This window comes from Ursus arctos, unplaced genomic scaffold, assembly GCF_023065955.2.
Source record: "Ursus arctos isolate Adak ecotype North America unplaced genomic scaffold, UrsArc2.0 scaffold_6, whole genome shotgun sequence".
Classification (NCBI taxonomy): Eukaryota; Metazoa; Chordata; class Mammalia; order Carnivora; family Ursidae; genus Ursus; species Ursus arctos.
In genome coordinates, this window is record NW_026623078.1 from 60,722,130 (window position 1) to 60,866,308 (window position 144,179).

The following is a 144,179-nucleotide window of genomic DNA, read 5'->3' on the forward strand; positions in this document are numbered from 1 at the left end:
TTTCTTTTGTTTTGTTTTGTTGTGTTTTTCAGTTGTTGTTAGGACAGAGTGGTAACTTCCAAGCTTCTTACATGCCAGATAAGAAACCACAAAATTTTGTTTTGTTAAATGAATAAATATACCCAGTAAGCCCTTACCTTGTTCTAGAAAGGCATATGATAGAAAACTATCAGTATTCCAATTCCTACTCCTCACGTTCAGCCTTCCCAATAGAGTAATTATCTTTTAATTATTTCGTGTTGTGTAAATTGATTTAATTATGATGTTTAAACATTAACTTCCTAACTTACAGATGATAGAAAAAACTCTACTGGCAGGCAATCTGGAAAGTTGAGACTATGGGTCCTTTGCATAACTCCCTAATGTATCCCTCCTTGCATAAAGATATGGCTTATTAAGGCTTATTATAGTAAATGGCCGTTAATCTTCCTGGGATCTATTATATTTTTATTCATTATCACCCTTCATTCTAATAGAAATGTATTTAACATTGTGAATATCAGAAATTTTGAGAGACTGTGTGAAAGTTAGCAAATACAGATTTTAACTCAATATCTGGTACCTAACTAGCAGATGGGTGAATTTCACTGGCAAGCTACAATGGCAGATGATTATTTCACTACATTTTAATATAAAATAGGTAAAACATATGTGAAGTCCATGAAAGAGGAATAAGGAAAGAATATCCCTGGCCTAGGAAATTATTGAGTAGGGAAGAGTGAATTAAGGGGACACTGGATTTGGCAAAAAAACGTATTTGCTTGAGACATCCACCCAGAATTTTCAAAGCATTGCAGAAAATGTGAAAAAGGATCTTTCTTAATATGTAATTGAGTTGAGTTTACTCTAAGTATATTGCTAAACAAACAGCCAACTCTGAGTGAAAAACATTTCCGGGTTCTGACAACTAACTGCCAAGTGAAGCAAAGTAAACAGGTCTCCAAGTGACAAACAGCAGATAACAGATATTTGACAATATATATAGTCAAATTACTCAGCTTAACTGAAGGGGTGGCAGTGCCTACTCTGTTGTTTTTCTGAGACATCTACATTTCAGTCTTTCCTGCATGTATTAGAAGGGAAATGTTTCTGAATAAATACATCTCCACAGAATTCCTTATCTCCATAGATTCAGATGTGAAACCATGGTTGAGAAGTATTATTAGAAAGGGTTGAGGCTTTTATCTCATGATCCAAGACCTTAGGATCATAGTTCTGGTTTGTGGGTTGTTTTTTGTGTTTTTTTTGTCCCATTTGGATTTTTGGATTTTTGGATTTTTGGGAAGATGAAACCTAACATTGCTTCCTGCCTGGGGTACGAACTCCTGGAGAAATATTGTGATGAGTTGGTTAAAAATAGAAATTTTAGAGTTATAAAGTGCTGGATTTAATCCACAGCTTTTTGTTTTGTTTTGTTTTGTTTTCTGGTTTTGTTGTTTTGTAAGCAACCCTCTGAAACAATGGTACATGAGGGAATTAAACAATGCATATGAAGGTGGAAGGTAACAGACTCCTTGAGTTATTTTAGTTACTTACTAAATATGGTAGTTATTAAGATTTAGTTTGTTATGTTGCTAGCAATGGTTGAAGTTCTAGGGATTGTGAGATTGTGGGAAGATAGGACTTTGATGACATTTGTGACAGGTGGTGTTTTGGTAGCTGTAGGCATTAGCAAGTTGAACTTTAAGTGGGGTTCAATAGACAGGACACATAAGTGAAATGTTATTCTAAAAGTTGAATTATTTGGTGCCTGTAGGTCCCTGAGATGTATTCAGGGGTCTGAAAGGCCAAAGCTATTTTATAATAGTTTTTAGATAATAATACTAAGGCATTCTTTTCTTTTCTTTTTAGTGTGTTAATTTTTGCACTCATACGAAAGCAGTGGTAGGAAAAATTGTCAACTACTCAGTGCAAATCAAAACACCTCTGCCACCGTGTAATAGTCATTGTGCTTTAAACTGTCACCTACTCACAAGAAACAAACAAAAAATAAAATAATTAGCTTTCTCATATGTTGAACTTGAGTTAATATTTAAAAAATATTCTCTTGTATTGTAAAGCTCTTCTGTGCACTGAAATAAAATGGTTATCTTGGGGAAAAAACATTTGTGTGATTGATTTGTCAGCTGACCTAGCTGATTTATCTTATGGAATACCACTTTCACTTAAAAGAACAACTGACAGACTAATAATGGTATTCAGATTTGGGCATTTGACAGGGATACTCTCAAAAAAAAAACCTTGAAGTGAGCCTGTCACTACAAGGGGGAAAAAATCTGTACTTTTGGCATCAGTGATAAAATTTGAACTTTCAAGGAAAGTAAGAATTTTGAAAAACATATCCAAGACCAAGAGCTGAATAGATTTTCAATGCTTAAAAATTTTTCTAGGGGAATGGGTGGTGATATTAATAAATGTGATTGTTTTTAACATTGTACCATATGATTTGCCGGTATGTGGAAGAGCTTTCAATATCAGTGATTCAGTATTTTCCAAATGACCAATTTATAATGTTACAAAATGAAGCATGGTATGTATAATATCCACTCAAAGTACAAGATAGAAAAATGGATTTTAAAGTAACCAAATATGAAAAATTTTTTAATATGATTTCAGAATTCAACTTGCAACTATCCTTGAAGAAACTACCTTTTTTTTGTTTTTGAATTTTGTAGTGTAGTATCAAAGTAGGATAATTGCAATCATTTCAAAGGAAGAATAAAATATTCCTTGTTTTTCAAGCTACATTATCTGTGTGAAGTCATATTTTCTTCCCACTCTTCAATCAAAAAAAAAATGAATAAATATGCATGAATGTTCAGAGAATATTACTGAGTTTTTAAAAAATCCAGTAACAAAAAGCTTACACATAGTATGATTTTATTTACATAAAATTCTTAAAATGATAAAATTTTAGAATTGGGCAGCAGATGACTGATTGCCAGTAGCTAAGGAAGTGGTAGGATGGGAGGGAAGAAGGTGTAGTTATTAGAAAGATAATAGGAGAGATCTCTTTGGTGATGAAAATATTGTATTTTGCATTTTGCAAATATAGATTCTGCAGTATTGCAGTTTAGCAATATCCTGGTAGTGATATTTTATTATAGTTTTGCAATATGTTAAATTGGTAGAATTTGAGCAAAGGGTACCCGAAAGCTCTATGTGTTATTTCTTAGAACTGCATGTTAATTTACATTTATCTCAAGCTGAAAACTTAATAGAAATTATGGACAATACTCACTGCTTATATATAAAATATAGGTAGTGTTTACAGCAGAAATTAGATACAAAATCTTCAACACCTAGGAAATGTAATAAATCATACTTATAAATTCTTCTTATTAATAGCATTTTACCTATATTATTTTTGAATTTAATTTTTTACTATTTTTTTAATTTTAATTCCAATATAACTAACATACAGTGTTATATTAGTTTCAGGTGTACACTATATTGATTCAACAATTCTACACATCATTACTCAGTGCTCATCATAAGTGTACTCTTAACTTCCTTACCTATTTCACCTGTCCCCCACCCACCTTCCCTCTGATATGCTTTATTTTAAACAAGTACTCTCAGTAAAGGTTTTGTTGTTGTTTTTCAATGAGAACATTTTTTACTTAAATTATACTTCAGAATACATGGTTCTAAAATATATATATAAAACTTTCTATCCAAGAAAAACAGAAAATACACATTTTCTTCAAGTACACACAGAAGAATCCCCTGGTTAAATCACATAAAAAGAGACAGAACAAATATGATAAATTTAAGAAGACTGAAATCATACCAAGTATTTATTTTTTTTCAACCACAATGATAAAAAACTAAAGATCAACAATAAAAAAGCTGGAAAAATCTACAATGTAAGTGTTAAATATTTAATATGTAAATATTAAACTCTACGTAAGTATAAGCAATAGAGCAAATAAGAAATCAAACGGTAAATCAAAACGTGTCTGAAGGGTTGCCTGGGTGGCTCAGTCACCTAAGCATCTGACTCTTGGTCTGGGCTCAGGTGATGATCTCCTGGTCATAGGATGGAGCCCTCTGTCAGGCTCCCCACACAGTGCAGGGTCTGCTTCAGATTCTCTCTCCCTTTCCCTCCTCCTTTACCACTCCCCCAACTTGTGCACATGTGTATGGTCTCTCTCTAAATAAAATATTACAAAAAATATTTTTCCACTGTTTGCTATGATAATTCAGGAAAGGCCACATAAATCAAGGTAAAATAATCAGAAAATTTCCTGGACTTCATTTACCAGATATTTTGCCCTTTGGAATTCTATTAGTGTAAAAAAATCTAATCCAAAGATATCTTTGGAAGGAAAAAAAAATGAAGAAAGGAAAGAAAGGATGGAATGGATGAGAAGAAAGAGTTCTCAAATATAATTGTCATCATAATAACTAAAAAAAAGTTCAAATAGACAACTCTTTGTTGATAGGATTTACTGTTCTCTCTATAGTGGTGTAGTATTAGACCTAGGATTGCCATATTGCCATGTGACTTCAGTTATACAGATTAATTTCTAGTTGTATCTCTCTGAAGGTAACTTAGCCAAAGACTCTGTTTGAAAGAGGGCTTATTGCCCCATTGTATTTATTAAAATATTAATATCAGACACAATTTATATTTTTCTTTAGTGAATTTAAATTATTTTGGAGAGCTTAAACACGTTTCAATATTTTTGTAAAACATTTTAATGAAGAAATATATTCATTTGGAAAAATATGTGAAAATATTAACTATCAAATATCTTTTATTTAGTCTCCTAGAAATTATTTCTAATATGATAGTTCTTTAATGAAATTATTGAAGAATATAAAAATGTATTTCTAAAATTGAAAATGCAACCTAATATGGAAAAAATGACTTTTAAACCCAAGTCTTCTCTCTATGCCCTTCACGGGGTTGCACTGCATTTTTATTTGGCTTTTATGTCAATCTACTCAACTTAAAGCTGTCACTATCACAGCTGCATATGTATTTTAGTGGATCTAGTAGAAAGCAGCATGCAAAAAGCAGCATAAATTTAAAGCACAGGAATACTACGACTAAATGTTGAATTATGTTTAAGCCATTTCCTATACGACAGTTATGTAGCACTTTTTCCACTGTCAAGGATCTTTATGATTATTGTAAATATTTAGTTCCTTTCCATGAGGCCAAAAAATTGAATGTTCTTCACCTTAAACAGCTCTCGAGGAAACTGAAGTATAGAATAGATAAAAGGATGCCATAAGGTCATCTCACGAGTGTAGGAGTAGAGGAGTGTTTAATAAGATTAAAGGAAAATATATTGACAGAAAAATGAAAAGGCTTTGGTTATGGAATTTTACAAGGAATATACATCCTTTACTATGTAAAATAATTTTAGTTACAGAGATAAATGAATCATTTGTGTGTATATACATATATTTTTTTCCTTGTGGCTAACTATGTATGCAGGTCTAAGCAAAAAGGGTCTTTATTGAAAAATAAATGCCTTTCATTGAGGATGCCTTTGGGAATTTGGAAAAGCATCATTTGAACTGACTGAAGTCCATCTCAGCTGGCAATTTTAAAGCATATCATTTTCTCCTGTTATGGAATAAAACTATTAAATATTTGATGCATACTCCTGTCCACATTCCAGGACATGTGCCTTTTAAATCCAGTTATTTCCCCAAACTGGCCATGTCATATCATCTCTACCACTGAGATTTATGACTAAATGATATGGTATCTCTGAAAAACATCCCCCTTTAATTTTATTAAAGAATGAAACCCCAATCCTTGTTTTATCTACACTGCCAAATGGAGTTTAAAAAACAGAAAATCTTTGGGTACACATTGACCCATTAACGAAAGAGCTAACCCAGACAGAAATAAAGATGCTACCCTGGATTTCCTTCTCTAGGATTCCCGTGTTTTCACAGTCAGCCTTGTAGATTCTCCTTTTCAGATTTGTGGAAGTCTGAAGAGTGTGTCCTGAAGCAGAGCCCTCACAGACAACACATCTTTGACCCCAAATCTCATATGCACATTTGTCATAATCCGCACACCCTCAACCATCACTACTATTAAAAAATCAAAGCATCAAGCTATGCTACTTTTTAAATTATTTCATTCAAGTAAAATTACCATATAATGTATTAGTTTCAGGTGTGCAACATGTTGATTCAACAATGCCATGCATTACTCAGTACTCACCACAATAAGGATAGTCACCATTTGTCACCATTCACATTATTACAATATTACTAACAATTCCTTGTGCAGCAGTTTCATCTCCATGACTTATTTGTTTTATAACCAGGAGTTTGAACTTCATATATTTTTTTTTAATTTTATGTTGTGAAAAGATCACAGATTCACAGAAACCTGCAATGTCATGTATTGTGAATCCCCTTCATCCTTCACCAGCTTCCCCTAATGTTAATACCTTGCATACCTATAGTAGAATATAAAAACTGGCTTGGTACAATCCAAATAGCTTACTAGATTTTAGCAGTTATATGGGCATTATCTGTGGGTGTGTGTATGTGTGTGTGCATGCCTGTGTTTGTGTATCCATGTGTGCATAGCTCTGTGCAATCTTATTACATGCGTAGCTTCATGTAACCACCATCCTAATCACAATACTTAACTGTACCATCACCACAAGATGCTACAGTTTTTAGGTAGCTAATATATCTGAAGTACTCTGTTAAGCCTTTTTGGTGCATTACTTAATCCACAAATCACAACATGAGGTAAATCATATTTTTCTGTTACTGATGGGGAACCAAGTCTCAAGAGGTTTACTTATTCAAAATCATGAAACTAGTAATAAAAAGTTGAAAAAGTCAGGGCTCAACTCAAGCTTTTTATTAACCCTGAAACTTGTACAAAGTATCTCATAGTTCACATCCAAGCAGGAGGAACTTCCATTTTCCAAGAAGCCAATATTTGGTGGAATTGAGGGAGTGGGGAATGAGGACAACTAAATGGAGAATGATTTTGATCCCCTTGTCTCCTAATGTAAAAAAACTGAATTTCTCCATTGCTTTTCAAACTCATCTCCTCATTTGAATCCCCTGCAGAATTAGAGGGTGAAAAAGAGAGAAGAGGGATATATGGTAAGTGTATTATATATGTTACATATTATATAGATTACACATATATATGTATGGTATATGCTTATACAAATATGTGAATGTACACACATACATATTCATATGCATACATATATATATGTTATGGACATTGAATACATTCGTACTATGGTTAAATATTTTCAGAAATGTTTTCTCTTTAAAGTAAGAGCAAGACTTAAAGGTCATCAATCATATTTATATATTTAAGAAAAACAGAACAAACATTGACATATAGTTAGGTAACTGAGTAACTTTTCTTTTTTTTCCAGTTTATTTAAATTTAAAAAAATACCCATTTCTCTGACCCCCAACCCCACCTCTAGAAACCACAAATCTGTTGTCTGCATGTTTGAGCTTTCATATATATATATTTTTTTTTTTTCATGGACTTTCTATTCTGTCCCATTGTTCTGTGTGTCTGCACTGAACATGAGTATTGTGCTGCTTTAATTACTATAGCTTTGCAATATAGTTTGAAATCAGGCAGCATGATGTCTTCAGCTTTGTTCTTTCTCAAGATTGCATTGGTTATTTGAGATCTTTTAAGATTCTATACAAATTTTAGGACTGTTTGTTCTATTTGCCATGAAAAATGCCATTGGAGTTTTAATAAGGATTGAACTTAAATCTTTAGACTGCTTTGCATAGTATGGATATTTCAATAATATTAATTCTTCTGACCCGTGAGCATAGAATACATTTCCATTTATCTGTGCCTTCCTCCATTTTTTTTCATTAATATCATCTAGTTTTCATTATATGCAAGTCTATCACCTCTTTCATTAAATTTATTCGTAAGTATTTTATTCTTTTAGATGCAATTGCAGATGGGATTGCTTTTTTAATTTCTCTTACTGATAGTTATTATTCATATATAGAAATGCAACCGATTTTCATGTATCAATTTTGTGTCCTGGAAATTTACTGAATTTCTCTATTAGTTTTTAATTTTCTGATGGACTAGATAGGGTTTTCTATATATAATTTCATGCCATCTATAAACAGTGACAGTTTTAAATATTCTTTTTCAGTTTGGTGCCTTTTGCTTCTTTTTCTTGCCTAATTACTGACTGACTGAGATGTAAATTCAGTAGCCCAGCCCCCTTCCTTCAAAGTGAGATAATTCTGCAATATAATGTACATTTCTTTGAGTTCTTTCAAATCAGATCAAGGCTCCAAGATACCTAAAAACATACTTGTGCAAAGTTTCCCAGGTTCTCTATTCTGTTTTTCATTGGACAACTCTCTTAATCAATTATATGTGTTTAAACTCCTGTCTCAGGTTTTGTTTCTAGTTAATTAAACTTGTGTCCCAAGGGATAAACTGTGTTCCATTGATCTTATTTATGCTCCTTCTTTTGATTTACTTTGTATTTCTCTCACTTTTTGAATTTAGAATTTCAAAACCACAATGAACTACCACCTTACACCTGTCAGAATGGCTAGAATCAAAAAGATAACAAAAAGTGTTGGTGAGGCTATAGAGAAAACAGAGTCCTCATGTACTGTTGGAGGGAATGTAACTTGGTACAGCCATTGTAAAAAAGAGTATGGAGTTTTCTCAAAAAATTGAAAATTGAAATACCATATGATCCAGTAATTTCGCTACTGAGTATTTACCCAAAGAAAACTAAAACATTAACCTGAAAAGATATATGCACCCATATGTTTATTGCAGCATTGTTTACAATAGCCAAGATATGGAAGCAGCCCCAGTGTCCACTGATGGATTAATGGATAAAGAAGGAATATTACTCAGCTATGAAAAGGATGAGGTCTTGCCATTTCCAACAACATGGGCGTTATGCTAAATTAAATCAGAGAAAGATAAATACCATATGATTTCATTTATATATAGAATCTAAAAAACAAAATGAATAAACAAAAAGCAGAAATAGACATGTAAATACACAGAACAAACTGATTATGACCAGAGAAGAGGATGATAGGAGTATAGGCAGAACGAGTGAAGGGGAGTGGGAGATACAGGCTTCCAGGTATGGAATGAATAAGTCATGAGAATAAAAGGTACAGCATAGGGAATCTAGTCAATTGTATTATAATAGCATTGCATAGTGACACATGCTAGTTACACTTATAATCGTAGCATAACAGGCAGAGTTATGAATCACGATGTTGTATACCTGAAACTAATGTAACATCCTGTGTCAACTATGCTAAAAACAAGTAAACAAACAGGAATTTGTTTTATATTATTTTGTTTCTGTTAAAGGCTGTACATTTTTCTCTAATAGTACCATGACTTTTTTTTCTAAGTTCTGGTTTTGTTTTGCCTTACCCCTTTCATCAAAATGATAAAATATTTTTAAATTTCCCTATAGATGAGTCTTCACTGTTAGTGTTAATATCTAGTTTTACTAATTTGTGGTTATTTGTTCTTCCTATATGAAGCTTATTCATGCTTTGATTCATCACTTTGTGTGAATGTTTAATGTACACTTGAGAAAAGATGTATATGTTAATATGGAAGTGTTAATAAATATTCATAAAACCCACATTACAGATTATGTAATATGCATATTATATACACTTCCTTATTTTATCTATTAGATGTCTCATGAATTTGTGTGGGTATGTTAAATACCATCTATCATTAACATGTTACTGAATTTTTCTCCCTGAATCTACTTCAGTTTCTGCTTTGTAAAAGTTGTTACTATTTTGTCTGGTGAATATTCAAAATTGTGTCATTAACATTGGAAACTGTGACAGTTCTGAATGCTTAATGATTTAAAATGTATCTTTTCTAATAGCACAAAAGCATTTCCTCTTCCTTATTTTTCCCCATTTGACTCACATATCAAATATTCATCTTACAATGGCATATTTAAGCTACTTCATATTTATTGGTCACAACACTACAAGAGTCTCATTGTTTTGTAATATTTACTATATGTGTTATACTGTATTTAATCTATTTTTCTACATAAACTTTTCCTTTTATTTTTTATTGTGGAAATGTTATACTTAGTGAAATTTGTATGTTTGTTCCAGTAATTATCTTTTAACTAATATGATTTGAAATTTTTTTCCTTATGTATATTTTGTTTTGTTTTCTTTTAAATTATATTTTTTGGTCCCACAAAGTATACATACAACAATCATTGATTAAATTTGTCCTACTTTTCCTTTTTCTTGTCTCTAGCAATTACTTGGTTGCATTCTTTATACTTAGTGCAAAATATAGAATTCATACATTATTTTTATACCCTTGTTCCCACCTGAATTTTAGATCTAATTCGAATATATATATATGTTCATTAGTAGTCTTTTTTTTTTCTAATAGAAACCAGTACTTCTAATCCTCTCTTTCTTGGATGAATTTCATCCTCTAGTAGAATCCAGAGGAAAGATTTGTGAGTACAGTAATCTATGAACACTTTATTTCTTACCCTAACATTGACACAAAAAGAGCAGCTTGACTGGATATTAAATCTTGGGCAGATACTTTTTTCTCCTCAAGTTTGTTGAAAATATTCTTTTGTTTTGCTATTTATGTAGTCTCCAGAATTCCAAAGCTGCCTGTTTCTCTTACCATTGCAAGTTACCTGTTATTTCTGTCTAAAAGCCAGGGGCATTATTTATACAGCTTTAAAGTTTAATAATTTTACTAGTATATACTTTGGAGTGACTATTCTGGTCTGGTCATTCTTTGGTCAAAAATATTTGCATTTTAAATTTTTTCTTTAACAGCCTTATTGAGATATTATTAACATATAACATATGTAAGTTGAAAGTGTACACTATGATTGATTTGATGCATGTATATATTGTGGAATGATTACCACAATAAGGTTTGTTAATATCTCCAGTCTCTCACATAATTATCATGTGTGTGTGTGTGTGTGTGTGTGTGTGGTGATAAGATCTATTCTCTCAACAACTTACAATTATATAATACAGTACTATTAATTATCACCATGATGTAGATTAAATCTCCAGAAATTATTCATCTTGTAGCTGGAAGTGTGTACCCTTTGATCAACATCACTCCATTTCTGCCACTCTCTTGCTCCTGGTAACCACCACTCTCCCCTCTATTTTTATGAATTCAGCTTTTTTTAGATTGCATATCGAAGTGAGAACATATAGTATGAGTCTTTCTCTTCCGACATATTTCACTTAGTATAATGCTCTCAAGATCCATAAATGCTGTCACAAATGGAAGGATTCCCCATTTAATGGCTGAGTGATATTCCATTGTATATGTATACCACTGTTTCTTTATCCATTAATTTTTATCCATATCAGTGGGTACTTAGGTTGTTTCCATATCTTGGCTATTGTGAGTAATGCTGCAGTTCAGATATCTCTTTGAGATAGTGGTGTCATTTGGGGGGGGGGGGGGGATATGTACCCAGAAATGGGATTGCTAAGGCTGTGTTGGCAGAAGACAGGAGCAGTGGGAGAAGGAGGGTGCTTAGGCCACAGCCTTTATTTGTGTTTCTGGAAAAAGCACAGTAGAACAGGATGAACACTTTATGATTGGGTAGTTTGAATAATTTAAGCAGGCTTTGGGTGATAGGGGTGGTCTCTAGTTGCCTGGTACCTGGTGCTGGGATTATTAAGGCTGAGAAATATTGCCTCCTGGGGTACATTGGCTAGAATGAGGATGCATGACCTTGAATTGGTTAATTTGCATATCAGAAGTATATTCCATGCAGGGCCCTTTGCTATCTTTAAGAATTGGCTGGCCCAGGAAGAGGCAGTCTCTCCCGAGCTAAGAAGTTTTTTTTTAAGATATCAAAACATCATAAATACAGAAGATTTTATACACACACATACACACAGAGAATACAGACATTACAAGAATTTTGGATGTTATTTTCAGTAAGATGGAAAGCCATTTCAAATTTGTTGACAGAAATTACATGATACTCATGTTTTTTAAAGGATCAGTCTGCTGGCTGAGAATAAGAAGCTAAGTGTGGAAGGAGAGACTTTTGAGAAAATTATTACCATGATCAGTGAAAAGTGATGAAATCTTTGTCAAGGGTGTTGGTAAAGGCAATAATGGTGAGAACTGGCACAATTTTTTCATGCCTTGGATGTGGTATATGAGAGAAAAAGAGACCTAAATGGTGTCTTTAAATTTGGCCTGAAAACTTGGCAGGGTAAATTTGCCTTTTACTTAAATAGGAAGGAAAAAACAAAAAGTGAAAAAAAAAAAAAAAGTTAAGGGAGGTATATCAAGATTTCAGTAATCCGTGAGCAATTAAGGAAGCATTTGTTATATGAGCTCAGCTTTCATCAAGAGATCAAGAGTGAGGATATGTGTTTGGAAATATATGTGATAGGCATTCTAAACCATGAACTTGGGTGAGATCACCAAAAAGCATTGTACTGAGGGGGGACCTGGAGGCGCAGTCGGTGGAGCATTGGACTCTTGATTTTGGCCAGGTCATAATCTCCGGGTCTTGACATCAAGCCCCGCCTTGGGCTCTGCGCTGGGTGTAGAGCCTACTTAAGAATCTCCCTCTCATTTTGCCCTCCCCCATCCCGCTCCTATACATGTTCTCTCTCTATCTTGCTCTCTCTCTCTAGAAAAAGAAAAAAGATATTGTACTGAGAGACACAGATAAAAGTTTCAGGACTGATTCTTGAGGCACTCTAAAATTCCATTTTAATAAGAGGAAAGGCAGAAAAGAAAGCTAAGAAAGAACAGTCAGTAAGAGTTAAGACAAAGAAAGAAAGCATTTCAAATAAAGGAAAAGAAGAAACATGTGTGAGAAACTATGTCAAATACACCAAATAAGTCAAGTGTGATAAGCCCTGGGGATAACCATTGGGTTTCCAAAATAAAGGTCATTGGTATTTTATACAAGAGTAATCTTCATGGACTATTACAAATAAAACCTTCCTGGAATGGAATACTAGCAAACTGGAGGAAAGGAATTAGACTGAACTAAAATACCTAAAATATTTAGGTATTTCTTTTGAGGAAACTTGATTTTTCAAGGAGAATAAATAAATGGAGTGTTAGCTAAAGAGAAATGTGGAATCAAGAGGGGGTTTTTTGTTGTTGTTATTTTAGTTATGTGTTGCTTAAGATGAATTTCATCATGTTTGTTTAATGGTGAAAATAAAGGAGAGGGAAAAGTTATTTGGGAGACAGAGAACAGAAAAATGCTAGACTGCAAATGTGGAAGGATTTGCCTAACATAGGAGAACATAACAGAAGAAAGCAGACTATATGAGCAAATGTCCACACAGCTGCCTAGCTGTTGGATTATGGTTTATGGAAATTATATTCTAATAGTTTCTATTTTCTCCGTATATAGTGAGGATGTTAGAGGCATTATTGTAGCTTTGAGTGGAGAGGCTATAACAATCAATAGCTGTCTAAGACAGTAAGAAGTCTTATGAGATAAAACAAAAAACAAAAAACAAAAACAACCAATAGCCATTTAAGTTTGCTAGTCCTGAATTTAAAATAAGATCAATCAGCAATGACTATTTGTTTTTCATATACAGCCTCTTTGGTATAAGCTCCTTACTAGGAAAAGATGAAATTTAACTGGGGTTGCTGTTCTTTCCAATGAAGAAAAATAAATTGAGAATGGAAAAATGAAGTTAAAATTTTATAGAGAAGGAATCAAATGTATTGGTGGGCTATGGAATCTATACTGGATAAACAGACAAATCAGAACACAGAAAAATGAGGGTCAGAAAATAGTAGTGAGTATTAATAGATTGTAGTATCTACAGAGACTAAAATTTATTTGTGCCAGTATTATTAGAATAAGCAAGAAATTGAGTAGCTGTAACTGATAGTATAAATTATAGGTTTGACATTTTTAAAATCAATGTGTGTGAATAGGAGAGGAATGGAGGATGATAGAATCATAGCAGAGAAGAGGTCATGTCTTGGTGAGGTCAGAACATTTGAAGTATAATCTACATACATTTTGCAATGTCTAGAGATTTGAAAATGAGTTGCATTAGGAAGAGTGATGGCAAGACAGGAACCAAAATCTTTATGGGATGAGGAAGGTGATGGGAGAAAGTTTTATAACTGACTGTAATAAGAAAGGCCAGTGGTTCAAATAGCCTAATTAATTAAGATTTTTTTTTCCAAAATCTATTGTAAGTAGCAAGGGAGAATGGTCTAAAAAGAGGAGAGAAGACTTTACCAACCTGCTATCAATGGCATTAGTGGTAGGATAGAGAATAAGTTTTCAAAGGAAGGTTTTTAAGGAAACATTGTCCTAAGAAGTAATCCACATTTCAGTAACAGTTAGAAAATTATGACTGACTTAAATTCTTAGGGTATATTAAAAAGCTATTATTAGGTGGGGAGTTGGGAAGAGGTAAAAATTGGTATTGGTCTTATATTCACGTTGTCATTGTGACTTCTCAAGTGTGTGTATATATATAGGTCAAGTCAATGTCTGTGTATGTGTGTGTAGTTGTTTAAGTGATTCTGGACAATTAAATATTTATTGACTGAAAATTCTAATGAAAATACTTTTAAACAAAACTTTGGGATACGGGTGAAAACTTTGGGATACATATGAAAAATTAGAAAAGATATCCATTTACTTTATATTTATGGTAGAGTTAAAATTTACACAGTTACAGAAGTGTGAATATAATATAGCTTATTTATATTCCACAAATGACCTCCTCATTCTCTAGAGTCCCCATTAACAATAATGCTGGAAGATACTTAATTTTACCACTTAAAATATGTGTATCAATGTTCCAGTCCTAGGTAGTTTGGAATAGCTGGCTTTAGACCATTGCTCTTCCTAAGGACAACTTAAGAATTAATGTACTTGAATTCACAGAAAGCTTCCAGAGCATGGGAAATGCAGGGCTATATTCCAGAAAGAGAAGTGAGAGAGGTAGGTTTGCAGTCATTTTTTTTCCCAGGAGGTATTTCGTCATCTAGGAGCCAAGCAGACAGCTGAATATGTGGATCTTAACACATGAATTCAGACTCTACATAGATGACTAAACACCAACAGTGAGTGAAGTAACTTGAATAATACTAACCACTCTAAACAAAATTAAAACTTGGAAAAAATGTGAAAACATTTTTCATAGACATGAGAGGTCAATTAAAGAAGAATGACGTGGAGGCTGTGGTTCCTGAGAGAAGGAATATATATTATGGAAAATTCCACATTGAAACCAGATTTTTCTCTAAGCACATTTAACAATTCACAAGAAGTAGACAGTACCTGGGACTAGAGTCCTAGCAGGAGGCAGGTGGAATTTATGCTTTCAATTTCACAGGAACTTCAGGGACAAAGTCTTACAAAGGAGAAACCACAGAAGTCCTGCCCTGCATGAAATGCTTGAAAATATGTGTTGTGGCCCTTGACATATTTAGCAGTTCCTAAGCTGTAAGGGACTCCAAGATAAGAGAAAATAGTATTGGGATATTAAGGAATTTAGCAGGGAATTCAGCAACTGTGGAGTACTAGGACAACAGAGGTTGGAAATCAAAGTCAGCCAAGGTGGTGGGGCCCAGTAAACACCTAGGCTTTCAGTTAGATACAATAAAGCCCTAAAGTAGGCTAAATGGAAATATATTAGCAGAAACAGAATTTAAAATTATTAACAAATTTAGTCTATAATTTCACATGAAAGACCTTTATTATTAAATTATTTTCTGGAGCTTTTAAAAATTATAACTTAAATGTAATATATTTCATCAATCAATCAATAATAAGACCAAGGCAACAAAATGGCAGAGTAGCCAGCTCCTAACTCCTGTCCCTCCACACAAACTGGAAAAACAAGCAAAAATTGTCAGAAACAACCTTGTTAGAACTCTACAAAAAGTCAATGGTTTGTAGCACTAAATAAACACTGAATTAAAAAAAAAAAAAGGCAATTAAAAAAATGTTCCTGCATGGGGCCTCCTGGGTGGCTCAGTCAGTTTAGCCTCTGATTTGATCTCAGCTAAGGGTAGTGGGATTGAGTCCCATCCACCTTGGGCTCTGTGCTCAGAAGGGAGTCTGCTTAAGATTCCCTCCCCCTCCCCCTCTGGTCCTCTCCCCCTGCTCTCTTCCAAATAAATCAATCAATCTAAAACAAGCAAATTCATATGGGGAATATAAGAAACAGGGCAGAAGACCATAGTGGGAGGGAGGTAAAACAGAATGGGAAGTCATTAGAGAGGGAGAAAAACCATGAAAGACTCTTAACTATCGGAAACAAACTGAGGCTTGCTGAAGGGGAAGTGGGTGGGGGGATGGGTAATTGGGTGATGGGCATTAAGGAAGGCACATGATGTGCTGGGTATGATACACAACTAATAATTTATTGAACACTACGTCTGAAACTAATATAAGTTGGCTAATTGAATCTAAATAAAAAACAAACAAATAAAAATGTTCCTGCCATTCAAGAAAATCTGTCAGAATTCTATGTGAATAAACACTAAAGGAGCAGGGACTTCAATGACCAGACACAATGCAGAATACATTTTTGAAACAATAGTTTGGAAAAAGTAACTAAAACAGATGATAGCAGCCTTCAATAACCAAGAACAGCAAACCCTGGGGAAGAAGAAGAAACAGACTTCTGTAGTTACTACATTACAATATTCAAGTATTCAGTTTTCAACAAAATTTCACAAAGAATATAAAGGAAAGTATGGCCGCACTTATAGGAAAAATATAAATGAATAAAAACTATTCTCTAAGAAAAACAGGGATTATATTTACTAGACAAAGACTTTGGTTAATTAGCTTAATTATGCTCAAAAAGCTAAAGGAAACCATGGAAATCAGGGGTATACTGCAAGAAAAAATTAAAATATGAGTAAAGAGAACTAAATTATAAAAAGGAAACAAAATGTCCAGAGTTAAAACAAATGGAAAACAAAATTCTTTAGAAGGTTTCACTGATTTTAAACTTTTCTAAAGAATGGAAGAAGGAACACTTTCTAACACATTCTATGAGGCCAGCATTATCCTGATACCAAAGCCAGATAAAGATATCACACTGGAATAAAATTTTAGACCAATAATTATTTAGATACAAAAATTCTACACAAAATACTAGCAATTGAATCCAACAACACATTAAAAGTATTATATACCATAGTCAAGTGAGATTTATCCTAGGAATGCAAAAGTTGTTTAACATAAAAAATAAGTGTATGTAATATATCACATTAATAGAATGAGTGGAAAAAAAGATATGCTCATCTCAATTGACACATCAAAGGTATTTGACAAAAGGTAATATCCTTCATGATAAAAAAGCTTTCAGAATACTAAGACTAGAAGGAAAGTTTGTCAACACGATGAGGGACATTTATAAAAAACCAACAGCTAGCATCATAATCAATGATGAAAGACTGAAAGCTTTTCTCCAAGAGTAAGAAAAATGTCAGGATGCCTGCTTTCACCACTGCTATTAAAATTGTATGGCAAATTTTACCCAGCGAATTAGATAAGAAAAAAATTAATCCAATTTAGAAAGAAGAGGTACAACTATCTCTATTCATATATAACAAGGTTGTGTGTGTGTGTGTGTGTATATATATATATATATATATATATATATATATATATATGAGACTCCACAAAAAAGCTATTAAAACTAATAAATGAATTCATAAACACACAAAAGTAAGATGTTTCTGTATATCAGTAATTAACTCATAAAACTATAAACCTGAAATCTATGCTTTTATTGTATATAAAGTATACCTCAATAAAATTTATTTTTTAAAAGATTTATTTGAGGGGGAGGGAGAGAGAGAGTGTGTGTGCATGAGTTGGGGGGGGCACAGAAGGAGAGGGAGAGAAGCAGACTCCCCTCTGAGTGCTGAGCTCAAGGACTGGGGGCTGGATCCCACAACCCTGAGATCATGACCTGAGCCCAAATCAAGAGTCAGATGCTCAACCAACTGAGCCACCCAGGCACCCCTCAATAAAATCTATTTTTAAAAATAGATAAAATAGAAAACGTATTTAGTCATTGGCAACAGATCAGGAGAAAATATCCAGAAAGAATTACAAAGAGAAAAAAAGATGAAATACATGAAAAGCAAGTTTATGTGACAAGTTAGATAGTGAAAATATCTTGGTGATATAGTGCTGGGAGATGAAGGAATGGAATGGTAGCAAAACAAAAATTTGAACATTTAGTCAAGGATTTTCCAGAACTTATAGAAGATGTAAAATCACATATTCAAAAAGTTCTAAAAGTGTAAAGGCAGCAACATACTAGCATTGCCCCCAACATTAGAATTTATATATATGCTTGTTCTATTGCATTATACCTCATATTGACATATTTACCTCTTCCTGAACAATTTATACAAATTTATTTAAGCTGTCATGTCTTTTGAAATACTATTGTCACATATTTATAACCACAAAACATTATTATTATACTATTATTGCCATTTAATTATATGGGACATTATCATTATTGCTTTAAAAATTAATATATTCATATGTCTACCTGAAGGTTCATGCTTTCCAGTGATATTCCTTCTTTCTGGCATTTCTGTGATTCCTTCAATGACCATTTTCCCCCCTAAATTAACTATTAATTTCATTATATCTCTTATTGTGGATCTGCTCAAGAAAATTTCTTCTTTGTCTACTAGAACATAAAGGTAATAAGTGAAAAAAATTTATATGGTTTAGCCAGAAGAAGGCAATATCTGAGAGAAAGGAATAAGGGAAAAATTCCATAAATAGAAAAACATAGTTAGAGATTCATATTCCACCTAAATGTATTGATAATTACATTAATATTCATCAGCCAAATACTGTAATTAAAAAAGATTATCAAATTAGGATATATGTGTATGTATATATACATATATAAAATCTTACAAACTCTAACATGATTATACGTTAGGGCATATATTCTGTTCATAAAAAAATAAACTTTAAAATCAGACAAAGTTGATGTTAGAAAAATCATACATTTTAGGAAAATCACTACATCCAGAAACACATCTGATAAAAAAAAAAACGCTGTTCATTTCATGTTATAAACACTCAAAAAATTATGAATAAATGGAAGCATTCTAAATCTATTAAAGTTGTCAAAAAAAAACATATAAAGTAACATAAATTAGGAAAAATTCAAGCCACTGACATGGAGAAAACATTTGCAAAACATTATACTGACAAAGAACTCAAAGGGCTGAAGAATTGATCAGGTATTTTTTAAAGGAAACCACCAAAATGGTCAATAAATATTTTTAAATGCCTCAATTTCATTAATTAGGGAGATGCAAATCAAGAACACAATGAAATACCATTACACTCCCATTGGAATGGCTATAATTAAAAGGATTGACACCACAAAGAAAGAGTGTACATGAACTCAAATACACATTGTTGGTGAGATTTTTAATTAGGGTAACGTCTTCAAAAAATTTTTTCAGTATCTACTAAGGTTTTACTGTATCTACTATATATGTATATATAATCTGTGATTTAGCAATTTCACATCTTAGTACATTTCTAAGAGAAAGGAATTCTAAAAACCAAATACAACATGTTCATAGCAGTTTTATTCATAATATCCAAGACTTGAAACAAAGATTTCTAATAAGAACAGAATGGGTACATAAATTAAGAAATCGTTAATCTACACAACAGAATACTACACGGTGATGAAAACGTATGAAACACAACAAGGGTGATGAATCTCACAGATAAGATATCGAGCAAAGGAAGCCATAAACAATAGAGTTTGTTTATGCTTTATTGTTCTGTTTATATAGAGATCAAAATCAGGAAGAATTATTCTACGGTGATAAGAGGTTAGAATAGCAGTTAATATTTTGGGATTACTGACTGGGAACTGATGCTTCAGGATTGTTGATAATGCTAAATACCATAATCTGAGTAGAGATTTCATGGGAAAATACATACCTAAAAATATATTAATCTGCACACCTTACTATGTGTAACTTTGTTATGTTGCATTTATTTCCAAAATGTTTTCCAGAGCTCATGAATCAATTCTTACATATCCATATTAGAAAGCACATGGGTCTTTGGAAAAGAAAATAAATTTTAAACAAAACAACATAGTAGAAACATTCTATATCTATTATTCATTTGAGATGTAGCAGCTCTATTGCTTTTTCCTAACAATAAAAATCTTTCTTAACAGCTCCATTGTTTATCTGCACATCTGTTTCAAAATAAAAATAAATGTATAAATAATCCACAGATGTATAAGTGCCTCCTGGGATTTAAAACAAACAAAGGTGTTAGGGTAATAGCAGGTGTTATAGCTTCGTACTGAGGCATGGAAGTAAATGAGTATAAACTAGAGGATTATTCTTCCTAGACATTTTTTGTTTGCTTTATGACAAATAAGTCCCATCTGGCCCTTAAATCTAGGACTTCAGATCCTAGAAAGGCAATAACTTTATATCAAGAACCAACATATAATATAGTTTACCCACTAATTGTGGAAGCAATTCTGACAGTATTTTGGCCAAGGATAATGAATGTAACTACTCAGAATCCCAGGGGTGATTTGAATAGGGTCTCTGAGTATTGTTTTGAATATATTGGAAGACAGTAACCAAAACCTGTCACTAGGTTTACATTAAATGTTACAATGCCAAACTTTGTATCCAGTTTCTTGACCCTGATTGTTGAAGTCTTCCTTCTCCACAGATAGCAGATTTTTTTTATTTGATAGTTTTTATTTAAATAACCACACTTTCCTCTGTGTACATCATCACAAGAAATCTGTTCACAAGCCACAAGTTTAAAAACAACACTGTCAAGGACTACTTTTTTTTTTTTTTTTTTTTTATACTTGCCCATCTTTCCTTTCATAGCACAGTTATATTAGCTGGTTAGCTCATTAATTAACTCATCTATTCATGCAGCACATACTTTTGAAAACTCTTCTATGAGCCAGCTATTACATACCCCTTACTACATGTTCATAAATAAGGTTTATTACATGAAATCAATAAAACTGTAAAAGGGAGACAAAGGTTTTATGTTCTAGTGGATGCCTGTACCTTAAAGACAAGCCTCTATCCATGCCCTTATCTCACCTTCAAAGAAGACTTCTCAATTTTTCATGTATCTCCAAAACATCTAAAAGATTTAAGTAGAAATGTAAGTTTGATTGAAGATATTATATCAAGAAAAAGGCACTTTCATTACATACTAAAATTTTAAAATGTATAAATTTCCTATTAGTCCTCTAATTTTTCATCCCTAAATCTCTCTTGCTAGCACTCACATTTCTTTCCATTTCTCATCTTCCATATTTTCATCTGTTAGTTGAAGGCATTTTTATCACCTTGTGAATGACACTTAACAAAAGAAGCCTGTGATAGCAGAACAGAGACCCACCATTCTCCATAAGCATGGCCCTTATGATTTGCACCTTCCGACCCCAAAGATTACCACAGTATTATCCTAGGGAAAATAGTATGTTATTTTGTAAATTCTTTGTAAATAACAGAACGGAGAACTAGGAAGGTTTTCCTTTTCCAAGAAAACAAACCGTCTTTTATATTATTACACTTATGACAACTCAGCAAAACTAATTTCCCTTATCACACGCAAGATCTTCTTGTTATCTCATTCCTAATGCAATTACTCATCTGATTTCCAAGTATATCTATGAATGATAGATAATAGCCTGATATTTTGGTTGCACTCCACGGAAAACTAGGTAAAGTATACATATGTATGGTACTTAATATTAGTGTGTGTGTGTATAGAGAGAGAGAATGTTTGTATATATTAACTCAATTTCTATGGATTATAACCAAACTTCTGGCTAATAATATATTAAACTATCCATCAGTTTGAGTAACTGCACACACACACACATATAGTCACATACACACATGCTTTTAAAAAACAACTTTTTCTGAATGCCGGGGTGGCTCAGTCCATTAAGCATCTGCCTTCAGCTCAGGTCATGATCCCAGGTACCTGGGATTAAGTCCCGCATTGGGCTCCTTGCTCAGCAGGGAGTCTTCTTCTCCCTCTGCTTGCTGCTCCCCCAGCTTGTGTTCTCTCTCCCTCTCTCTCTCTCTCTGACAAATAAATAAGTAAAATCTTTAAAAAATAATATTTTTCATAAGTATGTTGCATATATTGATGTATACATAATTATATATATTGATATGTCATTGTGTAAGTATATTGATAGATCAAAGGAAGGAAAAGAATCAGTTTTCTCCCTCTCACCTTTGTCTCTGATTCACTTCATTTCATGCAGCTCCTGTTAAAGGAATATTGCTAGAATGAACATTTATATTTAGTCTTCATCTGACTGCATCATTTATCCTCTGATAGAAAATCTCAATGTAATAAGTACTTTTTCCCTAGACATGTTGAAAAGGAATGATTCCTATAAAAATACTAGGTAGGCATACTTTTTCAATGTTGATTAGCTAACTGTTCTTAAATTTGATGTGGAAAAGTAAATACGCAACATATAAACAGATTGCATGGTAACTTCTGAAAACAGAAGAATAACATCCAGATATCTTACCCTACCAGATAGTAGAATATATTACAAAATGCTTAAATTATATTAAAATAATTTAAACTAAAGGCTGTTAATTCCAGCTGAGTAGCCATCTGGCAAAAAGAAGAAAGCTACATCTTTATGCAGTGTTTTGCACAGCAATTCTTATTTTCTTGAGTACTCTTAGTGTTTAAATATAAATATATATATGCATATGTATAACTTTATACATTTTATATATTTATATAGTTTTATTTACATATACTATTTATTGCTTAACCATTATTTTGTAGCTCTGAAATCCTAAATTAAAAATTAAACCATAAGTAATAAATTTGACATACACACAAAGAAAAAATATATGTAAATAAAACCAAAAGTACATGCTGTATTGGGAAAAATATGGACAATGCATATAGCAAGCACTTTATCTCTTTAATATAATAAACATTCTTACCACACAGTAAGAATTACAAAAATATATTGGGAAAAATGAAATGGACAAAATACACAAGCTTACAGATCACAGATATTTCTAAAATGCTTTAAGAGTCATGAAAATATCCCCAAATTACTTCTAATAAAGGAAACTTAAATTAGAAGAACAATTCTCTATACAGAAATTATTTACCAGATTGGAAAGGCCCTACAATTTTGACATACAACGTGTGTGATGGTGTACAGAATCTGATATTGGTATATATTGGTGATGGTCAGTCAATAGAGCATGCAACTCCTGATCTTGGGGTCATGAATTCAAGCTCCAATTTGGGTGTACAGCTTACTTAATAATAATAATATAATAATAAATATATCACTAACAATTCAAATACTAAATTTAAAAAATAAAATATGAATATATTTTAAGTTTGATCCAAAGCCCATACACTTTTTATTAAAACCTACTGACTTTTTAGAAAATAGCATGATATTTGAAAGAATAATCTTGCACTTCTCTATAATAAAAGATTATTTAAATAAGAATTATTTCCTGGTAAATTGTACATGTCTTGTAGGAGTTAACTATAATTTATATGGATGAAATAGTGGGAGACCATTCTAACTATACATATCCACTTAAACTTTAAAATTTGGAAATAAAAGACAACATAATTAGTGCATTCTAGCAAGACATTACTATCTAATCTATTAACTTTCATTAACTACTAAATTTTTCAATATAATGTTATAGTCTTACAATTTTTCTGAATCCATAATTTTCTTTAAGAACTTAGGTAATTTAATCGTATCCATGTGTCTACCTAGTTTTTCATATTTTCTATCATTAGGACGACAACAACTTAGTAGATTTATTTATTAGGCATATATTTAGGAGCAGAAAGGAAAGAGTAACAATCTTCACTGCGTTTAGTCGCTCAATACTTTTGAAAAGCTAGAAGGGACTGCTGAAACATTTTTGCTAAAAAAGTACATGTGTAAATCTTCAGTTCTTTGTAACAATCAACAAGATTTAAGAATATGCCTTGAAATTATCTTAAGTACATTGTTTTGTTATGATGTATCCCCAGGCAAATGTGCAAAGATTGATAACTGATTCTAAGACATCTTATTTTAAATCTATAATGGCCTATAAAATATTATTTTAACAAGATGTCTGACTAACCTTTAAACATTTGATCTTAAGAATAATTATATTTTATTGAGTGGTTACATTCAGTTAAAAAAATCAATCATTAGGTATATTTTGAGTCAAATCTGTATCCAGATGTAACCATTATGAGTTCAAACATGTATTCACGAAAAAGTCATAAATGAAAGATTTTTCCTAGTATATCTTTATAAGGTAACATTTAAAATGTCTATGCTAGGTTTGAAGTTTGAATAATACAATACTAGAATAACAAATAAAGAGTGGTAAGAACCTAAATGTCCATAGGCATGAAAATTTTACCTAATTCAATGGACATTATTAAATTGAGACAATTTATATTCAGTTTAATGAATTGCTTGATGAGGGATTAAATGAATTCTGCATATTGTGTAAATTAACATTCATAGAGCCACTCGGTATTTTCTCAGTAGTAATGTTTAATTTCAACTAAAAAGGATATTATGCTTTTTTAATTTTTAGTATACTAAGAAAAAATCCTTAAAGAAAGTTTTAAAATTAAGATATAATACATTGCTAAAATTATCACGTTTGAATATATAGACCCTAATTTAATGATTTTTAATTTTTTAATACAGTAAGAGCAACTTAACATGAGATCTACTCTCAACAAATTTTTAAGTTAAAACAGTATACAAAATGCAATGTCATTAACTATACACACTATGTTGTGCAGCAGATCACTAGAACTACTTATCTTGCATAACTAAAACTGTATCTTTGGAACAGAGGCTTCCTGTTTCACCAACTCCCAAGTCCCTGGAAACCACTACTCTACTCTGTTTCTATGAGTTTGACTATTTTAGATACTTCCTATAAATGATTATGATCAATTAGTCTTCAACAAGGGTACTTAGAATATATAAAAAGAAAAGGATAGGCTCTTCAATGAATATTGTTGGGGAAACAGGATATCCACATGCAAAAGAATGAAAGTGGACCCTTATTTTACACCATAAACAAAAATCAACTCAAAATGGGTTAAAGATTTAAACATAAGACTTGAAACTGTAAAACTCCTAGAAGAAAATGTGGGGAAAAGCTTCATGACACTAGACTCACCATGATTTCTTGGATTGACATCAAAAGCACAAGCAAGAATACCAAATTAGGGGGCGCCTGGGTGGCGCAGTCGTTAAGCGTCTGCCTTCGGCTCAGGGCGTGATCTGGCGTTATGGGATCGAGCCCCACATCAGGCTCCTCCTCTATGAGCCTGCTTCTTCCTCTCCCACTCCCCCTGCTTGTGTTCCCTCTGTCGCTGCTGTCTCTCTCTCTGTCAAATAAATAAATAAAATCTTAAAAAAAAAAAAAAGAATACCAAATTAGGCAAGTATGATTACATCTAACTAAACAACGAAGGAAATAATCAACAGAGTGAAAAGGCAACCTACAAATTGGAAGAAAATATTCCTAAACCATATATCTGATCAGGAATTACTATCTAAAACATATAAGCAACTCATAACTCAGTAGCAAAACCAAACAAAAACACACACAAAAAAACAAATAACCTTATCAAAAATGGACAAAGGTCTTGGATATACATCTCTCCAAGGAAGACATGCAAATGGTCAACATATAAAGATAGTACATGAAAAGATGTTCAACATAACTAATCATCAGGGAAATGCAAATCAAAGTCATAGTGAAATATCACCTCATGTCTGTTAGGATAGCTATTATGAAAAAACTAGTAACAGTGTTGTCAAGGATGCATAAAAATTAGAACTTTTAGTGACACCTGGGTGGCTGAGTTGGTTAAGCTTAATGATTTCAGCTTATGTCTTGATCCTTGGGGTCATGAGTTCAAACCCTGCATTGGGCTCCATGCTAGACATGGAGTCTACTTAAAAAAAAAAGGAAAAAAGATTAGAACCTTTAGACATTGTTAGTGGGAATCTAAAATTATGCAGGTAGTATGGAAAACAGTATGGAGGTTCTTAAAGATTAAAAACAGAATTATCATATGATAAAGCAATCACATTTCTGGATGTATATCCAAAAGAAATGAAGTCAGAGATATCTGTACTCCCATGTACATTGCATCACATGTATAATAGCCAAGATATGGAAATGACATAAATGTCTATCAACAGATGATTGGATAAAGAAAATGTGCCATATGCATTCAGTGGAATATTATTCACTGTTTCAGAAGGAATTCTTCCATACGCAACCATGTGGATAAACCTATAGGATATTAAGCTAAGTGCAGTAAGTCATTCATAGAACCAAAATTATTTTAAATAATTACTCCTGTTGGTAGAGATAAAGATGATATTTGATGCTTAAACATAGAAAATAAAAGCATTCAGTGGTTTATTAACTGTTGGAAAAATATTTTGTCAGAATTATATTCACTTGTATTTATTCCCTCTCTAGAGCCCCTATATCCACAAAGAAAGTATGTATTAGGAACACACGGGGAGAAAATATTTATAGCTAATTTCCACAGGAATATACAGTAAAAAACTGTATTGCAAAGAATGGGAGAGAAAGAAACTAAACTCCATTAAGAACATTTACTATCATAAAATAAACTTCCCTTTGTTTTGTTTTTATTTGTCTTCATGGCAAATCAGTAAGAATATTTTTTAAAAAGCAGGATGATAATATGGTTAAAAAGTTGTTCTGAAATTCTGAGGGTAAGACACTCACAAGAAAATAGTAGGGCAGCTGAACCTGTCAAATCTCTTTGTAGACATGTTTATGACACACTTCCTGATGAATAACCTAAATGTTTTTTGCTAGGAGGATAGTCTCTATGTGTAAAATGTTTTCAACAGAATGGACCTAGTTGTCTGGATTTATTTAATGTAAAAATACATGGAATCTAAGAATTTATGAGGAGAATATCTCTGGAAAATACCGTGGAACTTGTATAAATATCTCAGTTTAAAATGGTGATTCTCCATGATCTAAATGGCTCCTGTGTAAATAAGGTGACTACACATCTCACTTACGGGTCCTGTCTGTTAACCTATATCAGAGTAGCCTGATTGCAGAAGGACAAAACCTGTCGTGATGTGTTGAGTGTCCTGGACTTGCCTGTTTCATTTGTTACACATAATTTTTGGGTCCTTAAAAATTATTAGTAAAGCTTGATACTGGTTAATATCACTGATGTATAGGAGGAGTATGATATGGATATCTCATATATTGTATAATCTCCAAAATGCTACTGTGAGCAAGATTGTCTTTTATGCCCATGAGTCATAATTGCTAACACACTGTTTAGCAAGATAGAGAACGATAAAACCCTTAGAAGGACTTTATGTCAGATGGCTGTTTAGAATGGTTAGTCTTTTACTATGAAGACATAGACGCTTCCAGAAATATCATGAGGGTGGGGCATATGGGGAGGGAGGGGTAAATTTAGCAATGGTATTTGGGGAAAATAGACTTAATTCAGAGAAAGTGGCTAAATGGATAGATAAGAGGTACAAAGCTGAAAGGGATATAAGTGAATATTTGTATTCCTTTACTCTTGCTAACTGGGGTAAAAAAGAAAAATCAGGACCAAAGTCCATATAAAATTCAATTCTGTCAGGCTTCATCAGTGCTTATTGGATCAACTTATAAAATATTGGCTAATTGAGTAATATGCAAGTTTATAAAGATCACATTTCAGACACTAGAACTCAAAATGTACCTGTTCTGCTCCTTTGAGACTTGTAAGCAAGGGTGTGAGGAGTATGTCTATTTCAAGTTGATCTTTAACTCACCTCTGGTAAATTAAAGCTGTCACAGTAATCACCGAGTGTTGCTTTAATCACGTTTAGGTTTGGGAGAGGGACAAGGCCATAGTTTCTGACAGGTTAGGTAGCTGAGACAAGAACCCCTTCCATTGACATAGATGTTGAAAATTAACATTAGTGTTTTTTCTTTGAGGTTTAATATGAAATAGTTTGGTAAAATGTTTCTTGAGGGGTACCTGGGTGACTCAGTTGGTTAAGTGTCTGCCTTTGGCTCATGTCATGAATCTGGGGTCCTGGGGTCGAGCCCCATGTCAGGCTCTCTGCTTCTTTTCCCTCTCCCTCTGCCCTTCCCCCCAGCTTGTGCTCACTTGCTCTCTTTCTCATTCTGTCTTTCTCTCACAAATAAATAAACAAAATCCTAAAAAAAATGTTTCTCGAGGTTATAATGGAAAATTCAAAAAGTTTAGTTGATACACCTCAAATTTTTAATGTTCTATTTTCAGAGCTTGCTTTCTGTATTGGTGTTAATGGAGCAAATCTGACTTCCTGAGATAACCAGAAAGATATTACTACTGAACCGTGCTTAATAAGGCCACAGCTAAAAAACCAGGTATGCTATCTTTATATCATAGTAGAAGAAAGATAAAATTTTAATTTAACATTTTTAAAAATGCCTTTAAAAATTTTTAACAATATGTGACACTAAAAAAATTTAAAAAATAATGTACTGTTTGAAAACAGATTCCAGCTGACAGTTCTTTTTGTTAAAGATATTAAGTGAAATAATGAAAGATAACCATTTGACTTGAATGATTGCAAATAATTACATGATTAAATTAGAAAGGTCTTATTACTTAAATCAAAAGTAGAATCTGGATTTCTTTCTTTCTTTCTTTCTTTCTTTCTTTCTTTCTTTCTTTCTTTTTTCTTTTGAGTTTTATGTTAAGGGAAACTGAAAAAGAATAATGTACAATTTTCATATGATCACAATAACATCAAAGCAATAAAAGCACATGACATTTTAAATAGGATAAACATTTTGTATAATTTTTAAGCAATGTATTCTGAAATGCTGAGGTTATATATATATATATATATATATATATATATATATATATATATATATATATATCTGAGTTTAAAATGATGATGTTCCATGATTTTTTTTAAGATTTTATTTCTGAGTAATCTCTATATGGGGCTCGAATTCACAGCCCTGAGATCAAGAGTCTCATGCCCTTCCATCTAAGCCAGCCAGGGACCCTGATGTTCCATTGATCTAAATGGCTCCTGTGTTAATAAGTTGCCAACACATCTCAGTTAATGCAATTCGAAGTTACCTAATTATTTTACAGTAATATATCTTTCGTGTAAACCAGTTTTGAAAATGGTTTAAAGACCATTTATTAAAGTCCTGCTACTGATTATCTAAACTTGATGACTAACATGAAAATGGTAAAGCAGGTAGGACCCTGGGTTTACTTGCTGAATTTTATTAACAATGAATTATTTACTTGGTGAACATTATTATTGTCTGATTCTGTTATAAGTGAATGCCCTGCCTTAACCACCAACCTTCCAAGATGTCCTTGCCCAAATTGCTGAAACCTGTGAATATGTTACTTTTCTTGCCAAAAAATGTCTTTAAGATGTAATTAGGGTTATAAACCTTAAAATAGGGAGAATATCCTAGATTATCTAGCTAAATCGAATCTGGTGTGGCCTGACCAATTCCAAGATTACTGTCTCTATGCAAGATCATGCACCAATTCTTGTAACCACTATACAAATCCCATAAGACTTGCACAATGTGGTTGCTGGAGTACATATGAAAATCCAGGAAAACACCTTGTTGCATGCTTATTTAAACATACCATATGAAAAACCAATCAAAATTTGATTTATCATAAGCTCTCTGACTTCTCTGTCCAGGAAAGAACATGCTAGTGGAAGAGTTTGAAAGAAGGGAAACCAACGTGATTTACCAAAATTGGTGAGGGTATAGGAATATCTGATGAAGGAAAGGACTAGAATTGGAACAAGCAACAATTATGGCAAACAGTGAGGAGTGGATTTGGGAAACAGTTGAGGGAGCATGAGGGATGAAAGGAAGCAAGATTTGGGAGAGTTCTTTTGTTGAAGCCATTAGATATTTAATGATAGATAATTCAATTGATCTAAGAGGCTTCCTTTAGTTTAGGAATATAATCTTTTTTGACATTTTTAATGAAAACATTTAAGTTAACTTTTAATTTTGCTTGGGTGTATGGATCCACATTCTAAATTTGATCAGTGCTGAGATAAGACATAAAACATCTTAGTTTTGGGGCGCCTGGGTGGCACAGCGGTTAAGCGTCTGCCTTTGGCTCAGGGCGTGATCCCGGCGTTATGGGATCGAGCCCCACATCAGGCTCTTCTGCTATGAGCCTGCTTCTTCTTCTCTCACTCCCCCTGCTTGTGTTCCCTCTCTCGCTGGCTGTCTCTATCTCTGTCAAATAAATAAATAAAATCTTAAAAAAAAAAAAAAAGCTTAGTTTTATCCCAGCTTCATATCAATATGAAATAGACTAAATAGCTTCTGTGTCTCTAGGAATCAGATTCTGAAAGACACAAAAGAAAAGCTTATCCTGTCTGTTTGGGCTGTTTTAATGACCATATGTATCAAATGACTTATTTTTATTTTTCTCCTCCCTAAGAATAACTTATGTAGCAGTGGCAAAAGAAATTAAATTTGAAAAGGATTAGGCAAGAGAAATATCAAAGGAAAAAGGCATTCAAGAAATTCCATCTTTATAATTGAAAATTAATATTAAATTTTTAAACTTCTTCATTTTTCTTAAAAAAGAAACATAATTTGCCTAGAACAGTCTAAGGTTCTGCTAACATGTCTATAATGGACAATTTCTGAAGTAAAATGAATGCAAAGACCATGTTTAATTCCTGTTTCTATGAACACCACCATCCAGCCAGTTATAATCTTTGCTAATGTCTTTCATATAACCAGTGAAAAAATTTTTTTCTATTGAATATAACTGAATTGACTTAAAGACATTCACCTTGATGCAGGAAAATGGAAAGTTGTCTTATCTGAAACACTTGGTTAATTACATACAATGCTCACATGCTTCTCAGCCTTTAACCAAGAATTATGAGCAGGCCGGAGAAAAGATACATTGCTCTATAAATCTGGCTTGCATAGGAAAATGCCGTGATCATACATTTTGGGGAATAAACAGAGAAGGACTTTTGTTAACCTCCTTGCTTGCCACACAATAAGGGAATTAAGCTTGAGGACTGTGAAAAAGATACACGGTGATCCTCCTACTTGCCCTATACCTTGCATAGAGTTAGACCAGTAGTCACTGTCACTGCTGTTGATGCTGTCATTATTATTATGTATAATACTTTTTTTTTTGGCAAAAATACCACATCTAGGATATTCCTATCCCAAAGCAATCATCTCTTTAGATTTGATGATTATGTAAACTAAATATTTGTCCTCACTGTGCAAAAAATGAGGCTTTCTTATTAAATATACTGAATGCCCTTATCTAGACTTAATTAGCTCTGGTGTTTCTCTAAGAGGTATATCAGTTTCAGACAATCACAGAAACATATCTCATGTAAACTAGTCCAGATGTAAGTCATGAAGCTGGGTAGAGAAAAAAAAAAATAGGGGATAAATGATTATGCTGTCCTCAGAAGGCTGTGGTTGTCTAGGACAGCAAATGGTACAATGGAAATTTATGTAAGGACCACCAATATATATGCCAGGTACTTTCACATATGGTATCATTTAATCTTTATAGCAATACTATGTACTTTTTTTTTTCATTTATATGTAAGAGATTACTGAGTTTAAGTACATTAGGGAACATGTCCAAGTATCTTAGTCAGTTCAGGCTGCTATAACAAAGTGTCATAGTTTGAATGGCTTAAACAACAGAAATGTATTTATTTTAATTCTGGAGACGGGGAGTCTGAGATAAAGGTGTCCGCATAGAATTTGGTGAGGGACCTTAGGACTAATATCTTTCACCAGAGTGTAGTCCTCATGACCTAATCACCTACCAAAGCCCAGCCTCCTAATACCATCACATTGGGGGTTAAGATCTCAACAGATGAATTTGAGGGGACATTAACATTCCAGTCTGTAGCACCAAGGTTTTAGCTAGTACATAGTAACATAGTAAGTTTAATTCAGTCTGTATCTGATTTTAAATCTCATGCCTTACTTATTAATACTACAATTTCTTATTTTTGAAAATAAACCCTGGAGAGAATAAGGGCTTACAGATGGTTAGTAATGGGGATATAAAAGAAAGTACAGATTTATAGTTCACATAGCAAAGTAGAGTTACATTAGTGACCAAAGAGAAATAATGGCTAAGAGGCAGGAGGAGATGTCATTCCTAAGATTTTGATTTATTTTTATTTTTTTAAGAGGGGGAGGGTAGGTGGGGACGAACAGAGAGAGAGAGAGGGAGAGGGGGAATCCTAAGCAGGCTCCATGCCCAGCTGGACAATGGGCTCAATCTCACAACCCTGAGGTCATGACCTGAGCTGAAATCTAGAATCCGACGCCCTACTGACTGAGCCATCCAGGTGCCCCATGATTTTGAACCTCAGTGTTTGGGAGGTTGATGATCTAGTTAAGTCACTCTTAGAGGACTTTCTATTTGAGTACATTGAATTGAACGAATTCAAGTTACACTGTTCTACACAGTAGTATGGTTTATTTGTTACAATTAATTAAGCAATATTGATAGATGATATAAGTATTTCGTTTCAGTTTTCCTTAAGTTTTATCTATTTTTATTTTCTGTCCCAGGATCCCACCTAGAAGCCACATTTTTTTTTTTTTTAGTTGTCGTGCTTCCATACAGTCTTTTTGGCAATGACAGTTCCTCAGACTTAGTTTGTTTTTGATGACTTAGGACTTGGTGAAGAGTTCTTAAACATGACAATAAAGACGTGATACATAAAAGAAAATATAATAAATTGGATTTTATCAAAATTGAAGTTTTGAGCTGTGAATTATTTGTTAAGAGGGTGGAAGACGAGCTACGGACTTGGAGAAAATATTACCAAACCACATATCTGATAAAGTACTTATATATAGAATATATTCTCAAAACTCAATAATGAAAAAAAATTAACAAATGAACAAAACTATGGAGATAAAGTGACATTTCACTGAAGAGGATATATGGATTGCAAATAAGCACATGGAAAGATGTTTAACATCACTAGCCATTAGGCGAATTCAAATTAAAACCATAATAAATCAGTGTACACTTATTAGAGCAGTTATTTATTTTTTTAATAGTGATATTGTAAATGCTGGTGAGGTTGAGAAGACACTATTTCTCATATATTTCTGGTCAAAATGTAGAATAGTGCTACCACTATGAAAAATAGCTTGGCAGTTTTGTGAAAAACCAAACATAGAATTGCCAGACAATTCACCAATAGCACTCTTTGATATTTATCCTGGGAAAACAAAAATTTATGTCTGCATACAACCTAACAGGATTGTTTATAGCAGCTTTATTTGTAATAGCCAATATCTGCAAACAACCAAAATGTCCCTAATAGGTGAATAAACTAAATGTGGTATATTCGTGCAATAAGAAAGAACTGACTACTGATACACACAAAATCTCTGATGGGTGTCATTAGGAATGCTGGTGTCGGGCTGGTGGGGAGTATAAATATAAAGGGGTAGTAGACGGTGATATTGGTGGTGATGGTACAGATCTATATCCTGAGTGTAGTATACCTTTCATAAATTTACACATATGATAAAATAATGTAGAATCACATACAAACGTACCCATATCAACTTCCTGGTTTTGATATTATACTACAATTTTGTAAGATTTATCCTTTAGGGAAAACTGCTTGCAGGTGAGATTTATTTATGAACCATGTTACACAAATAATTATTCAAGCCACGATTGGGGTATCACAGCCAAACTGATATTAATTAATTAATTAATTAATTCTGAAAAAAAATTTATGAGAAAGCGCAAACACTCTTTCATTTGCTGCTTAAGTGTTTTTGTTGTTGTTGTTTTCAGAAAGCCTGGTAACTTATGTTTCCCTGTATTTTGAGTTACTTTGGACTCAATTACATATTTTTATTTTTAAAGTTTTTGCTTCATTTCCATTGCCATTAATACGTTAATATATCAGATGAATTTCAAAATCACACAGATATTGTAAATCAAATGAAGAAAATATTAAGCAAGAAATCTGAAGACATAAGGACTTCCACACTGTTTAATACTTGAACATAATGAGGAAGTAGATTTGATTAGAGCAGCTTTGATTCCAGCTCCTTAGAAATCAGGCAGAGATATAAAAAGAACAACCTCATTCCCTGTTGAGATTGAGTCTATATTCAAACATTGTTTTAACATAAAGAGAAAAATAATATCATAAGGTGAATACTTTCTGCTTGATGTCAAAAGATGATCTGCTGAAGTAATCCCCATTAATGTAGATTTTTATAAAAAGAACAATTTACTTTTATTTCTTTGTGCTTTTCTGGACTCTGTTGATCATAAATTCCATCCTGATGGAATGGTGGATGTAATTATTTTATAGCAAGATTTCAATAATGGTAACATGGTCTTATACTCACCAGCATGTCATTTACTATCATGGCTCCTTTTGATAATTATTAGATTAGAATTTATAAATATCCTATTTTGCCATTCTATTTTTACTAATTCCCAAATTTTGCTCCTTTTAAAGTAAGAATATTTCAAATTTTTTAACTTCTGCTGGGTCACTAGATTGTATCTTATATTTCGGAGAAAGTTCTATAGTGCAACTATATTTGTACATTCTTTCAGAACTGAATTAAATGTTATCATGGGGGAAGATACTCATTCCTCACCAATTAAAGGATTTTAATTTTAATTTGATAACCATATTTTTATGGTATAGGCTACCAGACAGTACTCTCTGATAGCCATTTTAGCCTTGCTGTCTAACTACTTGCATCCACTGAAAGGTAAAAGCCAGGTTAGTTGGAATTTTAAAGTGGAAATGTGAACAGAAGCATTGAATAGAGAATATTTCACTCCTTACATATATTTGTTTATTGTTTGTTGTTTATTCTGCTTCCCTCTCTTTGCCCCTCAAATCTTTATAGTGTTCTTATTAAGAGTAATCCTTCATGCTATTACCATGAGTGACTAAATGGAGAAAAAAAAAATTGCTCATTGATATTGGTGTTAAGAGCACAGATATTTGCTTGCTTTTGGCTGTTACTGTTTTCCTGGCAAATAATTCACCTTTGATGTATGACGTAGGTCCACATATTTAAAACCTCATAATTACAATGCTGAGTTGTATTATGGCTCCAGCTATCTACTTTTCCCCAATTGGAATGACAAACTAGTCTCTCAAGGCTCTTTTATTATCTACTATACGTAATATGTATTTTACTTTACTTACTGATGACATAAAGTGCTCCCTAGGGTACTTGTTCTTTTGAAAAAGAGTTCAATATCTACTATGAGACTATACAAAATATTAGCTTATTAAAATATATCAAAGAATGCAGGGCTTCCATTTGAGTCTATAAGGAAAAACAATTTCTATGCTGCAAGCTGACAAGATAACCTAAGTCATACTTATTCAGATAGCATTATAATATATTTTAGCTTCCTTTTTTTAATAATTTTTCTCCTGATCCCCTCTCAATAATAAAGCAAATGCTATATGTATATAACAAATAAGGTATATAATAATATAGAAAATATGAAATTCCATTCATTTTTCAATTTTCTCACAACTATTTCATCTCCTCAAGCAAAAATTGGATTCATTATTATAAAAGCATATCCCGTTTTTACATATTCAGTAGAATCCAGATAATAGCTAAGGCAGTTTCCTAAACATGAATATTTATTATTAGTTCCGCACATAACCTAGTACTGTTGAAAAATGGAAAGGTGGGAAAGTAAAGACATAGACAACTTTAGCCTGCATCTGTGGGGGGGAACTTGAATAGGCAAGAATGTCCTGCTCCTCCCTCACAACAGCAGACCTCCACTTTGCTTCAGTTCAGGATTCTGACAATGAGTAGGTTTCTAGTCCTTGCCACAGGGGCAGAAAGTTTTTGTATCTACCTCTCCCTAAAAGGTGGTTGTTATTAATTGAATTGTGTCCCCCTTAAATTCAAATTCTGAAGCCCTAACCCCCAAAGTGATGGTATTTGGAGATGGGACTTTTGGGGGGTAATTAGTTTTTAATGAAGTTGTGAGGGTGGAGTCTTCATAATGGGATCAATGCCTTTACAGAAAGAGGCACCAGAGAGCACTTCTCCCTTCTTCTGTACCTTCCACTGTCCCCGACCCCATCTCTGTCTCTTTCTCTATGTCTCTCTTTCTCTCTCTCTTTTCTCTCTTCTCTCTCCCTTCTCTCCTCCCTCTTCTCTTTTCTCTTTGTCATTTCCATACTTACATGCCAAGGAAAGGCCATATGAACACACAGTGAAAAGGCAACTATCAGTATGCCAGAAAGAGACGCCTCACCAGAACTCAACCATGTTAGCACCCTGATGTTAGACTTCCAGTCTCCACAACTGTGAAAAATGAAATTTTTTTAAGCCATCCAGTTTTTGGTATGTAGTTATGGCCCAAATAGACATAGACAGTAGGGCATGTTTGTGTAGGACCTAAGTGATTCTGATCAAGACAACCATGAGCACACAATTGGAGAGGGAAAAAAAAGTAGTAGTTTAGGTGCCATGATCACAGTAAGCAGTTATAATAATACATTCTTAATGCAAAATGTGGGGCATAGGACATAGTATAAAGCAAAGAATTTATATGTATAGCAGGACACAGGTATAAAGAATTGCAAATTTCATTTTAGACTACAGGAGAATCTAATATCTGTCAGAGCACTTAATGTTATTAGGGAATGGACAGCATCTCTCTAACAAAGATTACAGCAGGTTCTTAGAGATGGCTGAATGAATAGCCAACCTCATTAGGGACATAAACATGCCTTAAACTAGTTTATGCTCATTCTGTCTTAGCAATGTTGTCATCCTTACTCTAAGTTTCCATGCACATAAATATGAAACATTGCCTTTTGTTTAATTCGAAGTTGTATCTGCGTGAATATACATCCTTTAAAATTTTCCATGACCTGGGGGTGCCTGGGTGGCTTAGTTGGTTAAGCATCTGCCTTTGGCTCAGGTCATGATCTCAGAGTTCTGGGATCAGGTCCTGCATCAGGCTCCCTGCTCAGCAGGAAGTCGGCTTCTCCCTCTGTCTCTCCCTCTGCTTGTGCTCTCTCTCTATCTGTCAGATAAATAAATAAAATATAAATATAAATATAAATATAAATATAAATATATATATATATATATATATATATATATATATATATATAAAATGACCCAATATTGTGCTATCTTATTTGTAATGGGACATGCAATTCCTATTTCCCTTTTATGTGTAGGCTATCGTCACACACAATCTCTCCTAACTCATTTCACAAGGATGTATTTCCCCTCTCAAACTGTGCAGTATTTATCATTATAATTTGTTGTACTTATTTGATATATTTAATTTATAAAAATGCTTCCTTGTTATCTTTTAAAAGATGTTACTGGGGCATCTGGGTGTCTCAGTCAGTTAAACATCTGAGTCTTGGTTCCAGCTCAGGTCATGACCTCAGAGTCCTGAGACTGAGCTCTGCGTTGGGCTCCCTGCTTAGCGGGGAGTCTGTTTGTCTCCCTCTCTCTCTGCCCCTCCCCCCACTTGTACTCTCTTTCTCTCTCTCTCAAATAAATAAATCTTTAAATAAAGTAAAATTTGGGGCGCCTGGGTGGCGCAGTCGTTAAGCGTCTGCCTTCGGCTCAGGGCGTGATCCCAGCGTTCTGGGATCGAGCCCCACATCAGGCTCCTCCGCTAGGAGCCTGCTTCTTTCTCTCCCACTCCCCCTGCTTGTGTTCCCTCTCTCGCTGGCTGTCTCTGTTAAATAAATAAATAAAATCTTTTAAATAAATAAATAAATAAATAAAAATAAATAAATAAAGTAAAATTTTAAAAATGTGTTGCTTATATAAAATATTTTGATGCTACAGTAGATTTTAATATCTTGGAGAACAGAGATTATTTCTCAGGTATCTTTGATTATCACCAAGTTATCTTGCAAAGTTTCCTGAACAGAAATATTCAGTAATTATTTTTCATGAGGTTATTTATTTTTTGTTGTTGCTGAGTTATAGTTCTCTATATATTCTAGCTATTAGGGAACCATAGATTGTTTTAATTCCAGTAAAGTTAACATACAGTCTTACGTTAGTATCAGGTGTATAGTTTAGTGATTCAATAATTCTGTACATTACTCTGTGCTCATCATGATAAGTGTACTCTTAATACCCTTATCTATTTCCCTGATCCCTCCCACCCACCTCCTTCTGGTAACCATCAGTTTGTTCCCTATAGTGAAAAGTCTGATTTTTGGTTTGTCTCTATTTTTTTTGTTAATGTTTCCTAAATTCCACATTGGATCACTGCAGTCACATGCTATTTGTCTTTTTCTGACTGGCTTATTTCATTACACTCTCTAGATACATCCATGTTGCTGCAAATGGCAAGATTTCATTCTTTTTTATGACTAAATAATATTCCATTCTATAAATAGATAAGATAGAGATATCTAGATAGATAGAGATAATATTCTATATGGATTGAGATATAGGGATATAGATAAGGATAGAGAGATATAGACAGATATAATATTCTATATATAGGTATAGATATATATAGATATATAGATATTATATTCTAGATATATAGATACAGGTATAGATATGCGATATATATCTATATATATATATCACATCTTTATCCATTCATCTATCAATGGAAATGTGCCCTGTTTCCATAATTTGGCTATAGTAAATAATGTTGCAAAAACATAGGGGTGCATATATCTTTTCAAATTACTGTTTTCATATTCTTTGCATAAACACCCAGTAGCAGAATTATTGGATCATAGGGTAGTTCTGTTTTGAATATTTTGAGGAACCTCCACAGTGTTTCCAAAGTGAATACCCCAGTTTGCTTTCCCACCAACAGTGCACAAGGCTTCCTTTTTCTAAACATCCTCACCAACATTTGTTTCTTCTGTTTTTTATTTTAGCCCTTCTGACAGGTGTGAGGTAATACCATCTCATTGTGGTTGCAAATTGCTTTCCCTGATGATTAGTGATGTTGAGCATCTTTTCATGTGTCTGTTGACCATGTAACTGTATGTCTCCTTTGAGAAATATCTATTCATGTCTTCTGTCCTCTTTTAATTGGATTATTTGGGGGTTGTTGTGTTGAGTCATATAAGTTCTTTATATATTTTGGATACTAACCCTTTATCAGATATGTTTTTTGTAAATATCTTCTCCCATTCAATAGGTTGTCTTTTAGTTTTGTTGGTTGTTTCCTTTGCTGTGCAGAAGCTTTTCATTTTGATGTAGTCCCAATAGTTTATTTTGCTTGTTTCCCTTGTCTTAGGAGACATATCTAGAAAAATGCCTGTGCTCCCTTCTAGGACTTTCTGTTTTCAGGTCTCATATTTAGGCCTTGAATCCATTTTGAATTTATTTTTGTGTATGGTATAAGAAAATGGTCCAGTTTTATTCTTTTGCATCTATTTTTTGAATACTTTGGGAAAAATATGTATTAACTCTTCTTTAAATGTGTGGGAGAATTCACCTGAAGCTGTCTCATTCTTGATTTCTGTTTCTTGTGAGTTTTTTGATTACTGATTCAATTTCATTGCTGGTAATCTGTTCAAATTTTCTATTTCTTCCTGATATGTTTCTACAGATTTATCCATTTCTTCTAGGTGTCCAAGTTGTTGGCATATAATTTTTCATCGTATTCTCTTATAATCCTTTGTATTTCTGTTGGTCGGCTGTTATTTCTTCTCATTCATTTCCCAATTTGCTTGAGTCCTCTTTTTTTTTTTTTTTTTTTTTTTTTTTTTTTTTTTATGAGTCTGGCTAATGTTTTATCAATTTTGTTGATCTTTTCAAAGAACCAACTCCTGGTTTCATTGATCTGTTCTATTTTTGTTTGTATGTTTGTTTGTTTAGTTTCTATATCATTTATTTCTGCTCTAATCTTTATTATTTCATTCCTCCTACTGGTTTTCTGTTTGCTTTTCTCATTCTGTCCCCTTTAGGTGTAAAGTTAGGTTGTTTGTTTGGGATTTTTTTTTTCTTCTTCTTGAGGTAGACCTGTATTTCTATAAACTTTCCCATTAGAACTGCTTTGGCTACATCTCAAACAATTTGGACTCTTGTATTTTCATTTTCATGTGTTTCCATGTATTTTTTTATTTCCTCTGATTTCTTAGTTGACCCAGTCATCATTTAGTATCATGTTATTTAACTTCCATATATTTGTCTTCTTTCTAGATTTTTTCGGTGGTTGATTTTTAGTTTTATAGCATTGTAGTTAGAAAAGATGCATGGTATGACATCAATCTTTTTGAATTTGTTGAGACTTGTTTTGTGACCTCAGATGTTATTCTGAAGAATGTTCCATGTGCACTTGAAAACAATCTGTGTTCTGCTGTTGGCTCTGTGCTCAGCAGGGAGTCTGCTTGTCTCTTTGCCCTTCTCACCTGTCATGCTCACGCTCTGTCTTTCTCACAAGTAAAATCTTTAAATAAAATAAAATAAAAATAAAATAAAATAAAATCTTGGTTGACAATTCTTTCTTTTATCACATTAGAGATGTTTCTCTACTGTTTTTTTAATTGTACATTTTCTGATGAGAAACCTGAAGTCATTCTTTTTAATTGTTACTTTGTATGCATTGTGACTTTTTTATACTGATCCTTAAAAGATGTTTTTTATTACTATTTTTTCTTCAGTTGTGATGTGACTTAGTGATTTTCCTTGGGTTTATTTTACTTAGAGTTTGTTGAGCTACTTGTTTCTGTACATTTTTTCTTCAAACTTGAAATTGCAACTATTTTTCTTTATATATATATTTTTATGTCCCCCTGTCTTCTGAAACTACAATAGCATTTATGTTGTTTAGCCTGATAATGTCTCTCAGATCAATGAAGGTATATTTAAATTTTTAATTCTTTTTTTTTTTTTTCCTTTCTCTGTGATTTAGTTTATCTGGGTTCTTTTGCTGTCTTCAAGTTTAATGGTTTTTCCTCTTGCAACCTTTAAGATCTTAATCTCATTGAATAAAATTTTCTTTAAGATACTTGATTTTCCATTTCTAGTGGTTCTACCTATTTCTTCTCTCCTTACATTCAGATATTCTTTAAATTATTGAACATATTTCTAATAGCTCCTGCCAGTCTCATCTTCTGTCATTTTTAAATCTGTTTTGATTATCTCTTAAAGTTCTCCTGTTTAGCAATCAAATTTGCTGCTTCTTTATGAATATAGTAACATATGATTAGATGCCAGACATTGTGGCTATTAAATTATTGAGGTTTGGATTTTTTCTACCTTTAAAATAAGTGTCAAGTTACTTGCAAATCAGACCTATCCTTTTGAAGCTTTTTATAAATATTATGGACTTAAGTTGGATTAATTTAGCCTTATTGCTAAAACATAATCTTTCTAGTTCTCCACTGGTCCATCAACTTTTCAGCAGATCTCTTGATTGTGACTGTATGAACTCAAACTTCTCCCATCCTATATGTGCCCTGGGAATCATCTGTTACTGGCAGCTGTTTTGTTTGCCTGCTTTTTTTTTTTTTTTTTTTTTTTCCTGGACTAGTGGCATTTACTTTATGTGTGAGTAGAATGTTATTAAGTCAAAGAATCCAGAAAATATTCTGAAGTTTTATACTTCTTATTCTATATATCTATTGCATGTCAGAGATTATGCCAACAATTTCCAGCAACTTCCAGCTTTTCAAATCCAGTCTCTATCTCTTTAACTATGAGACAAGCATTCTCTATATGGGCTTCTCCTTTCTGAACATTGGACTGGGAAATGTCCCCAAAGAAGAAGCTGCAGTGATACTAATATACACCTCACTTTTTTCATTTGTTTCAGAAATCACAGGCATTTGTTACATATCGTCCAATAGCTAAGAGCAGTTGCTAAATATATTCTGTTCAGTTTTCTAGTTTTTTATGGTACACAATAAATATGGTCTCAGTTATTTCATCATGACCTCATAAGTTTAAACATCCTCATAAGTTTTTGATTTAATAACTATCTAAAGTTTTTAAAGCATGAATATTTTTAATTGAAGACTTTTCTTTATTGAATTTGGCTGTCACATTGGTCCATTGTAAACTGCTTTATCATTTCTGAAGTGAAGTCACAAAACCTTTTCTTAGTAAAGTTCTCCAAATTTTGGTTTCCTTTTCAACATTCAACTTATATATAGGGCTATGATGTTTAGACAGAAATAACATCAAGAATCTTGTGGGGGAAATTTCGGGAATCTTAGATTACATGAATGTGTTAGATAAAATTAATACTGTAAAAAAAACAATGAATTGTTAATAATACTCTAATAGTGTAGTGGATTGAATAGACAAACTTCATGTTTACGCACAACCTCAGATGTGATCTTACTTGGAAATAAGATCTTTGCAGATGTGGTTTAATTAAGATGAGTTTATACTAAAGTGGGCTCTTAATCCAGTGACTGGTGCCCTTAAAAAAAGAGGAGACACAGAAAAGAAAGCCATGTGAAGATAAAGACAGAGATTGGATTTATGGTGCTACAAACCAAGGTACTCTAAAGATTGCTGGGAGACACCATGAGCTAGAAAGAAGCATGAAAAGATTCTTCCCTGAATGCTTCAGAGAAAGCATAACCCTGCCAAAACCTTGATTTTCAGACTTACAAATAAATAGAAAATACACATTTAGAATTTAGGAATTATTATTATACTAACTTTATAGTTAAGGAAACTGAGGAAAAGAAAGTTAAAGTAATTTTTCCAAGAGCAATTGGTCAGAAGATTTTAAAAGATAGAGGAGAATGCCATCTTTTTAAAAATTATCTTGTTGCACAATGTGCAAAAATTAAAACTACCATTATCATCTATTATCAGAGTGAATAATTTATACATTAAATTATAAAATTATTTCTAATGTAATCTGTCACTGCTGAAATGGCCTCTTTTTCCATTATCATGGCCAAATTTTACTTAATCTTTATTTGAAAGTCAGAGGTAGAATTATAAGTGCACATTAATAGTCATAAATAGGAAAGGGGAAAGAGAGAGAGGGAGAAGGATTGATTTTGATTTTGATTAGTAATAACTACTCAGTAAGCTTTTGAAAATTATATGGTTTGCTTTGCTCTTTACTCTTTCTTCTTCCTTGAATATTTGTCTTGAAAAATGTATTCATTTTTGGTACTGCTTTTGTTATTTAGTCAAACAAGTAGAATTGCTATTCTAGATAATGATAATAGTTAACTCACCTTGAATTTGATGAAATCGTAAGGTTTCAAATCGTAAGGTTTCAAATTTATTATGATGGTGTTTTTTATAGTATCTGTTCCAATGATTGCTCATATTTGAAATTTCAGAGCATTATGTCTACTGAATTGAGTATAGGGATATTATATAATTAGTTTTGTTGGCATAACCCATTCTTCAGTTTCTCCTCTAAAATTATAAATAATAACCTCCCATTTATTTCTCATAGTCTGATTTAGACAAGTTTCCACATCAATTTTTTTTTCAATTTTACACATACTAGTTTGATATTGAACATTTAAACTTACCATTTATTATTCTTCAGTGAAGACAAAAGTGATTGAACCTTAGCAGGAGGCCAGTATTGAAATAAAATATGAAATGTGTCTTTTATCTGAATTTTATACATGTTATAGCTATTTTTTTGTGTAGCTGGTATTTTGTCTATTTTTAAAATGAGCCCATGTAAAAATTTGTTGATTAATTTGGATGCTCAAGTTAGAATCTTATTTATATTCCAGTAGAGTCAGAAGATTTTGGAGATGTACTAGCTGACTGCCTATTAAAGTGAGCTTTGCATAATTCCCACTGACTTTTCCAAAGAACAACTTTCTTTTGTCATCTTCTGCTGTCCGTAAAAACCCTAACTGGAGTGTCAGCTTGAAGAATATGCTCTACTGAAGGTACATGATGGGTTCATGGAGCAAAAAGTTAGAGAATTGCTAAAACCAACATTCTTTCCTAATAAAATGATTTTTTATTATTCTGTTATAACTGGCAGTTTTATGGCACTAATGATTTATTTTAGGATATGTTACATGTCACCATGATCCCAAAACCAGAAAAAGACACAACTAAAAATGAGAACCAGAGGCCAATATCCCTAATGAACATAGATGCAAAATTCCTCAGCAAAATACAAGCAAGTCCAATCCACAATTCATTAAAAAAATCATTCACCACAATCAAGTGAATTTTATTCCTGGGTTGCAAGGGTGGTTTCAATATTTGCAAATCAATCAACATGGAACATAAAATCTATAAGAGAAAGGTTAAGAACCAAATGATCATTTTAATAGATGTAGAAAAACATTTGACAAAGTACAACATCCATTCATGATAAAAACCCTCAACAAAGTGAAGTTACAGTGGGATTACATAATAAAGGCCATCTATGAAAGTCCCACAGCTAACATCATCCTTAATGGTGAAAACTGAGAGCTTTTCCCCCAAGGTCAGGAACAAAACAAGGATGTCCACTCTCACCACTTTTATTCAATGTAGTACTGAAAGTCTTAGCCACAGCAGTCAGACAAAAAAACGTAATAAAAGGCATTGAAACCAGTAAAGAAGTAAAACTTTCCACTATATGTAGAACCTGAAAAACTCCACCAAAAAACAACTAGAACTGTTGAACAAATTCAGTAAAGTCACAGGATACAAAATAATGTACAGAAACATGTTACATTTCTATACAGTAATACTGAAATAATTTAAAGAGAAATTAAGAAAATAATCCCATTTAAAATTATACAAAATATAATAAGATACTAGGGATAAACCCACCCAAAGAGGTGAAAGACCTGCACTCTGAAAACTATAAATGCTGATGAAAGAAATTGAAGATGACACAAAGAAATGGGAAGATATTCCATGCTCATGGATTGGAAGAACAAATATTGTTAAAATGTCTATATTACCCAAAGCAATCTACACATTTAATGCAATCCCTATCAAAATACCATGAGCATTTTCACAGAACTAAAACAAACAAATCTAAGATTTGTATGGAACCACAAAGATCCTGAATAGCCAAAGCAATCTTGAAAAAGAAAAGTAAAGCTGGAAGCATTGCAATTCTAGACTTCACATTATATTACAAAGCTGTAGTAATCAAAACAATATTGGACTGGTAGAAAAATAGGTATATAGATCAGTGGAACACACTAGAAAACCCAAAAATAAACCCACAACCACATGGTCAAGTACTCTTCAATAAAGCAGGAAAGAATATCCAATGGAAAAAAGACAGTCGCTTCAACAAATGGTATTGAGAAAACTGACAGCAACATGAAGAAGAATGAAACTGGACCACTTTCTTCCACCATACACAAAAATACATTCAAAATGGATGAAAGATCTAAATATGAGACTTGCAACCATCAAAATCCTAGAAGGGAGCATAGGCAGTAACTTCTTTGACATTGGCCATAACAACATTTTTCTAGATGTTTCCTGAGGCAAGGGAAACAAAAGTAAAAATGAACTATTGGAGCTACATCAAAATAAAAAGCTTCTGCACAGCAAAGGAAACAATCAACTAAGCTAAAAGACAACCTATGGAATGGGAGAAGATATTTGCAAATGATGTGTCCAATAAAGGGTTAGTATCCAAAACATATAAAGAAGTTATAAAACTCAATATCCAATAAACAAATAATCCAATTAAAAATGGTCAGAGGATATGAACATTTTCCCAAGGAAACGTACAAATGGCAATAGATGCATGCTAAGATGTTCGTCATCACTTACCATCAGATAAATGCAAATCAAATTTACAATGAGATATCACCTCACAACAATGGCTAAAATCAACAACACAAGAAACAACAGGTGTTGACAAGGATGTAGAGGAAAAGGAACCCTTATGATCTGTTGTTGGGAATGCAAACTGGTTCAGCCACTCAGGAAAACAGTAGGGAGGCTCCTAAAAAATTTAAAAATAGAACTACCCTCTGATCCAGCAATTACACTGCTGGTTATTTACCCAAAGAACACATAAACACTACTTCAGAGTGATACGTGCACCCCTATGTTTATAGCTGCATTATTTACAATAGCCATATTATGGCAGCAGCCCAAGTGTCCATCAGTTGATGAATGAATAATAAGATGTGAGATGATAGATAGATGATAGATAGATAGATAGATAGATAGATAGATAGATAGATATAGATAAATATCTATGTATATGACAGAAAATTATTCAGCCATAAAAAAGAATGAAATCTTGCCATTTGCAACAACATGGATGGATGTACAGAGTATAACGTTGAGCAAGATAAACCAGTCAGAGAAAGACAAATACCGTATAATTTCACTTATATGTGGAGTTTAAGAAACAAAAGAAATGAGCAAAGGAGAAAAAAATAGAGGATATATTATATTTCTTTTTTGCATTTTGAGTAGGACAAAAAAGGTGTTTTTAGCAAAATGCATTTACAATTTTTCCAGTAGTAAAATTAAAAGCTATCTATATCTTAAGATTACAGGAAAATATCTTAAAATTAGTAATCATATGATTTAAGTCTAATTAAAAATGGGTTAGTGTATTGTAATCCTATATCATATATGTGTGTGTTATATTAGTTTTTATAGATAAGTATCAACATACTTTTAGAAAGTTAATTTTCACATCATAGTGCCATCCTTTCAACTCCATTAAAATACTTTTTTGACTAAAATGTGGTATAAAGAATGATTGCATTATATATATATTTTTATATATATTTAAGGTTATTACATATACTGCAATTAAGATATAGTGTTCAGACATGAAAATTATATTATCCTAATAATATATTGTCTCATTAGAAATTATTTTGTTATATTTGTTATATTTTTTCAATTGTTATTATTATTGCTATTATTTGCTAATAGGCTCTAATCAAGAAGCCTAAAATAAATGTGACTAAAAAAACTCATAGAGGCTTTTTTCTCAAATTATAACTTTTGAAATCAGTGGTCAAAATGTTGTAATGGCTCTGCTCCACATGGTTATTTAAGGATCTTAGTTTCTTCAATATGCTATTATTTCACCTTTTGCTGGAGCTTTATCCATATTTACTTCTTCAGTGATGATTTCTGGAATGTTCAAGATCCATATCTCAAGAAAAGTAGAGACAAAATCCAAGGGAGAAATTTTCTTTTAATCAAAGGAGGTGAAATAGTTACACAACTCTTACATTTAGCCTCTATTTGTGTGAATTTATGCATATGGTCAGAAGTAACAATTAAAAAAAAAAAAAGGAAAATATGTTCTCTGTCTATATGGCCACAGTCATAGATTAGCTCTGTTACTAGGGAAGGAAAGAAGAGCAATTTTAATCATTTCCACAATTTTAACGTTTTCCAGAATTTCATCTATGCATATTTAATCTTACACTGGAGAGTATAAATTATTTTGATATACGTTATATTGAATATAATTAATTTCAGTTGTTATTGATACAAAATTTATTTTGCCATTAAATCAGACAGTGCATCTTTAGAAACTCTCTGACATGAAGAGATATACAAGAAATTATTATATTTTATTTGCATATCTTTGGGCATAGAACTGGAAAGTCAAAACTCAGGTAGATTTTTAAATTTGGGGTATATTAAGTTTAGATATCTCTGGCTTATATTCGTGGGGAGGTATTTTCTGACACTTCCCCAACAATATTGGAATTTATTTTATTTATTTGTTATTATTTTTTATCAGCATGGATCCTGGGCACAAGCTGATTTCCTTGTATTCCCATATCAGTAAACAGTTTTTCTGTCCCTCTCTCCCTCAGCAGGGACATTCAAGGAATAGTAGTTTCATCTTCTGAATAAAGTATTTTATCAGTTCCAGTTTTTATACCTTTCTCTTAAACACTAATATTCCCCAAAGCCCCTTGTAACATAGTATAAACTCCTCCATATCATCAAGGCAAACATAATTCTACCTCATAAAAGACAAGCATAGTGATTACCTTGGTAGTTTAATTAAAATATATTATTGCTACCTTATAACTTCTTATGGGTTCAAATTTCAGAAAGGGGAAGAGAGAAAAGAAAGGTAATTGCTTTGAGGATGTTTGATTACTTATTTTACAGTGTCAATACTAACAATAAAATAAGGATTTTATTTAAACATTCTAATTACTCTCATTTTTCAAATGAGTTTAATCTATTACCTGTCATCTATTCAATAATATCTATAGCCATTAAATAATAATTTTCAGATTTTCAGAAACAGTAGTGCTTGTATTTTTATTTATCAGAAAACTTTAGAATGTTTCAGGTTGGCAGAAGTGTTTTTGTTTTTTGGGTTTTTTTTTTTTTTTCCTGCCCAATGTGGAAAGCTAAGTTCCTCAATTGCCTTAGGTCATATAGGACACCTTCATATTAGAATGTGCATGTTGTTAGTGCCTTAAGGACAAAAATGATATGTCTATTTCTGAATTTCTGCAACTCTATGTATTCCAATATCATAAAAGTGGGCAAAAATTGTAAACATTATATGTTCCATTACAAAGTGAAATATGCACCTGGAATAAAAAAATTCACGTAACACTGTACACATTTTAAAAAAAATCTCCTTAACCTCAAAGAGAAACACTGATTCATTTCATTGATTGTCTTTTTTGCTCTTCTAACAGTTATTTCTATAATACTAAATTATGGGTTCATATATCTATTATACCTAGAAATTCTAAAATTATTAAAAATATTTTTCTTTTTTTTAATTTAAATTCAATTAGCCAACATATAGTACATCATTAGTTTCAGATGTAGTGTTCAATGATTCATCAGTTGTGTATAACACCCAGTGCTCATCACTACTTCTATGTATTTATTTGATAAAGAATTTGTATGTAGATTATAAAAAATATTCTTATAATTTTATAATGCAATAACAACATAAATATTGGGAAAATTGTTTCAACAAACATTTCACAAAAGAAGATACACAAGTGGCCAAAAACTAAAAAGAACATTCCTAAAATCATTAGTTATTGGGCAATACAAATTTTAACCACAATGAGATATTACTATACACCCTTTAGAAAAACAAAATTTTAAAATATAATGATCTCCAGGTGCTGGTGAGGATATGGAGCAACTAGAATTTTCATATCCACTAGTAGAATGAAAATGATATTAATTTGAGAATGTGTCATCTTATAATATTAGCGTAAGCTTTGTTACAACCCAACAGTTCCATACCTAGGCAATTATACATGGGAACTAAGAACAAACATCCACATGAAATCTTGTACATGTATTAATAAAAGCAAAACCTAGAAAAAGTATATGTTTATTAACATATGAGTGGATAAAAAGTTGTGACATATTCGCTTATTTGAATACTACTCAGCAATGAAGAGGACCAAAGTACCAAAACCAAACAATGTGGATGATTCTGAAAAATAGTATTGATCAGCAAAGCCAGAAAAAAAAGTATGCCCTATTTAATTTCTTTTATATAAAGGTATATTTATTGAAACAGGGTGGAGATCGGTGCTTTCCTGGGCCAAGGGAATAGAGGATTCAGTCAGGATAGAACATAAAGTTTTGGGGGATTAAATCCTACTTTATTTTGTTGTGGTTTCAGAGATGCCTGAATTTATCAAAACTCATTATTTATTGACACAACACTGAACTAGTTGCTTATGTTGGCCTCTATGTAGTCGGTGTCTTGTTATATGTCCCAAGCAGTGAACGCTGATAGATTTTAAGACAGATCATTTGTCCTTTGTGAAGTAACTACTTAAATGGGTATCATTACAGGTTGTTCAATCAAGAGTAGAATAACTTTATAAGAATGTGGTAGAAGAGTTGCTTTTCTAGGCAAAGGTCCTAAACATTGTCAGAATCTGCCCTTATACCAGTCTTCATGATCATATTCCTCCCTAAACTAAGCCCTAACTTTAAACTAATTCTAAAAAGATGTTGCAGGTTTGATAGTTCAATTTACATTATAATTCAGCCACCCACAGGGTTAGACTTTAAAATTTCAAGGCCCCATGAGATAAAGATTTATTTTAGAATAGTCCTAGAAGCTTTTAGATTTCTTATACAGACCTTGAGCTAAAAATATAAAATTTTGAGCCCATCATTTTCTTTCCCCAAATTCTGTAGAATATATGGTAAATAGGAGCAACCAATCAACAACTTTTACTCCTTGTTTCTATTAAGTGTTTTAAGGCAATGCATACTTAATCACCCGGAGTCTTCTTTCTATATTCTCTTGATGATAGATAATAGAAGTAACTACTTTACTGGTGCGTACCATGCATACCATAGAAAACTGCTCCTTAGCTATTGGATTGGAACCAGGATAATAAATAACTTTAACCAGATTAGAGAAACAATTTCACATAACGGACCAATTTAGGAAAATCATTCTTAAGATTCTGTCCCTCTGCAAACATTTCTGGTGTCACCATTCCTATACCAGCCAAGGGTGATGAACAGATAACATATGTATTTACTGTCTAATAGCATGTTCTTCAGTATTATATAACCTTTCTAGATCTATCACTACCTATAATCTATTTAGCATTCCAAGTTTCAGCTTTCTCATATATACTGATATATAGATGACAAACTATCTTGTAAGGTTGTTCAGAGATTAAGGTAAGACTCTATAATGAACATTCACCTTGCTACCAAAAGTTATTAGACAATTTATTGATGTCAGCATATTAATAGCATATCTTTCTAAGTAATACACATAATATCTGGAAATTAGTGACTTCTTTTTCATTTTGTATGATGCATAGTCTGACTCTTATAATAAAATATGCCTTAAGAAAAAAGGAGTCAAAGTTTTATATTAAAAGGATGGTTAAAGTATCATTGGATACATAGTGTCCCTAAAATATACCTCCTCTTCTCCAGCTGAAACTACTATTTGTGTTAGTGCTAGAATGCACACCTGAATGTAAACTATGCTCCTTTCTCTTGTGGGCATTGATATTATTATCCTTCTTGATATTTAGTATCTCAAGAATCAGCTCACTTTGTCCTCTTTATTAGACAGAAAGTTCATGATTTTTCTTCCCTACTAGAACTTACCGATAGAAATAACACAGAAGTTATCCATCAATGTATGATAAGATATATTGCAATAACGACAGCTACGGCAACAACAACAAAAAATCCTCTGAACTTCAAAGGTATTTATTGGTCATATAAAGTGTACTGCAGCTTCTGATTACTCTGCAGAATAGTTAGTTATCCTTCAAGTGATGGCTCCATGTACACCTAAATGTCAACAACTGCTTCCACAACCATTGGTACAGGGCATCTAGAGATTTGCACAAGAAAGGACATATTTTCATAGAGAGGTGACAAACATCACTTACTCTCCCATTTCTTTGGCCAAAGGTGATCAAAATGGGCATAGTTCTGAGAACAAAATAATGCAATCCCTCGCTGTACTGAAGGTGGACAAATGAAATTATTGGTGAACAGTACTAATGTCTACCATACTAGGAAGCACACTTTTGGGGGGAGAGTGGGGGTGTGAAATGAAAGCGCTAATGATTCATAAGGAAAACTTGAGTTAAAGCCTTGGCATGTCCAGGTGATGTATGTGTTATAAAAAGAGAGTAGTTTCTTTAGTAATGCAGTTAAAATTATCTCATTCTGGTACATTTCCACAGTTCTTTTTGCCTAGACAAATGTGCAAACTCTACTAACACATTCCCCAAAATGAAATCTAACATGGTGAGGGAGAGCAGAAGTGGGATAAAATATATAATTATAATTTTGATTATGATGCACAGTGAATTTCACAAGTTTTATTTCCAGATTGATTCTGTGAAGTTAAATGACCTTGGAGTAGACTATTAAGGACAAGTACACATCTCTTATAACATTTTGCAGTTATTAAAGCCACCCTGAATTTCCCTCATAGTAGGAAAATATTATCATCTTCCCCTTGATACCTCTTTATTGTAAGAGTTTGGGCTATTTGTCCCAAATCTCCCAACTAACTCTGTGGGAGAGATATTATCCATGTTAAGAACATTCAAATCCAGTCAAGTCAGGTGTATCCTGATATTATCACAGTTTGTGGAAAGGCCACCTATTTAAAAGTTATTCCTTAAAACTGCTCCTTTATGGAGTTTCTGAATATATACAGACTTACTTTGCAGTAGAGATAGCTATGTGAAATACTTTGAATATAAAATAAAATATCACCAAATGTATTATAAATACTAATTATGTTAAATCTAAATAATTTTATTATATATATACTCATTCTTTTGTTTAAAAAATTAATATGTGTCTATTAATTGGAAAATACTCTACCACAGTCTGGGGATATATTGAGGAAGAAATAGACAAAACCATGATATCACAAGTGTTTACTGGGGGCATGTTACAGCAATCTAAATGCATAATAATGTATCAGAAATATAGTATTGTGATTCTACGAATTTTAAGTGAATTTATATTATAATTAATAAAGCTACTAATATTTGCATAACAGTATTTATCAGGTACTAACTGAAGATCTTCAAAACATAGCTAATTAAAGCTATGCTAAGTGATAAAATATAAAACATTAATGTTGAAGACTTAACACCCAATAATAGGCGTAGGCCTGGAAATAAACGATGTTAATAAAATAATGATGGCTTATGAGAATATACTGCTTTTTTGGTGTACCAGAAGTGTGTGTTCCTACATATATAGGTATTTACATATAAACCTGAGAATTTTCTTATTCTTTAAAATATAAGAGATTGATCTCAAGAAACAACAAATGTTGTTTAGATAGAGAGGATATAGAGAAAAGGGAACACTCATGCACGGTGGGGGTGCAAACTGCTGCAGCCACTCGGGAAAACAGTATGGAGGTTCCTCAAAAAGTTAAAAATAGAACTGCCCTATGATCTAGTAACCACACTACTGGAAATTTACCAAAAGAATATGAAAACACTAATTTGAAGGGATATGTGCACCCCTATACTTATTGTGGCAGTATTTACAATAGCCAAATTATGGCAGCAGCCCAAGTGTTCATCAACAAGAAGATGTGGGGTGTGTGTACACACACACACACACACTCACACACACACACACTGGAATATTATTTGGCCATAAAAAATGAATGAAATTTTAACATTTGCAACAACATGGATGGATCTAGAGCATATAATGCCAAACAAAATAAGCCAGTCAGAGAAAGACAAACCATACAATATGATTTCAGTCATATGCAGAATTTAAGAAGCAAAACAAATGAACAAAGGAAAATAGAGAGAAAGACAAACAAAAAACAGACTCTCAACTGTAGAGAACAAATGGATGATTATTAGAGGGGAGGTGAGTGGAGGGATGGGTGAAATAGGTGAAGGGGATTAAGAGTACACTTATCACCACAGCACTGAGTAATCTATAGATTTGTTGAATCACTATAATGTACACCTGAAATTAATGTAACATTGCATGTTTACTCCACTGGAATAAAAATAAAAATAAAATAAAATAAAATATAAAAGATTGATTTAAATGTTTATTCCAGTGTAAGCTATAACCATTTGAGAACCTGGATGAGTTCACAGTTAGTAATTAATCACCTGTTCTGCAAGAATGTAGTAATGTTGTTTCTGTAATTCATTTTCATCTGTGTATCATTATTTTTATTTATGCCTTAACTCTTGATAAGTTCCTACTCAACGATAAAGGTCACTGATGCACTCTTTCTGTTGTTGAGAAACCATATTTCATTCCATTAAAATAAAAGAGTTTACTTGAGAATAATAGGTTTTACCACCTTTGACAAATCACTAAAATAAAAAAAAAAGCTATATTTAAAATCACTCTTCAGAAAAAGAGAGTTTGAACTTGCCATGTCTGAGGCAATTAAAATTAATATTTCACATTCAGAAAGTTAAACAATACTTTCTACTTCATTTTTTTCTCAGATCTTGGGTCATTGGTTTAGCTTAATACTAGTGGATGAGAGAATAGAGATGAAATTGTAATTCAGTTATATTATTTCTTTCCTTATGAAATAGAAAAAAATTATTATTTAGTATATCATTAAATGCTAAAATATATTAATGTATCAATGGAATGATGGATTATAAAATATGATGTCAGTTTTTAATGAGCTTTAATTGAAAACAGCAGCTGGGCCTGTGATTCCTTCAGCTGCCATCAACTCACCTTCACCTCAGAATCTGCTCTCTGGGTCACCTGACCTATGAACATGAACCTTGACAAACACATAAGTCATGTAAAGTCACATTCTTCTGTAGGTGTAGTATGTTTCCTTCACTGTATAAAGACAGCCAGTGACCCTTTTCATCAGTCAATGAGCCACCCACAAATGACAATTTTTATTATTATTTTCATGATTAGGTTTTCCAGTTCTAGAATTTCATATACAGGGAAAGTTATAGAATGTACTGTTCTACGTTCAACTTCTTTCACTCAGCATGTATGTGAGACCCACCCATGCTGTTGACTGTGTCAGTTCCATGTCACTTTGTAATGCTGAACAGTATTACATTGTATGAATATAACATATATATTTTTTAATTCTTTCACCTGTTAACAGACTTGTTTTTCACTTCCACTTTGGGCATTTTATGAATAAGCTGCTACAAAAATCCATGTGGAATTTATTTATCTATGCTCTTGTTTCTTTTGGTAAAAATGTAAAGTGAAGTTGCTGAAGCAAGTCCCAGATCTTTTTCATATTGTACAAAGGGTTGTGTGTCTGCCTTATATGACATAGAATTCTTAGTTGACAGTATTGTTCTGTTTTGTGGGTTTTTTTGTACTTTACAGATGTTGTTCCATTGGCTTTCTCCTTTTTTAAGGACAACCAGTCATTTTTTTCTATATAATTGTTCTCCTGTATGTAATAATAGTCTTTTATTTCTGACAGCTTTCAAATTTTTTAATTTGTCTTGATTTTTTCGGCAATTTTAGTATAATTCATCTGGATGTGATTTTCTTTGTTTTACCCAATTGAAGTTCACTGAACTTGGATCAGTAAGTGTGCAGTTCTCACATATTTTGAAGATTTGAAGCCATTAATCTTTTTTTTTTTTTAACCTGCCTCATTGTCTCTCATCTTTTCCTAAATACCAGTTGTATACATGCTGACTGTTTCAAATTGCACTACAGGAAACTGAGAGTCTAGAGTCTATTCATTTTTTAAAAGGTGGTTTTTTTTAATGGTGTTTTTTTTTTTTGTTTTTTGTTTTGTTTTTTTTTTTTGCTCTATCTTTCCTGGTTTTAAAATTTCTAGTGTTCTGTCTTGGATTACAAGATAACAAGACTGTTACACTGGATAACAGTCATGTTTTTGTGCAATCTACAATAGGATGTCAAGCCTATCCATTTTAATATTTTTCTTCTCAGTTCTAGAATTTCCATTCCCTTCTTGTGCATTACATTCATTTCACAATTGTGGCTAACTCACACATTTATTCAGAGTGCCTGTATTTTCCGTTGAATTCTTCAGCTTCCTTAAAATAAGTGCTTCAAATTCTCTATTTGTAAATTCTAAAGTCTCATGGTTGTTTTTTTTTATTCACTTCTTTTTCCCTTAAATGTTGGTTATATTTTCCTGTTTCTTCACAAGTATAGCAAATTCTGGTTGTATACTGGATATTGTAGATGCTTGATTGTTGAAGCTCTGGATTTTGCTAAGTTCTTTTAGCTTCTGAGCTATTATTCTCTGCCACTGGGTTCTCTGAAATATCCCACACTTCTGTATAAATCAGAAGTTTAAAGATGTGAAGAGAGTTTACACACAGATTTTGGAGCCTTTCACTGTAACTCCTCTTTCAGAGCATTTATCCTCTTCATTCCAGCTGTTCTTTTGTGTCAACTTTGTCCTCCAACACCTCAGGGTGGTACACTGCAGATTCCTGTTGGACTTCCAGATGTCTTGCATAACTTCAAAGAAAAATCTGCATCCATGATCATTCCACCTATTACAACTCCACTCTTTAAAGATTCCCCAATTTCTACCTTTTTTTTCTGTCTCAGAGTGCCTTCAGATATGTATTTTTTAAATTCAGATAGTATAACTGTTACTTGTAGGAAGATTATTAAATACTAGCTCAGCCATCATTACCAGATACTGAAATGCTCCTTCTTTATAGTTAAAATATTTATAGACAAAAATAGTACTAAAGAACCTGGGAAATTAGGATTTTATAGAACAATTCAACCAAAAAGACACGGGGGAAAAAAGCATACCCTTTTAGGTGAGGAAAGTTTCTCATTTCCCCAACTTTTAATTATTTGTTACTGTAACCAGTTGTTTATTACTTATTAAGAAGAAGACATAGATGGAGGAGGAGAAGGGAATGTTACAAAAATATTCTTCAGGAATACCTCTATGTTATTTAGACATGCTAGTCTATTTAATGATTTTTAATTGTGTCAGTTTCTGGAAATACAAGAAATAAGACAGAATAACTGCCTATAGGTAAAAGCATTGTCTCATAGAGGAAAAAGGAATAAAATGGTATTAAGTGCTATGCACATTAATATTGCTCACATAGCATACAGTGTGGAAAATTAATGTGAATGATTCATTCTTGTAAAGATGAATGGTGGTCACTGAGTCATCATAGATGAGATGATGCAGGATTTACATTACATATTATTAGGTATTTCCTTGAGAGAATGTGATGGGAAATTATAGTTTGAAAAATAAACATGCACAAAGCTTAGAAGGCCCTGAAAATATGCATAATATTTGGCAAGCAGTAAGTAATTTCTTATTCTTGAAATATAAGGAAAGCTAGGTTGAGAAGACACTGCAGTGGTTTTGGAGACCCGATCAGGGAGATATCTGTGTGCCAAGCTAAACTGTTTGAACTTTATTAGGCAATAGTGGTCTGTTGTAGAATCTCAAACAGGTAAATATTACGATCACATTTATCCTTTAGAATGATACATCTGGCATGGTTTGGAGATGAACTGGAAGGTCGTGAATTTAGAGACAGGCCGGTAAGAGTACCTTTCCAACAAGCCCAATAAGAGACTGGATGACCTGAAAGCAGGCAGTGTCAATTTGGATACAGAAGAGAAAGTTATTCCTGAAGTTGTTAAGAAGATAGTAAAGAGATAGAATTGGGACAGTAACAATTGGCTTGGGCAAGATAAAGGGGAAAATCAAAGCTAATGCCAGTAGTTTTGGGTTTAGCGATTGAACAGAACATCAAAATTCCAGATATTTCTTCTCTCTCTCTCTTTCTCTCCTTCCCCCCTCCCGCGCCGCTCTCTCCTTTAAGGTACCTGAGAGAGATCTGCTAATCAATTCCAGTCCTGAAGATTTCTTTCATATGGGTATCTTATCTTTTAGATACCTTAAAATTCAAAATATCTTTAGTAGTTTTCTAAACTAAAAAACACTGGGTGTTATACGCAACTAATGAATCATTGAACACTACAACAAAAACCTATGATGTACTACTATATCCTGACTAATTGAACATAATAAAAAAATTTTAAAAAAGAGTAGAAAAAAAACAAAATCACATTTTCACATAACTGTACAGAAATAGGTTTGCAGTGTCATCAGTAAGGAGATTATAGATACATTTTTTCCCCTCATGAACAGACTAAAATTATTTAAATTTATCCATATGTCCCTCTAAATAACTCAGAAAATAATATTCATTTTATTTCAAAAATCAAGGATTTTCAGTGGGTTATAATCTATTTTTTAAAGTCTTTGTTTAAAGTAATTGATATAAAAAGCACTTAGAACCACCCCTGGCACATCAGATGCACCAAATAGGCATTTGATAAATGAATGTTGTAACTAATGAAAATAGTTATATTTTGAAAGCATAGATTTTCAAAGGTGTAGCAAATACTCAGTAAAATACAAAATGAAAACAGTATTTTTCCATTCAGTTTTACCACTTTGAAAAATAAAATCCTTCTATAAAAATCCTTTCTAGCAAAGGTGTATTTATCAAATTCAGACGTGTATTCTTTTGGTTTGTCTGATTTTTTTCAATATTTATGAAAAGTCTCAAAAATGTCAAAAATTGATATAATTTTACAATAAAAATTCATATATATATCAGTATTTTTATAATGTTGTAATATATATATAGTAATATTCAATAAATTGATTCAACTCCCATGTTTTATAGAAGATTTTTCTTCTTGGGCTTTCCATAGGGATACTGCCACTGAAAACAGCAATTATTTTAGAATAGAGTTTGTTCAGTATGCATAAGTATAGATTGATTTGTTAGACTATTTGAACATCTCCATTCTGAAAAATAAATGTAATTTGCTAAGACCACTAATTAACTAATAAGTTTCAAGGTTACGTACTGGTAGCTCCCTGGAGCTCCTGAGTAGATAGCAATGAGGGTGGTGGGCAAGTGCATATCCCATCCACTACTCCAGAGTGGCCTAGGATAGCAATGCAGGTAACATTGGTGTCAATATTTTTCATTTGGACTGAGACATCAGCTTTGGGAACTCTGATTCTCAGCTTCACCTGAAGCTCCCAATGCTAGTGTATTAATAATAATGTTAATTTAGTTGAAATTTGTTGAAAATGTTTGATGTATCTTTTATCAAATCATGGCTCAAACAGGGGGCATTCTTAAGCTAATAACATCAGCAATTTCTAAAATCCAGCAAATGTTTTGGAAATTACAATAATATTTTGATCCATGATCCATACTACAGCTTGGATTATTTGCTAAGATATTTTATCACATATAAGATAAAAATAATAAAATATTACTGTATATTTTATTAATAAATTGCTTAATATATTAATTTATATTTTATACTAGTTGGCAGATGTTTTAATTGTGACTTTTGTTGCATGAAAATTGTATGCTAAATCTGCACATTTAAAGTAAATATTGTTGATGACTTACTGTGATGTATTTTCAAAAAATATTTTTCCCTGCTTGCTTATCTAACCTCATAATTTGTCCCAATTCACAATTCAAAAAAGACAGTTATTTTTCTTACTATCACACATACCTCAGGCTCTGCTGCCTTCATTTCATTGCAAGAATGAATTTCTCTCAATATACGTACAGAACAATTTATACTATTTATACTATTGGGAAAGAAAGGGCACAGATAAATATTATTAGGAATAAAGAATTCAAAATAATGTTAGATATACTACAGGTCTGGTCAATTATGGAAATTTATCTTGAAAATTACTTCATTATTTTCAACATTCCACACAATATTTCTCACAGTATCATAGGTAGGCAGAATCAATCATTTATTCATCAAACAGTTGCAGAATAACTTCTAGATTCCAAAAAGTAAGTACTAAGGCAAGGGAAAATACAGAATAAGATCAAAGCGTGTTTTCAGGACATGAATAGGTCCACAAATGAGAAACAGAATATATGTCAATAATGCTGAAAAGTATCATAACAATGGCAAGAGAAGTGAGCAGAGATTATGGTACAATATCAAAGGAAATAACAGATTATTTTCCCATAGGGATTCAGAAAAGATATTAAGTAGAGGTTTATACCTAAAAAGAGTCCTGAAAATTGATTATGTGCTTGCATGGTAGGAAATAAATGAAAGGCCTTCCAGGCTGATGAACAACATGAGAAAATGAGAGGTGTGCAATGGTATAGTGTGATTTCCTCAATATGACAGTGGTAGAGCTCAAGGGTAGTTATGTGATTATCATACGAATTATTTAATAAGCCAACCAGTGATTGTCTTGGTATCCTTACAAATTAATAATAAGATTATCATTTGTAATACTCTTTATGATCATTTTACACCCACTGGAAAATGTTATAACTCACAGAATTTCATGAAATGCATTACTTATGATAAAATAATTATTCCTGTAATTAAGTAAACATTTTAGGTACTTTCATTAGTAAAAGTGCCTCAAATTCAAATGAATATAGCAGTCTAAAATTTTTAAAGATAGTATCCACCAAATCATCCTTTGAATTTGGAAACATTATTCCTGGAAGAGAGTGGAATAATCTACTAGAAGGGATAATGTTATAAATTAGTGAACTTAAGGGAAAAATAAGAATTCACCAGCAAAGAAAGCATCAAGTTTGTTAAAGTTTTCATTCATTCAAGATTAGATACTCAGACCCTATTTTCTCTGGTTATATGATATGGTTCAGTGTCCAAAAACTGACACAAAAGAATGTGAGATATCTTTCTGTTATGAGTGTATCTATACTTAAATTTGACTGATTATTTAAAGTTCACTCAATTTTATATTACTTATCCCCTTCAATACTTAGAATGACTTCATGGGTTAACTATGCCTTTATCTTATACAAGAGGAAATTGATTATGAAAAGGGTTGAGTGTATGATTGAAAGTTACATGTGGAGGGATGCACTGAATCCAGCAGTTTAAATTCAAGTTCCCTAATATTTGTTTTACTATATACAACATTGTCTTCTCAATGTCCCAGGATATTGCTCAACTGTACAATGCTACCATTTCACAGGATGGTGTCTAATAAGCTAGATTTATCCTTCAATTAATAATTAATTCATAGGCTCTATCTTATTCCACCTTAGCCAATTCAGAGCCTGTTCATGTCATGGTCTTATTCACATGTATTCTCATTTCTTTTTGTTTTTTTTTTTAAAGATTTATTTATTTATTTGGGAGAGAGAGAGAGCGCGCGCATACATGCAGGAGCAGAGAGGGGCAGAGGGAAAGTGAGAGAGAGAACCTCCAGCAGATTCCCTGCTGAGCACAGAGCCCACCACAGGGCTTGATCTCAGGACCCTGAGATCATGACCTGAGCTGAAATGAAGAGTCAGACACCTAACCAACTGAGCCACCCAGGCACTCCTGCATTCTCATCTCTATTTGTATTGTAAAGAGATCTAATAGACTAACTTATTCCAAGATACTAAAGACTAATAACTAAATATCACAAATGAATACACATTTCCAGCCATACTTGTATTTCAGAAGTGGTTGAAGTAAATGTCTACATAATTTTAACATAATAAGCTTGTTACATTCCAAATTGAGTTTTTGTCTTCTTTAATAGATATGAGGATCTCTAGGTCTAATTGTGATTTCTTTGATATTTCCTACTTCTCTGAGACTGTAACCATCACCATAAGCAGAAAAGTACTCATAAATATTGGGAATGGATGAATCCAATAATTTGCCTATATTGCAGTGGCTTATATATTGCTTATGAGACTGTAAGACCAATTCCTAATGTCTGTAGTTTTTACGACTATTTAATTTACACCTCTTCCCTGTGGCCTGACAACCAAAAAGTACTGATGTGGAACCCAAACTTCTGGATCTGAGGACCAGAAGCTGTAAGATAAATAACAAACATTAAAATCCGTCCCATATATTCCACTCCCCTGGTATTTACTAATGGAGAATTTAAAGTTTATGGAGTAAAAATGTTAAGGCATTTTGGATACTTCTGAAATATTAAGTAGACTCTTTTCTTTCAAATAATAATATACACTATTTATTTTTAAATACTGCATGCTAACTTAAGTGGCAGGCACTGTAATAAGTAGTTTATATATTCAAAAGATGCCTTTGTGAGTGTGATCTATATAGATAAACAAACAATAGCTTCAACAGGTTTGATGATAGGTCCAAGGTCACACATATTATGAGTAGCAGAAATCTGAGCCAGTCTATTTTCAAGAGCCAAGAGTTTAATCATTATATATGCGACCTCAAGTACATTGCTATTACTACCACAGTCAAGACAGATCTCAATGCCTATTTTGTGGCAAGCAGCCCTTTCTGACTTTCCTGAAACAATACCCCTTTGTTTAGAATCTTAATTGTTTTGTCATGGGGTTTGCAGAGCACCAGAGAGAGTACTCATCTGAAAACATGTTTGAAGTACTCTAAAGACTCATTTTAGTGTAATTGCATGTTATACATCAAAACAATAACTTAATAATAATTATAACCAAAACAACAGCCACAGTAATGTTGATATTAATATGTAACTTAAGCTATTCCATAGGCAATTTTGCATGCAACAGCTTATTTAAATTATACAATTATTCCATGAGGCAAATATTGTTGTTATCTTTCTATTACAGATAAAGATATTTTCAAAAGTTGCTATTTTAGTCATGGAAGTTCCTTTTCTATGGAAACTAACTGAACTGAGATTTCCTTAATATTCTTCATTACCTAATCTGTGTTTATCTATATTGTCAGATGAAAGGATATTAAAGTTTCATAATCTCTGGAAATAATATTTTTTAATTTTTTTGTATTCAAAGAATGAATGTCTTTAGTCTTCATAAATTTTCTTCTTCATCTTTTTCTTTTTAAAATCATTGGGCAGTGTAAACCATTTATTATTTGGCCAGAAGACACTCCCCCCCCCCTTTTTTTTTCCTGCTCTTATTTGGGAGTTTGGATAAATGTCCTGTTCAACAAATCAATGACTTAAGGCATTTGTGTTTATGCATATGTGCTTTGTGTTCTTGTGCTTTGTAATAAACCCAAAGGATTTTTAAGCACTGGTGCATAAAACAGTAACATACATTTTTACTTTAAATGATTTCTCTACCAGAAATAATCAAGCATAAAACCAAAGTGAGTGATAACATTCAAAACACAATTTTTTTTTTCCCCTAAAGCTCTATGGGGAAACACATTTTGATGAAACTGTGAGAAAATGCTCACCTCAGTTTTTTGTGAATTCATTTTGAGAAATCTTGAAATACACAGATATATAGAGCTTTTGTCATATAAGAAATATGAGAGCCAATATTGTCCTAATATTTGGAAAAATATATCTTCACCCAAATCTGTGTACTATATCCCTTAACAAATAACATAAAGTATTTCCAGTGAATAAGCACATAAATATGTGTGTTTTACACAATCACATATACTGGGTTCTATATTACAGAATCTTTTTAAGAATACAATAAATTATGGGGCTCCTGGGTGGCTAACTCAATTAAGCATCCAACTCTTGATTTTGGCTCAGGTCATGATCTCAGGGCCCTTGGATTGAGCCCCCTACCGGGCCCTGCACTTAGCAGGGAGTCTGCTTGAGATTGTGTTCTTCTCCCTCTCCCTCTGCCTCTCCCCCTACTCATGCTCTCTCCGTCTATAAAATAAATAAATAAATTCTTTAAAAAAAGAAAACAACAAATTATGTGATAGAATTAACCAGTTTTCAGTTGTCTGTTACCTCAATAATTAAATGTCTACCTATTACAAACCCATTTGAAGATAATTATATACAGTATTGGAAGCTTAATGATTAAAAGATATCAGCTAATTGGGAATATGAGATCCAGGAAATAACAATTATTTTATTCTAAATTGCTTTAAGAATGAAAGAAGAGCAAAATCTCACATAATCTGACAACCAATGACAGAATAAAATAATGAATTGTCAAGGAAATCCAACTAAATATATGATGATGTTGGATGACAAAGTCTCACTATACTTGTAAATTTTGTTCTCATAAAGAAATTATCTGGGAAACTAATTAAATACTCTCATTCTTAAAGACAGAGTGTCACTAATCTTTATTATATATCATTCAGGAAAGAGTCACTTAATTTGGTAAATTTTTTCTACCAAGAACATTTTGCAGCCTGTTTAAAAATTGAGTATTTTACCAGATGTAATTGATTTCCATAAAAATAATGGTTCCTTAATTCAATTATGGAAATCACAAATAATAAATTAGCTCAATTTGTGGGAGAAAGAGGTTAGCATTTCTCAATTATTTTTCTCTGACCACACAAAATGTTTAAAATATTTTTCTATAATAATATTTTTTATTGAATGCTTACAGTTTATCACATGCTTAAATAACTATTTCAGTTGAAATCTTGGAGCTACAGATTTGGCTCCTTCAATTTGTGTATAATGGTCTAGAAAAAATCTAATAAGCAAAACTAGTTGTCTCTTGCCAACAATAGTCCAATTTAAGTTTCAGAAAGAGTCTGAGTTCATTTTTCAATTCAGGTGTCTTAATATTCATAACAAGAAATAAGAACAAAAGGTAGTAAAAATTAAAATTCTATAATTTACTTATCTGTACCATACTGATTAATAAAAACAAGAAAATTTATTTCTTATTCCTTAGCCTGTTATAATCCAACATATTGTCTAGTTAAGATTTATTTATGAAGTAACATATGGTATGCCTTCAGTAAATTTTTCTTAGTACGTATGCTTACCATGTGAGAATAATTAACTAAAAATCACATTTTAAAGCTCTGAGCTAACAATATCAATATACCAAAACATCATAATTATACTTTTCCTATATATTAAATGAGAGAAACTATTGCTAAAAAATAATTAGTTGAGCAATTAGAATATAATTGTACTTTTGTAATGAAGTAGATAATACTAAACAGTTTATAAAATGAAATAAGTAGGACAAATATTTTTGTAGTTTTTTTGGCATTGTATAATTCCTTTTTTTATTGAAGTATAATTAACAATTTCAGGTGTACATAATAATGATTTGATATTTATATATATTATGAAATGATCATGATTGCTACAGTAAGACTAGTCACTGTTTGTCACCATACAAAATTATCACAATATTATCGACTATATTCCCTATGCTGTATATTGAAATATTTTTACTCCATTTTCTAAATGACTTTGCATTTTATTATACTGTGGCACTATAACAACTGAAGAAGTCAAATTTAATATCTTATTTAAAAATATATCACTGTGGAGTTACATAAGACACATTTGCATTATAAAACATTACATTATACTATAATTTTTAATGATTCCTACAAATATATTTCATGTGGAACCCATGACTTAATAAATTGCCACTGAAGTTATAAAGGAATGAGAGAAAAATCTATTACCAAAATTATCAATTTCTAGTCTGAGGAGGGAGCGTGAGTGGGGGAGATAGGAATAACAGTGGGGGAGATGAGGATGACTGTTGCCCAATTTAGCAGTTCCAGCCAGAAATAACCTCTATGATCACTTAAGATTATTACCCTGAATGTCATATATTTTTTTAATGATCTAGAACAGATCTGTCCAATATACTTTTTATGATAGTGGATATTGTATACTCTAACCACTATCCAGCTGTGGCTACTAAGACCTTGAATTATGTCTAATGGGACAAACTGGTCTTTTGGCCATATGTTAAATGTTAATTTACAGAGTTTCTTCTTTCTTTTTATACTCTTCAGCTCTGCACAGATCTCTCTACCAAAATATCTAAGTCAGTCTTGAAGAACACATAAAGTACATTAGGAAGTTCAATTTTATACCTTGTATAGAATTGTATTAAAACCACTTGGAAGCACAAGCACATATTCGATATACAGAATTAGTCATTCATTTATATCATTGGTCACTTTCTTCTTATAGATCATGTTATCTGCCTATAAAATTGGAATTCTGTTTCTCTTTTCTTGTCTAGGACTCTCTTTTCTTTTGTGGCTATAAGATAGCCTTGAATCCCATTTGACTACACACCTAACATCTAGTAACTAGATTCTTCTTGCATTACATAGCCTCTGTATTGAATAAGGACTCTTCTAGAAAATACAATTCCATCCATTAGAAATGTTTCCCAGAATCTATTACCTGGACTATTTTTTTTTTCATTTATTGCTAGATTATATCCTTCATTTCTATTGAAATTGCTACTGTGTTAGATAATGTATATCGTAATGTTCACATTTCATCAGAAGAGCCCTACCTTTAATTTTCTTCATTGCTGTTTATTTTCAGCCAACATAACTTCTCATCCTAGTTTCCTGTTTCTTTCCACTGATCCATATACCAAAATTTTAACATACCTATAAGAGAGTCAATGCCTCATACCACTTCCATAATTTTTTTTTAAGATTTTATTTATTTATTTGACAGAGAGAGAGAGACAGCCAGCGAGCGAGGGAACACAAGCAGGGGGAGTGGGAGAGGAAGAAGCAGGCTCCCATTGGAGGAGCCTGATGTGGGGCTCGATCCCAGAACACCGGGATCACACCCTGAGCTGAAGGCAGACGCTTAACAACTGAGCCACCCAGGCGCCCCCACTTCCATAATTTTTAATAGCTTAAGAAACTAGCTGTATTGGAGCTGGCATATTCAGGTTTCCATTAAAAAATTCAAATTTATGGAAAGTGATGTAATTCAATAAAGATATTGTTAATTAAAATAGAATTAATATGACCCTACTATATGGAAATTAAACCTTTTATCAAAACACTCTAGGATAAAAGGTGAAATATAAATTAAAGCAACAGAACTCCTAAGAAGCAATAAAAAGAGAAACACTATGTATTGGAATCTATGGAATAAATTTAGAGCAATGACCAGAAAAAAATGCATAGTTCTAAATAATTTTATTATTAAAAAAGCTAAAAAAATTAAAATAAATTAAATAAATGTCTAGTGCAAAAAAAGTAGAAAAAGAATAACAAAGTAAGCCATAAAGAATGCAAAGGAAGAAAATAATAAAAGTAAAAGCAGAAATTAGTGAAGTAGAGAATAGAAGAAAAGTAGTTACAATTAATAAGACAATATTCTGGGCTTTTTTTTTTTTTTCCTGGTAAACCACTGCTTAACAATTTAGTAAAAAATAGAATCACATATGTACAAAAAATAAGAATTTTGAAGTGGGAAATAACCATTGAACGAGTAAATAAATAAATAAATGACTTATTTGCGGACATCTATACAAATAAAATGTTGAAAATCTTGAAGAAATAGATTATTCCTTAACAACAAAAACAGAAACAAAAACAAAAACCAACAAATGTCATTCACAATAGAAAATTTAAATAGTCCAGGGGCGCCTGGGTGGCACAGCGGTTAAGCGTCTGCCTTCTGCTCAGGGCGTGATCCCGGCGTTATGGGATCAGCCCCACGTCAGGCTCCTCTGCTATGAGCCTGCTTCTTCCTCTCCCAGTCCCCCTGCTTGTGTTCCCTCTCTCGCTGGCTGTCTCTATCTCTGTCAAATAAATAAATAAAATCTTTAAAAAAAAAAAAAGAAAGAAAAGAAAATTTAAATAGTCCAGTTTCTACGGTTTAAATAATTAACTCACCCACAGAAATCATCAAGCCTAGCTTGTTCACAGAAGACTATACATCCTTCAAAAACAGATGGCTCCAATATTCTACAAATTGTTTCAGAGATTGAAAATGAAAGAAAATGTTCTAAATCTTCTTATAAAGCCTGTGTAATGTCATATTCTGAAAATGATATAGTGCAAAAATAGTACAAAAAAGACCAATATTACTTATGAATATTAAGGTAAAACATTAAATAAAATATTAGTAAACAGAATCTAATGCCCAATTAAAACAGTGATACTTGAGTTAGCAAATTCCCCCTGGTAGTGTGGGTTAAGAAATTTGAAACCATATTATGTGTATTCTAGTTTGAACAAATCAGTATATTGTTAAGAATGAGTGCCAGGTTTCTCACTTGTGACGAAAGGATGACAACCATAGTGAACCTTGTGATGTTGAATTCAAATTAGAGGTATTGGTTTGAATACATGGTTTCAAGTAAATACACAGATAAGTATGGAAATATGCATAGATAGATGTATGCATATATACATGTATTTCCTATGTCTGTTCACCATAAGGGCATAGAAGTCATTACACTCCAGAAGTAATAAGCATATGTAATGCCCATATTTTTCTTTCTTTCTTTCTTTCTTTCTTTCTTTCTTTCTTTCTTTCTTTCTTTCTCTTTCTTTCTTTCTTTCTTTCTTTCTTTCTTTCTTTCTTTCTTTCTTTCTTCTTTTTTATTTTGAGAGAGAGAGAGAGCCAGAGAGTTGGGGGAGGGGCAAAAGAACGGAGAGAGAAAGAATCCCAAGCAGGCTCTACACCCAGTGTGGACTTAGGACCCTCAGACCATGATCTGAGCTGAAATCAAGAGTTGGGTGCTAAACCGACTGAACCACCCAGGTGCCCCAGATTTTAATATCTAAATAATATTTTCTAAATAAACCCTTGGAAAAATTACCGATACACTGGAGTAACAAAAGTGCAGGATGAGGGCATATGCTATAAGGGCATAAGAAAAAAGTGTTCAAAAGATGTTGAAAGGACAAAAGAGCCAACTTGAATTAATTTCCAGTAGCTAAACTTATGACAAATTCAGCAACAAAATAAATAAGGATAATAATGGATTATAACCTATAGAATAAATAAATATTCTCGAATCTATATAAAGATAATTAATTAATTAGGGGAAAAGAGATAGCTCTTCCTAACAGTGGAATTCCTATTTAAAAACACGGAAGGAAAGATATAAATAAAAACTCACCATTAGACACACACTACAGTACGAATTGTTAAAGCAATGATTATTCATGCATGCTAGTATTACTGGATGAAACAGTGATGACAAATAAAGTATATAGCCTCAAATTATCCTCCCACAAGATAATTATTAATTACAAAAAAAAAAAAAAGTAGGCTATAGTTCGGAAACCTGGCAGACAGCATCTTTACCAAGAGATGAATATCACCATCACCATTAATGAATCATGTAATCCCTGATATAATGCTTTGAATAGGTCATAACATCATTTCTCTGGTATTCTTGCTCCAAATTTAATAGCTTTAATCTTATCATGAAACATATCAGACAAACCCAAATTGAAGGATATTCTACAGAATAATGGGCCAGTTTGTTTCAAGAATAACAAGATCCTAAACGACTGCAGAACTCTCTCAGATTGGAATATATTAAGGAAACTTGAAAATTAACGTAGTGTGGAAACCTTTATTGGGTTCCGAAACAGGGAAAGGACACCAGACTGTTGGAATTTGAACAAGATCTGTAGAATATTTAATAGTATTTTATTAGTATTAATTTCCTCATTTGGGTAATGTTAAAATGGTTATGAAACATGTTAACATTTAGGGACATTGGGTGAAGCATACAGAGGAATTCTGTGTACAATTTTCCAAACTTTTTTTTACAGCCAAAAGTTACCCCAAAAGTAAGAGTTAAAGCAATAAAAAATGTATTTAATTCCTTTATGCCGCTCTCCCATTTTATACTTCACTTCTTCTTTTATAATTTAACTAAGATTATTTTTCTTTTTTTTATTAAGTTTTTAAATTTTAATTCCACTATAGTTAATATACAGAGTTACATTAGTTTCAGGTGTACAATATAGTGATTCAACAATTCTATACATTCCTCAGTGCTCATCATGATAAGTATACTCTTTAAAAAGATATTTTCGGTGGAAGTTAAATTAGGTCTTCTAATTCACTTGAAACAAAATTATATAAATTAGATTTATTGTTGGTACATGAGAATGTTCTTTGAAAATGTATGAATTTGAGTTTATTTAAAATGTCAAGTGCACTAAATAGATATAGCCAAATAACTCCACTAATGAATAGCCAGTCTTTATACCGTATTAAATTATATAAAAATAACTCTCTCTAAATTAGAGATAATGCAAAAATGTGATTTCCACTTTTATATACTCATTTTGTAATCAAATGTACCAGAGTGAGAAAGCTGTCATTTCACCATCTACCCTATTCTCTGCCTCATTTTCTCTTTAGGTAAAACTCAGAAATATTGATTTCTCCTAATGTTCCTTAATTTTCAAGTATAATGTTATGTGTTTTGGAGGAAAAGACACACTTAGAATCAGTTTAAAATCCCTAAAATATTTTTCTGTATATTTGATTTCAAGTGGGCTTTCAGTTCTTCTTTTTTCCTTTTAGAAGCATAACCATTATTCTCATAACAGAGCAGAGAAAACTTGCAGTAATTGCTTACTTTTCCTCAATATAGTAGTGACATTCAGAGTTTGTGTTTACTTGCGACAATAGCAAAAATAACTAAAAAATAAGCATTTACCCTGATGGGTTACTATGTGCCATACTGTGTGATAAATACATTATAGATAGTATCCTCTTATTCCTATATAGAGCCCTATGAGGAATTATTGCATAATTTGTTTAGCAAATTTGGCTTGCAAAAGAATAAAACATACACGTATACACACAGGCACATATGTTTTAATACACATAAATGCATATATATGCAATCGTATATTTGGCTTTCAAAAAATAAAACATAGTTAATATATATAATGATATACACACACATTTTTTTTAAATTTCAAAGCTGAGTAAGAAAACAAATAATCCAATAAAAACGGCAACATATTTTAACAAATGTACTCTACGAATAATCAGGTGGCAAATAAGCACTTAAAAGTGTTCCAACATCATTAATTACAAGGAAAATGCAAATTAAAACCCCAGAGAGATATCACTGCACACCTATTACAATGTCCAAATTAAAAAGACTGACCGTTGATTAGGATGTTGGAAAATTAGAACTCTCATACACTGTTGGTAGAATGTAAAATGTACAACAACCTTGGAAAACAATATGGTAGTTTGTTAAAAATTTAAGATACACCTACCTATCATATGATCTAGCCATTCTACTCCTAAGTACGTAATATATGTCCACACAAACACTTCTACATGAATGTGCATAGTAACTTTATTTATAATAGCCAAAACTGAAAATAATTTTAAAAATCCAGTAGCAAATGAATAGATCAACCAATTGTGACATATACGTATAATGGAACTTGATTCATTAGGAAAAATGAACACATTATTGATACATGCAATGACATAGATGAGTAACTATTCTGAGTTTTAAAAGTCAGACGAAACAAAAGATCATATAGTGTATGATCCCTCTCATATAAAATTCTACAAAATGCAAGCTAATCTGTGGTGATCAGGACAAAAGGAGACCAATGGCTGCCTTGTACAGGGACAAAAGGGAATCGAGGAAACAAATTTACAAGTGATGAATATGTCCATTTACCTGATTGTGGTTAGTTTCATGATGTATGTCAAAATTTAGCAAATTATGCACTCCAAAACTTCAGTTTGTTGCATGCAACCTTAATAAGTTATTTTAAAAATGAAATATCACTTAAAATTTCCAACACATAATTATTATCTGCATACAATTATTTATCAATGAAGCATAGAGGTAAAATCATGTTTTTAAGGAAGGTGGAGGTGTGATAAAATTGATAATTTAAAATGTACATAATATCTCCTATTTTTATGGTAAAAATGGGAGTCTGTTCTTCGGCTTGTTTTTGATTCCTTGTTTGCCTGGTTTTGGATTTTTTTTTTTTTGGTTCAATTTAATAATTATTTGAAGAATAGAATTAATTTCTTCCATTTATCCCCTTCAGAAACGTATATCTTCATCTTAGGTGTTGATTACCTTTACACTCAGTAGTCAGTGATAATTTTAGATTCTCTTCTGAGAATGCATTAAATTATTTGAATTATTTCATCCATCGCTGAATTTTTTAAGACATTTTTTATTAACCTCATTCATTCTTCATGTACACTATAAAATATCTTAAGGATGCCTTCGTAGAAGTTTTCAGTTTTATTGCTGCTTTTTTTTTAAATGAAGATACGGAATGACTTCTATTGAGGGTGATTTATCCCCTCAGAGATGCTTGGTGACAGTGACGATTCTGTACATTACTTTTAAGCCCAAAATCCTATATGGCATACAGACTAGATCAGACAAAGTATGACACTTGGAGCTAATACAAAGATGAAAATGAAGGCTAAGGGTCACAAAGGAAATGTGCCCACAAGATGGTGATCAAAGAGGAAGCTGGGATTAGAAGATAGAATAGATTGTGGTTTGATAACAGAAGGTTCAAACTCAAGACTGTAATGAGGTCCGGGAGTCAAATAAATTAGAAGAGAGAGAGAGAGTGAAAGAGAGACGAGAGACAAGCAGAAAAAGTAGAGATACTAGATCAAAAGAAACCACTATAAGGAGCCATCAGGAGATAAGATCATGGAAGCTTAGCAGTAAAGAAAAGGTGGGCAGGTCAGGAAGTAAACAAAAGTAAAATGTAAAATAAAGCTCATCCTTCTGTCAGGAGACATTTACTTGAAAGGGAAGTTGCACATTCCTTTGTGATCTAGCAAGAGCAAAGCAGTGAGCCATGATAAAGGAGTGACAAATGGATTAACTTTGGTGTTTTTATCATGGAAGTGAAGTTTTCTGGCTGGTGGCTGATAATAGAGTGCCTGCAGATCCACTGTTAAGCACACAATTTGACTCCAAATTTTCAGATTACTCTATTTACTACAGCTTAACTACACGTGGGAACAAAACCTGGGCCTTGAGACATCATTGGTTGGTATTTATAGGATTTATTCATAGTGAATACAGTTATTTCATTCACCCCTGATCTAATACTTTTGTAAAGTTGAGATTATTCGTCCAATTCTTTCATCATTAGTAGACACGTGTTGCAGTGTTTCTGGGGTTCAGTGGGTAGCATCCATTTTTCTTATGAGTCTTGAAATTTCATGCAAACAAAAGAAAATAGCCAGAGAGAAAATGCACTAGGCTAACCTGAGAAGTTTTCACTGGAGGGAAACTCAGTGAGACAGGTGTAGGGTGGGTAACCAAGTGCCTCATTGTCTGTTGCATTAGGGTACACAGAGACTTAGCAGGTCCGGACACCTGCTTCCAGGAGAGAGAACCTGATCCGTGAGCTCTCTGTCTCCTAAGCCTCATGTTTAAGCAGGCAAAATCCACTGCTCTTGCATAATCAGAAGCCAGGACAAAATCTGCAATGTGATGTAGCAAAACTTAGCATGTTTCCCTTTACAACCAGCTTGGCATTATTGGTTAGAGAAGTGCTAGTCCCTCTCTTTCTTAAATTCATTGGTGCCATGTAATAAAACCTCACCATGGAAGTAAAATCTATCATTTCACATCCAGGGAATTATATGGACAGGTACACATGGGTGTGTAGAATCTGTGGAGGCATCCTAGAATTCAGTTTACCACTACTCATATTATATATTGCACAGTCTAGCATTTGTACTATTTTTGCTTTCTGTATTTTTCTACCCAACCATACTACATTATTCATGTTTGTACAAAAAAAGCTGAGCACAGTGCATGACACAAAATAGTAGCTTAGTAAATGTGTACTTTAAAATTAATTAGCATATGCATCTATTAACAATTTGAGCCCATAGAAGTAGATTTGTTATGATTTTATTGATATTTCTCGAGTATTTTAAGATAAAAGAGAAATATAAATAAATTTAAAATGTATCTATCAAACATTATAAGGCTAAAAAAAAAAAAAACTGCCTTTCCCTAAATAGAATGATTTTCATAGTTTCTTAAAATGAGGTTTTTCTGTTCTTTAGAAAAGATTTAATTATACCTTTTATAGCAATCAGATGATAACAAACCTAGCTAAGTAATGTATCAATGATTCAGTCTTTTTAAGTAACTGGGAATACTCTTTTTTTTCTAAATAAGTGATTTTTTATATCAAAGAGTATTTGACTAAAATGGATATCATTTTACTTCCAGTAAAATGTAAACTGGGAATATACCATGCCATTATTTAGCATGTATTATAACTCTATAAAATGATCCACCTTAGGACGAAAAAAAATGCAAGGCTTAGCTATGAGAACTCATTAAATACCATATTATTATCAACATAATTTTGATGACTGCCTACAATAAAATGTACCTGGGATGCAGAATAATTACCTTGACATCATCAACAGATATCATTTGCAAATTGCAGAAAAACAAAATACAGTAATAGCTAATTTTGAAACAGATTTCAATATGTTTAATAATACATTTATGGCTTTTAATTTTAACTTCCAGAATTGAAATTTCAGTACTAAGAAATGAAACTGGAGAACTGAGGCAGCTGTTGGATCAAAAAAATGGCTTTTGTGGATCAGTTATTTTTATTAAATATGTTTTGAGAGTCTAATTAACTTCTAATATTTGGTAGCTTAAAATCTCAGTAAACTACTTAATAGGTAGGAAATCACAAGACCATGGTATCAAAGTATTCTTAATATAAGCAATTCATTATCTGTTTATTAAAATTTAGTAATACCTTGCTAATATTATGACTATATTGGTATATTGATTAATCTATTAGTATCTATAATAAGACAACATGGAGATAAAATTTGATTAGATTTTTTTCTTTACCAGGTTAATAATTAAATGGGAATGTAAGTCTGAAACCGTGGGAAGTTCTTCAATGCAAAAGCACACAAAAAAAGAAAAAAACTTTTTCATATGTTTTGTAGAAATTGACAAGTCAATTTTGAGATTTATATTGCAATAGTAAAGAATTAGAATAGCAAAGGCAATCTTGGAAAAGTAGAACAAAGGTAGAGAATATACATTGTCTGACTTCAGACTAAAGCAGAAGTTAGAAGCTAGAAAGAAGCCAAAGAAATCAAGGTGTGATTTTGACATAAAACTTAACAAAGAGGTAAGTAGTATATATTATACTTCCCATAAATCAACCACACCTGTATCATCACTTTATTTTTTTTTAATAGCTGGCAAATCAATTCAATGGGAAAAGGAAAGTCTTTAAAAGAAATGGTACTAATGTAAGTGGATATCCACTTCCTTTTTTAAAGGAATTTTGACCTCTACCATAAACAATATACCATAAACTTTGACCTCATACCATAAACAAAAATCAACTTAAAATTCATCATAGACATAATCATAAAAACCAAAGGCATAAAGAAAATATGAGAAAATAATTTTATAAGCTACAGGTAAGCAAAGATTCTTAGGACATAAAATACAATAAAAATGACAGGAAATAATGATAAATTAGACTTCATCAATTTGAAAACTTCTGTCCATCAAAATTAATTGTAAGAAAATGAATGGAAAAACCACAGAATAAGAGAGAATACTTATTCAACATTCATCTCAGAACATAGAAAGAACTTATTTATAAATTCAGCAATTTTAAAAGGTCAATAATTTGAATACACACTTCACAACAGAAGATGTATGAATAATAAACACAGGTAAAAGATTTTCAACATCATTAGACATCTGAAAAATACAAATAATATCATAAAAAGATAAAAATTATGACTAGCCAAATGATTAAAATTAAAAAGGCCACAAATATCAAACGTTGCTAAAGATTAGAACTTTCATATATTATTGGTGGGGGGGTGCGCCTTGGTGACTCAATCAGTAAGCATCTGCCTTCAGCTCGGGTCATGGTTTCAGGGTCCTGGAATAGAGCAGGGAGCCTCCTTCTCCCTCTACCTCTGCTCCTTCCCCTGCTTATGTGCTCTCTCTCTCTAATAAATAAAAAAATCTTAAAAATTTTTTAAAATAAATGTATATTGTTGGTGGGAATGCAAAATAGTATAACCAAAAACAGCTCTGGTTATTTCTTATAAAAGTAAACATATACTTAGAGTATAACCCAACCATTCTATTATTAGGTATTTGCATAAGAGACAAGAAAATATATGTCTACAAAAAGACTTGAATAGATGTTCATGGCAGAAATTTGGACCAGTCCAGGTGTCCATTAATAGAATACTAGAATTAGCAGTAGTATATCCATATAATGGAATATTGCTCAGTAATGAAAAGAAATGGAATACTGATCCACCCCCAAAACATGTATGAATCTCAAAAACATTATGTTATGTGAAATAAACTTTATGTAAAATGTATAAACAGATTATTTATTTATATGATGTTTTGGAACAGACAAGGATATTCAAAAACTGGAAATATGGGTACTTGGTGTGTGTGTGAGTGAGAATTACTAGGAAGAGCCATAAGGTAACATTTTGGAGTCTTGAATATGTCAAAACTCGACAAATATGCACTTAATATTTGTGCAATTCATTGTATTTAAATTTCATGTCAAGGGAAGACATGTTAAAATATTGAGCTTTAGTAATGTAGGCATGCTGAAGTATTCCCAGAAACTTACTGAAACTTACTTTCAAATACATCATGTTGTAAGATGGAAGAATGGATGTATAGAGGGATGGTTAGGTAGATACATGCTAATGGAAGTATAAAGATAAGTATCAGTGGTAGAATCAAGGTGGTATTTTTAGAGTAGTCACAGTAAAATTCTTTCAACTCTGCTCATAATGAAAAACTGAAAAGAAAAATAGTACTAACAGAAGCAAGGTGATAGCTTGCTTCCACCTTTTACCCTAGGTAAGGTAAAAATAAGAAAACAACCAATTATACAAATCATCATAATCTGCGCAGGGTCACCATTATCAGGGACCACTAATGTGGAGTTTTGAGAACCCCATATTTAATTCCTAAAAGGAGGACTAAGAAAGTAACCTAGTTTGATTATTTAACTCAATTCATTTAAACATTATTTATTGGTTGCCTATCATGCCCCAGGCATTTTCGAAACAACTGAAAAAAATCTCTTGTCTTCTTCCCTAATTCTTGTGGGAGGAGGTAGACATTAAACAGAACAAATAAACAATATCGGGGGTCAGATTGTGACAATGATTTTAAAAAAAGGCAGGGAAGGGGGATAAGGTGTCCTGGAGTCCTGGAATGGATGGGGAGTTGTGTTTTATTTATTTTTAAAGAAGGCCTCAATGGGGATGTTAATTGGAATAAAGATTTGAAGGAGATGAGGAAGTAAGCCATTAGCATTCTTCGCATAAAGAATAGGGAGTGAGAAAGTCCTGAATTCAGAATATGGGAGAGAAAAGGCAAAAAGATGGTGAGACTGAAGCAGAATAAGCCAAAAGAGGAAGAAGAGGAAACATTAGAGGTCAGAAGCCAGTCCTTTGGTTTTTGTTTAGAATGATATAAAAAGCTATTAGATGATTATAAGCACAGATATGGTATAATCCAATTTACCTTTTAAATAGATTACTCCAGTAGCTGTGTTTGGAATTGACCGAGGAAGAAAATGTGTGAAAGAAGGAGGTCATTTAAAAGACTAATGAAATGATCTAGGCAAGAAACAGTGGCATCTTCACTTACACAACTGAATCCCCTAAAACAGAACTGATTAAATTTAAATGATTTTTTAAAATCCTGAAATAGCATTTACCATGTGTGATATGTACATGTCAAAATACCATATATTTTAAGAAAAATATAAACAATAAATATTATTATAATTACTGATAGAATTAAAATATAAGAGCAATCCACACTAGAAATACAGCAATCCTTTACTAAACATTTATGGGAAAAATTATATTAAGTTACTTTAAATTATGTCACTTAAAAATAATTAGTGAAAGATGAAAGGGAAAATATTGGGAAAGAGATACCATATGAAAAGTATATTAAAAAGTGTTTATTCAAAATCTTGATAATTGTTGAAGCTAAATGATGACCATATGAGAGTACTTATCACACTATTCTTTCTACTTTTAAGTGTTGAAAATTTTTGCATGTGTTTTTTAAATCAAAATGAATTTAAGATATGAGTATTTAAAATTAAACCATAAAACAATTGTAAATTTAAATCAGTGAAAAACATGTGCGCCTCTGTCACTCAGTTGGTTAAACATGGTTCTCTTGATATTGGCTCAGATCATGATCTCAGGGTCCTGAGATCCAGCCCTGCATCAGCCTCCCCGCTGAGTGTGGAGCCTGCTTGAGATTCTTTCTCTCCCTCTCCTTCTGCCCCTTCCCCCTTCCCAGCTTGCACGTGTGATTTCTCTCTCTCACTCTCTCTCGCTCCCTCTGTCTCTGTCTCTCTTTAACAAAAAAAAAAAAAAAGCACATTTTATAGAATAGTCTAAGTTGATTAGTAGCTGCCTGGTGATAAAATGCCTTCTAGCAACTGGAGAAAGAAAGTGAGACCATCAGCAAATTAAGGAAAAGAATTGAAGATATTTTTTGTGAATAATTAATGACACATGTTTTTTCCTCTCCGCATTGTCAACAAAGTGTGTCGTAGACTAATAAAGCATAGATTTTTAACCTATTTTAGAAAATTAATATCTAATCGCTAATAAATTGATGGATTAATAAAGATTTCACCTGCAGTATTCTTAAACAATGTAGTGAGAAAAAATTGCCTCTTGATTTAGTGTGTGTGTGTGTGTGTGTGTGTGTGTGTGTGTGTGTGTGTGGCTATTTATTACTTTATGATCAGAATGTTTTTACAGGAACAAAAACAAAATGAAGGAAAAACATGTATATTCTATTGCTTTAAACACATTAAACACCTGGCATGTTGAAATTAAATCTTAATGGCCTAAGATAGAAAGTAGGTCCATATTAAAGACTACAGAAGTAGAGATGCAATGCTGGAGTCGGCACTCTATGGTAAAGAGTAAAAGATGGGGTTTTCTAATTTACATTAACACATTTTATTTTAAATAGAAAATCTCCAACATCACCAAATAGAATTGTATAACTTTTAGATTTTAATATTGCAGACAAAACAGCAGGAGATATCTAAATATAAATCTGCATGTAGAGAACTACTGATGAGTATTGCTAAGTGAGAAATGGGTAGCTGCTCTATAATTTCCATATAACAACTGCAAGACTTAATTAAATGCTTACAACATATTTTAATATAAAATAGCTCTTGCTGACAGGACAAAAATTTTAATTGTCTTGAATACGCTTTGTGAACAAGGTTGAATTTTTAAAGGTTAAAGACATATCCATTATTTAGTTCATATTAATTTGCATGTTATACAAATATAGAAAAAATAAGGTAATTGAAATACCTTCAGTGATGTCCTTAAAAGAGAGTCAAAGTGGGCTCTACTTACTCTGAAGGAACTCTTTTCTTTCCTAAAACTTCTTAATTTTCTCTTGCCATTTTTTTTTCTTCTCTGTGTGAATCTATATTTAAGAAACTTGGATTTGAGGATTAAATAACCAAATAATTAAACAAGAAAAAATAAAGAATCTATTTTTTCCTTTTTTTTTTTTTCTTTTTTTGAGAGAGAGAGCATGCACACATGTGGGCAGAGGGTTCAGGGGAGGGGCAGAAAGAGTGGTAGAGGGAGAGGGAGAGAGAGAAAAGATTTTAAGTAGGCTCCTCACCCAATGCAGGGCTGTCTCACAACCCTGAGATTGTGACTTGAGCTGAAATCAAGAGTTGGTGGTTGAACTGAGTCACCCAGGTGCCCCAGAAATAATCTATTTTAAAATAAAAAGATAGAATTAGAAATATAATGTTTTAACTCTTTCAATGTTTATTTAATGGCTGGGGAATAAATGGCTATTTTATGGAAGAATGTCCTTTTTTTACATAATGGTAGCCTGAAAAAAAAAACAAACAAACAAGAAAAGCAAAAAAGAAAGGAGGGAAGAGAGGAAAAGGGAAGAGAAGGGAAAAGAAGGGAGGGGGGGAAAGAAAGCTGTACTCAACTCAATAATCTTTGCAAGTTACATGTTTCCTGAATACCTTACCTACTCTGAAAATTGCTTCCTGAGATATGCAATTTTCCCCGTTTTTATTCACTCTGTAACCAAAACCTCATTTTTTCATATTCTCTAATGCAGCATGGAGTGTCTCATATTTTAGTGATTAAAATGTGTATTTGTTCATATTTGTTTTAATTGTGTGGTTGTCTATTTAAAGGCATCTTTCCCCAGAGTGAATCACCGTTATTGTCAGATAAAGATACTGTAATGGGATTGTGTTGTATGTGTGTGTATATGTCTGTGTGTACATGTATTGTTTTTAATCTACCTAAATTCTGCATTGGTTTATCTTTGAGGAAACACCAAGTCTTTACTTTCAGTACTTTGTTCTGTACGACACATCTCATATGATAGACGTCTGACCGATAAACTGGTCTACTCTCCTTGGCCATTGACTCATTCAGATATGGGCAGATAAGTTAATGTAGCTAGACTCTACCTGAATGAATCCTCTAGGAAGAAAAGTTGTCTTTTAACACAGGCTGCTAAACTGTGAGCTACCAGAAACTAATACGGTGAGAGAATATTTGAGAATGAACATCACACAGAGAAAAGGCATTCATGTGATGGAAGGTGAAAGTAAAACATATACTCCGTTGTGAGCTCTGACATCCAGTAAGTAGATACATGCTTCCATGTAAATTAGGTGAATTGACTTCTTATTTTTTGTGTACAATTTGAATTAGCTTTCTCTAAAATTTAACTGAAATGAAAATCTTCAATAATAGAAACTTTGTATTTGAACCTGAAATTTGTTACTAGAACAAATAAAGTGAATTAATTTAAAAATGGAGTAAGAGAATAAATTTTATTTTTTCTGCAAGCATCTAGAAATTTTATTTTTTTTCAAATTTTTATTTAAATTCTAGTTAGTTCACATATAGTATAATATTGGTTTCGGGAGTAGAATTTAGTGATTCATCTCTTACATATAACACCCAGTGCTCAACACAGGAAGAGAATACATTTTAAAAACAGCAAAAACAAAAACTTAAGTGGAATATTAATAATATCATAAACATCACCTTTTTTTCCCATGATGGTTCTGTATGGAACATAAGATGTAAATTTTACACTCAGAATCAGCATTATTTTGAGTAAGTATAGTAAAAAATTGACAAACTGGGAATAATATTTTCTGTTTATACCACAATTAGGGATTACTACACTAATCTAAGAGCTTCTCACAACAGTAAAACCAATATTCCTACCCAAAATAGGAAACTGAATGAATAAACAGGTCACAGAAGAAAATAATAGCAAACTTGATTTATAAGTTGTTTTTTCATCCAGTATTAGCCTTTTATTATTTTTACATTAAAATTTTGATGGGATTTGCCAGTGGAAACATCATCTAAATCTTTTCTCTTTTTGACAGGAAGTAGGCAAAAGTGTAGTAAATTTTTTAATCCCAATTCAGTTTTTTAATAGATACAGTGCTATCTAGGTTTTCTCTTTTTTTCCTTCAGATAGTTTTATTTCTTTCAAGGAATTTGCTCAAATTATCTAGGTATCAAACTTATTGGAATAATCTGTTCAAAACAGGCCTTTATTATAATCTTTTTATTTTTTAAATTAACTTATTTTTAAGATTTTATTTATCTAACACACACAGAGAGAGACAGAGAGCACAAGCAGGGGGGATGGGAGAGGGAGAAGCAGGCTCTCTGCTGAGCAGGGAGCCCGATACAGGGCTCGATCCCAGGATCATGACCTAAGCCAAAAGCAGACGCCTAATAGACTGAGCCACCCAGGCGCCCCATTATAATCTTTTCAATGACCTTAAGAACTGTAGAGACATTTTCTGCCGAGAATGGCCAGCAATCCCTGTACCAACAGATGAAAGATTACTCCGAACTTTGCTGTGAAAGAGAGAAGGCAAAAGGGTCAGTGCTCAGAGGCGAAGACTCTTTGCTCTTTTTTGCTCCCGCTTTTATTGGTCCTTCAGGATAATCACAAATCCTTATCACTGTTTCTCAAGCACATGATGTGACAAGGGGTGTTACTGAAACTGGGAGGATGTGTTTACAGCAAAGATACCATACGCTAATTTGCATGTTCTGCGAGTTCTGCTAATCATAGCCTAAGGGATAATGCCTACATCTCTCAGATCACAGGGCAACTGTTTGGGCTAAGAAAGTTTCAGGAAGGCAACTCCCTGCGGCATTCCAAGGGCAGAGTGGTTACACAGGCCTCAGAATTCCAAAGGCCGATGCCCTTCTCGGAAACCTTCCCTGCCCTCAGCACCTGCCTTGTTACATTTTAGCAAGCTAGGTATTATGGCTAATTTCATGCTCTACATTAACCCCAACGATTTTATTGCACTCCTGCTGTTAGAAATGCATTTATCTCATTTTTTTCATGCTCAGTCTAGCTAGAAGTTTACCAATTTTATTGATATTTTCAAAAAACATCATCTGGTTTCATTAATTTTCTGTACTGTTGTTCCTTTGCTTTTTCATTAATTTATACTTTTATCAGTAGTGTTTCCTTTTCCCACTTTCTTTTGTTTAATTTACTCTTCTATTTCTAGCTTCTTAAGGTGGAAACTTAGATCAGCATTTAAACCCTTTTGTCATTTTCTATATAAACATTTAAAACTAAATACTTTCCTGTCATGACTGCCTTAACAACATCCCACAAATTTTGATGTTTCGTTGCATTGACATCCTGTTAAAAATATCTTCTAATTTTCATTTTGAATTTTTTTCTTTGACATTTGTATCATTTAGTGTTGTGCTATTTACTTTCCAATATTTAGAGAATTCTCATATATCATTTTATTGATTTTTTTTTAAGATTTTTATTTATTTTTCAGAGAGAGAGAGAGTACAAGCAGGGGGAGTGGCAGGCAGAGGGAGAAGCAGGCTCCCTGCTGAGCAAGGAGCATGATGGGGGACTGGATCCCAAAACCCTGGGATCATGACCTGAGCTGAAGGCAGCTGCTTAACTGACTGAGCCACCAGGCTCCCCGCTTATTGATTTCTCATGCAATTCCACTGTATTCAATCACAAAGTATAGATGGTTTCAGTCCTTTTAGTTTGAGACTCCTTTATTGGTCCAATGGTCAGGGAGTACTTGGAAAGAATATGTATTTTGCTGCTGTTGGGTAGTATTCTATAAATGACAAATGGGGAAAGTGATTGGTGGTACTCATTTTATCCATTTCTCTGAGAGGAGTGTTCGAAGTCCCAAATATAATTGTGGATTTATTTGTTTCTCCTTTAAGTTCTGAAAGTTTTTACTTTAATTATTTGAAACATCTCTCATTTGGCACTTGCACAATTAGGATAAGTATGTAATCCTTCCTGATAAACTGACACTTTTGACCATGAAATTTAGCACTTTGTCTCTGGTAACATTCTTTAGCCTGAGAATTTATCTGATACTAATAAGGCCACTTCAGTTTTCTGTTCTTTTCTTTTTTTCATTGTGGTGAAATATACATGAAATTTACCATTTTAACCATTTTTGAGTATACAATTCAATGACATTAGTGCATTCACATTGCTATGCAACTGTCACCACTATTCATCTAGAGATTTTCATCATCTTAAATTCTGTAGTCACTAAACAATAACTCCCTCTCTTCCCCTCTGCATTCTACTTTCTGTTTCTATATATTTGACAATTATAGGTATCCTACATGATGAAATCATGTAATATTTTCCCTTTTGTGTCTGGCTTATTTCACTTAGCATAATGATTTCACAGTTTTTCCATGTTGTAACTTGTCTGAATTCCATTTCCTTTTAAAGCTGAATGATATTCCATTGTGTGTACATGTATGACACTTTCTAACATTGATGAACATTTGGGTTGTTTCTGCCTTTAGGCTATTTTGAATATTGCTGCTGTGAACAATGTTGTACAAATATCTTTTTGAGACCCTGCTCAATTCTGTGGGGTATACACCTAGAAGTGGAATTGCTGTATCATAGGATATTTCTATGTTTAGTTTTTTGAGGAACCTCTGTAATGTTTTCCACAGTGGCTGCACTGGTTTGCATTCCAACCATCAATGCATAAAAGTTCAAGTTCTCCACATCCTCACCAACCCTTATGATGTTCTGTGGGCTTTTTGTGGGGGTGGGGGGCAGAGGGGGGAAGAATAAGCTATGTTAATGTTATGAAGTGGTATCTCATTGTAGTTTTGATTTGCATTTCTCTAATGATAGTCATGTTGAGTATCTTTTCATTTGCTTATTAGCCATTTGTATATTTTCTTTGTTAAAATCTCTATTCAAGTGTTTTGTGGATTTTCAGATAGATTTTGTTGTAGTGGTGGCTGTTGAGTTTTAGGAGTCCTCTAAATATTCTGGATTTTAATCCCTTATCAGGTATTGACTTGCAAATATTTTCTTCCATTCTCTGGTGTGCTTTTTCATTCAGTTGATAGTGTACTTTGATGCACAAAAGTTCTTAATTATGATAAAGTCCAATTTATCTAATTTTTGCTTGCTTGTGCTTAGTGCAATATCTAAGAAGTCATTGCCAAATTCAGTGTTGTAAACCTTTTGCTCTATATCTTCTTCTACAGCTTTATGGTTATAATGTTTAGATATTTAATCTATTTTGTTAAATTTTGTATTTTAAGTTTAATTTTTTTAAAGTAAATGTCCAATTTCATTCTTTTTCATGTGTATACCAGTTTCCCCAGTTTCAGTTGTTGAAAAAACTACCCTTTCCCCATTGAGTGGTCTTGGCACCTAGGTGAAAATCCTTTTGAGTGATATATTTGTGTGCATATATAGGTATATGTGAATTTGTGTGTGTGTATATATATCACATATATACGTCCTTCTTTATTCTATTCTACTGGTCTATACATCTGTTTGGGTGACAGTACCACACTGTTTTGATTCACTGTTTCTTTTCATTAATATTTGCATGCCATATATCTTGCTTATTTAAATTTATCATATATTCGCCTTTTTTTTTTAAGTTCATTTCTTTGTATGTGTGAGGCATCATCAGAGAGTGGTTTGATAGAAAGGAAAGTTTGTATTATTGAATCTGCTTCAAGTCAATTAACCACATCAAACAACTGGTATTCTATATAAAATCAGAGGGCCTATGATGAAAAAATAGCATCAAAAAAAATTCTCACCTTTTCCCCACTGCCTTCCATCTAGTTTGCCTGTCCTACCCGAAAGAATTTCAGTGATACTACAGGGATTCAATCTCAGAGATGTCTAACTACAGAGCACACAGTCTTAATCAGTTCCCTATGAAGCACCTCCCCCAAGGAGGACAGTCCAGGGCAACTGATGAAATTTACCGAACAGCCTAATAATAGCTGTAAATATAGAAGTTGTTTTAGAGTCATACAGAACAGACAAATCCACCATCTTTCATGGACAGTTTTTATTCATTGTCTTCTCTGGACCAGACACTGATTATCTTTATGGGCTTCCCCAGCCTAAGAGGAAACAGAACAATGGTGTGTTTGCATGAGCTCACTGAATTATTTCAAAATAATTTCCATACTGTGGTATACTGTACAAAAGAATTGTGTCCCCAGGGATGTTTGTCTCCAATTCCCACTAATACCTACTGAATTGGTAATTTGGAATAATAGCAGATGAGTCTCCTTTCCATACCCAAACCAGTAAAAATGCTTTAGGAAAGCGGAAGTATGATAGCCAGCTGCTCTGTAACCCAGAAAGTATAATTGGGATCAATTTAGATTTATTTTTTCCAGCAAGCATTATGTTTCCAGAGATGCTACAGAAGCAAAAATATACAGGTGGTATATGTCTTTATAGGAATATATCCATAATCTATACCTTTGAAATACTCCAGAAAACGTCTTTCTAAGGCTGAATTTTGAAGGAAGACTCTTATTTGGTTTTGGGGAAGAGTTCTCCAGAGACAGTTCAATTCCCTGGATGAATATTTGTGATACAAAGAAGTTCTCTGAAAATATTATTCATTTTCTAGACTAGGGCTATAAGGTCAGTATTATTTTAAAATCCTAGCCAGTTGTGTAATACTTGGAAATTTCTCATTCTATGTCTAGCTATAGTTTCCCCCCCCCCCCAAGGTGATATTTTTTTGAGGCAGAAATTAATTTAATCTCAAGGCTAGGTCAAATATTGTCTTTTATTGAATGATAGTGCTCAGAGACATTGACAACTCTAAGTTTATGAAGTGTTAAACAGTTTCACAAACTCAATTGTTACATGAAGTGTGGTTCAATAGAGCATTGAAATAATGAACAGTATTTTGATAAAATATTAACTAAAACCCTTTCTTATATATTCTCCATAAATAGACAAAGACATTCATTTTGAAGTTTTATCTTTGAGAAACTTGAATATATAGAAAGTTCTTACAAGTTTCTTATATTTATAATTAATGAAATACCACTGTAGGATATTACAGTACTTATGGGGAGAGTAACATGGATAGAAGAAAATCTCATTATCAAGGAATTTTATATGCAAATTAAAATTTATTTCTTTGAATTGGATGAGATGAATCAAAAACCTGCATATAAATTTTCAGAGCTATTCAAGCATAGTCTGCAAAACAGAAAACAAGAAGCTTTTAATTAAAAATTCAGTAAGTGGTAGATGAAGTGTTCAAAATTATTGTTGACTGAAGTAGAAGAAAAGATAAATCAAGTGAATGATGGGAAGAAAAAGGCAATGTTAAGTAAGAAAATAGAGGGAAAGGAGAAATCTTTAAAGACACGTCTGCTTGTTTTCTTTCTTTATTAATTAATCTTAATGTCTGTTAACTATGTGAATCACAAGATGAGAAAGTCATACAAAAATATAAGACATTCATAATAAAAACACTTTAAATTTTATACTATTTTAAATTTTAAAAAAAGAGAGAAAGACATTTTATCTTAGGGACATTTTATCCTAGAGCAGAGTAAAGAGATTGAGATATTACTTATTCTCTAGGGAAGAATCTGTTTTTATAAATAATTTGAAATTGCTTGTTCTGGTTGTATGACCATGAAGCATGAAGATTGCAAATAAGTAAATATGGAAGGAATTATCTCATTTAAATAGAAACCCCACTGTGTAATTTACAATAAAAATTGGGCTCTCATGCATGGTTTAGAACATGCCTAAAGCATCTGTTTTTATAATGCTTACAAAGCATTACTGTGTACCTGAGTAGAGAGAGATCAAGAGCCAGTGGTTTAGTTGGCCTACATGGTCTTTTTCATGCACATAGACAGTGAACGCAGCCAACTGTACTCAGTTGCAACCTTCCATCAAGAATTTCCCGGCAATACTTGGCTAGTTCACCTAAATGAGTGTTGGGGTCCTGTGTTCGGAAACATTGTTGAAAGATATTTTTTTTTTCCCCATTTTGGTCTCTCTATGAAAAGAGCCAAAAGGTTATTTTCACCCTAGAGCATGAAGAATTCATTTACCCGTAAGCTTAAGTAGAAGCAGATTTACAGATGTATTGTATTATTTAAGTTAAGGTAGGTATAATTGTGAGGATCTTGGTAAGAAATAATGTCATGCTTAAAAGGGGTGATGGAGGAGTTTAAAAGAGGAAGGATTACCAGTGTGGATAGGGTGAAAGAGAACTACAAAATGATGATAAGGAACTCTAGGTCTAGCAGCAATGGGAAACTTTTGTCACTTTTGGAATTGAAGAGGCATGCAGAAGGAGCCATTAGAATTAAACAAGAACTGCACTTGTAGAAGATGACCACTGGATGGTATTTGTAGACTTGGGTAAAGGAACAGAGGCACTGGCATATGGGAAGAACAGTGATAAATAATCCAACCTATCTTCACATCATTGTAACTCCTGTCACCTCCTCCTGTGTGAACCTGACTATAAGCAGAGGTCATATGACTGTGTGAACCTGACTGTGTGAACCTGACTATAAGCAGAGGTCATATGACTTCCAGATAATGCCATATATAGAAATCAAATGCCAAGGATGCAGAACACAGAACAGATCCAGAGAAACAAAAGGATACTCAGAACACATCACTCTTGAGTCTCACAGCATCCATACTTAATCTTTGTCCAAATGAAATGTTTTTCCTCCAAATCCCAAAGACAGAGTTCTATCAACAACTATACCATTACGCAGTGATTTCAATTCATATATACTCCTGTTATGGGTTGAACTGTGTTCCCTCCCCTTCTCAAAATATACTGAAACCCTAATGCTTGGTTCCTAGTGAGTGTGACTTTGTTTAGAAATAAGGTCTTTAAAGATATAATCAGGTTAAAATGAGGCCATCAGATCCCTAATTTAAAATGACTCCGTCCTTATAAGAAAAGAGGAATTTGGACACAGACACACATACAGTGAATGTCATGTGAAGACACAGCCACAGAGGAAGATGGTCATGTGAAGACTGCTGAGGAAATATAATTTTTAAAAAATCTATGGATCCAGACATCCTCTCCACAAAGTTACTAGAGAAGTTATTTAATTTTTTTTTTTTTTTTTTAACTATTGAATGAGCATTAAATAGGATTGTGATGTGCAAAACAGATAATCTGCCAGGAGATTGTGAAGACAGAAAAAAATTTCACTCATTTATTTATTCAAGCACATATAACCAATACATACATGTTCTCAAGATAAACTATAACTAGTCCTCAAGTAAGAGGCCTTGATAGTACCATTTGTCACACACAGTTCATACTAACTTTACGTAGTAATTGAGGTCACCTTCTGTCAGCTAAATGGCTTTATCCAGAGGAAAAAGCAAACTATTTTGTCTGAGGCTTACATTTCAAAGAGACTTCCATTTATTTGAGATAAACATTCCTGGCTCATAAAGCCGATATGATGCCTAACTAGTCTAGTTTTCAAAATGATCTATTTAAATTTCAAAGAGGAAAAAGTATTTACAATGTTAAATTTTCTAAATTAGATGCTCCAAGGAAAAGGAGAGGAAAAGAATCTCTTCCCCCATTTTCAACTGAAATTAAGCCTCTTGCTTTTGTTTTTGCCCTTAAAGGGAGAGGCAAACTGGAGTTATGCTGCTATCAGCCGCAATCCCCTGGGGTTACCAGGAACTGTAAGAGGCAAGGAGGATTTCTCCTCTAGAGCCTTTGAAGAGGGTGTGGCCCTGCCAACACACTGACTTCAGTATTCTAACCTCCAAAACTCTGAGAGAATAAATTTATGCTGTTTTCAGTCATCCCATCTGTGGTACTTTGTTATGGTAACCCTCAGAAACTAATACAAATCCCATTTAAAATTTAAAATGTTAACAACCAACAGTTCCTTTACATAAGTTAGCAAGAAAAATTATGAGAATATAAGAGGAGTAAGAAATAAATTAACCTAAAATATAGCTTTTTAGTCTTATCTTCTATTTCTTGGTCACAGGAGATTATGTTGATAATCAAAGTCCTGCCTGGACTACCCATTTCCTGTTACTGGGCCTTGTAGCAACATAGTGGAACAAAGATGTTTACCAAACGGTGTGACCCTAATTTAATACTCTCAAAATCCAGCTCCTTACTGGTCCTAAGCATTTTCCCACCAATAATATTAGCAATGGGAGTATTAACGGGATCTCCTGGTTTCAAGACTTTCTTGTGCTCATTATATAACATTTATCCAATTTCCTCTTGGATAAATCATTCTGTCCACTAGAGTCAGTACAGCCTAAGATGTCCATGTAGTAAACAGCTCTTAATTCAGCTGATAGTTACCTGATAGAAGTATTCCTTGGGTACTAGGAATACTTAGGTATGTAAGTATGGTATGTACCCTCTGAGTCTAGTGCCATGAAGATATGAACAAAAATTCCCTAAATGAATGGTTAGGTATAATAATGAGAGAGGCCATTGGCATTCCATCATCTGTTTCCCAGACCTGTGACTTCTCACTATGTTGGAAACAGGACCATTTCACTCTGTAGCCATACATACATACATGGAAGGAGAGAGACAGAAACAGAGAAAATACAAGATCTTTGGTTTGAAGACCAAGTTTATTACTTATGGCAAAGCAGAAACTGGAGTAGAATTATAATGCTGATTCCTAGATTCCTAGAGTCCCTAGAGTCCCTGATTCCTAGAGTCCCAATTCCCACAGGGTGATGTAATTAGTTGCAGTTGATAACTGTTCTTACAGTGCCAGAATGTTACAGGATAGAAACCACAAGGCTGGAAGACTATGTTACATAGAAACTTCTGGGAAACTTGCCCACCCCTTCTTCCCCACCTTGTGCAAAGACAAACATTACTTGGATTATCCTGAAATAAAAGCAAATGTTTCTGGGGAGGGGACGAAGATATGCCTAAGCTAATTGCCCTGAAATGTAAGGAAATTGCTTCTGGGAGTGATGTTTCTAAATGTCTCTGGAGGGAATTACTGTCTTTATCTTTATTTGTCCAGAAAAGTAAATAATTTTGCTCCTGAGGAATTTCCTGCCCCCATGTTTCCGGGGCTTCATACTTACATATACTTATACAGATAATATCTGGATGTGTAATGCCTCCATACATACAAGGAAAATTCCTTCCAACAAATATAATACTAATCAAATAGACTAGCTAAATTTGAAGAACATGTCAAAATCAAGTTTGGTAATAATAGAAAAAACTAGAAATATCATGTAATGTGGGTGAGTATATAAATTAGAATCACTGTTTTAAGAAATTGTTTAGTAACGTCTACCAAAACTGATCATACTCTACTACAAGACAAAGCAATTCCACTTTTACTAATATACCTACAAGATTATTCCAAAAGACATACACAAAATACATACATACATACATACATACATTGAGTAGTGTTGCTCCAAACTGGGGGAAAAAAGAACAGCTATCTGTCAAGCATAGTCACTACCTGGCTGTATTGATAAGATCAATAAAGAATAAAAGTAAACTATGGCTATAGATAACAACACAGATGAAGTTACAAACATAAATTTCATGAAATAAGTCAGACATATATATGTTGGATAATTTCCTCACACATGCAACTTTTTAAATATACAAAAATAAATTATGATATTAGAAGATTAATATTTAGTATTTATCTTTGATGAGATTAATGACTGGGAAGGAACACAATGAGGCTTTTGGGATTCAGAAAATTTTCCATCTTGATATTTAGAGATTCCATGGATGTGTTCACTTTGTAAAAACTCACTAATGCATTTACAATGTGTGTTGTTAACAATATGTTTATTACACTTTAATTATAAAAGTAAAAAATGATTTCATAGAATTTTAGTTGTATAATATGTAGTTTTATGATAAACCCTGATGAAATTTAATTTATGTAAACTCTAGTTCAAGCACTTAAAATATTGTAAAATACCATTCAAAATGTCTATCATGCCCATACAAATAAAACTATATTTTTATGTGCAATCAACTATATGCTAAAAAGTTCTCATTAGAAGTGGGTTTTTTTTTTAAATATTTTGTTTATGGTGGCAATAAATAAATGCTTCAATATCTTAACTCAAACGTAATTCAATTAGTATCTCTAAAGATATATAAAACTATTATTTATGTTGAGATTTCTTTTAGCTTTGGGCTTTAGTATAACACTATTAAAAATGCAATTATGTCAGTTATACAAGTGTAATAATAAACAAAAATTAACTGCATGAATTTCAACTCAGCTTGAGTAGCAAAATGATCAAAACATAATTATCTTCATATTTGGAAAATAAATATTAAAAGCAAAATTTTATGCACAAACCTCACATCCAAAAATGATGATGGCATTTCAAAGTTACACCTACGTTAAGGTGAGCCTCTGATTTTCCTTGAATTTTTTTACTTTGACTTGTGTGACAACTTGATAAAAAATGAAAATAACACCTTCAGAAGTATATAATATAGAAAATTGCTATTTAAAAACTGAAAAAAAGGTTGTCTTCAAGTTATAATAAATTATTAAGAATTAGATTCACCAAAACAATATGGGGATACATTAAAACAGGACAAGTATGAATAATGATTCATTATAATAATTATATTTTAGGCATCTTTTCCTTAAAATTCACCCCAAATATAAATCCTCAGTAACTGTCTCTACCATATTCTTCCTGGTAGTTTCTTATTGCTGCTGAAACAAATCACTACACACTCACTTGAAAGCAACACAAATGTATTACCAGAAGGTCATAGAACATTATGTCAAAAACTAAAGATATACTGTATGGTGACTAACAAACATAATAAAAAAATTATTATTAACAACAACAACAGCAAAAAAAAGAAGGTCAAAAATCCCAAATTAGTCTTGCTGACCAAAGTCAAGGCAGAGGCTGGGATGGTTCCCTCTGGAGCCTCAGAGGAAATAATCTATTTCCTTACCTTTTCCAGCTTTTAGAGGTCACCTGCATTCTTTGGCTTGTGGCCACTCTCTCCATCATCAAAGCCAGCAAAGGCTGGTTGGGTCTTTTTTCACATGGCATTATTCTGACACTCCTCTTTTGTGGGCAGATCTCCCTCTGCCCCTGTTTTACAAGGACATTTGTAATTACATTGGGCCCATCTGGATAATCCAGGGTAATCTCCCTAATTCAAGATCCTTAATTTAATTAGATCTACAAAGCCCTTTTTACCATGTAAGGTAATATATTCATAGGTTCTAGGGTTGGGATGTGGGTATCTTCAAGGGCCCACTTTTCAGCCTTCCACATTTCTTTTTTTCATTTACTTGGCCCATTTCAAATCATGGGCTCATTTCTAGAGGAGTGGAGATTTAGAAGAATAGTGAAACCAAGGGAAACTAAAAGTCATAGGGCCACCACCTGGGAAGGCAGGAATATAGAGAAGAAGAAAAAAAAAAAAGAATGTAGTTACTTCCGGGAGAATGGGTTAAGTACTACTTCACCTCTCTAGGAACAGAGAAGAAGAATATTTTCTGACATGAAGCCAGATTTGAAGGATACCTCAATTAGCAGCCGATGAGGCAACCCAGGTCCACAAAGTAATCAAATTATGGTAACTGGTACAAACCACATCCAAACCAATAAAAGTGTGTGTATGTGTTTAAAGAAAGCAAAATTGGTAGTATTTGTTGTTGGTTTTTGGCACTGAAGATATGGTAAACCAAGAACCTTAAATCAATATATACCTAAAGGTTTCAAATGTGGTGATGATATAATTATGAATTTTGTCGTGCTCATATACTGGGGTCTATTGTTTAACCATAGCATATGCTCATTTTCCAAGTGGATTTCTTTTTAATATTGAGTTTTGAGAGTTCTTTGTATATTCTAAACACTAGGTCTTTGTTGGGTATTTGGTTTGCAAATCTTTTCTCCCAGTCTATAGTTTGTTTTTTTACCCAAGTTAACAAGGTCTTTGGCAAAGCAAAAGTTTTTAGTTTTGATGAGGCCCAATTTCCAAGTTTCCATTTAGGGATATGTTTTTGGTATCAAGTCTAGGAAGTTTTCACCTCAACCTAGATTTCTGTGATGTTTTGCCATTTTTTTTAAGAAGTTAGTTCACATAGTTCCATTTGAAGAAAGATTAAGTGTTAAAGTCACTTACAAATCTGTGTTTTTGAATGCTATAAACTTTGGTACAGGAAAAACTACCAATTCAATCAAGTATCTGTATTCATTTCCTATTTTTCCTGTAACAATTTACCATAACATTGGTAGCTTAAAACAAATTTAGTGTCTTAAGAGTTCTGGAGATCAGAAGTCCAAAATGGGTCTCATTTGGCTAAAATCAAGCATTGGCAGGGCTGTGTTTCTTGCTGGAAGCCCTGTAGGAGATTTTGTTTTCTTGCCTCCTCCATTTCTAGAGGCCACTCACATTCTTTAGGCCATAGCCCCCTTACAACTATAAAGCAGACAAGGATTGGCCAAATATCCCTCATATCACATCACTGTGACATTGACTCTCCTGTCATCCTCTTTCACTTATAAAAATCCTGGTGGTTACATTAGACCTGCCCGAATAATCCAGAATAATCTCCCCATCTCCAGTTCAGCTGATTATCAACCTTAATTCCACCTGCAACCATTATTCCCCCTCTCCATGGACCATAGCATATGTCTTCCAAGGATTAGCCCATGGAGATCTTTGGGGGGGGCCATTCTTCTGCCTACCGCATCCCCTATAAATGGTAATAAAACTGTTGAGCAGAATACAGTGATTGAACTAATCTCTTGACATTCTGTAGCTGTAGACATCACAAAGAATGATCATAATAGAATTTGAATTTTGAAAGCTTTATCTGACTTCCTTTCATGCTTATGTTCGTTTTGGTTGCTGTGGCACCATGCACTAAGGAACTTGCTAGCAGGATTATTTTCAATTGGGATTAATAAAAAGGAAACCTCAACTGTTCCTTGTTCATCTTCCTTTGCTTGTCCCTACTACAAAGCAAGGTCTGAATAAGCAGAGACAAAGTAACCCAAGTGGAAAAACAACTTTCTAGTGTTAGAGCTTTTTTCCCAAGAGCTTTTAACCAGGAATATAAAACAGTATTGAACAAAGGCTACAAAGGGTGATAAAGAAAGAAGAAAAGACCATGTTAAAACTACTCCTTAAAAACAATCCTATTAACCCTAGGTGAAAATTTACTGTAGGTCACATTGTTAAATATCCAAACTCCTGGTTGAACAGGACTGTAGACTACAACACGACAACCTCCTAATGGTGTTAGCCATGTCTAATATTGCCTCTTGGGATAATAAATTTAAAGAAATCTTTTTTCTTAGGTTAGAATGGAAATGTCTCATTACATGCAAACCGTAGTGTCTGCTTTCCTTCACAAATACCATGAGTACAAGGAAATGGAAAACAGAAATGATGAGTCATATATCTTTCAAAATATTTAGAGGGAAAATGGTAAGCTTGGCCTCAGTGGGTGTTTTAAATTCCATACCAATATTTTAACTTCAAAGATGAGGTTTATTGTATTTCCATTTTCCTCTTAAGTTTTCATTTTGAATGCTACAAAGTTATCTCCATGCCCAGCATGTAGCCCTACCACATAGCCCAATGTGGGTCTTGAACTCACAACCCCATGAGCAAGACCTGAGCCAAGATCAAGAGTCTGATGCTGGGGTGCCTGGGTGGCAGTCATTAAGCATCTGCCTTCGGCTCAGGGAGTGATCCCAGTGTTCTGGGATCGAGCCCCACATCAGGCTCCTCTGCTGGGAGCCTGCTTCTTCCTCTTCCTCTCCCACTCCCCCTGCTTATGTTCCCTCTTTTGCTGGCTGTCTCTGTCAAATAAATAAATAAATACAATCTTTAAAAAAAAAAAAAAAGACTCTGATGCTTAACCAACTGAGCCACCCAGACGCTCCCTCTTAAGTTTTATAAGATAATAATTTTGCTTACTTAATAAATACCACTATAATTGGATTGTAAAATTTTAGCCCAATTTTAAATGTAGATTTTTAGAATAATCCCATCATTTTAGTTTTGTTGCATATCTCAACAACAAAAAAGCTGTGATAAAAAATTAGATTAGTTTTAAATTAAAACTATTCTTTTGCACATTTTCAGTTTAGCACTAACTACATATTTCTTCAAGAAATATTTATTTAGCATCTACTATATTCCAAGAGTTGTTTTATTTACACATAGTGGATAAACCAAAGACAAAATAGAAAGCTTCTCTCCTCAAGTTTACATTGTAATGAGAGAAAGAGAAAATACACAATATATATCTTATTTGAGATTTTAAAATGAAGGAATTTAAATCTCGGTAAAAAATACAGAATGAAAAGAGGTAGTTAGGGAAGTTATCTCAATTATAATCGTTTTAAATGCTATACTGACAGACAACAGTCACACAGATAATATGCTATTTAAAATATATAAAAGTAATCTTCAACATTACTGAGGAAATGGAGATTCAGACTCAGACCACAAAACACAGTAGATACTTACTTTAAAATAGTTTACTTGTAAGGAGATGTTATAAAAACTATATTGTAAGTAATGCACTTCAAAAAATACTAAATACTGAATAAAACCTCAAACAGAAAGTAGTCTTTAATCACAAAATTAAAACTGTCACCTGTCATATGTAATTTTTGGTTTTTTTTTTAGAGCAGTTTTAATATAAAAGATTAATTTTCATACATTATTAATCCATGATTTGGGGAGTTTAAGCTTTTTTTTTTCTTTTTCTTTTTCTTTTTTTGGGGTTTTTTGTTTTTACTTATTTGAAAGAAAAAAGAAAGCAAAAACATTGAACAAGAATAAAATTTCAGATAGCCACCATTATTTCAGGTAAATTATATGTTTTTACCCAAAGATGTAGTGATCTCAATGGGAGAATGAAGGTCGCAAAGAGGACCAGTTACAGAGATCCAGTGAAGATAGGGGAAGAAGTAGTTATGTTAAATTTATATTTGAAACAATCACGTCCACTCAAGAGTCTTTTTTTTTTTTCTTTCAGTGATCTCAGTTCTGGTATGAATATGCAGAAGACAGATGATACAGAAGTAAGTTTCCATCTCCTCATATTATCTTTCAGCATAATTAATATAGGGCCCTATGTGCTGGGTGTTGAGCATACAAAAATTAATGGGAAATTTTCCTTTTATCTGAATAGCTAATAAACTAATGATGGGTTGGCAAATAGCTTTCATTTAATTTGCTTTGTCTAATCTATTGTTGCTGGTTGCTTAGAGCTCTACATGAAAAACATTACTTAACTGTTATACACAGTGGAAAAGTCTCCTTTTCAAACTAGTGGTATCAGCCATGGGTAAAGAACGGGTGAGTCTTTATACATTTGTTGTGTATTACATATGTTGAACCTAATTTACTTACTATATGCAGTTATTTTTTAAAAATGTGTGTGAATTAAATTTTTTAAATTATTAGGTGTTAACTATAGAAAGGGGAAAGGAAGAAATTGGTTTCACTCAATCAGAATGATATTTTCTTAAATTATATTTAAGAAGAGTTAGGGAATACAGAAGAGTATATGATATGAGAAGAGAGAGACAGATTTCATTTATTATAATTAAGAACTGCCTGCAGTGGAACATGTATTCTACAGGTAATTTTATTGTTTTTCTTAATAAAAATGTCCAACAAATCCCTTACAGAGTTTTACTCGTACCTAAGTAAATTCTTCATAATGATTCAATTTCATCATGTAATTAGAATGGGATTTAACATTAATATCCCTAAATTATATAATTAATTACATGCAGCTTCAATTACAATTACTAATTGATACTGAGCCTCTAGCTTAACTCCTAGAGGTAATCAATTTTACAATAGGAGTTGTGAACAAATGGTTAGATCACATTAGCCTACTATGACAAAATTTTGTTTTACTAACCAGCTCAAGAAAACAGTACTAGGAAATTTGGTAGTAAAGTTTTGCCCAAAGTTCTATTTATTTATCAGCTTTTTCATGTGATCAGTGCCAGCTACAGCTTGTCAGAATTTTATCTGTGGTATAAATGAATTAATAAGAAAGACACACAAATAAAATATATTTCTCAACTTCCCAAGATTTCAACCAGTAATATGGTTGATCTTAAATATGGTAAGTACAGAGGATTCTTTTTTCTTTTGCATCTTTTAAGCAACTAAGTTGGGACATAAGATTTTTAACTTGATGGAACATAGTATTACTGGGTACATTTCTTAAAATGCAGATACCTGAACTCCACTCAGAGCATCTGATTAAGAGACCTGTGGCCCATGGATTATAAACCGTAACTTTGAGAGAAAGGAAGGTATTATTTTAGGTACCATGAATTTGTGGCCCTCAGGTAACTTAAAAAACTGAACAGACAAAATTGATCTGATGTATGCTGGCTGTGAATTTTTTTTTTTTTTTTTTTTTTTGTTTTTTTCCTTGTGAAGCTAAAATCATCACATCAGGGAGAAGTGAAGGAGCTCCTTCTGTCTAAATGCGACTCGATCCCAGGACCCCGGGATCATGACCAGATACTTAACTGGCTGAACCACCCAGGGGTCCCTCCAGTGTATCATTTTAAAATGTTCTTAGTTTAACTCTTTTTCAATAACCACTACCAATATGAAATGACTGGAGCTAGGAAAGAAAAATTCTTAAATAGGGATATATAGGAAAATCTCAGACTCCACTCACTATTTCCTTATGAGTGTTGGCTTACTCAAGTGATGTAAAAGTAGATGTCTACTAGGAGCTAGAACTTGCACCCCTGCCTTCGATCACATGCTCAGATAAATAGTAATGGCACACACAGGTTTATCGAGACCACCATACCCATGACATATATGTAAGTGTACAAGCACTGTATATGTGAAGAAACATACAAATAAGGATCACTTTGGAGACTAGTAATTCTATCAATTTGATTGCTAAAGTGGAAGCTAAGACCACAGACCCAATTACAATTAAAACCCTTATAAATATATGTAATCACAACTTGTTTTATGTTATGATCCTGTGGGTATTTAATAAATACCCATTATGTCTCCATTAACTTGAAATACCCCATCTGTTATTTAAAAAAAAAAAAAACATACACACATGCATGAGTAATACTATATAGAACTTTTCTAAATACTTTCATGTTATCATATGTGTAATATATCACAACAGTACTATATGCTGTATATAACAATATTATATATTCTGTGTTATATATAATTATTTAAGTTACTTAAATATTACAATACTGCTATAAGTATATGTGTCTTTATATGTGAGAATAACATATTTCATTTAGAACTTGTTTGGATGCAAGTGATAGAAAAGCTAAATCAAATTGCCTTAAAATAAAGAAAGATATTGACTATGTAAATGAAAATCCAGGACTACAGTTAGATTCAAGCACAACTGTATTAAATTTTGAAACAAACACACAAACACAAGAATATTTGCATTTACTGTATCTGTTGACTTGACTTTCTTTACCTGAATGTATTTGTTTTCAAGACTATGTGGAGATTTGATGGCTGTAGATGCTGTTTTTAGTCTCCCAGGTTTAAATCTACCAAGTTTCATTATCGCTAACTATTCTAGCATTACCAGTGAGATCTGAATTGCTTCGTTGCTTAGTTTGTTCCATGAACCAGCCTCAAACCTCTCCCTGTGGACAGGGGAATGTCAGTACGCCAAACAGAACCTGTGAATGCCACACATTCTTTGTATCCATTCATCCATCGATGGATACTTAGGTTGCTTCCATATCTTGGTTACTACAAATAATGCTGTAATAAGCATAGGGGTGCACATTTCTTTATCAACTAGTGTTTTTATTTACTTCAGGTAAATAGCCAGTAGTGGAATTATTGAATCACACGGTATTTCTATTTTTAATTTTTTGAGGAAACTCCATACTATTTTTCACAGTGGCTACACCAATTTACGTTCCCACCAATAGTGAGTGCATGAGAGTTCCTTTTTCTCCACATCCTTGCCAGTACTTGTTATTTCTTGTCTTTTTTATTTTAGCCATTCTGACAGGTTCAAGGTGATATCTCACTGTAGTTTTGATTTGCATTTCTCTGATGACGAGTGATGTTGAGCATCTTGTCCTGTTGGCAGTCTGTATGTCTTCTTTAGAAAAATGTCTATTCAGGTCCACTGCCCATTTTTCAATTGGATTATTTGTTTTTTTGGTGTTGAGTTGTATAAATTCATTATAGATTTTGGATATTAACTCCTTATCAAATATATCATTTCAAATATCTTCTCCCACTCAATAGGTTGTCTTTTTGTTTTGTTGATGGTTTTCTTTGCTGTGCAGATCTTTTTATTTTAATGTAGACCAAATAGTTTATTTTTGCTTTTGTTTCTCTTGCCTTCATAGACATATCTAGAAAAATGTTTCTATGGACAATGTCAAAGAAATTACTTCCTATGTTTTCTTCTAGGAATTTTATGATTTCAGTTCCCACATTCAGGTCTTTAATTCATTTTGCTGTGTTTATTTTTGTGTATAGTGTTAGAATGTGGCCCAGACCTTGCCATTTGCAACAACATGGGACGGGAATCCCGTAAAGGGAATTAGGCTAAGTGAAAGAAGTCAGACTGAGAAAGACAAACACCATACGATTTCGCTTACATGTGGAATCTAAAAAAAATGAAACACGAATAAACAAACAAAAACGAGAATCTGACCTATAAATACAGAGAACAAACTGGTGGTTGCCAGAGGAGAGGAGAGTCGGGGAATGGGCAAAAATAGGTGAAGGGGAATGGGAGATACAGGCTCTCAGTTATGGAATGAATAAGTCACAGGAATAAATGGTACAGCATAGGGAATATAGTCAATGGTATTATAATATTGTTAAATGCTAATCGATTGTAATTACACTTATGGTGAGCATAACATATAACGTTGAAACACTATGTCATACACCTGTAACTGATGTAACATTGTTGGTCAACTATACTCAAATTAAAAAAAAAATGAAAGAAGTACAAACTTCCAGTTATAAAATAAATGTCCCAGAGATAAAAAGTATAGCATAAGGAATATAGTCAATAATATTGTAATAACATTGTACAGTGATAGCTGCTGACTACAGTTATAGTGAGCACTGAGTAATGTATAGAATTGTTGAATCAAAATGTTTTATGACTGAAAGTGTACATGTAACACTGTATGTTAATTATACTTCAATCAAGGAAAAAAGCATTTGCTGAAAAAAACAAAACCATAAATGTCTTTTTGAGCCAATGATAGTCCACGATTTCAAGGATGATTACTAGATTTGGAGCCAGTTTAACCAAATGATGATGTCTTTTAACAATATAGGAAACTTCAAAAGAGATAAAAAGGTTTAGGAGTGTTACTGTAATTTCTAATATGGCCACTTTGCATTTAAGGGGTTTGATAGTGTCAAGTGGATATATCAAGTTGGCTAAATGGATTTGAAGTGCTGAAGAAATGTATGGGCTGAAAATATAAATTTAAGAATCATCACTATGAATGTTATTTAAAGTAGGGATTCAAACTGAAGGACTTGAACATTTAGAATAATGTTGGAGAAGGACTAACCAACCAAGGCAAAGAAACAAAGACAGGAAAGTCTGATTCCATGGATGCTGATGTTCAACTGTTTGTTCCCCATTTAGATACATGGTAAGAATCACTTCCTGGCCCCTGCTCTTGGGTGGTGCTGCGTCACTGGTTCCACCAATACAGTCTGTGGCCATTGTGAACGATAGCATTGAGTTGACACATGAAATTCTTCAAGGTTCTCTCACTTTTTCACGCTTTCTTTATTCACTGCAAATAGTAACTTCATGATGGTGGGTGCTCAGTCTGGACTCATAAGTAATTCCAAAGAACACAATTCCTCCACTAATCAGTGATTTGAACAAAGAATAAATGTGTGTGTTGTTACTTATAATTGTATAAACCAACCTATCCTGGCTGAAACATGTACCTCAGCTACAAATAGAAACATATATTCAAAGGAGCATGTGAAAAAAACTATAAAAGCAAATTGAAAATCAAAACACATCCATGGGATTATTTATCAAAAGTGAAACATTGGCAAATATGTATGTATAGAGATACTGAATTAACCTGGGGGAGATTTAACTATTTTATGGTAGTTTTTGTTTGTTTGTTTAATACTCTGGGAGTTTGTTAATAATTGTGGGAATTATTAGAAAAAAATACTAATAGCAAACAATCTTAACCTTACATTTGTTACCTATGTTGTGATCAATAAGGAAATTGCTTTTCACATGGATAACATCAAGTTAAATTATCGTGACAAATCTTTTACCAACCCTCTGCTTTGAGTAATCTGAAAAAGAGCATCATTATGCAATTAGCCCAAATGGCCACTGGATGTCAGTATTATGATATGCCTGTTGATTATTCGGTTTGGGTTAGTAATTTCCAGTAGATATTTCATAATTCAGAAATCTATGTTCCTAAAGAAAACTTCAAAGTAAGTCATAGTATATTAAAAAATCATTTAGGCCACCAACATTTAAGGCCAATTACCTATCAGAATTTGGGCGGGGGGAGGGGGGGACAGTGGTTTGCATATATTGTCTCTGATACTGAATTTTAAAGGTTTATTTTGAAAATACACAGAGCAGTTGTTTTTTGCTTTGTTTAGTATGCTTATTTCATTTTTTTTACATTACCATTGGAATCAGCAAGAATGTTTCCGAAATTTAAACTATGTCTATGTTTTCTTGTTACTTATCTGTTGTAATTGCAAGTTAACATTGTACTAAAATTGGTACCAAATTATTGAGTATAATGTGACATTTCAGAATTATTGAAAAATAATGGTTTTGGCTTTAAAATATTTATTATTTTGTTTCATAAAAGAGCCTGTAGATTTTTACAAATTGATAGCCATATGGATTTTTAGGTATAATAGCCAATTGATGCTGAATTGATTTATGAAGTTGATAGTGTGAAAAACAATGGATTTAAAGAATAAAATAAAAATATTGAGTTAAACAAATTAAGTTGGAATTCTGGATTTTAGCCCACAGCTAAGTGCAACATGTCATTCTGACTGGTAATAAAAATGTATATTTTTAGTAGTTTTATCTGAAGTTTTTTACTCTGAGCAGTATTGAGTGGAGCAGATTACCATGTGATGATGAAATAAGCATGACTTATGTTTTTCATATTACTTGCCTATCGGTGCCTTAAGTATGATGTGATTAGTTCTTCTTAAAATTTCTTAGAGAAAATTGTGCTTATTAATTTTCTGATACACTAGTGATAAATTATTTTATCCACATATCCTCTTTCCTTAAATACTCAGAATATTTTATTGACTTTTAACACCTACTTAAGAAAATGAATACACATATTAGCATATCTAATATACAAGGATGATGCCAGCTTATTTAATAATATTAAAGAAAATCTAAACTTGCAGATTCAATATAATTTTAGACAAATTTTTAATGTGCTAACTCAAATTTGTACTTTGAATCACTCGTGTGTCTATGCTACTCTTAAGTAATCTGAGTAATATCATTTATTAAAATGCTCATATTTTATACTTATTTAAAATGTTTTCTGTATGCAGATTAAAGTTTAATAATAAAAGTCAGATACATCTACTTACCCCTCGATGGCCAAATTCACATTATGGATAGGAAGCCACTTCTTGTGGGAACTCTGTGCAAAAGCATGGTCTGTGTGGGTTTATCTTTTATAAACAGAACATGCTGGGAGTTTGTATATGGTATCAACTGAAGTGGGAGAAAATACATTTAGATTAGCATACAATTTAATTCGATTGTATATTTCATATTTTTGCTGTAGTCAATCTTGATTGGAACAACATTGAAGAAAAAGAGATACATAACAAAGAGAAAAGTAAACATCGCAATTTGGACAGTGTTCATTCATACACTGTCTCAAACAGTGGAACATATTATCATCCCTTCATCAATACCACCTATATTTTAGCTAAATACATTAGTTATTCATAGCTTCAGTATTTAAAGCTTAAGATTATTTAACTCCCTCTATTTTCTTTAACCAACATCAAATGATACTGTTTACTTCCTGTGTAGGTCTTCCTATAAGGAAACACTATGTTAGTATAACTTGAGTTTTCAATTGCGTGTTAGCACTTTATTTATCATTAAACATTCGTAAAATGACATTCAGAGTTGTTATTTTATCAGGAGATCCTTATGAGCCAAATTGTTAGTTACTTTGCATACATCATCTAATGAAATCCTCATAGAAATTAAGAGAAGTAGATATTTGTTTTTATTTTACAGATGAAAAATTTGATGGAATAGGTTAAATGGTTTCGGCAAGGTCAGAAAGCTAGACTATGGAGGAGGCAAATTTTGAATTTCCGGTGAAAACGAAAGAGGAATGATTCTATAGACATGCTGTAGTCAGAACATTATGAGATTCTTATTCAACTCATATCCCTGGATATAAGCCCCCTGAAGCCTAAAACATAATGTAATCTTTATAATTTGGAAATTTAAATAAGAAGATATTTTACTTAAAAGTTAATGTAGCATATCTCTACCTGCAATGAGTTTGCCAAAGTCAAGTTTAATGACATAGTCATCCATAAGACTGCCCTCACTTTAGATGCCAGCCACAAACTCAGGGGTCTCCAGGGTCACCCTCACTTCAGACAAACCGGATACAAATTTGGGGGTTCCCACATTATTCTCAGATTCCATAACTTGCTAGAAAGGTACACAGAATTCACTTCAAGTGCTACCCTCACAGTTGCAATCATATTTTGACAAAAACGTAACAGTGATAACTAGCCAAAAAAAGAGCCTCACAGGCAAAGTCTGGAAGGGTTCTAGATGTGAAGGCTTCCGTCATCTTCAGGGAAGCATTCCCTGCTAGTGCTAATGTGTGACAAAACTTAAAGAGTATAGCCAAGCAGAGAAACACAATTGAGTTTCTGTGTTCAGAGTTTTCATTGAGCTTCTATATATAGGTGTGATTGAATGAACCCTTGTCCATGTGACTCAGTTTCCAGCTAGAGTTCCAGCTGATACCATGTGGCTCAAAGCCTGAACCCTCTAATCATACAGTTGGTCTTTCTGGCATGGCCAGCACTATCCTCAGTCATCTGATTAGTATAAACTGTCTAAGGCTTCATAATGAATCATCTCATTAGTGTAACAAAGGGCCCACCATGAATAACAAAGGAACTCCTATCATCAGTAAATCCCCAAAATTTAGAGTTATATTAGTCAGGGCTCTCTAGAGAAATAGAACCAACAGGATGTCTGTGTGTCTGTCTCTCTCTCTTCCTCTCTCAATTTTAAATATATGTATAGTTTTTAAAACATATCATATACAAAATACATATATTTTACCATATACATAAAAATTGTAATATATTATATATAAAATAAAACATTTTAAAACTATATATAAATAAGTAAAACATGAAAATAAAACATATACATTTTAAAACCATATATATTTTATTTTTAGGAATTGACTCATGCAGTTGTGGAGGCTTGGCAAGTCTAAAATCTGTAAAGCAGGCCAGCAGGCTAGAGACCCAGGAACGAACGGGAGTTTGAGTCCAAAGGCAGTCTGCTAGCAGATATCCCTCACCCTCCAAGAGTGTCAGTCTTTCTAGTAAAGCCTTCAACTGACTGACTGAGACTTGCCCACAGACTGAGAGTAATCTGTGTTACTCAAAGTCCACCAAGTTAAATCTCAGTCTCATCCAAAGCACGCCTTCACAGAAACACCCAGAGTAATGTTTGAGCAAATGTCTGGGCACGGTGGCTCAACCAAGTTAACACATAAAATTAATCATCACAAAAATTTACCCTCTGTAACCAGAGACAGAAACCAACCAAACTTTTTTTTGTTACCTACTTCCTTTTTGACTGATAAAATCATGGAGTGGACAATAGTGCAGTTTTTACAATGCACTTTTTTTTCTCCTGAAGATTATAAGGCCAATATTAATGAGATGATGGGTATTTCTTTTTTAAGATTTTATTTATTTATTTGACAGAGAGAGAGACAGCCAGCGAGAGAGGGAACACAAGCAGGGGGAGTGAGAGAGGAAGAAGCCGGCTCCCAGCAGAGCAGGGAGCCAGATGCAGGGCTCAATCCCAGGACCCTGGGATCACGCCTTGAGCCTAAGGCTTAATGACTGAGCCACCCAGGCACCCCTGATGAAGGGTATTTTTTTAACCCTAATCCATCCCCCTTTCTGGGGCTTGGCACAAATCCAAGGTAACAAAGCAGAGGGACACTTATTAATGTGACTCAATTCAGAGCAACAGACAGAAACAGAGAAATTGTTAGCAATGTGTTGTAAGGGCTCAAAAAAGCAGCAGCTACTCTTTCCCACCCTCAACTCCTATCCCAGATGCTCAAATATGGTAATATTTTGGACAAAAGATTAATAGCTCCAGGTGTAGGTTGAGGAGAAAAAGGCAAGACCCTGGTGTAGTAAACTGGTGGTTTATAGTGAAGATGTGGCTTTAAGGGAATAAAATTGAAAGACATAGTACAATGTTGAGGTTTGTTTCCTCAGAAGGAAGTGGGTTTTGAGAGATGGTCTCAGATTCAGTGTGAAAGTATCCAAGTAGCTATGGCTTCTGGGAAGCTGTGGTAATGCGAAACATCTGAAGGAATCACTCATTCCATGTCGTCAGACTCTGAATGGTGTATACCAAAAGTTGTTTGCTAATAGCTTGTATATCTCCTCTCTTTGAAGAATAATAACCTAATATAGCAGTTATATATATTTGTTTGTTATTTAAATTCTGGGAAAACTAGCTTTAGAGTGAATCAGAACTAACTACTAAGTCAGTCAAAGTGATGAATTGGTTGGGCCACGGCCAGATATTCTTTATATGTATAGAGAAAGACATAGATATGTTTCTAAATTTGGTCATCTTTCTATTGCAACACACTGGATGTGATTAGGAGCCGAGAAAAATGAGATTCAAGACAGTAGTGAAACACTTGTTATTCTTCACTCTTCCAGTTAAATAATAAACATTTTCTGACATACTTTTCTTTTATACTAGGAAGATGTCATTTATACTCTAAATAACATAGAAGCCTGTTTATTCTTGTCATCTTAGACAGTAAGTTTAACACATGATTTGTACAATTGCCAGTGTCATTTAAGACATAAAATAAATCAAGAAATTTAGAAATCATATTATCAAAGTAGTCAAAGAGAAGTGGAGACTGATGTTTAGGGACCAACCATGTGGAATTAGGAAGGAGGTGTTTAAAATGCTTTGTAATTCTAGATGGTCCCTGAATTTCTTTCACTAATAGTGTTTCACTATGTAAGCTGCTCTCCTCATTTTTATTTTCTAAGGGTCCAGTCACAAGCACCAGAAACAGAATTTGATCTTATTTGTCCCATGGGGTGACAGAGATTAGTGGCTTAATTGGAAAAGGGGTATAAGAATGGTGTGTGACATGTCTAATTTCCTATATGTAGTAGCCTTGAACATCTTTATAAAATTTCTGTTGTTAAATACTGCAGACCTCTTCTACCATACAGAGGCTACTAATTTAAAAATGAGATTTCCAAAACTGTCTTGCAACTGTCTTGATTCAGAACCAAATTTCATGGAAGGGGGGTACAGGATGTAGTTTGTGGGCGCAGTCCAAGTTGCCTGGTTCTGGAATTAGTAACCGTAAAATTTCCCTTATCGGCTTTTTTTTTTTAACTGAAGTATGATTAACGTACAGCGTTCTATTAGTTTCACATGTGCAACATAATGATCAAGAACTCTGTACAGCACTCAGTTCTCATCATGATAAACGTACTCTTAATCCCCTTTTATCTTTTTCACCCAACTTCCTACCCACCTCCCTTCTGGTAAGCACCAGTTTGTTCTCTGCGTTTAAGAGTCTGTTTGTTTGTTTGTCTCATTTTTTTTTTTAATCTCTATTTGTTCTCTTTGATTCTGAGGTTTGTGTGGTTAGGATGATGAACAGATTCTGGCAGATTGTGTAGGTCGGCATTCTGGAGAAACCCAAGTCACTTCTTTATTATTCTTCCCATTCTGTACCCAGATAACAGGTGGGGATATCAGTAAGGAAAAGAGAGAATAAATATGTGGCGACATTAGCAGTCTCTTCACTAATTTATTTATGTTGACTACTCACACACACACATATACACACGCATACAGGGGTGCACATGAATGGGTAGATTCACATATTGGAAGAAGGAAAACATCTCAGAATTTACATGAACCAAATCTACACATCACAAAAAGTAACAAAATATCATGTAAGGCAGTGAATTTTTCCTCCGTTTTTTAATGTAGTCTACTGTCTTAACGATCCCCTAGGGTAATAATTATTTGCTGCTATGCTAAATAAGAAGATAATTCTTTCTGTTCACTAAATGTGGAGAGAGTATAATGTCAATTTGTCTAGCCTCAAAAAGCCAAAAAATTTATGGATAGAGTTTGACTTTGAGTAAGCAAATGCTCAATATAATTACAATTTCATAACTAAAATTGATTCAGCATATAGTTAGGGGAAGTTAGTATTATTTTTCTCTTTTTCTTTTTTTCCTTTTTACTGAATTATCTCTAATGATGAAATTATGATGCTTTCTAATATTACCTCCTATGCTAAAATGTCCTCGATTTCCAAAAGAGAAACCAAGATGTATGGGGGTTATTGATTCAATTGTAAACAATAAAATTATAGTTAGATAAGTAGAAAGTTGGGGAATAGGAGAATTCAAAATGATCTCAATACATAAAATTTGGCTCAATAAGTAAAATTTGGTTTGGAAACATAGAGGAGCTTAAATAAAATAAACAAATATACGATGCCTAAATGCATAATAAAAATAGCAAGAGTCAAATGTTCTCAAACTATTACTAAAGGATTGCTATTTAAGTGACATTGTATTAACACTCATAGGAAACAAAAGGGTTTTTTTGTTGTTGTTTTTTCTTTTATTTAGAGATCTCACAGTTTTCGCTAGTATATGAATGGTTGAAAGAAAGTATAATAATTAAAGCAATAAGTAAAAATAAAGGACCCTTCATAAGATTGTACATGAGTGTCTTATTGGTCTTAAAGTCAAAATAAAATCTCTAGAGTAAGCAAGAACTTTTATGATTTGGCCATTATTTCCCCAGCCTTCCCTCTCGCCACTCTCCATGTTCTGTGTAGGGTCTGTTCTGATCAGAATGTGAGTGCTTAAACCCATCAGAATGTTCACTAGTAGTACTTCTTGCTTCTTATATTTAGAATAAACCCATGCCTTTCAACCACCTGATTAACTCATTCTTTTAAGACTCAGCTGTATCTGAAAATCCTTCTGGAGTCCTTCCCAGCAAAAACTTCAGACCCTTCCTGGTGTTTAAAAAAAAAAAAAAAAAAAAAAAAAGAAGACCGGCCTAGAAAATCCCTGAGCAGACAAAACCATTTCAGTCATACTAACAAGCTTAATTTAGCTTATTTTTCAGGAGTAACTTGACCTGGGTCATTTCTTGCTTATGCCTCTGGAAATCATAAGCAAAATTTAAACTGTTTCCAAAGTTGATATGAGGTAACCACTGACAAATTCCTTATCATTTAAGAAAATGCCAATATTATAACCAATCTCCATGAAGAAAAAATAACCACTGCTTTTCTCTCAATAAGCTGCTTTTGAAAAATATACCCTCAGCCTCATTTCATGTTTTAGTTTGGGTGTGCCCAGTTTGCAAACTGTCTGTTTTTCCATCTTTTTTCTGGGGGTTGGGGGTTAATCCAAGGGAGAGGGAAAGAGAAAATCTTAAGCAGGCTCATCTCCATCCCATGCCCCTGAGCTGAAATCAAGAGTTGGACACTTCACCAACTGAGCCACCCACGCACCCCGTGCAAACTGTCTTTTTGATGTGTGCTCAGTAAATTTATACTAATTACTACTTCGGTGAGTCATTGGTTTTGCTTTGGCTATTTCTGAACTTTTGGCACCTGACTTGCTCATGGTTAGGAGTTACTGGTATCTTCTTTGTCTTGTGGCTGATAATTTCTCTGGCTGGTGCATGGCATTATAATCTTTGGCTTACATTTATTAAATGTGTTAGAAAAGCTAAAATATGAAATAGTGTTTTATACTCAAATTATCTCTTCACTCATCCCCACATTCATGAAACAGGCCAACTTTCCCGCACTCAATTTTTCCTGGGGTAGGTTAGGATTCTTCTCTAAAGATAAACTGGCTGAATGTACTTTAATTCTTGGCATTTTGTTTTATTTTAGTTTTCTAAAACCTATGGTTTTCTTATTTAGATTCTTGTAGTAGGTGAAAATAAATGGAATCAAAGAGATGAGGGGAGGGAAGTGATAGGAAGGAGGTTGAAAGTTACCAATGCACATAGAAGGGGAAGCACTCTTGTGAAGTAGCAATATTGCTGAGGAGGTAACTATGAGGTACACCGAGGGAGAGTGAGTCTCAGACATAGGGCCCTCTAGGCATGCCCAAGTTCACCCTGCTTCCTGCATGGCCTGAAGCAGCAGATCCCCATGGACCTGAGAGAGCCATGGGAACTGGCACAACTGGAAAGCGTATTCTCATAATCAGTGAGGCCTCTTCCATCTGTCATCTCCTTTGACTAATCTTGTAGAAATAAATACAGAAAATGATTATGGTGAAATCTCCAGTCACCTCTGTTAGTTGACTTAAAATCAGATTTTAGTTGAGTCATACATTTATAGAATATCAAAAGAAAGCAAAAATATTAAGAATCAACCTATATTCAAATAATTAAGTTCATTTATAGTGCACTTTGGCTTAGCAATTATTCAAGACAGTTATTAATTTATTTGGCTATGTCCTTTTCTATGTTATGAAATCCTTGAGGCAGCCATCTGCTTTGTCTTTATCTTCAATAACCATCATGACGCCAGACTCATAGTGGATAATATATCAAGTGTACAAATATAAGGCAGAATATGTGTCACGTATGTTACATATGAATACTTCATCCTGGATTTCAAAGTTCTTATTAGCTAAAGTACACAAAAAGGAGGGAGCATTTCTGGGAACTCAGAGGATTCCAAAGAGTCATTCATCATTTGGCCAAAGGCCTTGGGAGAAAAATTTTAAAAACCCTATTTCTGTTGCAACCATGATCAGGAGCAAAAAGTATGAGTTTGCTTATGAAGGTGCATTAAGACAAATACCTATACCTCAGTAAACATGCTGCATTGTATAAATTCTGTTACAGCCATACAATTGATACATTGCACATGATTGCTGTTGAGGGGGTTGATTATGACACTGAATTAGGGAAACCAAACTGACCCAGACCTGAACTGACAAGTCAACTACAACAAGGAAAATAAATTCAAGAAACAACAACAAGGTAACAATAAAGCAGCAACAAAAACATGAGTTTTCTGAATATCCTTGTGGTTATTTTCCTTACTTGAAGTAGGCAAATTAGTTTTTTAACTACTTTTACACATTATCTGGTTAGCATGGGACCTAGTAGAAGACCCTTTGAGTTAGCCCTTCTCCTGAGAGGATTGGCAGGCTTTAGTTGCATTGGATCCTATTTCTATTCTGAGATTTTTATCAATCTTAATGTTCTAGTTAATTATCTTTTAATAAACTAATGACTTCGTAAATAAAAATGGGATTATTATGTATCTTGTTCCTTCATTTATCTTGTGGATTGTAACTTTTTAATTAACTCACATGTTCATAAAATTTTTAGACGGTATATACACACACAGATGATATACATATATAAGCTATATGTAATACACAAGTATATATTATATTATAGGTAATATATATACTATATAAAAGCATTACAGAAGGGAAGGTTATAATGCTTTATTTAAAGAAATAAGTTGTGTAGTTGTGTGGTTTTGTTTGTTTTTAAGTAGATTCCACACCCAGCATGGAGCCCACTGTGGGGCTTGAACTCATGACCCTGAGATCAAGACCTGAGCTGAGATGAGATCAAGAGTTGAACACTTAACTGACTGAGCCACCCAGGCACCCTGTTGTGTATTTTTATATGTTCTTGTTGATAGACTTTTCTCTGGTAAATGTATTTTCTGAAATTAAAAACATCTTTATAAGAATTTATTCCAGAATAGGAAGTAAATCTTTAACTTTTTCAACACCTTCCTGTTATTTTGCAAAGTAAAGTGACTTTAAATGGAGCTTTCCAGTTTACATGAACATTTTCAAAAATGTCAATGAAAAAATCAGAGAATCTAAACTTTTATTTTTGCATATTGGTAAAACATGGGGCAGAATAGTGATTCAGGGGATAATCATAGCCAAGAAGAATATGCCTTCTTACCGAAAACAATTAGAGCTCATAGTGATTCATATTTTACATACTTTAAACTCAAATGATCTATAAAATATTCCTCGCCTAATTTTTAATTTTTTAAAAAATTTTTATTTTAAGTAGGCCCCTCACCCAACATGGGGCTTGAACTTAGAACCCTGAGCTCAAGAGTCACACACTCTACTGACTGAGCCAGCCAGGTACCCCACTTACCTAAATTTTTTTAGACTAAAGTCTTCATACTTGCAACTAAACAAATGTGGACCGGTTCATGTAGGTAAATTGGATGGCAAGAAAAAAACATATTATTATAATACAATATTAATGAGCATCAGAAAGAAGGACTATTTTTATGTGTGTGTGAATTCAGAGGAAAACATTCTCTTTGCTCTGCAAACTAGCAATCTAAGAGACAAACAATATAGCACTAGTAGAAGGATAGTGTGGGTGTCCAGGGTACAGACTTTCATTTAGATAACAAAGAAGATTTTGCAAAATTAAATTCCCTCTGAAATACACAAGGCTTTGAGATAAAATAATGTTATATCGAATATAAAGAAGTTTGAGGTCCAGAACTCTCAACTTTTCTAAATTTTTTATAAGGTCTAAACCACTAAGGAAAATTATTTCCTTTATGTTTTTATTAGAGTAACTTCAAATTCTCTTATATTAGAACACAAAAAATATAGTATAGATACCATCCTTCAACTGAAACCAAGGGATCTAACATGGTTTCAAAAGGGTAGTGCACAATCATAATATAGCAAAAAAGCCCAGTTTGAAAATTTAAGCATCAGCGTGGTGTAACCTTGTCATGAGGACAAGGGAGGTTACAAGTTTGGAGTTCTCTCTTTGAAAGAATTTTCCAGGTGGGAGAACTATATTTTTCAAGTTCTGATTGTGTTCTCTATACTACTACGTTCCTTGGCTTATCTCATAGCTATGCTTGAAGTCCATTTTAAGAAACTCAGTAGCCATGATCCACCCCTAATCTCATGGAAATGGAGGTCAACTCCTGATCTTAAAAATGTTACGGTAAAATCTTTCATTTCTTTTTCTTGTAAAGTATGGATTTAGGGGAAAATAAATATGCAAAACTATTATAAAAATAGAAACATTAGATTGGCTCTAAATTTCTAATGTTCGCGTTTATCTGAGTGTTCACCTCATTTGTGAGAATAAGCATAAATTAAAATCATCTATTCACTTGTGTTCACTAATTCCATCATGAAACATTGATACTTGCTGTGTGCCAAGTACTTTGAATTAGGTATTCATAAGCAGAACTCCCTTCAAAAAGGAACTTGCAGTCTGGTGAAGAGCAATGTATCATCATCGCTTCTTGGCCTTTTGGCTAAGATCAAGTGTAGAGCAACACATCACAGAGGCCAAGTAGAACAGAACACAAACTAACACATGTGTTTGTGTTTGTTCACCACGTATTTTGTTAAATAAAGAGAAAAGCACTGGCACAGAAAAGTAGAAGACAACTTTTAAGCTAAGAGACCCTGAAACTGTCTTCCTTCACTTGGCTACAGATATTCAAGCTTTTTTGCTCTCTTAATTGGAAGCTTAGATAAATTTTGTGTTAGCCATTTTACCTCTGAGCTGAACTTGCCAGTCACTCCCATAAGTTTGGTTTCATAAAAAAAAAAACTATGAAGGGGTGCCTGGGTGGCGCAGTCATTAAGCATCTGCCTTCGGCTCAGGGCGTGATCCCAGGGTTCTGGGATCGAGCCCCACATCAGGCTACTCTGCTGGGAGCCTGCTTCTTCCTCTCCCACTCCCCCTGCTTGTGTTCCCTCTCTCGCTGGCTGTCTCTATCTCTGTGTCAAATAAATAAATAAAATCTTAAAAAAAAAAAGAAACTATGAAAATACTGTCCACTAGATACCATAGAAAATAATTTTCAAACCTTCATTTCTCCAAGTCAATTGAGAACCAACATCCATGAACTATTTAATAAGTTACAAATTACTTTGGATTTGAGTAAAACCATATTAAAACTACATCACATTTAAGATAATTTACTCAGTTAAGCCGGCCATTGACGTGCTTTAGCCTTTAAATAGAACTTGATTTTTCCGTATTTAAAACTCTCAGGCATCATTAGGAGATTAAAACCCTTCTAATAGGAATGTTCACATTTTCCTGAATCAGCAACCTTATCATAGCATATATTTTTTAAATTGTAGTCAGGGCAACAAATAAAATGCTTCTTTCCCAACTGAATTCAGAACCAGGTAAGAGGCAGATATAGAATTCACCATAATGGACATTAAAATGTCCATTTTATTACTGAAGAACAATAGGTAGTTAATGAATCAGCTTATGTTAACATAAGGTAACAAAAGACCCTCACTTTTAGTGGCTTACAACAACAAAAATGTTTATTTCTTGACCATATTACATTTCCATAGTGGCTTGACTATGGCTCTGTTCCATGTCTTCTTCATTTTGGGGTCTAGGAAATAGGAGCAGCCCCTGTCTAAGCCCCTACTCATCTCATGGTGGAAAAAAAGGAGCAATGGCAGAATCATACTTCAGCTTTTAAGGACTTATGTTGAGAAATGATTCATGTCACTTGATACATTTCATTGTCTAAAACAGAGTTCCTCGAACTCAGCATTACTAACATTTGAGACCAGATAATTCTTTGTTTTTGAAGGTTGTCTTGTGCATTTTTGTTTAACAGTGTCCTTGGTTTTTACCCATGAGATACCAATAGCAACCCCCAAGTCATAAGAAATAAAAATGTCTCCAGACGTTACTAAGTGTTTCCTGGGGACAAAACAGTCTCTGCTTGAGAGTTAAAAGTCTAAAGCAATTCACCTAGCAGATTCTAGGGAACGTTAGTATGAAACTTAAACCATGGAGAGGTCCAGTAGACAGGGACCTGGTAGTGAGAGTTTCAAAAGGAAAAAGCGTAACGGGAAGATAGTGCATATTTTTACAGTAATGCTATTCACCATTAGTATACAGAGAACACACACACAGGGAGAGAGAGGGAAAGAGACAGAATGTAGTAAATATTAGCTCCCTGTGGGCATGATGGCTTAAAAGAGAGAATGTAATTGAACCATTCTGCATGCTACTTCATTGTACCCCAATCATTTATTGATCATCCTAAGATCACTGAAGGCAAAGTTAAATTTTTCCACAGAAAAAGATATTTTAAAAAAAGTCACTGAGTACCTTAATTTAATTAACTCCAAGGCTACCTCAGACCGAGAGTTCAAACTTTTATCCATATATATTAACCAAAGTTTTATGATGAGATTAAATGATAAAATACAGACACTCTAAAACTAAAATGCCAAACATAATGAAGTGTCCTCAATTTGAATTTCCACCATTAGCACTTTAGGAAGAAAGAAAGTTTGATCAAATATTAAAGTACTAAAGATAGTTTAGGTGCCTTTATGTCCTTGAGGTAAGTGGAGTTCAAAGTTCTTGATGAAATAAAGTTTAAAATTAATTATTTCGACATAAGTTAAAGTAAAAAGAATCTGATTATAAAACTAATGAAGCTCGAAAATGTTACTTCTTTTTCCCCCGTACTCAATCTAATGCTGAGACATGCAGGATACCTAGGTGGAATTGGGATTCCTTCAAGGATTATAACCTATATGATATATTAGGAAAGAATCAAAGTCTCTTTGAGATCTTAGTGTTATATTCAACCATAAGTGTTTCCTGGGTCTATCAAAAAGCCCAGCAAGTGCATAAGAAAGGACAGGCTCATACCCAAGTAATTTACTATCATTAGTTTCTATGGCAAAATTATTCCTGACAAAATTATAGTCTAATAATCTAGGACCTTGTATTGCCAAAGAAGCTGGCAGTCTTAATGGTATCTTAGTTAAACAGATCAATGAGGAAAATCATTTGGCTTCAGTTTTACCAGGATGTCTGTTAATCTATGCCAGTTTCTTGGAGACTAGAGCCTTGGAATGTAAATTTAAATGTGAGAAAGTGTCTATGAGGAGTATATTTCTGACACATTGTTGATTATATCTGGATAAAAATTCACCTAGGCATAGACTCTCAATTCTATTTTTTGAGGTATTTCTGACTCTTTAAGAAATTTATGCCTTATTTTAAATACTTTCTCTTCAAGCATTTTTGAAAATTCTTATTTTCTTTCTAAGTTCCACACTTTGACTACCCAGTGACCAGTATTGCATTGAATTGAGAGGGAAGGGACACACTAGTTCACAGTCAAACTGTGGCATTCCTACTATAAAAATAACCTACTAGAGCTGCATTGTTAAAATCCAAATACACAATTTTGTTAAAGCATCCTCATGGTACAATACAATTCCCTATAAATTCTGCATGAATTGAGCCTAAGTTCCACCAAACCTTAAAGGCATGTACCCATTCACATTGCATGTGATTTAACTTCCTAGTATTATTCTTTGTCTCTGCCTGCAGATTCACAGACAAATACAACAGAATCTAGGATTAACTCAAATAAGAAATGAATTATTTCCCTTATCTGTGTTGATCTTCCATAAATGGAGGGACACAGACTTCAAATGGGTAGAATATATATATATATAAAAATATGCTGGCAAAGTCTAGATTTGCATACATGGCTATAGGTTTAATAATAAAGTGGCTTGTTTATATTATACCCCTGAATAAGCGTACTTAGTAGGCACAGAAATTACTAAAATCCAAAAGGTCTCTGTGATGGGAACCTGTCCTACTTAATCTAATCCATGGCCTAGAAAGGATGAGAATAGATCCTCTGTGCAGGTGGCAAGTATGAAGGAGTGAAGGAGGGAGGGGCTGAGCTAAACATAATCAGCTTCTCCTAACTCCACTCTCAGATAAGCCAATCCTCTCTGATGGGATGTACAGAGGCCAACAGTGCTGCTCAGAAAAGCACCTCCCCCTCCCTGCATAGAGAAATAGAGCCAGGTACTGAAATTCTCTTGCCCATATCACTAATTTTTTATTGAGTATTCAATTGAATTATTTAAATAATGATTATTAATATAATAAAAACATTTAATATTATAAAGTAGCATCTCTAGACAGTAAGGAAAACCTTTGTTAAAAAATAATGGTCACATAATACATGTATAGAATAAGATTAAATTGTAGTACTGTCTGAGTTAGTTGACCTAAGCATCAAAAAATGATCAGGCTTGACAAAAATAATTTCATGATGTCTATACTATTTATTGCTCTTTAGATAAAAGTATATTAATACTGGTTTGATAATATATTAAGGCAATAAAACAGAGGAGTAAATTTATATGTTTTAATAACCACCACTTTTAGATTTTCCACTTTAGTTTAACATAGATTTTTCAAATCTCAAGTAGATAATATGTTTCTATCTTCTTTCTTATAATATCTAGGGATAAGGGATTCTTTAGAAGATGCTGTCCTTCACTTTTCCTTTTTTTCAAGTAGGTGGTTATTTTAGGGGCTATTTACAAAGTACACAATAGCTTTGTCTCTTTGAAGATACCATACTAGACTAGGCACATTAAAATATATCACACTGTCTTATAATGATGATTTTTAGGAAGTAAATTGTCATTATAAATGACCACTTGTTTATTCATTCAGCAAGTATTTGTTTGGCACTTAACATATATGTGATGCCCTTCTAGGTATGGTAGTTTCTCAGATTTGCTGAAACACATGTTCATGAAGGAAGAGGATAAAAATGATTCAGGAAATGCAGCAGAGATTTTAATTTTAGTCACTATGAAAAAATAATCATTTTGGCAATGAAAAGATGTTTCTTTTTATAAGATAAAGAGTAAGTTTAATCTCAACATTCAAAGTTCAGTGTTATTGGTAAAGGAAATGTATAAAGTGAAGAAAATCTAGAAGCATGGAGAAGAGTTGGAGTAGCGATACAATATTCTCTGTAACAGATAATGAGAGCCCCGATCCCAGAGATGGGAGCTTATGGATATAGGTTCTAACTAGAAGTCCATGTTTGAAGGAACATAAGTCCAGGTCTTAAATTTTGCTCATAATACTATTCCCTATGTTTTAAATAAAAACACAGACACTTCTTTACATCATCCCCTATGTATGTCTATATTAGTCTAAGTTGAGGTCATAAACCTGAATTTTCTCAATCAGTAACAAGTTCTGTGGCACAAGCCTTGACAAAAAAGTGTAGTTTGAGTTAAAATTTTAAAAAATTAGGGAAATTATTACATAATAGTGGTTTGATTCACGATTATCCTCTGTTGTCCTATATGTTAACATAATTTTAATTGAAGTTTTTTATCATATTTGGTATGTTTCAATCATTCAGATAGTATTTTTGATGTTCACACTGTCACATCATTGAACAATAATCTTTCATATCTGTCTTGTGTAACAGGATGTTGCTTATCTTACTGATACCACTACTTCAAACATTACATTAGTCCTCATACCCTTAGGGGGAAGTGGTATTTAGAGAACATAGTCTGGGAACTAAGGGTACTTGTCAATACTATATTAGACATTGTTTCCATATTTCAGTAGTTAGAGGTCAGATAGATTTTTTTAAATAAATATTATTTTCAAGAAAGTTCATCTCAAGTTGATAGGCTTATTTCCAATTTTAATTTAGAAAGACTTGTTTTATACATTTTAGTTTCTTTTATGCTTAAGGTCTTGGATTCCAATGATCATAATTTTTTTATATTATAGTATAGGCTTTTAAGTGTGAAAATGTTTCAGAATTTTACATTATATTCAAATTATTAGTAAACTAGTTGTTTAGTAAATTAGATGTTTCTTTTTTTTTTTTTTTTTTTTTTTTTTTTTTTTTTTTTTTTTTTTGCTTAGCATCCACAGACTTGTGAACACTGTAGCAGAAAACCCCCTCATGTACTGGCTACAGAGGAAGCCAAAAAATTTTTCCTATACTTTCTATCCAAAGACCCTTCCTTAATTGTGACATCCAGGTCTGGTTTTATTAATTTCATACTTTTCAATTGTTTTCTATATGGTGGAAAACAAAACTCAAAATAAATTAATAGGGAATTAAGTGATGATCCAAGTCACACACAACTTCCTGTGGCTCCCTGAGAATTCAAGGATGTCACAAACAAAAAATAGAATTGCTTGTCAGACTTACTCTAACGTGAATTCAAATATTACTTTAACTGTTTAAATCAAGTGAATTAATTTAGGTCTATGGTAATATTAAATTATGACTGACCAACAGTTCTCTTCCCTTTAAAAAAAACACACACATCTAATTGTAGCATGTGTTTTTATCTCTATGCACCATCTACAACTCTTTATAAGTGACCATTTCCTTTGTGAAACATAGTTCTCAATGGGAAGTTGGGAGACATAGGGGAGATAGCAGGAGAGGAAAGGGAGAGGAAGGAGGAAGAAATGGAAGAGGGAGGAATGGAGGGAGGAAGGAAAGAAGGAGGGTAGAACAGAGAAAGGAGAGGGAAGAAGAGAGACACTGAGTTCCTAGCTAATAAAATTAGTAGTAAAAATAGCTCAAAGCATCATAGGTGATTTTATTGAGGGGGACAATACAACTTAATACAGAACATAGAGAACAGCCAATAAAATGTGATGTTTAAAAGAAACAAGGGCTGAAACAGAATAGGCAGGTAGCATACAAAGTCACAAAATAAAAAAGGTCAAGGAATATATTGTAATCAGTTTGCAAATACTGTGTAGGAAGCAAGTAGTCTCTAATGCTGATTCTATCAAGGAGATAAAAGGTCAGGTTGTGGCAAATTATACAAGATGGGTTTTAATACATTTTCTACATCATTCACTGTGAGATAATACTTGATGCAAAATGAATCATGGTCAGTTCAGAAACCAAAGTTTCCATAAGGATCAGTACATAGGTATTGAGAAAGGCCTTCAGTGGCTGTACATAAAGGAGAAATAATGTATATTTATTGAACATAGAAAATGTGTTTCACATTTTTAGGTATGGTTTTAAGGTCTACAATACATTCAGCCTAAATTAATGGAGATTATCTTCAACAGCAATTATAAGAAAAGCAGTGAGGGCACCTGGGTGGCTCAGTCTGTTAAGTGTCTTCCTTCAGCTCAGGTCATGATCCCAAGTTACTGAGATCAAGCCCCGCAGTGGGCTCCCTGCTCAGGGGTAGTCTGCTTCTCCCTCTCCCTCTGCCCCTCCCCACTGCTTGGGCTCTCTCTCTCTCTCTCTGTTTCTTTCTTTCTGTCTCAAATAAATAAATAAAATCTTTTTAAAAAGCAGTGAAAAAATGGCTATTTATGTCTCTGCTCATTTTTAATTGAGTTATTCATTTTTTTGGATGTTGTTTATAATTTCTTTTTATATATTTTGGATACTAAACCTCTTCAGTTTAGAATTTTTGCTTTTGTTTCCCTTGCCTCCTGAGACATATCTAGAAAGAAGTTGGTACAGCCAATGTCAAAGAAGTTACTGCTTGGTTCTCTTCTAGGATTTTGATGGTTTCAGGTCTCACATTTAGTCTTACATCCATTTTTGAATTTATTTTTGTGTTGGGGTAAGAAAGTGGTCCAATTTCATTTTTCTGCATGTTTCTGTCCAGTTTTCCAAACACCACTTGTTGAAGAGACATTCTTTTTCCCATTAAATATTCTTTCCTGCTTTGTCCAAGATTAATTTACCATATAGTTGTGGGTTCATTTCTGTTATGTTCTGTTGATCTATGTGTCCATTTTTGTGCCAGTACCATACTGTTTTGATTACTACAGCTTTGTAATACAGCTTGATGTCCAGAATTGTGATACCGCCCTCTTTGCTTTTCCTTTTCAGCATTATTTTGGCTATTTGGAATCTTTCCTGGTTCCACCCAAATTTTAAGTTTGGTCTAGCTCTGTGAAAAATGCTATTGGTATTTTGATAGGGATTGCATTAAATGCATAGATTGCCATGAGTAGTATAGACATTTTAATAATATTTGTTCTTCCAATCTATGAGAATGGAATGTCTTTCCATTTCTTTGTCATCTTTAATTATTCTTTCATCAGTGTTTTATAGTTTTCAGAGTACAAGTCTTTCACTTTGTTAGGTTTATTTCTAGGTATCTTATGGTTTTTGCTGTAATACTAAATGGGATCAATTCCTTGATTTGTTTTTCTGCTGCTTCATTATTGGTGTATAGAAATGCAACAGATTTCTGTACATTGATTTTGTATCCTATGACTTTACTGAGTTTGTTTATTAGTTCTAGCAGTTTTTTGGTGGAGTCTTTTGGATTTTCTGTATATAGTATCATGTCATCTGCAACGAGTGGAAGTTTGACTTCTTCCTTGCCAGTTTGGATGCCTTTTATTAGTTTTTGTTGTCTTATTGCTAAGGCTAGGACTTCCAGTACTATGTTAAATAACAATGGTGAGAGGTGACATCTCTGTTTTTTTCTGACCATAGAGGAAAAAGTCTCAGTTTTTCCTCATTGAGGATGACATTAGATGTGGGTTTTTCATATATGGCCTTTATTATATTGAGGTATGTTCCCTGTAAACCTACTTTCTTGAGGGTTTTTTAAATCATGAATGAATGGGCAAAGACATGAATAGACGTTTTTCCAAAGAAAACATAGAGATGACCAACAGACACATGAAAAGATGTTCAATATCACTCATCATCAAGAAAATGCAAATGAAAACTACAATGAGATATCACCTCAGACCTGTCAGAATGGCTAAAATCAACAACACAGAAAACAACAGGTGTTAGCAGGGATGTGGAGAAAGGGGAACCCTCTTGCACCGTTGGTGGAAAAGCAAACTGGTGCAGCCATTCCGAAAAATAATATGGCGTTTCCTAAAAAGTTAGAAATAGAACTATCCCTATGATCCAGCAGTTGCACTATTTGATATTTGCCCAAAGACTACAAAAATACTAATTGGAAGGGACACATGCACCCTGATGTTTATAGCAGCCTTATCTACAATAGCCAAATTATGGAGATAGCCCAAATGTCCATAAACTTGTGAATGGATAAAGAAGACATAGTTTATATATATAATGGAATACTACTCAGACACAAAAAGAATGAAAGCTTGCCATTTACAACAACATGGATGGTTCTAGAGAGTATTATGCTAAGTGAAATTAGAGAAAAACATTCATACCATATGATTTCACTCAAATGTGGAATTTGAGAAACAAAACAAATGAATAAAGGGGAAAGAAAGAGAGAGACAAACCAAGAAACAGACTCCTAACTATAGAGAACAAACTCTTGGTTACCAGAAGGGAGTTGGTGGGTATGGATTAAATAGGTAATGAGGATTAAAGAGTGCACTTGTGATAAGCACCAGCTGTTGTATGGAAGTGTTGAATCACTATGTTGTATACCCAAAGCTAATATTACACCGTATGTTAACTAACTGGAATTTAAATAAAAGCTTAAAAAAACAGAATAAGCAATGAGAAATTGTGGAAAGATGTCCTTTCTTTAAATCTCAATTTCCTTCTTAACTATGTGAGTTTAAGTTGGTAGTATCTCATGCCTAATTTTCTTCATATATAAAATTATGACAGTAAAACATGCTGCATTGGGTTATTGTGATTTAGGATATCTGCACATGAGGAACAGTCACATATTAGATAATGTTAATAATCAAATATTCACTTGTTTAAGAAAAGATGAAGAGAAAAAAAATCTTTGGATTCTTGGCATAAACTCAAGTGCCTCTACTTTTGAAAGTAGGCACTATAGGCTTCTGTGTCTGTAATCATGTTTTTTATGTGACTGAAAACATTTTTCAAAAGGCATTTTTGGTGGAGAAACCCTAGAGCGAACCCACCAAGGAGGCATGTCTTGTGAAGGTCCTTCTCAGAGTGAGTATGGGCAGGACCTATTACTTGATTCTAAGCTAACAAAATATGGGAAATGTGATAGGATGTCAATCCAGTGATTAAGTTATGTTATATGGCAAAGGTGAGTGTATGTCACAAATGTCCATGTGACAAAGATTGCGAGTCAACTGCTGGCTGACAGCCAAAAAGAACATGGGGCTCTTAGTCCTCAAGCCACAAGGAGATGAATTCTGCCCATAACCTGATTTTACAAGCAGATTGCTCCCCACTTGAACCTTTGATAAGACTCTGGCCCACATGCATACCTGGATTGCAGTCACATGAGACCCTAAACAGGATAGAAAGTATATGTATATATATTTGTGACACACATATATACCTGATCTACTATGAAACAAACCTAAGGAAGAGAGTAAATTCTAGCTTGTACCGCCATGTTATTTCAGTGCAAGGCTCTGTGAAGTTCATTCTTCCTGACCACACTCAGCTGTTTGGGAAGTCTTTCCTGTGTCTACAAATCTGCTTTAACTGCTTAACTACTTATCTTATGTACTCCCATAGAGTACTTGGCAAATAAAACTTGGTGAATAAAAACCTCTCTTTAGATACCTAATTCTTCAATATGTGGGTAATTGAATTATATTCTATACTCAATAGATAAGTTTCCTAGATATAATTCAGGGGGAAATGAAGATAATTATGCAGGGGGCCTGGGTGGCACAATCAGTTAAGCATCAGACTCTTGGTTTCCATTCAGGTCATGATCTCAGGGTCATGGGATTGCTCTGCATCTGGCTCCACACTGGGCATGGAGCCTGCTTAAGTTTCTCTCCCTCCAACTCCCTCTGCCCCCCTCCCCAACTCATGCATGCATGTGTACTCTCTCTCCCTCCAAAAAAAAAAAAAAAAAAAAAGAAGTGGGATGATGGGGAATTACTGTTTATATCACCCAGAACATCACTTCAGGTTTTCACTATATATAAAATGTGTCCTGCAAGTTGAAGTCTTGGTGTTCTGCTCCATCTTTCACATCCAACATGTGTATTCTTTCAAGTAATATTTCAGTTACTATTGCTGCATAATAATCACTCCAAAAGTCAGTGATAAAATCACAAAAGCTTTATTATGCTTCATATTCTGTTGGACAGAATTCATAAAAGGCTCAGTGGTGATGGTTTATCTCTGTCCCACAATGGTCAACATCTTGTCTTTGAAGATATGAATGCCTGAGAGCTGGAACAATTTGTTCTAGAAGATTTAATTCCCAGATACCCTCTTCCTTGATACTTAGTACCTAGGCTGGATCAGCCAAAGGTTTGAAATAGCTGGGACTGTTCAGAGCATCTACAGAGCCCTCTTCATGTGAGTTTGGCTCCTTCCAACATGGCATCAGTATCTGAGTGGAAATGCCATGAAAGGGGGTGTTGTGATAACCAGAGTTGTTCCAAGAGAGCCAGAGGCTACCACATGCACTTTTCTGGCCCAGCCTCTGAAATCATGCCATACTCTTTTGGTTACTCTTTTGGTTACAAGCAGTCATGAGGCCAGCAGAGATATAATAAGAAAGGATTAGACTCCAGATTTTGATGAGGAGAGCAGAGTAGAGAGTATATTGTGCAGGAGACACTGTGATGGTAGCCAAATTTGGAAAATACTTTCTGCCAAGTTTGGTATTTTAAAGCATTGAACAAAAAGCCAGAGGATTTGGGTTGTAATATTTCTCCTAACACTTTCTAATGCAAGGAAGTCACTAGCCACCACAAACTTTAGTTTGCTCATCTGTATTCTGAAAGGTTTGAATTACATAATACATGTAGTTCTTTAGGGGTAAGAGAAGATATGATTCCCATTGTAGTCTACAAATAATTTTCTTTTTCCTTTGTGGTTCCCCCTATATACTGCCAGGATTGCTGAGATAGTTATTAAGCCAGTGGGTAAGCACTAGTTTAATTTGATTTACATTAGAACATAGTAAAATTAGACGAAAAATAAATAATAGGGAATAACATGGCTGCTAATACAATTGTATATTATGTAGATAAAATGTTAGCTTGAAGTATAGCATAGAGGAAGAAAAAATTCTTATTCATTCAACAGTTTTCAGTTAACATTGCTTAATATATTTAGAATATACTAAAATATTAATAGATTTTTTATTATAAGAATATATGTGTCCTAACTTTTACTATAAGAATAAAAATTCCTTAATTTGTACTCAAAAAGGCATCATGGGAAAGATATAATTTTTATTGGTTTGTTTTGTAACTTTATAGCTTGCAAAATAAAGTGAACTTACACTATTTAGACGTTTTAGTGAGATTCATATACTAGTACCCATAAATATTCGCATAGTGTAATTATTTGAGTAATAAGAATTCAGTGAAAAGCACTGATTGAGGGAAAGGAATACTCAGATCACTTAACCTTAACAAGTATTAGATGCAACAGGATGTACCTGTTAAGAGTAAATGAATTATATTTATAATATAGTTATTAAGAAATAGCAAAAGCAATACTCAAGAAGACAAAATTCAACCATTTATTTTTATACTTGATAGCTATATGCACAAGTTACACAAGTATATACAAATTATTCAGATGTCAGTTGAACCATTTGTAAAATAAAAAAGTTATATTTGCAGATTGTTAAAGCTTCTTATATATATAAAATTCAATGCAAAATAACATTAAAAGATAAAATATCAATCAATATAGTGAAAATAACTGACATATCTTTGCTAGATATTGAATGCTTTTAGCATTATAGTTCGATAACTGCATGTATACATCTATCCATATATCTATTTATAACCTCTTTATTCATCCTAGATTCATAAAGTATCAACTTTAGCATTAGCCAACTTAATCCTTATTCTTTAAAATAAATAATATATTGTCATCAAAAATATATTTATATTGGTTAATTTTTATTTGTGGTTTTAAAATAATATATAATATATCTGGAGAGGTTTTTTGAGGAGATGATACGTCAAATTAAATAACTGTCCATTTATTCTTTGCTCTTTAAAACTTATTGGCAAATTCAGTAAATACCAGATAAAATGATATTTTCTAAAAGTAGCACATTTCTTGAGGATAGCCACGCTATATGACATATATTTTTTATTATATACTGGAGAAGAGAACATGTCCTATGATATAAGCTTCTAAAACACTTTAAAAAATTATTTTTCATTCTCCTGGACTAGGAAATATTTTCCTTTCATCAAATGTCTGCATATCTTGAGTCATGGAAGAAGATTGCTGGGCAGGGAGATGCTTATTCCTTTTTGTCCCTGTATTTATCTGTTCTTGGCCTCAGGCTCAAGAATAAAGCTGAATAAATTCTAGCACTTGAAAGAAATGGGAAAGCAGTTGTCTGAGAAATTTTTATTAGTGTATTTAACAACCTTAGTATATAAACTCATCATATGTATATTTATTCACAAATATGTATAAATACATAAACATTATTTAATTATAAAACTCACTCAGGAAAATATGAATTACAAAAAAATTATACCTATTTAAGTAAGTGTTCCCATATATTCTTTTTACATGCTGGTGGATGATGTATGCAATCTCAGGGATGGATACTTCTATTTGGAGTCTGTGTACAGCAATATACTCTGTGAAAGATGTGAATCTACTTGTCAGACTTACTGTTACATACTTATATATTTATATCCGTATTGAGCACATTTTATGTGCCAGCTAGTCTGCTCAATAAATACTTCTGAATTTAATCTAACTGATTAATTAGGACTAAAGAACAGAACTTATGAAGCTGTCTGTAACTCTTTGCCAGATTCATCTTAAGATTCAGTCCCAAATTTTCTCTATCATTGTTCCTATGTTCTTGAGGAATAAACAATGTCTTAATCAATCAATCCTGTATGTTTCCTAAAACACATTCACATATACATGAAGGGGCAGGTTCTGATATTATATATATATATATTATTACACTTTTTTTCTTTTTTCAGTTGGATCTGTCTTTGTTATTTTTGCAGTGTCTGCAAATAGCCACCCACTCTTTTTAGTATATAATACATAATGCCCAAACACTTAGACATTCAGGATATACTTACCTGGCTTCAACATTTCTTGCAGAGTTTAGTTCACATCCATGTGTAGATCTTATACTCCAGCCACACCGAAAATTCTGTTGTTCCCTGGACTTCAAAAGTCTGAGCTTTTGCTCAGCTATTTTCTTTCTGCCCCAAATTCTCTTCTCCAGTCATCTCTGTTCTCCATGTGAGCTCATATCTTACACACATCACTATCTGATATCCTGCACACATCCTCCTCTTCCTCTTTCTTCTTCTTTTGTATTTTCTGGGTGTGTGTTAAAATACAAGTAATAAAATTTACCATTTCAACTATTTTTCAGTGTGTAATTCATTGGCAATAAGTGCATTCACATTGTTGTGCAACCATCATCACTATCTTCTTCAACATCCCAAGCTGAAACTCTTTACCCATTAAACAAAAACTCCTCACTCTTCCTTCTCCATCCTCTGCTAACCACCATTCTACCTTACATCTCTATGAATTTGAGTATTGTAGGGACCTCATGTAAGTGAAATCATACAATATTTGTTATTTTTTTCTAATTTATTTCCCTTAGCATAATGTTTTCAAGGTTCATACATGTTGAAACATGTATGAGAATTTCATTCCTTTTTAAGGCTGAATAATATTTATGTGTATGCCACATTTTGTTTGGTTTATCTATTCATCTGTTGATGGACCCTGGGGTTGTTTCCACCTTTTGGCTATTGTGAGTAATCCTGCTTTGATATACAAATATCTGTTTGTGTCCCTGCTTTCAATTCTTTTTGAATATAAACAGAATTGGAATTGCTGGATCATTTGGTAATTCTATGGTTGATTTTTTGAGGAACTGTCATACTGTTTTCCACAACGGCTGCACCATTTCACATTCCCACTAGCAGTGTTAAGAGAGTTCTAATTTCTCAATATCCTCTCCAACACTTTTCTTTCTTTCTTTCTTTCTTTCTTTCTTTCTTTCTTTCTTTCTTTCTTTCTCACGTATATCCTAATGGATATGTAATGGTAAACAAATTAGAAATAATATTTCTTTTTATTTTACAATTATCTGTTTATGATTTTATAATTTATTGCAGTCTAGATATTATTTAGTACTTCTGCCTGTCTGAATCTACTATAATATTTCAGGGTTAATTTTTTTTTTCTTAGACCCACTTCTTCAGCACGCCACATATATTTTTTTAAAGATTTATTTATTTATTTTGGAAGGAGAGAATATGAGCATGGGGAGAGGCAGAGGGATAGGGAGAGAAACAGATTTTCCCCTGAGTATGGAGCCCAACGCAGGGTTTGATCTCACAACTCTGAGATCAAGACCTGAGCCAAAATCAAGAGTCAGATGCTTAACTGACTGAGCCACCTACGCACCCCAGCACCCCACATATTTTATAATAAACACTTGATAATTGTTTGTTTGGTATTCACTACATTTCCATGTATCATTGTAAATTTGTTTCATTTCAATGTTCGAAAATGTTAGGCATTTTATTATGATAATTGTGGAAAATTTCATTAAAATCATGTTATTTCTGTTCATTCGGATCCATCTGTAGTTAACATTGTGCACAATTTTGGTTGTTCTAAATAGTGTGTATTGATTCCAGATGACTGTCAGTAGTGGATATGATGAAAATTATGGAATAGGGTAATTTGGTCTTACCTCCGTGAGGGGTAGAAGTTAGACACAGTCAGGTTAGGAAAACTAAAAAGCAGAAAACTAAAAATAGAAAAAGCAGAGCTGCAGAAGTCACGCCACATGAAGTTGATCACCGACAGGCAATTGGCAAGTATGGAAGGACACTCCTATTAAAAGGAAAGTCAATCAATAGAGACAGAAATAAGCAAATAAACAGGAAAGAATTTGATTAATCTTTAAAAGACAAAGGAATGCAAGTACAAAAATTCATTATAGATGCCAGTTTGCAAAAGGCTTTGAGAGAGGAGCAACCCTTACCTCTGATATATAAATAAATAAGTATTCGGAGTGAGTTACTTAGGTCAACTGGGAAGCAAGTAAGTGTGCATCTGAGTGAAGTGGTGCAAATGCAGGGCAAGTTTAGGGACTAGCCATTTTTTGTCAAGTATTCTCAATATCCTACAGGGAAAAAGGAGCTTCTCAAACTACTTAAGCTCAGAAAAACAAAATAATTTATATCAAAAAATAATATATAGTGTCAAATATTTTAATGGACAATTAATTTTATTGGATTTAATTAGAACATTAATCAATTATAAATGCCTTTTCCAGGAAACAAATGTCACTTTTAAAAGATGCAAAAATAATCTATCTTTGAAAATACCAAAGAGAGTCAAATAAATTACTGCTAAATAGACAAGTATGTGAGATTCGAAAGAAGAAGACACATTTACTTTGGCTACAATCAGAAATGTCATTTGTAAAGTGAGAGTTAATCTATGTTGCTGAAATCTTGTTGTATGCAATGATAAGTAAGACCGGGTTCTGATGTAACACTTTTCTTCTTCAAGGCTCTCCATACACGTTAACAAGGAATCATTAAGGTTAAATTTTGTATTTAGCTAGGAAATAAAGCAGAATAGATAAAAATAGTTTTCTAATGAATGTTAACCCTAGGCCATTTTCTACATCTGCCATGACTTTTGGCTCTGCGTTACACTTTATGGTCATTAGATTCTTTTCTCACTTAAAATTGAAATATTTTATATTTCAATTCTATCAATAATTCATTGCATTTTATTATAGCTTACTGGTTTAAAAAATATATAGCAAATGTACATCCCAAATGGTATATTTCAAAATAATGAAAATAAAGCTATTAGATGACTTAGTATAGTTTCTATAGAATTCTAAAAGCTTATTTTCTAAGAGAGACCCAACATGCTAACTAGAGGAAAACATTTGGAGAGAACAAAAATATTCCAAAGCTACATTATTTTTGTTATCTTTATTTTATCTTTTTTAATATTGTATATAGCATTTCATATCCTGTACTGATGCAAAGTTTATTTTCTGAATAAATGATGAGATCTCCAAAACGATAATTCTACCATAAACGCAAAAGATAAATATTTACTTCATGTTTTAGGGTAAAAAAATAACCTCAATCATTTAAATAATATAATAAAACTATTGGCATATATGTCTTTAGTGCAGCATTATATGTTTTATGATATTCTGAATATGTTTTGACTTTAAATATTCGATAATTTAGAAATTGGTATAACACAGTATATAACATAAATTGTTCCAGATTCTTCCTTACATATACCAATTGGTGTCTTTCATTTGAATTACAAATCATTTGTTTTTATATGACATATACAATCTCTCCACTAGAAATAGTGGCTTATATAATCAGCAAATTATTCAATCAACATTTATTAGACCTACTCAGAAACTGGAGTTATTTAAATAAGAAACCAAATGCTGTGGGATTTGATGTCAAGCAGCATATATTCTAATTCTTTTAAAAAGCAGGTATAAAAGAAATTTTAGGTATATGAATTAATTCATTGAGTATTACTTTAGATTTAAACAGAATAGTAGATCTCTGGCATTTTTTCCCAAGTTTTTCAGTCGCACTAAAATGTAAATGATTATGAGTTTTCTCATGTACTTCATGCGGTCTTTATTATAATAATGTGATTCCATGTACTAAATGCAATCAATGAAGCCACATAGTTATCATGATTGACCAGACTCACTGACTTGCTAAGTGACTTGTACATGCATCAAGCTTTCATAAAACCATTTCGGATTCTGGTAATTTATTCTCTTTAATTGTCAGGATATTTTTCTAACTTACAATTTTAATCAAAGAGGAGTTTTTCATATATTCATTTATGTATGTGTATGTAAATATATATAAAATCTACATATATAATTACATTGATGGGATTGAGTTTTAGATTAAGTAATGAATTATTGAGAGCCATGTTTTTAAAGAATAGGAAGAAAGACCAGTCATGTTTCATATGTGCCAGAAACAGAAACATAGCTATTGTGACCACAAAAATACTTTGAAGATCACTTTATAATTTTTTGTGGTATTTTCTGCACATTAGTTCAACAAATGGTGTGTGCTGGATGATTTAAAGGCTTGGTTGGTTGAATAGAGATGGTGGCTTGGGCTAAAATAAGAAGTGAGGTTGAAATATTTGTACAAAAACAATGGCTAATATTTTTACTGAAAAATATATAGACACTTTTTTATTTTTAAATTCAATGTTAGCTCAAATTCACAGATGAGAAACTACACTTAATCATGGTTCTGGTCTAAAAAAAAAAAAAAAAAAGACAGCATTAAATCAAGATTTCTTTTATCTCCACAGTGTATTTTTTCATTTCATCAGCGCTGCCCTTCTGACAAGTCAAAGGACTGATGAAATGCTTCCATTAATAAGATTATTTTTAAAGATTTATTTATTTATTTTTAGAAGATTTTATTTATTTATCAGAGAGAGAGCACAAGCAGTGGGAATGTCAGGCAGAGGGAGAAGCAGGCTCCCCGCTGAGCAAGGAGCCAGATGTGGGACTCGATCCCAGGACCCTGGTATCATGACCTGAGCTGAAGGCAGATGCTTAACCAATTGAGCCACCCAGGTGTCCCTGTTTATTTGTTTCAGAGAGAGAGAGCATGTGCATCAGTTGCAGGAGGGGCAGAGGGAGAGAATCTTCAAGCAGACTCCGCACTGAGCCCAGAGCCCAACGTGGGGCTCGATCTCACAACCCATGAGATCATGACCTGGGGTGAAACCAAAAGTTGGACACTTAAGTGATTGAGCCACCCAGGCACCACATGTCCATTAATAAGTTTTAAGCTATAGGTTATATGGTATCCATACTGGATCTCACAGATATCTTGTGATATAATAGAGCAAAATATGATCCTAGTCACTTAAGTAATAGAAAAGAATAAAATTGTAGATGTTTGGCTGCGTAATGAAGCATTTGTAAGTATCATGATAGTCTGAATATTTTTGACTTTATAAATTCAACACTTTGGTAAATTGGTATAAAATGTTTCATTCTATAATCTTCCTTACTTAGCATCAGTTGGCATCATATTGATTATTATTATTCATATGAAATAACATTGTAATCATATTTAATATTATTATGATAGAAATGTGTATTTTGGTTATAATAAAGATGATGAAAGAGTTGATATGTCTACGAAAGATACTATAGTTATTGCCGAGAGAATGAAAATTATAGGAGATATGGATTTAAAAAAAAAAAAGAGGCAAAGGGATAGATACGTTCCAGAAAAAATTAACTGACTTGATGATCGAAAATGTGTAGAAAGTAAAATAGTTGTCAAAAATATTTTATAAATCAAATTTTCCAAAAATAAATAGGAAATAGTAAAAATGATGTTAATGAGAAAAGTGAGAAGCAGTGCATATTTGTACAGAACCTAATAAACTTGATTTATAATACGTTATGTTTCATTTCTTAACAAGTGCCCAGATAATTATTTTCTATATACTTAAGAGTGTAAAATGTAATGATTTCAAGATTTAGGTTTGGAAAGTTGCTTCCTTTCTTCAGGGAGGAAAGTGGTCGTGATGAAGTCTGATGAGAGCAAAGAAAGGATGATTAATATATTTCTTTTCCTTTGGTTTCCTTTATCCTCATTTGGGGAGTTAAGGAGTGATTGAAGGTAAAAGAATCAAAAAAGGAAGTAAAAATATTTTCAAATTAAAAAAAATTCTCTAATTAGGAAGCTATTTTGGTTGAATATTAAGCTCACAGCTTTCCATTTAATTAAGAAAAAATCATCAAAATCAGAATAATCATTTACAAAATTGAATTAGTGGTCACCTTATCAAATCTGTTCCACAGCATTTAGAATTTAATTTTTCGGAACTGATGATGGAGGTCCTAAGGATTAAAATGAGCATTCCTTTTACTTTGATCCTATTAAGAGGAAAAACTGAATGAAATACTAATTGAAAATAACCTCCTTTTCGAGGGAAAGTCAGATAAAACCATATTAAACTACTAAAAAAGGAAGTAGGTAAAGTCTTGATAATGAGTGTGGGCTCCATAGGATGACAATGGCCCAACTAGATATCTAGAACTAGTCTGTAAGCACATTAAGAATGGGAACCATTGTTTTTTTAATGTTGGCATCAGATACCTCACCTAATGCCTGAGCAAAATACAGCAGTTCACCCTCATCTGTGATTTTGCATTCTACAATATCAGTTATCCAAGGTCACCTGTGCAAATGGTCCTCCCTCTGAAGTATTGTCTGGTCAATATTAGCCTAATGCTATGTCACAGTGCCTACATCATTTATCTCACTTTGTCTTATCCCTTAAGCATTAATCATCTCATATCACCATAAGAAGAGTGAATATAGTTCAGTAAGATCTTTTGAGAGATAGGCCACATTTGCATAACTTTATTACAGTGTATTATTATAATTGTTCTACTTTCTTATTAGTTATCATTGTTAATCTCCTGTGCTTGATTTTTATATTAAACTCTATCATAGGTATGTTTTTATTGAAAAACCCCACATATATATATATAGGATTCGGTACAAACTATGGTTTCAGGTGTCCACTGGGGTCTTGGAACATACTTGCTATGGATAAGGGGGATCTACTGTAAACAGCCAATAAACATTACTAACGTAATTGGATTCATATTGGGATTAGACTTATATTTTCCAGCAATTGCAAATTTACTAATTACAAATTTTCAGTCTCCTTAATATAGTTAGTTCCTATGGTGAGAATTCACTTCTTGGAAAACATCACTAATTTCTCTGAAAACACTTCAAAAGAACAGACAGAACTGCTTAATAAGGTGTTAGTGAGCGATTAAGACTTCTTTAGAAGCTTTGAACCCTTACAGCAAGCTCTTCTATGGGGGTTCTTAGGAAAGTTGTCCCATAGGGAAGCAATATTCTAATTAGCTTTTATCAACTCCACACCCAAACCTCAGTAATTTTGCCTCCTAAAACCCAGTTATTAATATCTATCTAATCTATAGCTGCAGTTTTCAATATTGGCAGCACATTATAATTAACTGGGAAGTTCAAAAAAATACTGATGTCTGGACCCCCAAACTAGAGAGGTACCCAGGAGGCATCCTTTTTTTTATTTTATTTTATTTATTTATTTGAGAGAGAGAGAAAATGAGAGAGAAAGCACAAGTGGGAAGAGAGAGAAGCAGACTCCCTCCTGAGCCTGGGAGCCTAACATAGGGCTTGATCTCAGAACCCTGGGATCATGACCTGAGCTGAAGGCAGATGCTGAACCAACTGAGCCACCCAGATGCCCCCCAGGAGGCATAGTTAAACATGCCCTCAATAATTCTTAAACATAGCCATAGTTAAGTACCACTGGTATAATAATTCAATTTTAGTTTATTACCAGTCCAGATTAAATCTAAAAATGCAGAGTTAAAGATTGTCTTTGTGAGGGCTCTATTATTTATCCATTATGAAGACAATGGATAATTATCACTTTATTTACTGTTTATACCATGAATTATTAAGGATGTTAGTATTCAAGACCATATTACCCATTATTCCTAATCCCCTATTTCACACTTGGCTACATTTGTAGTATCTTTCACCAGAAAAGCACAAGAGGGTAATGCAGAAAACCTGGTAACACAGCAGGTTCAAGAAAACTGTTTTTAGAAGACCTCCTAACAAGATTGGTCCTTGACTGGTGTCTGGGAACTTGGCTGGTTATCAGTTTCCTACACTGAAATGCAAGTTTCTATAAATATGAGCAGATCATTGTGGTTCAAAGGTTTTTGGGGGGTGAAAGTGATTTATGCAGAACACTTGCTATCCTTTCAGAAGTCTGGAATTTCGATACATGACCAGCCACCAAAAAAACCCTCAAATGGGCTTCCCAGTTGGACAACATTTGCCTATTGGCACAATTTGTTGCTGGAAGCATTAAGCATGTCCTGGTCACTCTATGGAATAGGAGTCTCAGAAGCTGGTTTCCTCTGAACTTCACTCATGTGCTTTTTCCCCTTGCTTCTGTTACCATGAATTTGTTCACTGTAATAAATATTAGCCATATGTATGATTATATACTGGGTTCTGTGAGTCTTTCTGGCAAGTCTCCAAATCTGGGGGTTGTCTGAGGAACCCTGACACAAGTTTCTTGACTACATTTCAGACAGAAACCTAGACTACATATAAGTAATTATTTTTAATGAGGTTTAGGGAATATGGACAGAAATTGACAAAAATGATTTATGGCCTTGAAAATTCAGAGTCTGTTTCTGTTTCAGGTTATCTCATTTTTTAACTGAAAATTATTTTCACTGTATTTCACTTACTTATTGATTATATATTCTCTATCACAGAATTTAGGAGGAACAGATATCCATAACAAGATTTACATTAGGGAAAGCAACTCACTATTAACAATTAAAAGTCAGTTTACTATACCCATATATGGGGATGGAAGTCACCATGATGTCAGCTTTGAATATGAACCCATAGTAGCTAATAACTGAATCCTGATACTTGAAGAGAAAAAAAAGTAACAAAATATGAAAGTATAATCCTCCTCTAAGACCAAGACTGATAATACATAAAATTAAGAGAGTCCTTTATGTTGGTAATACGGGATATTTAAAGTGTTACTCAAGCCTGTCTCCCCACAGTGACAAGAAAAATGTGTCAAATATATTTGTGAAAATTGAAACACATTTTCATACACTTAAGAGCAGCAAAAGGTTTTAACAACCTCTACCAAGTTATTTAAAAACCAAAATAATTGTACCTTTCAATACAAATAAACAGGTATCTTGATCAATGTCCTAATTGTTGTCTCTTGCTCTCGGCATTTCCTAGTATTTAGTCATAAGTGCAGCTACTTATTCTATCTAGATGTTCAGTTTCTTTTGGAGACAAAATATATCTTCAAAAACTTTAATATCATCCACTGATTATGGAATAAAGTCCAAACCCTCTAATCCTTCAGGATCTTTCCCTAATTTATATTCCTGACTTTATCTTCCATACATACAACACATCTACTACAGTCCACATTTACTATAATTCTATTATCCAAAGCTACTTCTATTTCAACATGAAGTGATTTTACCCCTTTTATTTTTCTCAGAGGTGCTTAAATGTATCTTCTTCATGAAAATAGTTATTTTCAGTCTCTTGAAAATCTCAACTTAAACTAGTTTAAGAAAAAAAAAAGAAAGGAATAGATTGCCTTTTATAGCTACAAAACTAAGAGATGAGCCTCCTTTTATGCCTAGCTGATTATCTTTTCCTGTCTTGGCTCTTATCTCTTCTGTATTGTTTCCATTTTTAGCAACTTTTTTCTCCATGTGATATAAGGTTGGGCACTTAATCTCCAGGTTTAAATGATCTTCATATCCTAGTATCTCAGAAAACAAAGCAGCACTCTCCAATCCAGAGTCTGTTCCTATTCCTGAAAAGAACACAAATGGATGGCCAGGGTGAGGTGCCCACCACTTTAATAGGGAGAGAAAGACTATGTGATTGATAGCCCCACCAGAATCACAAGGAATCCACAGCAAATTTAAAGACATTTCTCTGGAATTTCCACCCTCACTGCACCAAGTCAATAAATCTGATATTGTCAGACAACAGGCTTATATCTGATGGTATTTGATTGATTAAGTTATAACAAATGACATGAAAAATTTAAAGCCTCAAAAGATAAGATAATTTATCCAAGATCAAATAGCACACCACTATTCAATATAAAAGTCTTGCTTTGAACCTAGACCTGTAAAATTACAAAGCTGGTATACTTGCCACACCTATGGTATCTTCATTTTTGGTTCTAAAGATTCTGACCTTTGGATTGAAAGTTTTTGATACCAATCTCACTGCTAGTTCCTTTTCCATCTTCTTACATCTTTGACTTCACTGTTAATGTGAAGCTTTCTTTCCCTCTCTGGGTGGATATTTTTCTTTTATTAAATTGGGGGCACCATATGCTATAGACAAGTTTTGTGACCTTCAAAATTCGTATCTTGAAACCATATCCCCAGTGTAATGGTATTTGAATATGGAGCCTTTGGGGAAGTGACTGGGTCAGGAGGGTGTGGCCCTCATGAATGGGATTAGCCCTTATAAAATATGAGAGCCTACAGAGTTGGTTCGCTTGCCCCTTCTGTCCTATGTGGACACAGGGAGAAAACAGCCATCTATGAGCCAGGAAGTGGGCCCTCACCAGACGTGGAGTCTGCTGTTCCTTGATTTTGGACATCCCAGTCTCCAGAACTGTGAGAAATAAATTTCTATTGTTTATGAGAAAGTAGTTTATGGTAATTCGTTATAGCAGCCTAAGAGAAATAAGACACTATATGTATTTTCCTATCAGCAGAATGCAGTAACTCTTTGTATTTAAAAGCAATGTTTCATTTTGTGTCTCCTAAATTCCTGTTTTCAGAAATATAAATGCTTCATTTTCTCTTCTCTTGCAAGTGCACGGGAAGTACCAAGCCAGCTGTAAGTCCTAGCTCTACAAAATTCACCAGCTTGTTTCTGCTAAATTATTCAGCTAGTTTCAGGAGAGAAGATAAAACTCTTCCCAAGTCCTCAATATTGCATTCATTAAATGCATGAAAATGTAAATGTCGTAACATATCAATGCCTAATCACTACCCATCCAAATTATTTCCGTCTTTCAAAGCCTAGTTCAAATTCCTTGTTTAGCTACTACAGATCACATTCGAGTATCGTCTTCAAACTTCTATGAAATTTTTAGTCAAGAATATAGTAATAAAAACAATAATATTGCTAACCACTGTATAAATAATGCTGTTTGAACTATTTACGGTCATTATTATATTTAATCCTCATAACAAATTAATGGTATTACCTAATTATTCAGGTAATACCTTAAAGGAAATTGAAGCTTGTAGAATAATTTTACATGATGATATATCAATTACATAGCGACATAAGATTCACTCTTGTCTCAATCCAAAATTTAACATTAAATACTATATTACTGACTTTTACAATATTTTATAAGACTTTTATAACATTTAATTAGATATTTTATTTCACTGTTTTCCTTTGTTATGTAAATGTATTTTGTTTCTCTTGATTAAAAAGTTTGGAAAATCTTTGTTCATAGTAATCATGCCATAAACTGGGCATTATTTTTTTATTCCCATAACCACTACAGAAATGATAGACGTGTGAATGTGTGTGTGTCTAGAATGAAAGTGAGAGAGAGATTATTATTTTTTCTGACATTTACTCTGAAACATTTGAAAAAAAGTTTCCTTTTAGCTCCAAAAACATGACTGTTGGTTCTCTAGTCATCAAAATGTCATGAGTATATAACAATATAACAGTCAGTAAAGGAATCGAATTGATTAATCATGCTCCAGTAGGTGGCAGTACATTATAATATTTAAAATTAGCATTGCAGTGTTTCCCTTTGTGTAAAATTGTACCTCACTGTTTTTCCAATTTATGCATTTGAAGCAAATAACCTATCAAATTATTCAAATAATACTTTCAAAATTATGCATCTTTTAATTATCTGTTGCTTAGTAAGAAACTACTTTAAAACTTTTTGATTTTAAACAATAACCACTTCCTTTGCTCACAAGCCTGCTATCTGGACTGTGCTCAGCTAGGTGGTTTTTATGGTATTTCTGCTAATGTTACTTATGTATGTGAATTGAACTGAAATTCTACTGAGTTCTGTGTTCAGCTAAGAAACTGGAATGTTTAAGCTGTTCTCTTTGCCTGATCTGTTCAGCAAGTTAGTCTAACTTTCAAATGGCAACTAGGAATTTCAAGAGTTCAAAGTGGATGCCTCTAGGGTTTAGGTCACTGGAATTAACACAACTTTACTTCTGTTTCATCTTGTTAATTAAAACAAGTCCTAGGTCTAGTATCTAGGTTTAAGGGATCTGATTAGGTATAGTAGTATGATTTATTGAGAACCATGAAAGAAACTACAAAGACAATCTCAATTGAAATAAGAATCACGTATAATCTGTAGCACCCATGTGGCTCATTCAGTTAAGCATCTATCTTTGGCTCAGGTCATGATCCCAGGGTCCTGGAATGGAGCCTGTGGGGAGTCTGCTTTTCCCTCTCCCTCTGCCCCTCCCCCTGCTCCTTCTCTCTTTCTCTCACTCACTCTCTCTCAAATAAATAAATAAAATCTTTTTAAAAAAAATAATCAAGTATAATCCATTCTTAGAAGAAATTTCTAATCATTTCCAGAATAAGGAGACAGAATTTTGATAGTCTTAAAATCTAAACTGAGCTCCAAACTCTTTATCCTAAACTTCTTGCCCCATGATTCAGTAAATGTAAATGAGACCAATGTGATTCCAGTTCCAGATCATTATCAATGAATGGAAATATATGTGGGGATTGTATTGGGTTCCAAATTTGCATTTGGCTCCAAATACAGCCTGAAGACTCAGAAATAGCACTAAAGTAGACGGGATTCCTCCAGCTTTTGAACTTTAGCTTAATACTTGAAACCAAGCAACATAAGACGCAGACCACAGACCACTCTAGGGAAGCTGAGATTCAACTCTACTTTTATAGTAGCATGTGAACTGGAAGGGATAAATGGAAAAAGAGAAAACAATGTATAGTTTCTAAGTAAAATTTGTCCTAATATGTGTAGTGAAAACATTGAAATGGGGTGGTGAGACTGCGGACAGAGACAGAGAGAAAGAACTCTTGAAGTAAATCTCTAAACTTTGATACAATATCACTGCTAGAACAAACTGTGTGAAATTCAAATTTCTCTGATAAGTCCCAGAATGCAAAACAGAGAGAGAGAAAGAGAGGGGGGGGAGGGAAGAAAGATGAGAAGGAAGAAGAGGGGGAGAGAGATGACTTTAATGATTCTGCAATTCAAAAGAAAAAAAGGAGTAAAGAAGTCAAATAAAAATACGGAAATGACTCCTTTTCAGTGAACATTAAACTCTTAGGACTAATGGATGTGAAATATATTCAAGGGAAAAAAACCCACATAATTATGAGATTGAATAGGTTGGGTTTTTTTTTATTTATTTATTTATTTATTTATTTGACAGAGATAGAGACAGCCAGCGAGAGGGGGAACACAAGCATGGGGAGTGGGAGAGGAAGAAGCAGGCTCATAGCGGAGGAGCTATGATCATAACGCCAGGATCACGCCCTGAGCCAAAGGCAGACGCTTAACCGCTGTGCCACCCAGGCACCCCTAGGTTGGGTTTTCTTAAGTAAGTGTATGTATGACCTCTTGAAGCAACAGAATTAATGACGAAAGGATCCAAATTTGTGAAACATTTATACACATTGAGTATCTGAGGAATTAAAAAGGAACAAAATAGGTGTGAAGGAATATGGCAGTCATGAGAAAGAATGTACAACATTACACAATTTGAGTTTCTTTGTGGTTACACCTATCAGATAATAGTGCTTCGGTCAATTTCCATCATATGGTGTGAATTAAGTAATAGGTTTAACTGTGAAAACTTACAGGCCAAATTTATAGTAAGAAAAGAGAAGGCATGCTGAAGAAAAAAAAAAAAAAGAAAAGAAAAGAGAAGCCACGTGTTGCTCAATTTATCATTGTTTCCGCAGAAGAGCCAGAGACCTCTATTAACTCACACAATGGATTTGTATTCAAGGGGAGAGGTATATTGCCTCCCTCACCAATTTTATACAGTAAGTACAAAAGCAATCTTGTAAGTGGGAATACAGATTATTGAAGTGCTAGTTTGTATGGCTTCAAAGGTCAGCTCTTTCCAGGGATAATTTGACAAAGCCAGCTCCCAAACACTCTAAGGTGATAATGAAGTGTGTGAGAATTTCTGTAAGTCTTTTTTTGTGTGTGATTTGGAGAGGGGCAAAGACTGGGAGACCATTTCTGCAGAAAATGGGTGTGGGTGCAACTCTCCCCATTAATAGAAGGGGATAGATAGTTCTGTCTCCAGGTGGCTTGTAATCCAGGTAATCTAAGTGAGTTTTAATCATTTTTGAACGGTTCTTCTTGATGAGTAGTCTTTAAAGAAAGACCAAATAGGCCAGATTTAATAATCAATCATGGAAGTAAAATAATCTACCTAGCTCTTAAAATATTTTAATATTAATAAGTAGCTCTTCTTGGGTATTTTCAGATACTTTATATACTAACTCCCAGATAGGTAGGAACCAAGAAGTCCAGAAGTCAACACTCACTAGGCTAAGTATAAGATAGTTGGTCAGAATTATAAACAAAACAAAACAAAAACAGAAGCAATACTCAGCTATTTTCCTTTTTAAGTAAACTTGGGAAACTTGTCACAAAAATAAAAACATTAAGAGATAAGAACATTTTTAAAGAGAGTTTATTTATTTGAGAGAGAGAGGGAGAGAGAGTACAAGCAGGGGGAGGGGCAAAGGGAAAGGGAAAAACAGACTCCCCACTGAGTGTGGAGCCCAACTTGATCCCAGGACTCCGAGATTGTGACCTGAGCCAAAGTCAGATGCTTACCCTAATTAGCCACCCAGACACCCCAAGAACTTTTTGAGTTGTGAATATCTGGGCCTTCTCTATTATGGTTACCGAAATCACAATATTAATTAAGGCAGAATTTGTTAGTATCCCAGAAGTTGTAATGGATTGAGGTATAAGAAACTCAGATAATAAAGTGATATGGCTTCAGGTTGCCAAGGTTTTGGGGAAGAGAAAATGCAATATGCACCAACATCTGGATAATGAGATAATGTTTGGGAATTCAATAGTAAATATTTCCTATATACCTAGATTTCATATATTCCTAGATGTTGTTAAACCATGCAATTTCTGCCATGTTATACCAGCACAGTAACCATTAAATGAAGATAATTGGGTATGTGGTCTGTCTATACAAATAAACCCGAAAGTGTCTTACAAAGTTTCCCATGACCTTAAAATGATGAATGAGAGTTTACACTTCCTCATTGACCAATTGTTAGACCAGAAATGGAACTGTCAGATTGAAGGGCCACCACAACAAGTACCCACTGTGGAACTATTTGTGACATATTTATGATGGCTAAAATAAGAATGCAAATTATTTGAGTATTTTATATATATGATGATTACAAATTTGGGAAAAGTTATACACATGTAGAACATAATATCTGCTTATGAAAATAATTCAGAACAATGGCATTATTTATATTATTTCTTCTCTATATTTTTCTTATTCTCTTCTTTTCTTTATTCCTAAGATATGCATGTGAAAATTGGCTAAGCCTATCAAAGTGAAGAATTTAACAGATAAACATATGTAGATACCTATGATATCTTAGAAAAAGTTTTTTTTCAAATAAACCTTGAATGTATCCAATGCTTTTGACTATATTTTGGTTAGGTATAAAAAGGAAGATTTAACATTTCATATTTTTTTAAATTATGTTATGTTAGTTACCATACAGTACTTCATTAGTTTTTGATGTAGTGTAGCATGCTTCATTGTTGTCATATAAAACCCAGTCCTCATAGCAGTATGTGCCCTTCTTAATACCCATCACCATGCTAACCCATCACCTCTCTGAAAACCCTCTGAAACCCTCAGTTTGTTTCCTGGAGACCATAGTCTCTCATGGTTCATCTCCCCTTCTGATTCCGCCCCTTCATTTTTCCCTTCCTTCTCCTAATGTCCTCCATGCTATTCCTAATGTTCCACACATAAGTGAAACCATATGATAATTGTCTTTCTCTGCTTGACTTATTTCACTTAGCATAATTCCCTCCACTTCCATCCATGTTGATGCAAATGGTGGGTATTCATCCTTTCTGATAGATGAGTAATATTCCGTTGTATATATGGACCACATCTTCTTTATCCACTCATCTGTTGAAGGGCATCTCGGCTCCTTCCACAGTTTGGCTATTGTGGACATTGCTGCTATGAACATTGGGGTGCATGTGCCCCTTCTTTTCACTACATTTGTATCTTTGGGGTAAATACCCAGTACTGCAATTGCTGGGTCATTTCGGGTTTTTTTGTTTTTCTTTTTTTTAGATTTAGGTAGTTATATTTTATCAAAAATTGTTTAAGAATTAGCCAAGTTTTCAAATAATAATAATTTAAAAATCTATATATTTTGAAATCTGTATGTCATATTTGTTTAGGTTACCGTTTGCAGTTATCTGTGTAAAACCATATTGCTGCTGATCATTAATAGTGAGAGAGAGCCAGATAGATAAATATTTGATGATTAACCACTTAATTTTAATAATGCTGATGACTAGGTAGATTATTAAGTAAAAATAGTGAAATTTGGAAATACATAATTACCATGAAGCCGTTTGATTAATTATAAATTAGATATTTTTTACATAAATGGGGAAGTACGTGTCAGATAAATGGCTAGATATATTGAAAGTAGTTATTTTCTAATTTTCTCAAATTTAACAAGATTGGTTTAGGCGTGTCTAGGCAGCTACTTTACGAACAAAGAAACTGAATAAACACCCACAAATAAGCAAGGTTTTGTACCATCTCTAAAAAGCAATTAAAGAATGGGTGTTCTGTGTAGAAGCTGACTCCTGACGTTTTATACACTAAATTTCTTTTTTTTTTTTTAAGATTTTATTTATTTATTTGACAGAGAGAGACAGCCAGCGAGAGAGGAAACATAAGCAGGGGGAGTGGGAGAGGAAGAAGCAGGCTCCCACCGGAGGAGCCCGATGTGGGGCTCCATCCCAGAATGCTGGGATCATGCCCTGAGCCGGAGGCAGACGCTGAACAACTGCGTCACCCAGGCGCCCCTACACTAAATTTCTTCCAAACATTGATTTTTGTGGTGGTCACAGAGGCAATGTAAAACAAAGAAAGAAACTGTCAGAATAAACAGGTAGGAGAAACTTATATGGAAACATATACGTTTACCTAGGTAAAACTGAGCACTTTAACCTAAAAGATACATAGCACTTATGTATACCAACCAACAAGGTTCTGCAGGTAATCACTTATTCCGCTTCACTTCGCCAAGACAAATATCACTGAAGATTGTTAGAAACCTAGTATGCAATTGTAGAAATGCTTGACACCTGAGTACGTGGTATTTAAATCCAAAATTTAAGTGCATAAATGACCCATACATTTCCAAAAGTATATATATAGTATATAATCGTCAAATTGCTCTATAAATCTGAAAATAACTCCCCAAATTATGTATTACGTCATTCAGAATATAAATAAAATTTAGAGAGTTTCCACACATACACATAACACATAAAATTATCACTTTTAAAAGACTGAGTAGACATAAGTGATCTTTAGATTTAAGACAGCTACATGTAATACCATTAGACAAATGCAATAAGACTGAGTGGAATTGGGGCGCCTGGGTGGCACAGCGGTTAGGCGTCTGCCTTCGGCTCAGGGCGTGGTCCCGGTGTTATGGGATCGAGCCCCACATCAGGCTCTTCCACTGTGAGCCTGCTTCTTCCTCTCCCACTCCCCCTGCTTGTGTTCCCTCTCTTGCTGGCTGTCTCTATCTCTGTCAAATAAATAAATAAAATATTAAAAAAAAAAAGACTGAGTGGAATTTAGAGGCAGGCTTAAGAGTTGTGGCTAGGACCCAACAAGGCAGCACCCAGGGTGCACAGCAGCTGCTCTTGTGCACCAACGCAACTGTGGGGGCGAGTGTGAAGCTGCCTCTGCACCCTCCCGAGTGCCTTTTGACCAGAATGCCAAAGCCAAGAAGAACACCCTCAAGAGAGGCCGTTAGGAAAGACCTCAAATACTGGAATTCACATCTATTTGCAGGCCATTCACACAAAACCAGGTATGTTCCTGCATTTGTCTTTTATATTTGTTAAAAAGTCAGAAATAACAGAAGTAAAGCCAATGAATCACTGAGGTAGTAAATAGTAAAAGTTTATTGCTCACACATCAAAAAGATAGTTTGCAAACCTAGAGCATGCCAACCCAAAACATGGAAAGAGTCTCCAGGTATATCGTTATAATGCAGTTTATCTCATGAGAAGGCAGTGAGTGTTTATTCTTTACGGTGATTGGTTATAATATTAGAATTTTCTTAAATGATAGGGAGTTGGTTAGTTGTTATCTCAATTTGGGAAAACAGTTTTTAAGTTTTGCTTGTGATTTCCAGAAGCATAAGCAAGAAATGACCCAGCTTGCGTTAGTCTTGCAAAATAAGCTAAATTAAGCTTTGTATGACTTAATTGGTTTTGTCTGCTTATGGAATCTTCAAGGCTGGTCTCCATTTGTTTGTTATTTTAACATATTGAAG